Here is a 144,179-nt window from a genome sequence, read left to right as displayed (position 1 = left end):
CTGATAAGCGGCTATGAAGGATCAGCGGCGCCCTTGCATACTCCGTTGCACAAAAATAGGACACAGCTCTTCTGCGCACACTACGCACACACACAGCTCTGCTATACACACAGCTCTGCTACACACACACACACACACACACACACACACACACGCACACACACATGCACACATATCTCTGCTACACACACACAGTTCTGCTACACACACGGCTCTGCTACACACACAGCTCCCATACACACACATAGCCTTTGCTACACACACAGTTCTGCTACACACACACACAGCTCTGCTACACACACACACATACAGCTCTGCTATACACACACACACACACACACACACACACACACCTACACACACACAGTTACAGCAAGTGTGCGGGGGTGGCCACGAGGGGGGGTGTGTGGCAGGGGGGCCGCGAGAGACAGACATGGACAAACACCTTACCTGTAGTGCTGCCGGTCTTCCTAATGGCGCCGGCTTTCCACCTACAAACCAGCTTCTATGCTGGGTCGCTCTGAACTGTGCCTGCGCAGTACAGAGTGACATAGCAGAAGCAGAGGATACAATGAATGAGAGCCGTATACACTCTAGCTGCCGTATTCCATCTGTGTATGTGTTAATAAAAAAAAAATTTATGTGAAAAAATAAATAATGTCAATATAATATTTTATTAAATAAAAACACATAAATTAATAATAATAAAAAAATCATGACACTGTCCCTTTAGGGTATGTTCACACGCAAACTCAAAAACGTCTGAAAATATGGAGCTGTTTTCAAGGGAAAACAGCTCCTGATTTTCAGACGTTTTTTAAGCCACACTTGATTTTCGCTGCGTTTTTCACTGCGTTTTTTTACGGCCGTTTTTGGAGCTGTTTTCAATAGAGTATATGAAAAACGGCTTCAAAAACGTCCCAAAAAGGGACATACACTTCTTTTCCGCAGCTGTTATTTTACGCGGCTGTTTTTTCAAAACGGCCGCATAAAAAAACGGCCCATCGTAACAGAACGCTGTTTTTTCCATTGAAATCAATGGGCAGATGTTTGGAGGCGTTCTGCTTCCAAAAATAAGCCGTGTAAACATACCCTCAAGGGTTTAATGCCGGGGATCTAAGCTAATTTCGGTCCCCGCCATTACAGCCGGATGTCAGCTGTAATACACAGCTGACATTCGGCGATGATGGCACCGACTCGGCTTCTGAGCCGGTGCCATCCATTTGTCGTATGAATACGGTAAAATACAGGAAGCACTGGCTTTCCATGACGTATCCATACGACAAATGTTGGGAAGGGGTTTATATTGAAAAATGATATCAATAAAAACAAACAATCACTTCCATTAAAAAAGTGGGGCAGGCCAGCATGTTTTTCAGCAAGGTTTTTTTCGCTTTAGGATTTTGTATGTGTAATTCAGTGTTCACTCAATGGTTAAATGGGTAAAGTTATTTCACTCAGATAAGCTCCTTAGGCTGAGTTCACACATAGCGGCCACAGCACGGTGATGTGACCAATAAATTGCGCCCACATGCGATTATACCACAAAAATTGCACTTTTTTTTAATGACTGTTAATGGCAGCGCGGTTTTTCAGGTAAAATTGCTGTTTTGCTGTTAAACCACGACACAATCCACAATCCACAGCCTATTAAACTTACATGAGTGAAATATTTTAAACTTTTGAGTGAACGCTGAATTGCACATACAAAGTCCTGAAACCAAAATAATAACTTTGTCGAAAAGCTCGCCATCCGCCAATCAGCTGCGCTGTGGATGCTACGTGTGAACGCAGCCTAAAGCTTGTATCTCCATGAGCAGTCTTTTATGCCCATCATTTAATCATTATATACTGTCAGTTTTGTCAATTGGGCTGGGGCTACACACGATACAGGTCACACATCCAAAGATCGCTGTGTCGCGCTGCGTACATCCACCGCTCCATTCACTGTCTATGAGACTGATGGAAACAGCCAAGGGCTTTACTCGGCTGTTTCCGTCATTCCCATGGACTTTGAATAGAGCCACAGAGCGCACGCTGGACAGCCGTTCCATTCAATGCCTACAGTCGAGCATTGAGGAAGATCTGGGCGTTCGGAACTCCCGTTCTTAAGATCGCTGGTTGTCCCAGGGCTGGGGCGCTCAGCGATCAGACAATTATCCCCAATGCTGTGGATCGGTGATAATTGAAGATTCTGGGAATATCCATTTAAGGTGTAAAGTCAGCTTTAGCCGAAACCTTCTGGAATTAAAGCACATGTTCCAAAGCACTGAGATAACTAATCTGTTGTTATACAGGCTACACCCACCCCATGCCAGTGTTTTTATACTTGGGCAGAAATACATTTTGTTTCCAGCCGATTAAACGTAAAAATAATCCATTCACAGACTGTGATAAACTAACTTTTTTTATTTAGAGCATTTTTCAGAATTATTAGCGTTTTGTTTTTTTATTTGATAAATGTTTCAAAGTGCTAAACATGTGAAATGCAACATTTGTCTTAACTGTAACACCTCTGAATTTCTAGTACACTATTCTTTGACATATGTCTACATGGCCAAGGGATGTCTTTGCAATATTTTGGCCTAATGCAGGAAATTAAACTGAAGAATACAGTTTTGGCAATTTGGAGAAAACCGTTTTGGAAAAAACATGTTACAGACGCTGTCAGCCACATCATTGACAAATTAAACCTATATGACAAACCATACAATATAATGAGTACTGCTGATATAATGGTCATGCTAAAAAGTAATCCCCACACAACATACTTAGACCCCCAAGCCACAAGAAAACATGAAGCTACTTTCAGATGGTTACACACATTATAACATGTTTTTAGCATGACATTTTCTTGCTGTGTCTCAGGGTGTTCTTCAGTACATGTATCACTATCCTCTAATACATCTATTTGATTCGCTATGTCTTCCGGGAGCACACAGTTGTTATGTGACATGCGTTGCCTGGTGGGTAAACATTCCATGGGGGTGACACGAGATTCCATTCCTATGTTTTCTGAACTATTTTCCGTTGTTCCATCTCCAGAAGAATCCTGGTTTGCTGTGTCACTTACTAAAGATGTTTTTGTCAGTGCAGAAAATGGTATTAATTTATCTACTAGCCACTCTATAAAAAACATAACTGTGGAGCTTTGAAGTCCCACCATAAAAGATCTAATAACCTGGATTTCGGGTTCATCGATTTCACTTTTTTCTGCGTTGAAAAAAATGATGTTGATGAGCAGACTGCACATGAGAATCACAAAACTACACGAAAGTCTCTGAAATCTGGTCAAAGCTAATGGCAAATTAGTGAGGAAAACGGAAAAACACAAATGTTCTTCTCTGAGCCGGCAAGATAATATAATATAGAAATATTCTGATTTTTCTAGCGGCTGTTGAGTATTCATAGGAGAGAATGATCTATGTATTAATCCATAATGTCTTTCAGCGTCAAGCCAGGCCTGACACACAAAAAACCATTCTTGGTCACTAAACATTTTTTCAATTTTAACTCTGCTTAGGAACCAGCCAGGAGAATTCCCAGTATTATCATGCCATATTTGGATTTTAGATATGTCTCCTAAGGGGTAGCTAGTAGTAAAAATAAATGTATCTATCCCTCCTCGTCTGAATAACTGACGACCAGGGAATGTTAAACACAATACACGGTGGTCTCTCTCTGTGCCCATAATTTCCAAATACACTTTTGCTGTGGTACCAGATCCAAAGCCACTGCCAGTATAAATAGTAACACTATAACGATGTTCATGGTCTGGGCTATTGGCTGGTAACATTATTGCATCTCGGTTTGTCTGGTTACTTATATCTTTTTTTCTCGCCCACATAGACAATCCCAGATAAGTAACGCAAATGACAAGAACAGAAAGCAATGTCACTAAGTTTGACTGTAAAGATCGGACAGTAACTTTCGTTAAATCTATTGGATTAGGCAGAACGAATACTCTGGCTGATAGAAATGTGTGTCTTTTTTTCAGAAAGGGCACATTTCGTCTTTGTGCTTTTGTCAAACCCTCACAAATGCAATGTATCACTGTATTATTTGAAAAATTACCTACTTTACAGTTCCCTTCATTCCAATTATTTCCCATCTCTTCAAAGTCTAAGCAAGCAATATTAAAGATAGATGCGCGCAATAATTTTGTTTTGCGCCAAACAACAAATGTAGTGGTCAGTTCAATTGTAATATTGTGTATGAGCGAGATCTCAGGGAAAGATTCCAATGGAATGCGAATCATTTTGGAATTCCAAGTCTTTATGTTTTCGTCTTCGCTTGTTTTTGCTTGCTCTTCTGAATTAGGAATACGGAAAAATGCAACAGGGTTATTTGTGATATTATCCCCAATGTGAAGTGAAATATCAAAGATGATGCTTTCTGCATAAAAAAACTGCACAAACCACTCTGCCTCCGATGTTTGGTCAACTTCAAAACAAAATATTCCACTTGTTGTTTTATGAACATCTGGTGAAACCCAAATATCAAAAACGGGAGGTATATTCTTTCTTTTCATAATAACATCAACTTGAGTAGGATGTAAATTCATTAACCTTCCTGTATCATCTGGAGCTACCATATAAAACCCAGTTATCACAGTATCAATATCTCTTCCATTTTTTAACCACGGCAGAGGATCCTCCAGGAATTCATAAAAAGCATATGTTACAATAGCATCAACAGGTACAGTCGATTCATTATCATGTAATTTTAGGAAAAAAGATGGGAACGTATTCACTGTTTTTCTATGTGAGCCAGAAAGATCCCATTTTTCTTCTCTTTTTAATGTGATCCTAAAATTATTGGTTACCATGGAAGTTTCCGTTTCTCCAGGAACTTTCCCAAATGATACAGCATCTGTCACAGTCTCCAGTACAGATAAAGTGTTCTTAAGCACGTCCACAGATGGAAGAGGTATTTCAGCTGCAAATCTGTCCATCTGTATTAATGAGGCATTCAGAACATTGGACAGGGATTCTAGTATACCAGAGCTTAACTTCTCACTCTCTACGGAACCAATGATTCCTTTCCTATACTTGGTTAAGGCGACACTAACTTCTCTTAACTTTGTCAATGCAATGTGTTGAGATTTTGTATTCACTTCTTTGGCCTCTTCTGTAAGTTGGCTGATACTTGTGATTATTTGGTTGACAGCCATGATATTTGTGATCATTATACTAGATGACATGTTCAGAAGACTTTCTCTCAATTCACTTCTCTTATCCATCAAAGCTTGTACAAAGGTGTCGGTCTTAAAACTGTTTAAAACAGAGGCTATCATGTATATAAAATGCCCTGTTTTTAAAAAGTTTCCAGTGTCAAGAAAAAATCTCATTGTGGGGTCATGGGCATGGGAAATAAGCTCTTCAATGGATGATTCTTCTGGCTGATCCTCATATGAATTGACCACAGTTACACTTAGGGCTATTTGTGTGTATGAAGAAAGAGCATCGGACACTTGAACATATACGGTCAAAATATAGGAATTATCAGGGGCTCCGATTGGCAGCAACAATGGTGACGTGGAACTGTTATAGCCATCATAAATAATTACACCTAATGAGTTTTGCTGCAATGAACTTATGTAACTTACTTTATCTAAAGCTGTTAGAACTTTATAACGTAACGGTAAATTTTTGTCCGAGAATCCTTTACAACTAACAATGAATTTAGTCTGCAAAGCGATGCCAATAGACGGCTCAATATTACAGCTGCCAGCTTTTGGAGGGGAATTAACATAAAATGTGTATTTATAAACCGATGGTGCACCAGTCCAAGTCGTAACTGTTAGATCAAGACTATACCACATATCTGCAATATCTATAAATGCTGAAGCCATGAAGGACATGTAGGCAATAGACCTTCTAGTAGTGGTCTTTGCCTTCCAGTCAAAGCTCAATTCTGTTGAACTCTGACGTATAAACCATTCATACTGGGGCCGGCTTGTTTTACTACAATCAGTGCATTTTCCTGACAAAGAAAATCGTTCAGTTGGAACTAAAATTCTCCGACAATTCTCTATACATTTAACACTGACAGCAGGTGGAGACCCGGGAGCAATGAAAACGGTCTGATCAATATAGGCTGTCCTGTTTGCTTTTCTAACAGACAGTCTAAAATGGTAATGTCTGTTGCCTTGTAAGGTTTCAGGCTCCACAGACTGGCTGACAGCACTTGGGTTCACCCATAATAAGCTTATTTGTTCTGACTGACAGCTTTCTCCTGTACTTAGAGTCATAGTCTGGTAATCAGATGCAGTTTTTGAGCAATACCATGAAAATGTCAGCCCTTCAAATGGATCTAGTGAATCTGGGTCATATGAAGAATGCCCGTCAAGAGCCCACTTTTCACTGAAACCAACAGTCCTATAAGAGCCCCCTGAAATGACAGCTATCAAGTCACTCTCCCTTACCTCCACAACAACAGAATCTGTATTGGCACGTGAGGACTCTTCATCATCATCAGCAGTAGCAATGTCAATGGAGACGTTAAAAACATAAAACCCATAATTTAAAGAAAACTCTGGAATTTCAATATTGTTTTGATTTACTGCTAATACTTGTGGCAATTGTAAATAGTTATCCCAGACTGGTGTGTCACATTCTGAGGAAACGCTATAGATTCTCCACAAGATATTTACCCCGTGCATGGCAGAGCAATTTACTTGTATGGCTACAAAAATGGAAAGACGTGCTCCTCTTGTTGACACTATAATTGCTGGATGTGCAGGTCTTTCTATGTGGAATTCATCTATCTGACAGAAGACTTTGTAGCAGTATACCGAGGTCTCTAATACTTTCCTGTCATGTCTGCCATACACAGCTTTTAGGACAACAGGCTTCACTCCACTTCTAGTAAAGTTCACCTTGGCTACAAAGCCTGCATAATACCTGGGGTTGAATGGTAGGACAATGCCTGGTATGAATGATGCTGCATTGGAAACCTTATCTGTATAGGTGTATGTTGTATTGCTGAACAGGTAGCTTTTTTTAGACCCATATAGTTCTAGTATAAAGGTCCATTCACACTGTAAAGATGGATGTTGAAATGGTATAAACCAAACTATGTATATGGATGTATACAGTAATGAAGATCCACTACTGAACAGGTGAACCTCCAGACCCGTATCATTTAAAGACTTATACAAAAGGCTTTTTCTGTTTAAATACACGGCTACTGTGAGAGAGAATTTTTCTGTATCTACAAACTTAAGCTGGAACAAATATACAAAACTTTCCTGTTGAAGGAATATAAAGTGGTCGCTGCCATTCATGTCCTCTTTATTCTCAGATGAGAAGTGCAGGCCACTTGTTTGACTAAAGTAGTAGGTGTTGCTTTTTTTAATACTAGGGTTTAGTTTTACAGAGAATGAAGATTTAAGGTTGACGGTCAAGGCAACAGCACCTTTGGTGTACAAAAAATCCCCATTGACTTTTCCTATTTTGCTCCCATTGGTTAAGAAATGTGCAACTGCAAATCCATGTCCACTAGTACTGAAAGGTGATGAACAAAACACGGTGTTAATTGCATATTTGGTGAAGGCCACATCCCAATTCCCTATTCTATTTTCATCTGTGAGCTGAAAGGCAGACACTTTATTTGTCAATTGCTCAAACATCCAAGAAAGTTTTACCTCAGTGTTAGGGGGAAGTAGGGGAGAGGTGGCCCTCAGTACATACAGCAGAGCCCGTTCAACTTCTATAGACACAACCAGCTCGGGCATCATGCTATTTTGGAGAGTAAGAGAAGCCACATATTTTCCCACTTTGCTATATCTAACATGGACCTTGTAGTTGTAGTAGGTAGAACAGTAGTCACGTAGACCTGCCGGGTAAGCCGAGTCTTCAATCTCTGTGTGGTAATTGCTTGGTATAACAGTCGCTGCCTCACCTTGCCTGCTGGAAAATTCATATTTCCAGGCACTGCTCTTCATCTTGGCACACCAACCAAAATATACAAGTTCATACTGCTGAATGGGGGATGGGGGACTGAAGAAGAACTTGACATCTTGCTTGTACAACGTAATGGTGGTTTTCTTGTGAATACAAGTAGGTAAAGAGCAGGTGGGAGTGATGCAATGTACAGTGACTGTATCATCAACAGTGGTGGAGACTTTTATGGTGCCAGACCAGGCCAATGTATCAAATAGTTTTTCTCTATTTCTGTGCCAGGCACAATTTGGTAGGGGGCCATTCACATCCACTGTAGAAGTTGGGTCAAATGTAAATTCAGTCTCTGATTTCCAAATGCAACTGACCTGTGTCTCGTTGTCCTTCCGTGTGTAGACCCTGTCTGAGGGGTCTGAACATAGGACCCTTATTGGACTTTCTTTTATCGCCTGGCCCAGAGCAATTGTTACAATAATGCTCCCGATGATAATTGTCATAAACATTATCAATAATAGTTATTGTATAAATGTAGGAAGAAAACAACCACTGCTTCTTCAGCATTCACCATCAGCCAAATATGGCAGGTACCAACGGTTTCTAACTGACTGCAGGATTCAAAATGCAAGCAGCAACCTGATTGGTTGCTATGGACAAGTCTTCCACATTTCCTGTAACAGTTATTTTAACCCTTTCTTTTTTTTTTTTTCTTTTTTTTTTAAATCTTTATTATTTTCCGTAAAAAAAACAAACACATATAATATAAGTATAGAATACATAATATATCAGACATTGAATAAGGTTACTCTGAATACAGTACTATACAATTACATAAATATACAACTTTTGCACAACTTGTTTCAGACGATAGATTATAATTAGTAGCAAAATTCATATTGGTAACTTCTAGCAGGAGGATAATACCAGTTATAGCATATCCTGATAGTGCTAGGGGTAACTGCATTGCACAGACCTCTGTCAGACGTCTAATTCAGGTCACCTTGTTCTTACCTCTGATATTATTATTGATTTAACAAAACCCCCTATAAGTGAATACTTCTAATACAACGTCAGAAAACTATGACCAGCTATGTGTCACAATCACAGAAACCTAATAAATATGGAGTCCATCTGTCATCTAGACCGTGAGGAATCCCATTATATAGTTGTGTATTACACTGCCCAACTTATTACCCCCACCCCCTACAACTACACCCCTCCATACTTTCACATAAAAAGACAAAAAAAAATCATGTATAAAAATCTCCACTACCCTACCGTCCTGCACCCCCAGTCACTATATTATACTCCTCCTGGGGCATATTCCGAGATGCCCATCTATCCCAACATCTTTTACAACCTCTCTCTGAGGATGGAGAAATCGGAATATCTGACCCTCATCTCAATTACCGGAGCCTCTTTCCTTATTCAGTTTTTCACAATTCACTTCCTAGCATAGAATTAGGGACATTCACACGAGCATGTCTGATTTCTGTGCACAAAAATCAGACCGTATTTCCTGCATTTCATGTTCGTGTGCCCTCAGTGTGCTTTGCGTGTGCCATCCGTTTTCACCTCCGTGATTATCCTCTGCAAGCACTCCCTTTTCTATTTTTTTTTATTTCTCTGCATTTCTTAGCAACTGATGCATGAAACACGCACAGCACACGGATATCATCCGTGTGCTGTCCGTGTTGTTAACGCACCAATAGACCTCAATATTTGACAACGTCTGCAGAAACGGACCAATAAAGGATATGCACTGAGTTTCACGCAACGGACACCCGCTGCATGAAAATTCACGCATGTCTGAATAGCTCCATTGAAATGCATTTGTTCGTGTGCGGTCAATTATTTAAACGGACAGCACACGGACGAGGATCACACTCTTCTGAATGAGCCCTAAAAGTCACCACTCTGTTTTTAATCCGTCTTCCAATTAGTCCTATAGGTAGAACCTATAAAAATAGGTAGAAATTGTTTATACTGCAATAAGGGGCCTTTTTCTATAATATATGTAAATTGTCCGATTCCTCCTCCCCACATCTCAGGCACCCTGAGTCCCTTAGTGCAGTGGTCCCCAACCACCGGGCCGCGGACCAACACCAGGTCGTGGATAATTTGATACCGGTCCACGGTATCCGCCACGGTGGCTGCAGGGAATACCGGGTGAAAAGCAGCACCAAACTGTGGTGCAGTTTTTCGCCTGGAATGTCCATTGCGGAAAACTGCAGCATTTAGCCGGCCTGCTAGCTGGCCAGCCCCTTGGGATGACATTTCATTCCAGGAGACAGCTGCAGCCGGTGATTGGCGTCTGACGTCATCCAGGCCGGCCTCCTGGGATAACGTTTCATCCCATGTGACCACCGCTACAGCCTGTGATTGGCTGCAGCGGTCACATGGGATGAAACGTCTTCCCAGCATGCCCGCCTGGAGGAAGAAACACAGACTTCTGGGTAAGTATAAGATTGTTTTTTTCTGAGTTGTGTTTTTTTGTGGTGGAATCGATGCGATTTCGCCCTAATGAACGCAACAACTGCTATTTGTTGTGGGTTTCACCTCCCCGTTGAATTCCCCATTGAACCCGCAACAAATAAGCAGTAAATAGAATTGACTTGCTGCGGAATAAAACTGCACCGCATGACAATTTCTGAGCATTTGTCAGCTCAGTATTTACGCAGCATGTGGATGAGATTTGTTCCATCTCATCCACTTTGCTGCTACTGTATTATGCTTCTGATATTTCGCAAAACAAATGACGCTGCGGAAAATCCGCAGTAATTACGCGACGTGTGATCTCATCCTAAAAACATTTCCCACTTTACTTTATTTCCATCTAATTGCAGTCTGCAGGGTGTTTTGTGATGCGTGTGATCCAACCAAAACCCCCCGCCCCCCCCGCGTGCGCCGATCCGTGGAAAAATTGTCTTGCATGAAAGTGGTCCTTGGTGCAACAAAGGTTGGGGACCGCTGCCTTGTTGGGCACATTTAGGTCAATTTTCCAGGGGAATAATAAAACCTATGTATGGTATAGAATGGAGAGAGTCTTTGTGCTGAATTTAAAGCCATATGTTTAATCCCTGATATAATCTCTTGTCAGCTTCTATCTTCCAATTCTCCTACTACTCCTGCCTACCTTCTTTTTTTTTTTATTAAATGGGGGAACTTTATCAATTTCTGACTAAGTCATTTTTTATAACATTTTGCTATCAATCCTTTCTCGTTGATCGGCGCTCGTTTACACGACCCAGGATGGGCTGTGTAAAACCACCTTAAGTGCGTGGGTCAGCTGCAGATTAAAGAATGATGCTCGATCAGTAAGATTATATTTTTCAATATAATTTTATGTCGATTTTTACGTTGTTTTGACAGAATCAATAGCGCAGTCGACTGCGCTATTGATTCCATCAAAAAAACGGAACCCGTTCACAACGGTGACAAACGGAAACCATTAGCAAAGTTTCCTTCACTATTGAGATCAATGGTGATGCAAACGAAACCTAAGGTTTACATTTGCCTTTCCGTTGGGGGGTTAAACCCACGGAAACCTTCAACGTAAGGGCAGCGCTCATGTGAACAGGTTCTTATTTATTTATTTAGTTGTATTTAAAAGTTTTAAATGTTGATGGATAATAAAATTGGCTGCTGTGGCCTTTGAAAACCAAAAGTAGTTGTATTTATATGGTTGTATTCGAAAGGGGTGATAAGGGTTTATCCAAGGATATAGAAAATCCTAAATAATTGTAAGCGGGGGGGGGGGGATTTAATGGTTAGAGGAAGGTTGAATAGTCTACAATCCCTTCAGTCAGGGGTTTTGTTCTTTTTGGAGGACAAGTTGTAGTTTCTACACGTACCATTTTGGGGAGGCATACACTAGTATGGTACTGAAATGTCCTAAATACGAGTCATTTCTGTTGTGGATGTGCCATAGGTGTGCAGCAGATCTTCATGAGGATTAGCCACATGTCATTCAATAGGACTAACCTTCAGATTTTCTGTGTGGATATAATGCTCCTCCCAATGTCCTTTTCAGTGAGATGCGAGGCACAAACATATATATATATATATATATATCCCCACAAATGATCTTCCTGTGCTCTCTAAAAGGGGTAGTCCTAGCACCCACAATTGTAACCCTTTATAGATATTATGACACTGGTGCTCGTTAGTGACTGACCATAGGTGTTTTTATGGAAGCCACTAAGAGGCTTTATTCTGATGCAGTTGACTATTTACAGCGCTGCATCACAATACATTTTAGCGGGGGGAGCAGTTAAATCTCCCTGCTCTCAGCTACTGGAGGGTGTGACCGCAGGGTGCCAATGGTTTCTATGGCAGCCGCGGGTCTAACAATGGCCCCCAGGTCTGCCTCTAGTTAATGTCAGTTTTACACTGACAGGCGTAATACAGAAGTATTGCAGTGCATTATAAAAGCAATCAGATGATCACATAGTGAAGACCCCTAAATAACACAATAACATTATTCAGCGGGTTGTTACGATTGCAACGATACCAAATTTGTATAGATTTTGTATGTTTTACTACTTTTACACAGTAAAAACGCTTTTTTTTCAAAATTATTTGTTTTTGTGTCTCCATATTTGAAGAGCCGTAACGTTTTTATTTTGTATGAGGGATTTTGTTTTGCGGGAAGACTTGTAGTTTTTATTGGTACCATTTTGGAGTATATGCGACTTTTTATCACTTTTTAATCATATTTTTTTAAAGTCAGGATTCACAGAAAACAGCAATTTTTCCGTCGTTTTTTATTTAATTTTTTTACGGCGTTCACCGTGTGGGTTAAGTAATATAATAGCTTATAGTCAGGGTCGTTACAGACGTTACAGACGCGGCGATACCAAATTTGTGTAACTTTTTTACTTTACGTTTTCTAATACTAAAGCAGTTTGTAAGGGGAAAAAGTGGGTTTTTCATATTTTTTTTTCACATTTTTTTTATTAACTTTATGAAACTTTTTTTTTTCACTTTTTTAATAGTCCCACTAGGGGACTTTAATATGCGATTCTCCGATCGCTATTGTAATACACTGCAATACTTTTGTATTGCAGTGTATTACTGCCTGTCCATTTAACACGGACAGGCATCTGCTAGGTCATGCCTCCGGCATGATCTAGTAGGCGTTTGGTACAGGCAGACCTAGGGGCTTTTATTAGGCCCCCGGCTGCCATTGGAGACACAGACAGTCAGCGATCTTATCGCCGGGTGTCGGTGGGAGAGAGAGGGAGCTCCCTCCCTCCAAAACCACTCAGATGCGGTGCTCGCTATTGAGCACCGCATCTGAAGGGTTAAACGCACTGGCGTAGCTATAGGGGTCGCAGCGGTCGAAATTGCGACTGGGCCCCGAAGCCAGGGGGGCCCACGGCCCCCCGCACCACATCAATAAAAAGTTACTATAGTAACTCGGGCCGCGGGCCCCTGTTACTATAGTAACATACTTTACTTACCTTCCTGGTTCCGGATGGCAGCGGAGGTCCTGACGTCAGGCGCTGTGCGCAGCGCATGACGTCACAGCGCTATGCACCGCGCACAGCATCGAGACGACAGAACTCCCGCCGCTGCCGAAGAGGAAGGTAAGGTTAGCCCTGACTGGCGGGGACCGACTCCCGGGACCCGCCAATCAGCTGTTTTGAAGGGGCCGCAGCACTCGTACGAGAGCTGCTCCCCTTCATTCCTGTCACTTCATTCCGGTCACACTGTGAATCCGTGTCGGCGATTCACAGTGTGAGCGAGTAGTGAAATGAAGGGGAAGCAGCTCTCGTACGAGTGCTGCGGCCCCTTCAAAACAGCTGATTTGCGGGTCCCGGGCGACACATCAGCTATTGATGGCCTATCCTGTGGATAGGCCATTAATGTTTAGGGACTGTACAACCCCTAAGCCTACGATGTAGCAGGCTTAGAGGGCCCATGAGACAGGATCACAGATTGTGTGATCCTGTCTGCTGGGCCCTGTATCTTTGCCAATCACATGGTAGGCTTAGATACATGGCTCATGTGTGATCCTGTCTGCTGGGCCCTGTATCTAAGCCAATCACATGGTAGGCTTAGATACATGGCCCATGTGTGATCCTGTCTGGTGGGCCCTGTATATAAGCCTACCACACTGTAGGCTTAGATACATGGCCCATGCGTGATCCTGTCTGCTGGGCCCTGTATCTAAGCCAATCACATGGTAGGCTTAGATACATGGCCCATGTGTGATCCTGTCTGATGGGCCCTGTATATAAGCCTACCACACTGTAGGTTTAGATACAGGGCCCCAGCACACAGTAATCTTATACTGTATAAGATTACTGTCTGCTGGACCCTGTATCTAAGCCTACATTGTGGTAGGCTTAGATACAGGGTCCCACAGACAGTATCACACATGGGCCCTGTATCTAAGCCTAACACGTGTTACTAATCATTTTTTGTGTGTTTTCTTACAGGTTCGGTCGTTGGACTACGTCGGATTCCAGGATTACTTCGATGACGGCTTTTTTTTTTATTATCAATAAAATGGTTAGTGAGGGCTGTGTGGGTTTTTTTTTATTTCAATAAAATATTTTTTCTATGTCTTTGTGTTTTTTTTTAAACTATATTACTACCGCCTTAGTAATGGCCGCCGGCTGATTGACGACGTCCATTGCTAAGGCGGGGCTTAGTGTTAGCCGGTGCAGCGGCTAACACTAACCCCCTTTATTACCCCGGTACCCACCGCAACCAGGGGTGCTGGGAAGAGCCGGGTACGATCCAGTACCTGACCATCTGTAGTGATGGTCGGCCACTGGGGTGGCCGCAGGCTGGTATTATCAGGAGGGGAAAGGCCAAAAACAGTGGCCCTTCCTACCCTGGTGATGATAGGCTGCTGCTTTATTGTATCTGGCTGGTTATGAAAAATGGGGGGGACCCCACGTCATTTAAAAAAAAATTAAAAAAAATTGGAAAGAACGATGTGGGGTCCCCCCCGATTTTCATAACCAGCCAGATACAACACAGCAGCAGCAGGCAGCATTACAAGGGTGGGAAGGGCCACTGTTTTTGGCCTTCCCCAGCCTAATGCTACCAGCCTGCGGCCACCCTGGTGCCTGCCCGTCACTACAGATGGTCGGGTACTGGTTCGTACCCGGCTCTTCCCAGTACTCCTGGTGGCGGTGGTTACCGGGGTAATAATGGGGGTTAGTGTTGGCCTCTGCACCTGCCAACATTAAGCCTCGCCTTAGTAATGGAGGTTGTCAATCAGCCAGCGGCCATTACTAAGGCGGTGATAATAAAGTTTAAAAAGATACAAGCACATAGAAAAAATATTTTATTGAAATAAAAAAACACAACCCTCATTAACCATTTTATTGAGAATAAAAAAAAACGCCGTCATTGAAGTCCTCGAATCCGACGTAGTCCAACAACCGAACCTGTAAAAAAACACAAACACAAAAAAATAATCAGTAACACATAAAGAAGCAAAATTATTATTCTTACCTATCCTGGGTCCAGCGCTGGAGACGCAATGTCTAATCCAATCATGTGTGATACTGTCTGCTGAGCTGTGTATCTAATCCAATCATATGTGATACTGTCTGCTGAGCTGTGTATCTAATGCAATCATGTGTGATACTGTCTGCTGGGCCCTGTATCTAATCCCGTCATGTGTGATACTGTCTGCTGGGCCCTGTATCTAATCGTATCTTGTGTGATACTGTCTGCTGAGCTGTGTATCTAATCCTATCATGTGTGGTACTGTCTGCTGACCCACTGTATCTAATCCCATCATGTGTGGTACTGTTTGCTGAGCCACTGTATCTAATCCTATCATGTGTGGTACTGTCTGCTGAGCCACTGTATCTAATCCTATCATGTGTGGTACTGTCTGCTGACCCACTGTATCTAATCCTATCATGTGTGATACTGTCTGCTGGGCCACTGTATCTAATCCTATCATGTGTGATACTGTCTGCTGAGCCACTGTATCTAATCCTATCATATGTGATACTGTCTGCTGAGCCACTGTATCTAATCCTATCATGTGTGATACTGTCTGCTGGGCCACTGTATCTAATCCTATCATGTGTGATACTGTCTGCTGAGCCACTGTATCTAATCCTATCCATAGTTGATAGGGTCGTAGTGCTATAGATATGCTATGCTGTCTCCTATACACACATTTTTTTTTGGGCGGACACATATGTATTGGGGATATTTCCCCTGACATTTTAAGCCCTGAGGGTATGTTCACACGGCAGCGTCCGTTACGGCTGAATTTACGGTGCTGTTTTCAGGAGAAAACAGCACCGTCATTTCAGCCGTAATGGCATGTGCAGGCGTCTTTCGCTGCGTCCATTACGGACGTAATTGGAGCTGTTTTTCTATGGAGTCCATGGAAAACGGCTCAATTTACGTCTGAAGAAGTGACAGGCACTTCTTTGACGCGGGCGTCTTTTTTACGCGCCGCCTTTTGACAGCGGCGCGTAAAAAAAATGACCGTCGGCACAGAACATTGTAAGACCCATTCACATGAATGGGCAGATGTTTGCCAACGCTTTTGAGACGCATTTTCGGACGTAATTCAATGCTAAAACGCCCGAATTACGTCTGTAAATAGGGTGTGTGAACCCAGCCATAGTGACGCCCCCGGCTGCTAGTGCTGCATTGTTGGGTCACTTAGGAGACCCAGCGATGCAGCTGAAAGCTGCGGACCGTCGGCCATGAGAAGTTTGCGGGGGGGCCCAGTAAGAATTCTTGCATCGGGGCCCATGAGCCTTTAGCTACGCCCCTGGTTAAACGGGTGAGATCGATACTAATGTCGATCTCACCCGGTCGAGCAGGGATGTTCCCAGCCCTCAGCTACGTCTGGCAGCTGAGAGCAGGGAGATTTGACAGCTCCCTGCTCTGTTTACTTTATCCTGATGCAGTGCCGTAAAAAGGCATATGCATCAGAATAAAGCCCGTTAGTGGCCGCCGTGAAAAGGCGTATTGGCGGTCACTAACGGGTTAATAAAGTTTGTAATAAATAAATGAAATTCCCAAGTAAATAAACATGAAAAACCCACTTTTTCCCCTTACAATTTGTTTTATTATGAAAAACCTGTAAAAAAGTTACACATTTGGTATTGCTGCGTCCGTAACAACCTCAACTATAAAGCTATTGCGCCCTTTAACCCGCTCGGCAAAAGGCGTAAACAATTTTTTTTAAAAAGTGCAAGAGTTGCTGTTTTCTGGGCATTCTGCCTTCAAAAAAAGGTGATAAAAAGTGATCAAAAAGTCGCATGTACACCAAAATGGTACCATTAAAAACTGCAAGTCTTCCTGCAAAAACAAAGCCCTGATACAGCTGCATCGGCGGAAAAATTAAAAAATTATGGCTCTTCAAATTTGGAGACACAAAAACAAATAATTTTGAGGAAAAAATGTTTTTTTACTTTATAAGACCTGATTCACACGTCCGTGGGACGGCCGTTGAAATAGCAGCCGTCCCACGGACCTATGTTTTTCAATGTGGCCGATCACACAGCCGTTGTTTGAACGGACCGTGTGAAGGGTCCGTGGGAAAATAGGGCATGTCCTATCTTTTCACGCATCACGTATCCCTCCATAGACTCTCAACTATGGTGGATGTGTCACATCGCGTCCCGCAGCGCTGAGCACAGATGCACCTCGGAATGTAAATTTAGGATGCCAAAAAGTGGCAAAATTGCTGGGGTTATTGCTTTTCCCCCCAAAAAAGTAGAAGAAAAAATTAAAACATTATCGTTCTCACAACTTGGCGACACAAAAAAATACATTCTTTTTACAAAAGTAATTTTATTGTGCAAAAAGTTGTATAATATAAAAAAGTGCTATAAATAGGTATCGCCAGAATCGTACTGACCCTCAGAATAAAGTTAACATGTAATTTATAACGCATGGTGAACGCTATATAAAGAAAACTAAATAAAACATGCCAGAATTGCAGTTTTTTGGTCATCTTGCTTCCCAAAAAATAGGATAAAAAGTGATCAAAAAGTCGCATGTACCCCAAAATGGTACCAATAAAAACGATAGCTCGTCCCGCAAATAGCGATAGCTATATCACTACGTCTATAAAAAATAAAATTAGTGAAGGCTTCCATAAGTCAGGAAATAAAATGTATGCAGATGTGCAGGCCCGAGGGGAACATTTCTTCTGTTTCAAGAGGTGAATTATAAAGGTCCTAAAATTAGGGAACCAGGAATGGGAGGGCCCAAACATATCTGCTGGAAGCGAAAGTGTCCGCATTTCACCAAGACAACACTTCCCAACAAAATTCCCCAAACTGCAAAGGTGCGGAGTGCGGACCAAAAGGGGGATAAGGCAGGACATTTATCAGTTACACACCGGCCTGTGTAGAAAGGATTGTGTCACAGCGTAACACACATCTATGGATTATTTTACTGTTTTTTTTACCCAATCATTATACCACCTGACTATGCCCCTGATGTACTCTGCACAGCTTACATGTGCCCCCACATTATGTATATACATGTAGGGAAAAAAAGGGATATAATCTATTTCAACAATAGGTAGTTTAGCTGGGGGATGACTGGGGGAGGCAGCAATGCCTGGGTTAGGAGCTTTCTAGGATGTTTCTTGGGGAGCTATTAAAGGATGGGGGTGGGTAGGCAGGATAAGCGGAAAGGCTAGTTTGTGTTTTTGTTTTTTGTTTTATTTATTTATTTATTTTTATTTTTTTCTCTTTCTTTTTTATACATTTTTTGAAAATATTATCCTGGAATGTTAGAGGTCTAGGACATAGGCCAACAACAGAGACCTTTTCCATGACATTAATACACATATACACGTTATCATTATTGAAGCCGCAAAAATTATTTTTCTAAGGCTCCATTATGCATATTTATCATAGTATCCACATTATGAGATGGATTTTTTCGTTTTAATCTACAAAAAAATGCAGCCTCTGTTTCCATAACTTGCAGAGATCCCAATTACTAATATCTATAAGCATACTGCTGTCCTGTTTTATATTTACGATAATCGCTGAAGTGCGCAGGCGCTGACATGCGCATTGGTATATATAATTATAGGGGAGAAAACCTCACCAAACATGGCCGCCGACGACCTCATATCACCAGTGCGCATGCATGGACATGCACAATGGGTTTCTGCCGGAAAGAGCGTTTATTTTAATGAAGATGTATTCCTCATTTGTGAAACGACAGACCTGCACAGTTTGAAACTCAGGACGCCGGAAATAATACCACATAACAGCACACTGGAACATGGATCCACTGTATTACATGGCAATGTGGTTTTTAACAAATGTCACACATATGCACCTGTTTAATATTGTTTGTAACAATTAGCACTTTTGCACTTTATTCATACATCTGAGGAATTATTGCACTTGATCTGCTTAGAGAATGATCATTGTTGACACAATATGTATTTTTATATTCATTGATATGTACGGCATTTTTGCTGTTCTTTATTGTTTTGTATCAATCACCTGTTAATTGGGACTATTTGTTTAGCCTCCATATATACCACTGTTTTGTACACTGTTAACATGCTTGAGAAAGGCTCCTTGTATTGAGCTGAAACGTTGCACGAGGGCTATTAAAAGCGACTTTTTTCCCCTTGATGTGGAGTGCTGCCTATCTTTGGACACATATTGGTTTACAATCTAGTTAAAAAGGGCGTGGCAGGATGCCGATTGAAGAGGACGTGTGAGGCCGGAGCTCCGCGCTACTTTCTCCATTAGCGGCTCAAACAGCAGCAAAAATTAACCTGGACACACGCTCCTTGTGCCTGCTTACCTCCCTTCAACCTGGGGCGTTCTGCAATAATGACGAGGAGTAAGAGGAAAGGTCAGGGTCCGCCGAAACTAACGGCTTTTTTCCCGCCAGTCTCCCAAGATGGCGCCGGAATACGCCGGAGACCTGCACAGCTACTAGCAGCTACGGAGGTGAGCACATTCCCTACTAGCAGCCTTATTATATCTCCGGCTCTGATAAACCTGCAGACGAGCAGACCACCCAGCCTCTCTCCGGAGAAACTACCCTTTCCTCCGTCCCTCTCCCCTGAGGGGAATTTTGTAGCTGCAGCGCTGCCTCCATCTGATCTCCCGGTCTGCACAATGACATTCAGTCAGCAATCTCCATTATGCATGCTAATATTACAGGAGGTGGGGGAGAGAACAGCTCATTTAGAAGAAAGTATGGAGGAATTTGTTAATGCTCACACTTATCTGGTTGGCACCCACAATGATATGGAGGATGATATTCCCATTATAAAGCTCAAGTTAGCTGACCTGGAAGATCGCTCCAGGAGAAACAATATCAGGTTCAGGAACATTCCTGAATCTGTCTCAGACACAAAACTACAGGATTCCTGACCGATTTATTTGTAGCTCTCATTCCTACAGCTAAAGAAAGAGATCTCCTTATTGACGGAGCCCACAGGGTCCCTAAACCAAAGAACCTTTCCTCCAGGGTGTCAAGGGATGTTCTTGCACGTCTCCACTTCTACCACTTTAAGGAGACGATAATGAAGGCGGCAATCCATAAAAATTATCTTCCAGAACGCTTCCAACAAATCTCCTTATTTGCAGACCTCTCCCCTGCCACCCTCTCCAGGAGAAGACAATTTGCAGCATTCACTAAAATTTTGAGAGAACACAGAATTTCTTACAAATGGAGATACCCCGTGAAACTGATCATCATGCACAATGGCACTACTCATGTTGTCCTCGATCCAAAAGGTGCAGCCATTCTGACAAATTGGTCTCCCTACTAGCCACAAGATGGCGACAGATCCCCTCCCAAGAAAATACTCCTCCAACCCTTGCTCAGGAATGGATAAAATCAAAGGATGGCAAACACTCTCATGAGGCTACCTGAATTCAGGACTTACGGCCTCTCAGGTGCCACCTATTCCTATGGATAAGTTTCTCTCCGTTCCTTTAACCCCTTCCCGCCGCATAACTTTTTCAGATTTTCTATTTCATTTTTTCCTCCCCACCTTACAAAAGCCATAACTTTTGTATTTTTCCGTCGATATAGTCCTATGAGGGCTTGATTTTTGCGGGACGAGTTGTTGTTTTTCTTAGCACCATTTATTGTGCCATATAATGTGCTAGGAAACGGGAAAAAAAATATTTGTGGGGTAGAAAATGAAAAAAACAGAGATTCCTCCATAGTTGCAGGTCGTTGTTACGGAATTTACTGTGCAATTAATAGAACATGTTAACTTTATTCTGCGGGTCAATACGATTACGCCAATACCAAATATATATAGTTTTTTTCTATATTTTACTACTTTTACAAGTAAAAACCTAAGTCTAAAAATACAATTTATTTTGTCTCGCCAAATTCCAAGAGCCATAACTTTTTTTATTTTTCCGTCGATTAAGTGATATGAGGGCTTATTTTTTGCGGGATAAGCTGTAGTTTTTAATGATACCATTTTGGGGCACATGCAACGTTTTGATGACTTTTTATTGAATTTTTTTATGGGAGTTGAGGTGACCAAAAAATAGAGATTCTGGCGTTTACAATTTTTTGTTTTACGGCGTTCACCGTGCGGGTTAAATAATGATATATTATAATAGTTCCGACTTTTACGCGGCAATACTAATTATGTTTATTTATTTTTTTACTCTGCTCTAGGGGGAAAATGGGAAAAGGGGTTTTTTTTTTTTACTTTTAATTAGAATTTTATTTTTTTTGACATAACAAAAACCCTATTTTACTAATTTTTACTTTTTTTATTAGTCCCCCTATGGGACTTCAATCAGCGATCGTTAGATCACTTGCACGATATACTGCAATACTAATGTATTGCAGTATATCGTGATTCTGACAGGCTTCTATTAAGCTCTGCCGGAGGCAGGGTTTAATAGGAGTCCAAAGATGGCGGACCTGGGGGCCTTCATTAGGCCCCCAGGCAGCCATAGCAACTATCGCCACCCCAGAATTGCGTTGCGGAGGGGCGTGATGAGCTGTTAAAGGGGATCGCCCCCCTCTTTCTAACTATTTAAATGCTGCGGTCGCCATTTAACGAGTTAAACGAGTGGGTTCACGCTCGAGCGCGACCCCGCTCGTTACTCTGAAGTGTCAGCTGTAACATACAGGCGACATCAGCATCGTATGGAGCGCTCTATACTTCCCCTACCCGACTTTGGCATATGGATACGTCAAATGTCGGGAAGGGGTTAAATCTTACAGCTGACATTTCTTATATACATAAAATAAGTGAACTACCTTTGCTTCATTCCTCTGATTGAAGGTGCCGGAGCTCCTTCTGCCTCTAATTGGTAATCTTTGCTCTTCTTACTATGTGGAACCACCCTCCATTTTGGGTTGCCTTACCTGTGGTTTCCCAAGGGTTCATTTTGAACCTGGACAGTAATTTTCTGCTATATTGTATGGTGCTTCGTTTATTTTATTATGTTTTGTATTACTGTTTTACATGTTTTTTAATTTTTTAAAAATTTTCATTTAATGTCATAAAATGGTCAAAATTCATTAATCAGGCTGCTCTGCGCTCTCACTCTTCCTTTCTATATCTAAGGGTTAACTCAACTACTCTATATATGTATAAATGGTGTTTAAAACATCCTCCCTGAACGTTAGGGGACTTAAAGAGGCTCTGTCACCACATTATAAGTTCCCTATCTTCTACATAGTCTGATCGGCGCTGTAATGTAGATTACAGCAGTGTTTTTTATTTAGAAAAACTATCATTTGTGACGGAGTTATGACATATTTAACTTTTATGCTAATGACTTTCTTAATGCCCAACTGGGCGTGTTTTACTTTTTGACCAAATGGGCGTTGTGGAGAGAAGTGTATGACGCTGACCAATTAGCGTCATACACTTCTCTCCATTCATTTACACAGCACATAGTGATCTTACTAGATCACTATGTGCAGCCAGATACACACACATTAACGTTACTGAAGTGTCCTGACAGTGAATAGACATCACCTCCAGCCAGGACGCGATGTCTATTCACAATCCTGACACTTCGCTAACGTTTGTGTGTGATTTACAGCACAGCAAGCGTAATCCCGCTGTAGATGACATTTTACAGCGTAATCCAACGAGACTACACTTGCTGTGCTGTAAATCACATACAAACGTTACCGAAGTGTTAGGGTTCTGAATAGACATCACGTCCTGGCTGGTAGTGATGTCTATTTACTGTCAGGACACTTCAGTAACATTAGTGTGTTTGTATGTGGCTGCACATAGTGATCTAGTAAGATCACTATGTGCAGAGTAAATGAATGGAGAGAAGTGTATGACGCTGATTGGTCAGCGTCATACACTTCTCTCCACAATGCCCACTTGGTCAAAAAGTAAAACACGCCCAGTTGGGCATTAAGAAAGTCATTAGTAGAGATGAGCGAACTTATGAAAAGTTTGGTTCGGCTAGTTCGCCGAATTTCACGAAAAAGTTTGATTCGGAACCTGTAATTTCCGTGCGCCGAGCATGGTACTGTCCAGGGTGCTGATAGAGTTAATGGGCTGCACTAACTCTTTCAGCAACCTTGACAGTACATGCTCGGTGCGCGGAAAATACCATTTTATTGTAATAAAAAAAATAAAAAAATAATACGTTCATACTTACTTTCCTCCTGTCCGGCCTCCAGCGATGACGTTTCATCCATGTCGCCGCTGCAGCCAATCACAGGCTGTAGTGGCGGTCACGCACGTCAGGATGACGTCAGAAGGCCGGCCTCCAGGGATGACGCTTCATCCCACGTGACCGCCTCTGCAGCCAACCACAGGCTGCAGCGCTCTCTGCAGCCAATCACAGGCTGCAGCGGCCTCTGCAGCCAATCACACGCTCCTCTCCATAAAAATACTTGCCATCTTCCTTCTACTTGGCGCCGCTCGCATTCATAGTAACAATGCGTTGTGGCGCAGATAACGTAATCATATCAGGCACACGTGATTACGTCATCTGCGCCCACCGCTCTGTTATTGTGAATGGGAGCAGTAAGAAGAAAAGTGACGGGACCATTCAAATCTTCGTGGGAACGTCTTAGGTGAGTTTATTTATGTATGTATGTTTGCATGTATGTATGTATGTATTTTGTCATGTATGTATGTTGTCATGTATGTATGTTGTCATGTATGTATGTGTATATGTGCATGTATGTTTGCATGTATGTATGTTTGCATGTATGTATGTTGGCATGTATGTATGTTGTCATGTATGTATGTATGTGTGTATGTATGTATGTTGTCATGTATGTATGTATGTATGTATATATGTATATATGTGCATGTATGTTTGCATGTATGTTGGCATGTATGTATACATGTGCATGTTTGTATATATATATTTGCATGTATATATTTGCATGTATATATTTGCATGTATGTATGTATGTATGTATGTTTGCATGTATGTATGCATGTATGTATGTATGTTGGCATATATGTATGTTTGCATGTATGTATGTTAGCATGTATGTATGTTGGCATGTATGTATGTTGGCATGTACGTATGTATATATGTGTGTGTATGTATGTATGTTTGCATGTATTTATTGTTGAATGTATGTTTGTATGTATGTTTATATGTATGTGCATGTATGTAATTATGTTTACATGTATTTATGTTTGCATGTACATATTTGCATGTATGTATGTATGTATGTATGTATGTTTGTATGTATGTTTGCATGTATGTATGTTGGCATGTGTGTATGTTGGCATGTATATATGTATATATGTGCATGTATGTATGTTTGCATGTTTTTATTTTTGCATGTATGTTTGCATGTATGTTTATATATATATATGTGCATGTATGTAATTATGTTTGCATGTATTTATGTTTGCATGTATATTTGTGCATGCTTGTATATATTTATGTATGTATGTATGTATGTATGTATCTTTGCATGTTTGTTTGTATGTATGTATGTTTTCATGTGTGTGTGTATGCATGTATGTATGTATGATAGTTTGCATGTATATATGTATATATGTGTGCATGTTTGCATGTATGTATATTTGCATGTATATATGTGCATGCTTGTATATATGTATGTATGTTTGTATATATGTATGTATGTATGTATGTATGTTTGCATGTATGTTTGTTTGTATATATGTCTGTATGGCCATGTATGATACTGTCTGTTGGCGCCCTGTATCTAAGTCAACTTCGCGGCAGGCTTCTATACATGGTATAACAGTCAGTATCACACATTAAACTGAATCTAAGCCTACGACATGTTTTATTTCATTTATTTTTTTATTTTATTTTTTACAGGTTTGGTGTTTGGACTACGTCGGTTTCGAGGACTACTTAGATGACGTTTTTTTTTCTACAATAAAATGGTTAATGAGGGTTGTGTTGGGGGTGCTTTATTTCAATAAAATATTTTATCTATATCTTTGTCTTTTCTTTTCAAATTTTATTACTACCACTTTAGTAATGGCTGCTGTCTGAGTGACAACATCCATTACTAAGGCGAGGCTTAGTGTTAGCCGGTGCAGAGGCTAACACTAACCACCATTATTACCCCGGTAATAATCCAGTACCCGACCATCTGTTGTGATGGTAGGGCTCTGGGGCGGCCGCAGGCTGGTATTATGAGGCTGGGAAGGGCCAAAAACTGTGGACCTTCCCACCCTTGTAATGCTAGGCTGCTGCTGCTGTGTTGTATCTTGCTGGTTATAAAAGTGGGGGGCACCCCACGTCATTTTTTTAAATTATTTATTTATTAATTTTTAATTTAAAAAAAAAAAAGACATGGGGTTCCACCCAATTTATCATAACCAGCCACATACAACACAGTGTTATTAGCCTGGGAATGGACAAAACCAGTGGCCCTTCCCACCCATGTAATGCCAGACTGCTGTGGCCTTGTATATGGCTGGTTATTAAAAATGTGGGGGACCCGTCTATTGTTAAATTTGTTAAATTAAAAAAAAAACGACGTGGGGGTACCCCCCATTTTTATTACCACCCGATACAACCCAGCAGCAGCAGCAGCAGCAGCCTAGCATTACAAGGGTGGGAAGGTCCACTGTTTTTGGCCCTTCCCAGCCTCATAATACCAGACTACGGCCGCCCCAGTACCCGACCATCACAACAGATGGTCGGGTACTGGATCGTACCAAGCTCTTCCTGGCACCCCTGGTGGTGGTGGGTACCGGGGTAATAATGGGTGGTTAGTGCTAGCCTCTGCACCGGCTAACACTAAGTACCGCCTTAATAATGGACGCTGTCAATCATTATCTAGGCACTAATAAAGTTTAAAAAAAAAACACAAAGACAATTCTTTTTTATTGAAATAAGAAATCCCCAACAAAACCCTCGTTAACCATTTTATTAAAATGTGAAAAAACGTAGATCTACGCAGTAGCCCAACGAATCGAAGATGTAGTCCAATCGGTACATCAAAATCTGCAACAACATAAAAAAACAGTTATTAATGTGAACAATACCAATACCTCTACTCACCTACACACATATATACACGCACACACAAACAAACAACCATACACAAACATACACATATATACACAAACACAACAAGATATACACACACACACACACACACACACACATAAACAGACAAACACACACACACACATATACACGAACTCACACATATACAAACAAAAACACACATATCCAAACACACACACATACACGAACACACACGTATACACAAACACACACACACACACACACACACACACACACACACACACACATACACAAACACATATACACAGTTATACACAAACACAACAAGATATACACAAACACACACACACCTAAAGAGACAAACACACACACACATATACACACACATATACACGAACTAACACATATACACAACACATATACAAACAAACACATGTACACAAACAGACCCATATACACACAAACACACACACACACACACAAACATATACACAAACGCATATACACAAACACACCCATATATACACAAACACACAAACACATAAACACACAAACACACACCTATATACACACACATATACACAAACACACATATACAAAAACACACACACACAAACATCTACACACAAACATATGCACAAACACATATGCACAAACAAACCCATATATACACACACACACACACACACACATATATATATATATATATATATATATATATATATATACATACCGTGTGACTGGTGTCTCGCCTGGTGTCTCGCCTGGTGTCTCGCCGTGCATCTACGGCGCATGCGCCGAGATGCGCGTTCACAAGATAAATGACATCCTCTCCTCAGGAAGGAGAGGATGTCATTACGCATGCGCGGCCACCGCTAAAGGTAAATAGCGGTGGCCGGGAACCTAGACAACGCGCAAGATACAAAGAGGGACCGACCTAGACTTCAATCAAGAATCGCAGGAAAACGACATCGCTGGGCGACGGACAGGTAATTAGAAAACTTCTTATTTTTACATGGGGGAGCTTCATAGCTACATTTATCAACTTGGGAATAACCCTTTAAACTCTGTGGACAGGTCAGGATCCTGTTTCTTTTAAATGCTGCTGGGGAACCCGCTCGATCCACTATATAAGGCTGCGCTACAGAGTATTTAAAAGAAACAGGATCCTGACCTGTCCATAGAGTTTAAGGCAGCACAGAGTATTTCAGGAGATGAGCGTGCATATTCAGTGCTGCTGTGAACTCTGCTCTTACCATTACGTAGCTCAGTTGTACCTCTCCTCCACTCCTGTCCTCAACAACACCTTCACATGATTGGCAAGTCACCACGTAATGGTAAGAGCATAGTTCACAGCAGCACAGAGTATTTCAGGAGATGAGCGTGCGGATCTTGTGCGGGGTGGTGACTTGCCAATCATGTGAAGGTGTTATTGAGGACAGGAGTGGAGGAGAGGTAACAGACTGAGCTACGTAATGGTAAGAGCAGAGTTCACAGCAGCACAGAGTATTTCAGGAGTATTTCAGGAGAGGAGTGTGCAGATTCTGTACCCGTTGACACAGTACCCGTCTGACATGTGTTACTTCATGTGGTAATAACGTTTTAATGCTTTTACCTGTCCAAGCGATTCTGAGATTGTTTTCTCGTGACATGTTGTACTTTATGTTAGTGAAAAAATTTGGTCGATAAGTTCAGTATTTATTTCTGAAAAACACCAAAATTTAGACAAATTAGCCAAAAATGAAAATTTTTCTAAATTTCAACGTATCTGCCGGTAAAACAGATAGTAATACCACACAAAATAGTTACTAGTTAACATTTCCCATATGTCTACTTTATGTTTGCATCGTTTTTTGAACATCCTTTTATTTTTCTAGGACGTTACGAGGCTTAGAACTTTAACAGCAATTTCTCATATTTTAAAGAAAATTTAAAATGGCCATTTTTTCAGGGACCAGTCCAGTTCTGAAGTGGCTTTGAGGGCCTTATGTATTAGAAAATCCCCAGACGTCACCCCATTTTGAAAACGGCACCCCTCAAGGTATTCGAATTAGCATTCAATAAGTGTTTTAACCCTTTAGGCGTTACAGGAATTAAAGCAAAGTATCATTTCTAATACATTTTTTTTCGTAACACAGAAGGTTTTACCAGAGAAATGCAACTCAATATTTATTGCCCAGATTCTGTAGTTTTTGGCTCTAGTGTGGTAATGGACTGAAACACAGGCCTCAGAAGCTGTGCCTCACTATCCAAACACTATGCCTCCATGTTTTACACTCTACACTCACTTTTTTTGTTTCACTCACAGCCCTGATTTCTACACACTACACTTAGTCATGTCCCCTATACCTCACATGTGCACTATACACAGTACTTTATTATTTATTTATTATTATTACACATTTACTTCCATGCCCAACACACCACTCCCCTCAAGGTTAGTGGGAGTGGCTATCATTATTTAAACACACCTGGGCACTTCCCATCAACAGCATTCTCTGACCTGGTTGCGTCCTGTTTGGAACGGGTATTTTACCCACCACCTAATCTGTGAGTATGGCCTTTTCTGTGGTTTCAATATTTATTGCCCAGATTCTTCAGTTTTTGGCTCTAGTGTGGTAATGGACTGAAACACAGGCCTCAGAAGCAAAGGACCACCCAGTGGACTTTGGGCCTCCTTTTTGTAGAATATATTTTAGGCACCTTGTCAGATATGAAGAGGTCTTGTGGTGCCAAAACAGTGGAAACACCCCAAAATTTACCCCATTTTGGAAACTACAACCCTCAAGGATTTATCTAGGGGTATAGTTAGCATTTTAAACACACAGGTTTTTTTGCAGAATTTAGTGGAATTAGGCAGTGAAAATGAAAATCAACTTTTTTTCTGAAAAAGCATAGAAGTTTTAAATTTTTACAAGGAATAAAGGAAAAAAAGAACCACAACATTTGTAAAGCAATGTCTCCCGATTACGACAATACCCCATATGTGGTAATAAACTGCTGATTAGACCCATGGCGGTGCTCAGGAGGGAAGGAGCGCCATTTGGATTTTGGAACATGGATTTTGCTGGATTGTTTTTCGGTGCCATGCCGCGTTTGCAACGCCCTGGAGGGACCAAAACAGTGGAAACCCCCCAAGTTACCCCATTTTAGAAACACCCCTCAAGCAATTTTTTTTAGGGGTATAGTGAGCATTCAGACCCCACGGGTCTTTTGCAGAATTTATTAGAATTAGGCCGTGAAAATGAATATCACAATTTTTTCCCACTAAAATGTTGATTTTTCTCATTTTCACAAGGGATAAAGGAGAAAAAAACAACCAATCTTTCTAAAGCAATTTCTCCCGAGTACGGAAATAGCCCACATGTGGTCAAAAGTGTTTTTTTTCATTAGAAATGAGTTAACCCTTTCAGGACTGATCCATTTTTTGCTTTCTTTTTGTTTTTCCCTCCCCACGTTCTTAGAGCCATAACTTTTTCTTTTTCGGTCAGTAGAGTAATGTGAGGGCTTATTTCTTGCGGGAGGAATTGTAGTTTCTATTGACACCATTTAAAGTACCATAAAATGTACTGGGAAACTGAAAAAAAATTATTTGCGGGCTGATATAGGAAAAAAATCTGATTTCCATTTTTTGGGTTTTCGTTTTTACTGCTTTCGACGTGCGGTAAAAACGAAAAATACAGCGATTTTGGCGGTTTAAATTATTTACGTTTTTTACGGTGTTCACCGTGCGAGTTAAATAATGGTATATTGTAATAGTTCGGCCTTTTACGGACGTAGCGATACCAAGTTATTTTTTTTTTTTTACATTACTTTAGAAGAAAAATGGGAAAAGGTGTTTTTTTTTTTACTTTAAACTTTTTTCTTTCTCACTACTAATAACTTTAATTCTTCTACACATTTTATTAGTCCCCTTAGGGGACTTGAACCAGCGATCATTGGATCGTGGGTACAATGACTGCAATACTAATGTATTGCAGTATATTGTTATTTTTACAGGCTTCTGTAACCGCACGATCGCTGTTCCTGTCCGTTAGTCCTGGGTGTCAGCTGTAATACACAGCCGACACCCGCAGCGTATGGAGCGGGCTCAGCATGTGAGCCCGCTCCATACATCAACCGCCGCACCATGACGTGCTATTAAGTCATAGTGCGCAAAGGGATTAATGCACAGCGGATGGTGTGAATATTGCAATTTTCCACTGATGTGCCATTTTAGTGCATAATATGTTGTGCCCAGTTTGTACCACTGAAGACAAATACCTCATAAAACGTTAAGCGGGTTCAATCGGGTATGGCGATGCCATATATGTGTGCGCAAACTGCTGTTTGTGCACGCTGCATGGCTCAGAAGGGAGGGACGCCATTTTGCTTTTGGAGCGCAGATTTTGCTTGGTAATAGTTTTGTTTGGGATTTTGCTGGTATTTCAGTTTATAATGTGGGGGCATTGTTAATCTGTGCGGAGAACATCCGGGCATAATACGAGGGTATAATAATGCAGTAAATAAATAATAATTCATAGAAGTGTGGCCGGTGTCGATCTGATAAATGGCGCCTGATCTTATCCGCTTTTGGACACTCTGCACATTTTGCATCGGCATATTCTGAGAGCCAGAACTTTTTTATTTTTTCACCACCGGAGCTGTGTGAGGGCTTATTTGTTGCGGGGCAATTTGTACTTTTCATTGGTACCATTTTGGGATACATGTGATTTTTTTGATCATCTTCTATTCAATTTTTTTGCAAGCCAGGTGACCATAAACAAGCAATTCTGACAATGTTTTTTAGTTTATTTTTTGCGGCGTTCACCGTGTGCTATAAATGACAATTTTACTTTATTCTCTTTTTTCTTTAATCACTTTTTTATAAAATAAATTATTTTTTTGTGTCACCATATTCTGAGAGCCATAACTTTTTTTATTTTTCAGTCAAAATAGCTGTGTACGGGCTGGTTTTTTGCGGGACAGGTTGTAGTTTTTATTCGTACTATTTTCGGGAACATGCGACTTTTTGATTATCTATTTTGGAAGGGGTGGTGACCAGAAAATAGCGATTCTGGTGTAGTTTTTTATTGATTTTTTTTGGGGTGTTCATCGAGCGAGAAAAATAACATTATAGTTTTATAGTTGGGGTCGTTATGAACGCGGTCATACCAGATATGTGTACTTTTTTTAACGTGTTCATTTTTTTCCTATAATGAAATTCTTATTATAGGAAAAAAGCAGTGTTTGTTTATATAACTTATGACTTTTATTTTTACACTTTTTTTAAAACATTTTTATTACTGTTTTTTTATTTTTTCACATGTCCCACTACGGGACATTTAGACTTGCAGCTTTGATCGCTGCTAGAGTATATTACACTAGCTACGTAGTGTAATGTATTCTAACTGTCATTGTGATGTGACAGTCGCACTGACAGGAAGACTCGATGGACCGGCCGGGGGCTGCTCCTCCGAGGCTTCTGTACATTTCAACCCGGAGGTCATTGTCTGGCCTCCGATTGCCATGACAAGCATCGGCAGCCCCCACAATCACTTCGTGGGGGCTGCCGATGTGCTTCAAACCCCTTAAATGTGGCAAACGCAATCTGTCGCGGCATTTATGGGTTAATTGCTGAAATTAGCGGCGATGGTACGCTGACAGGCAAGACTGGAGTGTCAGCTGACCTCCCGGTTCCCGGACACTGTCCGTTAGGACAGTGTGCGTTGGGAACTACTCTGCAACTGTACGTCCTGATGCGGGAAGCAAGCCCTCTACAGGACGTACAGTTGCCGCGCAGCGCGTGAAGAGGTTAATGACCAAGCCAGATTTGTCAAATCTGGTATGTCTGAATTTATCAAAGAATAACTCTGCAATAGTTTTGCATATCCAAGGAATTCTGACTTTGTTTTTTCGTCACATGTTGTACTTTATTTTAGTGGTAAAAGTAGACTGATACAATTTGCGTAAATTAATGAAAGAATACAAAAATGTATGACATTTTGTAAAAATTAACATTTTTCCCTATTTGGAACTTGCAATATGTCACATATGTGTACTTACATACTGTACATTTTTTTTAATTAAATATATATATTTCCATCTCTTTACTCTATTTTGGCAGCAATTTTGAAAAAATAAAATACATTTTGAACAATTTAGAAGAATTATAGATGTAATAATAATTTTATACATTTTGTTTTCCTGCTCCAAGACAGGTTTTCAGGGCCTCATAGGGGTCAGAATGACGGAAACCCCCACAAATGACCCCATTTTTAAAACTTTACCTCTTAAGGTATTTATCTAGGGGTTGTAGTGAGTATTTTGACCCCACAGTTTTTTGTAAGAACTCATGCAAAGCAGGTGAAAAAAAAAAAAAAATTCCACTTTTTCCACCAATGTGTTATTGTAAAGACAGATTTATTTGTAAAGCGAACATGAGAATGAAGAAACACACCCCAAAATCCATCACCCTGTTTCTCCTGTTTTCAAAAGTACCCTCATTGTGGCCCTAAAACGCTGCCTGGACGCATGGCAGGGCCCAAAAGGAAGGGAGCACATGGAGGCTTTCAGGGCACAATTGAATAAATTATAGGTCCCATATCATGCATTTAGAGGCAATGAGCTGCCTGAGCAAAAAAAAAAACACCCAGAAATGACCCCATTTTAAAAACTAGACCCCTAAAGGTATTCATCTAGTGGTGTAGTGAGCATGCAAAAGAGAAGTGAAGCCGTGTATTCATAACGGATGCATGTCGCTATAGACGTATTTGCCTGTACTTATGACCATATCTTGCTAAAGAAGCAGTTGTCCCTCATCTGTGCCATTATGATGTCATTGTGGACAGAATTCTGTCCTAATATAAAATCAGTCAGAGAGGAAAAAATAAACTATACTGGAGTGACGGGCAATATCTTCAAAAAAAAGGGAGGAAAATGTATCCAACTATGTTGCAAACTCGAGTCTGTTCACTGAACACCTGCGCGGCTGTCATGACAAGGTTTTTTTTTTCAGTGACTGGTTGTACAACGTCTCTTTAGCTCCATCAATCCCTATATGAGGGATGAACGTGCCAAGTGACGCGGTACACCATAACAGGCCCCTGCCCGGCAAGGTAGGAACCGCTATGTGCACAAAACAACCAACGGTTAAAGTATATATAAAGGGGCAGTGTCCAAAACCATCTATAGGAACAGTAAGGGTATGTTCACACAGGCGATTTTCAGCCGTTTTTCGAGCCATAAACGCCCCAAAAAACGGCTAAACATGCGTGAGCTGAACACCTCCAAACATCTGCCCATTGATTTCAATGGGAAAACGGCGTTCCGTTCCCACGGGGCGTATTTTACGCGCCCGTTTTTAAAGAAGGCCGCGTAAAATAAAGCCTCGTAAAAAGAAGTGCATGTCACTTCTTGAGCCGTTTTTGGAGCCGTTTTTCATTGACTCAATAGAAAAACAGCTCCAAGAACGGCCGTAAAAAACGCCGCAAAAAACGCAAGTTGCTTAAAAAACAGCTGAAAATCAGGAGCTGTTTTGGCTTGAAAACAGCTCCGTATTTTCAGACGTTTTTTTTAAGCGTGTGAATATACCCTAAAGGATCCCCAAAATGATGTCAGTATTTCCAGAAGCATTGTCGTGTGCAGGAGGTCCTGCGAAAACCCAAATGTAGTAAAGCCCATAGTGTATTGATTAGGAACAGATTGATTATTAGTGATCCTCCAAATAAAAAAAAAAGATCATGCCCGTATCACCAATTAGAAATATTAATAAAAATAACAGCTTTGTTCAAAAGAAACAAAATGATCTAAAGTATGAAAGGGTTAAAATATTTTCTGAATAAATAAACTCTACTACCTCTCCCAAAATTATTCCTCCCAACTTGGAAAGCCCGCAAACTAAAATGAAAATATAAATTAAAATTGAGTTGAAATGGGCACATCGGGCAGTAGAAGCGACTATCCCTCCTCCTTCCATGCTTACTGGAAATCCGGCGCCTTTTTTTGGGGATATCTTTGCGTCTCGGTGGAAGGGACGGGGTGAAGAAAATGGCGCTCTGCAAGACTTTGCACATCCTCAGACTTGTAGGGTTATGCAGGGTCATTGGAGTAAAATAGGAGACGCTCAATAACCTCCTCCTGGAACTGGAGGAAGGTGAGCGTTCCTTGTGTTTTTTTATAAAGTACAAACCCATTATAGGTAGTGATCTGAATTAGGTAGATTGCTACCTTTTTGTACCAGGCCCTGGTCTTCCGCTTCACCAAATACAGTTGAAGCATCTGGTCCGACAGATCTACACCCCCATGAATTTATTGTACTCTGTCACACAGACAGGCCTACGCTTTTCCACGATGGCCCCCTCTCTCTAACAGCCACCGTGGTGCCTGGATGCATAGTGGACAACATATAGATGTCCTTCTTCTCATTCCACTTTACTACAAGTAACTGCTCGCTAACCAGTGTGAATGACGCCCCCCTTTCCACACGTCTGGACACCAATTGCTTTGGGAATCCCACCCTGTTTTTATGGACTGTTTAGCAGGCCCCTGTATTTGCAGCATGGAGGGATTTAAAAAGGGGGACACTGCTATAAAATTATCAGTGTAGACGTGGTACCCTTGGTGCAGGAATGGCACCATTAGGTCCCACACAATTTTGCCGGATGTGCCAATTGTCTATGGGCAGCCTGGGGGATTAATTTGGCGGTCTTTGCCTTCATAGATCAAGAAACCACAGGTGTAACCTGTTGTGCTCTCGCACACTTTATATAGTTTAACGCCATATTTTGCACTTTTGGAGGGGATGAACTGCCGGAATGAAAGACGGTCTTTGTAGCTAATCAGGGATTCATCCACCGATAAATTTTGATCTGGTGTGTAGGATTTGAGGAAAGATTCTTGTAGGAGGGAAATTAAAGGCCTCAATTTATTAAGGCGACCGTAGCTTGGGTAATTTCTTTGGGGGACTTGGGAGGTATCTGTAAAATGCATGAAGCGCATTATAGATTCATATCGGTATCGGGACATAAATGCTGCAAATACAGGGGTAGTGTGGACAGCTCTTGATGCCCAGTAGGAGCGGATAGTTGTTTTTTTGACCAACCCCATATTTAGAGTTAGGCCTAAAAAAAAATTAAGCTCAGGGACACTAGTAGGGGTCCATGATGAGTAGATGGATGTGGGTTTCTGTGCAATAAACTGTATTGCATAGATATATGTCTATTGGACAATTAACTCCAGGACTTGGTCACTGACAAATATGTGGAAGAAGTTCAAAGGGGTATAATTAGCAACATCCACATTTATTCCTGGGATTGCTGACAGTTACGGGACCTGGTCTGATGTATGGAGGTCTAGACACCTGGATACACAGCAATTGTGTTACTCTAAATCTTCGGATAGACTCTCTCTGATAGATCTATCAATTGCTAATGAGAAATGCGAGAATAATTAAAAAAGTTCAATATGAGACAAGAGGTTTATCCAATCACTTGCCAATGTTGGTAGAGATCCTTTCTAGAAAATGGGGACAATGCCATTTTGAGATTAAGTATTTTACAATACAGGACATTTGGACAACACCATAAAACAGTAGTTCAGCTTTTTTTTTCTTCCGTGAACGTAGGTTCTGCTCCTATATCCGTTGTCTGGGAGGCTTTTAAAGCATTCTTTAGAGGCACGATGGCTTCTTTACAAACATGGAATCCCATATGAGGAGTATATTGGGTATCAATATTAACTTATGACAGTTATTCCTCTATTGGTGAGTCCGGACCAGACTGGTTTCCTTCCTGGTAATTCAATCTCCTGTAATCTTAGAAAGGCCTTCACTAATATCCAATATGGCGGTATCAGTTTTCCAAAGGGTGCATTATTGTCTCTAGATGCTTGTAAAGCGTTTGATACGGTGGAATGGGACTTGTTATGGGAGGTACTTCGGTCATTTGGCATTGGGGATAATTTGGTGAAATTGTCTCGAGGCACTAGACAGGGGTGCCCCATTTCCCAATTTCTGTCTCTCCTGCTTATCGAGGTCTTGGCTGTTAATATAAGAAAAGATAGTCGTATAAAAGGCTTTTTGAGGGGCGATATTAAAGAAAAATATTCTTATATGCTGATGACATGTTATTATTCCTTAGAGATACATCTGATATTGTTCATGTCATTGAAGTATATGAGACCTTTGGCGAGTTTTCAGGAGTTCAGATCAACTGTGATAAATCATTATTGATGGTTTTTGACTCCAAGTATGTATTAAAGGCTTCAGCTGGTCGACTCTATTCAATACTTACGCATTAGAATTTCAAGGATAATAACAGATTATGTGCCACTAAATATTCTTCCATTATTTTTTACTTTATGACACAAGGTTAGAATCTGGAATATGATATTACCCCAATATGCGTCACGAATAGCACTAATTAAAAGGGTAATTTTGCTGTTGGTACTTCATACTTTTGATAATGCGCTATTATGGATACCTAGAACTATTTTTATAACTCTCCAAGCAATTATTCAGGAACTTATTGTATTAAATATAATAGACTTTGTCGACCAGTTCAGGAGGGGGTTTTGCCCTCCCGGAATTCTCGAAATATTTTTTGGCATCTCAATTGCAACCCTTTTTGTATTGAAAGCACTTGACTGTCAACAAAATAATATTGCTTGAGAGGGGGGTGGGTGGTCAGGATTGGAGTGTTTTTCAAATATTAGAGCTAGGGGCTTTGAATAGTTCCCAATACTTCTCTGACCCTTTGTTAAAATTATATGTTAAAGTCTGGCAATTATCACATTTATTTGATAATTGCAACCAGAGGAGCTTCCAGGATCCCCAGATGGATTTTGGATTATCAAAAAATTGCTAGTTATCGTATCTTCAATTATATCCTGCATGGAATGTCACCAAAGATAAACACAAATTTAGAATTAAACCATTTCCCGTTGGGGATATGTTATAAAATAAACTAAGTAATAGGGTAATTTCACTATGCTAAAATTTGGGATGGAAAAATAATATGGAATTAACGAACTAAAATAAGTCGATGAGTGATTTGGGTTCAATTAATGAATCTCAATATGAATCGATTCACAATAATTTGGATTATGTTTCACATAATATGGCACATAGATTTTCTCACTATATGGTACATGCCTAAAAAATTAGTTAACCTGGGATTTAGATCCATTGATAGCTGTCCAAAGTGTGGCTCTTTGGGAGCAGATTTGATTCACTTACTTTGGAGATGCCCAAGTTATTGGTGTCACTTACTCAGGGATCACAACTTTTGATACAGATTATGATGAAAGTTTGATTTTGCTAGATGACTGGAATTGATACTATATATAATAAAATACAGGTAATACTAACTCTTCAATTACTGTTCTTGGCAGGTTAGAAATACTTAAAACATGGATATCTGGTAACCCCCCACTTTTTCTCATATGGAAGAAGCAGATTTACAAGACAATACTTTATGAAAAGGTTTACTATGCTGAGGAGGCTAGAAGTAGTTATTTCAAATCTAAATGGCAACCATGTATTGAAACCTTGGAACAAACTGACAGAAACTTTGTCCTAGAGATTAAGTACATTTGTGGTATTTATTTATGAATTTATTTATTTATTTATTTATTTTTAAAAATGTTCTCCTTTCCAGGTAAGGGGTGGGGGGAGTTGGCTTTAAAAATAACTGAAATTTGGGTAAATTATATAGGTAGCAATAATAGTTATACTATTCTAAAAAATGTTTTGTTAAGAATCAAATATTGCTCTGTTTTGGATAAAATAAAACATATAAACTGTTTAAAAAAAAAAAAAAGGCCCCATGATGTCCCATCTGTTCAACCGCCAATTGCCATATAATAGGGGACTTGAAAATGATGTGAAAGGAATGTAACAAGGAGATATTAAGGAAGGACAACAAAAAAGACAGTAGGAACCCCACTATTGACAACTGGGTATAAAGAAATATATCCAGCTAGGTCTGGGAGATTCCCCAAACCAGAAGCTTGATACCTACATGGGGAAAGTGACAGGCGTAGAAGGCGTAGAAGGTGACTCAGCTCCTATTCGTAGTAACAAATTACGTAAGGGTAGAGTAAGCTGGTCCAAATTTATAATTACAATACTGATAGCGTTTTCTGATCAATTACGTGTGGACACAGTAGGAAAGGAAACAAATCTCGACCGAGCACGACCACCAGGCCACCGCAGGAGAGGGACAAGCCCTCACCCTCAGCGACCCCCACCGAGCAAACCCGAGATTCATCAATTCAAGTATTAATAAATGCAATGCAATACAATAACTCAAATCAGCTATCTTCACTTGAAGAAAACAGAACATTAAATGGAAAGTAAAGCATTGTTGAGACATTAAGCAGACATTGAGCGGGTTCTCAGGAGGTAGTAACCTCCGGCCATGAGGTCAGAAGTCATAGGGATATCGTCGCCTTGACAGTCTCTGAGGCAACCCGGTAGGTGATGAAGGGGTCTGAGGATGAACTGGTTGGGCTCTCGGCTCAAAGTGAAAAACGATATCCAGTGAGACAATTGAAGATGTGGGAGATAGCAAGTCACCTGGAACACGAAGAGTCAAAGAGCGTCCATCATGGCGCACTGTTAGAGCGAAGGGGAATCCCCAACGAAATGACAAGCTGCGGTCTTTGAGGACATTAGTGAGAGGGCAGGGAGCTGCTCTCATAGTCAACGTGTATCTGGAAAGGTCCGGGAGAATCTGGAGTAAGTGACCATCAAATGTAGCTGCAGGATGTTCTCTGGCTTTCATGAGTATCTCCTCTTTTATCCTGTAGTGATGCACTCGACAAATGATGTCTCGCGGTTTGTTGGGGACTGGATCCCGAGGACGGAGGGCTCTATGGGCCCTGTCAAGTTCAATCTTGGTGGAAGGAGGAGAGTACAGGATGCCATTGAAGATACATACTAATGTTCAAGCACGATCTTGGGTGGTTACAGTTTCTGGAAGGCCTCTGATGCGGAGAGTATTCAGCCTGTTACGGTTTTTAAAATTGTCTAATTGTGATTGTAAGGCCACAATATGCATAGTGTGAGTTCTAAAAGTGTTCTGAAGAGATGTCACACACAGTATATTTAAGGTTGTGTGTTCACTGTCATTCTTATCGACCAACGTCAAAAAGCGTAACCTTGTTATTTAATATAATAAATTATCATAATTTTATACTTCATCTTTATTTTGAATGAGTAATGTATAGCAGCGCCAGGTGTGGTCCCCTTTTTTCCTATTAACCTCAAATCCTATATCCTGAGGTAACAAAACCTGTTACCGGGTTGGACCGTGGTAGCAGCTTACTATCTGGTCTTTTATTCTCCATCTGACATCAGGGTTGTGCCCGAATTAGCACAACTCCATTAGGTGAGCATACTACTTATCTCATCTATCTAGACATCCCTCCCTGCGTCATCTGCACTATGTGGCGCCGTGCATCTCTACTTTTTCTCTTTTAGCTCTGAAGAGATGCCATCATAGTTTGTTCCTTGGTGTCTACATGAGAGGACAGATAGGTCCGATTGAAATTTGGAGATTTCTTGTGTGTGCATTTAGCTATGATACATCTGGCATATTCCGCCATGTTGTCCCTGTACAGAGAAGTACGTAACAACATCTGTATGTCCGACAATTTGGCAGCTCTGTTATTCTCCTGACTTGAGGAGGTAGAGTTGACCTGTGATCTTGACTAGCTGATTTGATCTGCAGGGCGTAAGCCATCCGTGAGACCGGGTGATTCAGGAAGGTGCTCAGGTACCGGAGATTGTGTGGTCAGTAGGCTTGGGAACCCTGATAGGTGGTCCATGGGAGAAGCTATGCCATCTGGCACAAGACGAGATGGCTTAATCAGCGTGGGGGGGGGGGGTCTATAATAGAGCCCCGGGTTTGACCAGCAGCGGCCCTTGGTGGAGAAATAGCCCCAATTCGTGCCGCATTACCTCCCACCTGATGCACCCCAACGTCCAGTGGTCATACTTGGGGTGATGGAGGAGATGTTGCTTCTCCTCCCTGCCCTGCAGCAATGATGGAAAGGCTGTCCGGTGATCGGTCGCACGAGCCAGGCACTTGTGTCACTGGAGGGGTCCGCAATTGAAGGCTGGACTGAAATGTAGAAACACCCAGCTGCAGCGGAACTTGCACAGCAGTCAGCAGTCCCAGACAGGGTTCAGAGTCTCCCAATGGTCACTGGCTCGGGCTCCTCCACCTTACATAGCTACATAGTTACATAGTTAGTACGGCTGAAAAAAGACACATGTCCATCAAGTTCAACCAAGGGGCGGGAAAAGGGAAGGAAAAATTTCTACACATAGGAGCTAATATTTTTTTGTTCTAGGAAATGATCTAACCCTTTTTTAAAGCCATCTACTGTCCCTGCTGTGACCAGCTCCTGCGGTAGGCTATTCCATAGATTCACAGTTCTCACGGTAAAGAAGCCTTGTCGCCTCTGCAGCTTGAACCTTTTTTTCTCCAGACGGAGGGAGTGCCCGCTTGTTTTTTGAGGGGGTTTTACAAGGAACAGGATTTCACCATATTTTTTGTATGTGCCATTAATATATTTATATAAGTTAATCATGTCCCCCCTTAGTCGTCTTTTTTCTAGGCTAAATAGGTTTAATTCTTTCAATCTTTCCTCATAACTTAAATTCTCCATGCCCCTAATAGTTTCGTTGCTCTTCTTTGTATTTTTTCCAACTCCAGGGCATCCTTTCTATGAACTGGAGCCCAGAATTGAACTGCATATTCTAGATGAGGCCTCACTAATGGTTTGTAATGTGGCAATATTACATCCCTGTCCCGTGAGTCCATGCCTCTTTTAATACACGACAATATCCTGCTGGCCTTTGAAGCAGCTGATTGACACTGCATGCTGTTATTGAGTTTATGATTTACAAGAACACCCAGATCCTTCTCAACAAGTGAATCCGCCAGTGTAGCTCGCCCTAGGACATATGATGCATGCAGGTTGTTGGTACCCAGATGCATAACTTTACATTTATCTACATTAAACTTCATCTGCCAAGTGGACGCCCAAACACTTAGTTTGTTTAAATCTGCCTGCAATTCATGAACATCTTCCATAGACTGAACTATATTACATAGCTTGGTGTCATCTGCAAAAATAGAAATAGTGCTATTAATCCCATCTTCTATATCATTAACCCCTTAAGGACACAGCCTAGTTTTGGCCTTAAGGCTCAGAGCCCATTTTTCAAATCTGACATATTTCACTTTATGTGGTAATTACGTCGGAATGCTTAAACCTACCCAAGCGATTCTGAGATTGTTTTCTCGTGACACATTGGGCTTCATGTTCGTGGTAAAATTTGGTCGATATATTCAGTGTTTATTGGTGAAAAATTGCAAAATTTAGAGAAAATTTTGAAAAAATTGCATTTTTCAGAATTTAAATGCATCTGCTTGTAAAACAGACGGTTATACCACCCCAAATAGTTACTAGTTCACATTTCCCATATGTCTACTTTAGATTGGCATCGTTTTTTGAACATTCTTTTATTTTTCTTGGACGTTACAAGGCTTAGAACATAAACAGCAATTTCTCATATTTTTAAGAAAATTTCCAAAGCCTTTTTTTTAAGGTACCTCTTGAGTTCTGAAGTGGCTTTGTGGGGCCTATGTATTAGAAACCCTGATAAAACACCCCATTTTAAAAACTAGACCCCTCAAAGTATTCAAAACAGCAGTTAGAAAGTTTTTTAACCCTTCAGGCATTTCACAGGAATTAAAGCAAAGTGGAGGTGAAATTTGCAAATTTCATTTTTCTTGCTGAATTTCAATTTTATTCATTTTTTTTTCTGTAACAAAGAAGGTTTTACCAGAGAAACACTACTATATATGTATTGTCCAGATTCTGCCGTTTTTAGAAATTTCCCACATGTGGCCCTACTGCGCTCGTGGACTAAAAGACAAGCCCTAGAAGCAAAGAAGCACCTAGTGCATTTTGAGTCCTCTTTTTTATTAGAATATATTTTAGGCAGCATGCCAGGTTTGAAGAGGTGTTGAGGTGTCAAAACAGTAGGAATCCCCCAATAGTGACCCCATTTTGTAAACTACACCCCTCAAGGAATTCATTTAGGGTTGTTGTTACCATTTTGACCGCACATTTTTTTCACAGCACGTATTTGAATTGGGCTCTGAAATGAAAAAAATGTCATTTTTTCCAATAAAATGTCATTTGTGATCAAAATTTCTTATTTTCACAGGGAACAAAATACCCCATTTTGTTGCCCAATTTGTCCTTAGTGTGGCAGTACCCCATTTGTGGTGATAAACTGCCGTTTGGGCCCATGGGAGGGCTCAGAAGGAAAGGAGCGCTATATGTTTGTTGGAGTCCAGATTTTGTTGGATTGGTTTTCGGGTGCCATGTCGCATTTGCAGAGCCTCAGAGGTATCAAAGCAATGGAAACCCACCAAAAGTGACCCCATTTTGGAAACTACACCCCTCAAGGAATTAATTTATGGTTGTTGTTAGCATTTTGACCGCACAGTTTTTTCACAGCACCTATTTCAATTGGGCTGTGACATTAAAAAAATGTCATTTTTTCCAATAAGATGTAATTTTTTACCAAAATTTCTTATTTTCACCGGGAACAAAATACTCAATTTTGTTGCCCAATTTCTCCTGAGTGCATCAATACCCCATTTGTGGCAATAAACTGCCGTTTGGGCCCATGGGAGGCCTCAGAAGGGAAGGAGCGCTGTGTGTTCTTTGGAGTACAGATTTTGCTGGTTTGGTTTTCGTGTGCCATGTCGCATTTGCAGAGCCCCAGAGGTATCAAAGCAATGGAAACCCACCAGAAGTGACCCCATTTTGGAAACTACACCCCTCAAGGAATTCATTTATGGGTAATGTGACCATTTAGACCCCATAGTTTCTTCACAGAACTTATTTGAATTGGTCTGGGAATGAAAACAAAATTATTTTTGTCAAATAATATGTAGTTTTGGCTGAAAATTTCTTATTTTCACAAGAAATAAAATACCCCATTCTGTTGCGCAATTTGTTCTGAGTGCCGCAATACCCCATTTGTTGTGATAAACTGCCGTTTGGGCCCATGGGAGGGCTCAGAAGGAAAGGACCACCATTTGGCCTACTCGGGATTTTCTAGTGCGAAGTCATGTATGCAGAAGCCCCTGAGGTACTAGTACAGTTGAAACCCGCAAGAAGTGACCCCGTTTTAAAAACTACACCCTTAAGGCATTCATCTAGAGGTGTAGTGGCCATTTTGACCGGAGACCTACACCCCATAAACTGTAATGTGGGTTCTCCCGGGTATGGCAATACCCTACATGTGGCTGTTATCAGCTGCCTGGACACACAGCAGGGCCCAGAGGGGAAAGACTAGGGGGGATAAGCTGTGCGGAGTGCATCAGGGTAAGTAAAATTGGGGTAAATTATAAACCAAGGGATGTATGATAAATTTTAAAACACTTTCATACAGAGCTCTGGTTATTCGGGACACGTGTCACATTGATATATTGTGTCCTCCCTTATCCCCCTCTTATAGCAGACTTTGCACCTCTTTTGACTTTTTCCCTTCTTGCCAGTTTGGGGAACTTCCCCTGGAAAGTGTTGCCCTGGTACGATGTGTGTGGGCTCGCTTCCAGAAGTACTGGGTGCCCCCCCTTCTTGGTCCCTAAAGATTAGGTTCTTGATAATCACCTCTTGAAATTCCAGGAAAGTTCCCGTCTGGCCTGCACATCGACGTAGCACGTACGCATTGTACAAAGCCATCTATATGATGTTCCCGGCCAGCTTCTTATACCACACCGCATGGCGCTGTAGGGCTTCAGGGCTTGATCTTACAAGTCCATCCCTTCCATGTACCTATTGTAGTCCAGGATGCAGTCTGGTTTGGGGGTGGCCTTTCCTTCATATATCCTAAACCTGTAGGTATACACGGATGCACTCGCACAGCTTATACATCTTCACGCCATACCTTGCCCTCTTACCCGGCAGGTACTCGCGGAATTGAACCCTCCCTTTAAAATGTACCAGGGACTCATCAATAGAAATACACTTCTCGGGGGTGTATGCTTGGGAAAACCGGGCACTGGAACGGTCTAATAAGGGTCTCCGTTTAGACAAACGGTCAAAACTGGGGTCATCTCGGGGTGGGCACGGCTCATTATGAGTATAATGTAAGAAGCGAAGTATTGCCTCATTTATTTATTTTTTTAGGTTACAGTTCAGTTCTGAAGTTGCTTTGAGGGGCCCATATATTAGAAACCCCTATCAAATACCCCATTTTAGAAACTAGACCCCTCAAAGTATTCACAACAGCATGTAGAAAGTTTATGAACCCTTTAGGTCTTTCACAAAAATTTAGAGCAAAGTAGAGGTGAAATTTACATTTTTTTTTTGTCAGAAAATCCTCTTTATACCATTTTTTTTATAACACAAAAGGATTTATCAGAGAAACGCAACTTAATACGTATTGCCCAGATTCTGCAGTTTAGAGAAATATCCCACATGTGGCCCTAGTGCGGTAATGGACTGAAGCACCGGCCTCCGAAGCAAAGGAGCACCTAGTGGATTTTGAGGCCTCTTTTTTATTAGGCACCATGTCCGGTTTGAAGAGGTCTTGTGTTGCCAAAACATTGGGAACCCCCCAAAAGTGACCCCAATTTGGAAACTAGACCCCTTGAGGAATTCATTGTAGTTTTCTTGGGGTGCATGCGGCTTTTTGATCAGTTTTTATTCTATTTTTAAGTGGCGTGGTGACTAAAAAACAGCAATTCTACTATTGGTTTTTTTTCGTTTTTTTTACAGCGTTGACCGTGCGCTATAAATGACATATTCACTTTATTCTGCGGGGCGATACGATTACGGCGATACCAGATGTTTATAGTTTTTTTTTATGTCTTATGGCGTTTGCACAATAAAATATGTTTTGTAAACAATCATTCACTTTTTGTGTTGCCTTATTCTAGGAGCCATAACGTTTTTATTTTTCAATCAATAAAGCCGTGCGAGGACTTATTTTTTGCGTAACGAACTGTAGTTTCTATCAGTACCATTTTTCGGTACATGCGACTTTTTGATCTCTTTTTATTCCATTTTTTGGGAGGTGAAGTGACCAAAGAATTGTGATTGTGGTTCGGTTTATTATTATTTTATTTTACGGCGTTCACCGTGCGGGATAAATAATGAAATAATTTTGTAGTTCAGGCCGTTACGGACGCGGCGATACCAATTATGTATAGTTTATTTGTTTGTTTATATATTTTTATTAATAATAAAGGACTGATACGGGAAAAGGGGGGATTTTTACTTTTATTACTTTTAAATCTTTTATTTTCTAATTTTTACACATCTTTTTTTAACTTTTTTTTCACTTTATTACTTTGTCGCACTAGGGGACAAGAGGGCAGGAGGCTCTGATCGCTATTCTAATACACTGCACTACATGCGTAGTGCAGTGTATTAGAACTGTCAGCTACTCACTGACAGCAAGCATAGTGGGTCCTGACGTTGTCAGGACCCACTAGGCTTCCGTCTATGGCATAGCCGGACGCCATTGTTTGGTGTCCGGTTGCCATAGTCACCATCGCCGGCCGCTATCGCGTAGCAGGCCGGCGATGGCAGCTTAACCCCTAAAAAGCCGCGATCTCTATAGAACGCGGCTTTTAAGGGGTTAATCAGCGGGGACACAGCGATCGGTCCCCGCTGTAGGAGCTGTGACAGCTGCTGAACAAGACAGCAGCGTCACAGCTCCTGTATGTGTCGGGAGGACGGCCGAAACGGCCGTTACTCCCGAGACGTACTATTACGGCATGGAGCGCGAACTATACAGCTGCCATGACGTAATAGTACGTCAAGGAGCGGGAAGGGGTTAATAAATAAGTTGAATAATAGTGGTCCCAGCACTGAACCCTGGGGTACACCACTTATTACCAGGGACCATTCAGAGTAGGAATCATTGACCACAACTCTCTGGATACGGTCCTTGAGCCAATTCCCAATCCAATTACAAACTATATTTTCTAAACCTATAGTCCTTAATTTACCCATTAGGCGTCTATGGGGGACAGTGTCAAATGCCTTTGCAAAGTCCAAAAACACTAAATCCACAGCGGCCCCTCTGTCTAGACTTCTGCTCACCTCTTCATAAAAACAGATTAGGTTAGTTTGACAACTTCTGTCCTTAGTAAAACCGTGCTGGCTGTCACTTATAATACTATTTATTGTCACATAATCCTGTATATAGTCCCTCAATAGCCCCTCAAACATTTTCCCCACGATGGATGTTAAGCTTACTGGTCTATAATTACCCGGGGAAGACCTAGAGCCCTTTTTGAAAATAGGCACCACATTTGCGCTGCGCCAGTCCCTTGGCACTATACCAGTCACTAGAGATTCTCTGAATATTATGAAAAGGGGGACAGAAATAACTGAACTAAGCTCTTTAAGAATTCTAGGGTGTAACCCATCTGGTCCCGGGGCCTTGTGCACATTTATTTTATTTAATTTAGCTTGGACCATATCTACATTCATCCAATTCAGTATATCAACTGATATATTAACAGCACTGGCACCGGCTACATCAGCTGCTCTTTCTTCAGTTGTATATACAGAGCTATAGAACCCATTTAGTAACTCTGCCTTCTCTTGATCCCCTGTGATCAAGTCCCCATTACCATTATCTAGGGGTCCTACATGTTCAGACCTTGGCTTTTTAGCATTTATATACTTGAAGAGTTTTTTGGGATTTGTTTTACTATCCTTGGCCACCTGCCTTTCATTTTGTATTTTTGCTAATTTTATTACATTTTTACAGATTTTATTAAGCTCTTTATATTTTACAAAGGCTACAGCTGTACCCTCAGATTTGTATTTTTTAAATGCCATTTTTTTGTCGTGTATTGCCCCTTTCACAGAAGGTGTAAGCCATGTGGGGTTTAATTTGAGTCGTTTATACTTGTTACCTATAGGAATAAATTTTGCACTATAATAACTCAAAGTAGATTTGAAAATCTCCCATTTATCATTTGTTCCATTATTTGACATTAGTTCTTCCCAGTCCATATCCTGAATTGCAGCCCTCATCCTGGGGAAATTGGCTTTCTTAAAATTAAATGTTTTTACCTCCCAGCCTGCGTTTGTTTTTTATAGTATAGGTAAAATGTAACTATATTATGATCACTGTTACCGAGGTTTTCACGAACATTGACATTCCCAACAAGATCTGCATTATTAGAAATGACCAGATCCAACAGAGCTTCACCTCTAGTCGGGTCTTGCACAAACTGGCCCATAAAATATTCCTGCAACAGGTTGAGGAAATGTCTCCCCTTTGCAGTTCAAGCTGAACCATGACACCAATTAATATCCCAGAAATTAAAATCTCCCATTATCACTACAGTACCCGCCTGTGCAGCTCGCTCCATCTGTTTATATAGCTGAACTTCCATCTCCTCAGTTATATTGGGGGGTCTATAGATTACACCAAAAGTAATTTTTTTAGTGTTTACCTCCCTTTCTAGTTCCACCCACAAGGTTTCAACCTCCTCACAGTATTCACCCACTATTGTCTCTTTCAGACTCGCCTTCATATCATTTCTCACATACAGACATACACCACCACCTTTCCTATTTGTCCTGTCTTTCCGAAAAAGTGTAAAACCCTGTAGATTTACAGCCCAGTCATGTGAAGAGTCCAGCCATGTTTCAGCAACACCAACTATATCTATATTTTCTTCCAGTGTCAAGGCCTCCAGCTCCCCCATTTTGCTTGCTAGACTTCTGGCATTTGTGAACATACACTTTAACTTGCCTGTCAGTTTTTCACTTTTATTATCAGAAATGTGATTTGACATTAATTGGGCCTTTTTATTTACACTGATGTTTTGTAACGAAAGGATCTCCTTATCTTGTTGTCTAGTCCTCTCCCCACATTCTGTTTCTCCCCCCACCAATATAGTCTGACCCCTCTCTAACCTGGCTACCCCTTTTTTTTCTACATTGACCTCCCTCCTCAGCCCTAGTTTAAATACTCTGCCACCCCAGCTAGAATTCTCTCCCCCAGCACAGCGGACCCCCTTCCATTTAGGTGCAAATCATCTGCAGAATACAGTTTGTACCCCAATGAAAAGTCAGCCCAGTGCTCTAGGAACCCAAATCCTTCTCCTCTACACCAAGACTTAGGCCATGCATTTAACTCCCTGAGCTCCCGCTGTCTTTCCTGTGATGCGCATGGCACACCTTGTGTCTGCATGGTGCGTGGACCACACCCGTTATGGAAAGATGGCGTCATTTCCGGTCTGGAGCGCGTGGCATTGTGACCGCTCCTGGTGACCGATTTCGCAGTCACAGCAGAGCACTACGCAACCCCAGAGAGTGTAAGGCTGGGAGGGGAAGCCCTCATCAGGCATTCCTCCATGGAGGAGCGGCTCAGTCGGCCATCTTGGGGTGAGTATGGAGCTGGAAGTTCCAGCGGCTCGTGCCGGTGGAAATAGGACTGAATGTCCCCCTGTGTGTCCTGTGGAGGTGACGGGGGTCTTGACTTGCCTTTTTTTGTGCTTCCCATGTTGGATATAGGCAGCCAAAAACCTGCTTTAGCGCTGGATACCAGAGGAGCTCAGACGTGCATCCTTACTCATTCATGACTTGCTACATCCCTGCAGTGCAGTTTTTTTTTACTTCGCAGCATGTCAATTTACTTAAACGTAAAGAAGGGGATTGTGATATGGAAACATACCCTGGAAAAAGCTGTGTGGTGAAACTCGAGTCGGGTCACATGCTGGACCTCGGTGTTTCTCTATATTACTTTTATCTACATACTCGTTTATTGTGTATGTTTGTGAGTATAATTAACTCTTAGTTTTTACCATTGCGTTATTACACCATTGGAGGTCGGTGTTTTTCTCTTCCCTTTTTAGAGGGAAACAGGTATGGAGGAAACAGACTCACGTTGGGAAGACATGTCCTCTTTATGAACAATGGAGATCCTTAACCCCTTCGCGCTCAGGTCAGTACTATTACGTCGCGCTAAGTACATCGTTCGCGCTCAGGTCAGTAATAGTACTGACCTGAGTAAACACGGCGCCATTTAATCCTGGCGCATGTTTGAGCTGTGATAACTGCTGTTTCCGACAGCAGGCTATCACAGCTTAGTGTGCAGGGACCGATCGCGGTGGTCCCCGCCGATTAACCCCTTAGAAGCCGCGTTCAATAGCGATCGCGGCTTCTTAGGGGTTAAGCTGCCATCGCCGGCCTGCTACACGATAGCGGGCCGTGATGGCTACTATGGCAACCAGAATCCTAACAATGGACTCTGGCTACGCCATCGACGGAAGCCTAGTGGGTCCCGACAAAATCAGGACCCACTATGCTTGCTGTCAGCGAACAGCTGACAGCTCTAATACACTGCACTACGTATGTAGTGCAGTGTATTAGAATAGCGATCAGAGCCTCCTGCCCTCATGTCCCCTAGTGGGACAAAGTAAAAAAAGTGTGAAAAAGTAAAAAAAAGTTGTGTAAAAATAAGAAAAAAAACGATTTAAAAGTAATAAAAGTAAAAGTCCCCCTTTTTCCCTTATCAGTTCTTTATTATTAATAAAAATATATAAATAAACAAATAAACTATACATAATTGGTATCGCCGCGTCCGTAACGTCCTGAACTACAAAACAATGTCGTTATTTATCCCGCGCGGTGAACGCCGTAAGAGAAAATAATAATAAACCGTACCACAATCACAATTGTTTGGTCACTTCACCTCCCAAAAAATGGAATAAAAAGAGATCAAAAAGTCGCATGTACCTAAAAATGGTACTGATCGAAACTACAGTTCGTTACGCAAAAAATAAGTCCTCGCACGACTTTCCTGATGGAAAAATAAAACAGTTATGGCTCTTAGAATAAGGTAACACAAAAAATAAATTATATTTTACAAAATGTATTTTATTGTGCAAACGCCATAAGACATAAAATAAAACTATAAACATCTGGTATCGCCGTAATCGTATCGCCCCACAGAATAAAGTGAATATGTCATTTATAGCGCACGGTGAACGCTGTAAAAAAATTTTAATAGAAAACAATAGTAAAATTGCTGTTTTTTTAGTCACCACGCCACCTATAATTAGAATAAAAACTGATCAAAAAGTCGCATGCACCCCAAGAAAACTACAATGGATTCCTCAAGGTCTCTAGTTGGGGTCACTTTTGGGGGGTTTCCACTGTTTTAGCACCACAAGACCTCTTCAAACCGGACATGGTGCCTAATAAATTAAATTAATTAAATGTCACCTCTACTTTGCTCTAAATTCCTGTGAAACACCTAAAGGGTTAATAAACTTTTTAAATGCGGTTGTAAATACTTTGAGGGGTCTAGTTTCTGAAATGGGGTGTTTGATAAGGGTGTCTAATATATGGGCCCCTCAAAGCAACTTCAGAACTGAGCTGGAAACTAAAAAATAAAATAAAAATGAGGCAATACTTCGCTTCTTACATTATACTCATAATGAGCCGTGCCCACCCCGAGATGACCCCAGTTTTGACCGTTTGTATAAACGGAGACCCCTATTAGACCATTTCAGTGCCCGGTTTTCCCAGCATTCACCCCCGAGAAGTGTATTTCTATAGATGAATCCCTGGTACATTTGAAAGGGAGGCTTCAATTCCGCGAGTACCTGCCGGGTAAGAGGGCAAGGTATGGCGTGAAGATGTATAAGCTGTGCGAGAGTGCATCAGGGTATACCTACAAATTTAGGATATATAAAAGGGAAGGACACCAGTACTCAGCCCCCAGAATGCCCCCCCCTTACTGGGAGTTAATACAAAAATTGTGTGGGATTTGGTGCACCCACTGCTGGACCAGGGTTACCACCTCTACCTGGATAATTTATATACCAGCGTCCCACTCTTCAACTGCCTCGCTTCCAGAAGTCCTGCGGCATGCGGCACTGCTAGAAGAAACCTGAGAGGCCTCCCTAAGACTCTGCTTGGGCAAACACTCAGAAGGGGTGAGATAAGGGCACAATCTAGCAGCAACATATTGTGTGTCAAGTACAAGACCAGGGAGATGCCACACCAGTACCCATGTACCTGTACGAGGTACCAGTACAGGGACCCCCAAACTAGACTGCATCCTGGACTACAATAGGTACATGGGAGGGGTGGACTTGTCAGATCAAGTCCTGAAGCCTTACAGTACTTCTGGAAGCGGGGCCACAGGCATCGTACCAGGGCAACACTTTTTAGGAGAAGTTCCCCAAACTGGCAAGAAGGGAAAAAGTCAAAAGAGGTGCAGAGTCTGCTATAAGAGGGGGATAAGGAAGGACACAATATATCAATGTGACGCGTGTCCCGAAAAACCAGAGCTCTGTATGAAAGAGTGTTTTAAAATTTATCATCCATCCCTTTATTTTTAATTTACCCGTTTTACTCGCTCTGATCCACTTCGCACAGCTTACCCCTCCTCATCTTTCCCCTCTGAGCCCTGCTGTGTGCCCAGGCAGCTGATAACAGCCACATGTAGGGTATTGCCGTACCCGGGAGAGCCAGCATTACAGTTTATGAGGTGTATATCTCCGGTGGCGCATGCTGGGCACAATATATCGGACACTGAATTGGCATATATGTATAGAAAATTGCAAATTTCACTCTGCACCAACTGCTGCACATTATCTTTTACACAATACCTGTGGGGTCAAAATGCTCACTACACCTCTAGATGAATGCCTTAAGGGGTGTCGTTTTTAAAACTGGGTTACTTCTCGGGGGTTTCAACTGTACTGATACCTCAGGGGTTTCTGCACACACGACTTAGCACCAGAAAATTCCCAGTAGGCCACATGGTGGTCCTTTCTTTCTGAGCCCTCCCATGGGCCCAAACCGCAGTTTATCACCACAAATAGGGTATTGCCACACTCAGGACAAATTGGGCAACAAAATGCAGTATTTTATTCCTTGTGAAAATAAGAAATTTTAAACCAAAACTACCTCTTATTGGAAAAAAATAATTTTTTTTTAATTCACAGCCCAATTCAAATAAATTCTGTGAAAAAACTGTCTAAATGGTCACAACACCCATAAATGAATTCCTTGAGGGGTGTAGTTTCCAAAATGGGGTCACTTCTGGTGGGTTTCCATTGCTTTGATACCTTTGGGGCTCTGCAAATGCGACATGGCACTCGAAAACCAATCCAGCAAAATCTGGGCTCAAAAGAACACATAGCGCTCCTTTCCTTCTAATACCTCCCATGGGCCCAAACGGCAGTTTATGGCCACAAATAGGGTATTGCCGCACTCAGGACAAATTTGGCAACAAAATCGGGTATTTTATTCGTTGTGAAAATAAGACATTTTGAGCCAAAACGACATCTTATTGGAAAAAAGTTTTTTTTTTTAATTCACAGCCCAATTCAAATAAGTTCTGTGAAAAAAACTGTGGGGTCTAAATGGTCACAACACCCATAAATAAATTCCTTGAGGGGTTTTGTTTCCAAAATGGGGTCACTTTTGGTGGGTTTCCATTGCTTTGATACCTCTGAGGCTCTGCAAATGCGACATGGCAACCGAAAACCAATCCAGCAAAATCTGGACTCCTAAGAACACATAGCGCTCCTTTCCTTCTGAGGCCTCCCATGGGCCCAAACAGCAGTTTATCACCACAAATGGGGTATTGCCGCACTCAGGACAAATTGGGCAACAAAATGGGGCATTTTGTTCCCTGTGAAAATAAGAAATTCTGATCAAAAATGACATCTTATTGGAAAAATTGTCATTCTTTTAATTTCACAGCCCAATTCAAATACGCGCTGTGAAAAAACTACGGGGTCAAAATGGTAACAATAACCATAAATTAATTCCTTGAGGGGTGCAGTTTCCAAAATGGGGTCAGTTTTGGGGGATTCCTACTGTTTTGGCACCTCAACACCTCTCCAAACCTGGCATGCTGCCTAAAATATAAGCTAATAAAAAAGCACCACCAAAATGCACTAGGTGCTTCTTTGCTTCTGGGGCTTGTGTTTTAGTCCACGAGCGCACTAGAGCCACATGTGGGACATTTCTAAAAACTGAAGAATCTGGACAATACATATTTAGTTGTGTTTCTCTGGTAAAACCTTCTTTGTTACAGAAAAAAAATAGAATAAAATTGAAATTCAGAAAGAAAAACGAAATTTGCACATTTCACCTCCACTTTGCTTTAAAGGAATAGTGTCACCAAAATTTTTTTTTTCATGTCAGTTTTATGTTAGTGTTTTATTAAAAACGTTTTTATTTATTTGTGTGTTTGTGTGTTACTTTTTTCTATTTTTTCACTTTTTCTTCCCTATGGGGGCTGCCATTTTTTGTTCCATTTCTGTCTGTGTCGATTAACGACACATACAGACATGGAATACGGCAGCCACAGTCCCATAGGGACTGCGAACGGCTCCCGTCCCATTGACTTCCGTGTACGGCGTCTGTGTGGGAACTGCGCATGCGCCGCTCCCACACAGTCCAATTCGAAATTGGCGCCGTCCGGCGCCATTTTCCTGTGGACCGGAAGTCGCGGCCGGACAGTAATATTACTACTTCCGGTCGCGGCTTCCGGATTTGTGCACTTGGACCAGCGGCAGCAAACGGAGCGGACGGGCCGGAGGGAGCCGCGGCGGCAGGAGCAGGTAAGAGATTTCAATGTATGTTCGTGTTTGTGTGTGTTTACTACTGTATGTAAACCTACTACGCTGTGTGTTAGCTCAAAAAATGGCGACACACAGTGTAGGAGGTTACACCGTTCAAACCCCTCGTTTATCCCGGCACTAGCCAGGATAAAGGAGGGGGGGGATGCTGAGAGCTCACTAGAGCGAGAGCTTTTAACCCAATGTTGCAATGCTGCAATTTTGGGAAATAGCTCCATCTAGTGACCAAAAATGGGTAGTATTATAAATTAGAAATAATTTATAATATTTCCTGACTCGTGAAAAAAATAAAAAAAATTTGAACAATGTTTAATCACCCACACACTAAATGTTTAATAAAAAAAAAACATACATGTTTTTCGGGCAACACCATGCCTTTAATTCCTGTGAAATGCCTGAAGGGTTAAAAAACTTTCTAAATGCTGTTTTGAATACTTTGAGGGGTCTAGTTTTTAAAATGGGGTGCTTTATGGGGGTTTCTAATACATAGGCCCCTCAAAGCCTCTTCAGAACTGAACAGGTACCTTAAAAAAAAGGCTTTTGAAATTTTCTTAAAAATATGAGAAATTGCTGTTTATGTTCTAAGCCTTGTAACGTCCAAGAAAAATAAAATAATGTTCAAAAAACGATGCCAATCTAAAGTAGACATATGGGAAATGTGAACTAGTAACTATTTTGGGTGGTATAACCGTCTGTTTTTCAAGCAGATGCATTTAAATTCTGAAAAATGATATTTTTTCTAAATTTTCTCTAAATTTTGCAATTTTTCTCAAATAAAGACTGAATATATCGACCAAATTTTACCACGAACATGAAGCCCAAAGTGTCACGAGAAAACAATGTCGGAATCGCTTGGATAGGTTTAAGCATTCCGACGTTATTACCACATAAAGTGAAATATGTCAGATTTGAAAAATGGGCTCTGAGCCTTAAGGCCCAAACTAGGCTGCGTCCTTAAGGGGTTAAAGTACAACATGCTTTGAGGGCATGTGACCAGACGTGGCGGAATTGCTCTGGAATTCCGCTGTGGGCAGTCTGCTGCGGAAATCTGCAGCGGACATTTTCTCCATTGCTTTCCACAGCTTTTTAGTTAGGTACGTGCACACGTTGCGGAAAACTCCGCTACGGACCATAGGCTGCGGTGCGGAATTTGGTGTCCGCAGCATACACTGGCTGTTGGGGATGTGTAGCGGACTTGTTGCGGACTCATTGCGGAATTTCTCCATTGACTTCAATGCAGATTCTAAATTCCGCAATGAATTCTGCAGATGTTATGTGTGTTGTGTAGCGTATTGGTTTTACCAACATGATATTTCTTCATTCTGGCTGGACAAATGTATTTCTAGGTCTATAGCCAGACTGAGGCCCTATGCACAAGAAAGTAAAAACGCCCGTAATCACGGGCCGTTATTACGGCACGGGCAGGCCCATAGAAGTCTATGGGGCTCCCGTAATTACGGGTGACTACGTGTGTGCACCCGTAATTACGGGAGCGTTGCTAGGCGACGTCAGGAGATAGTCACTGTCCAGGGTGCTGAAAAAGTTTAACGATCGGCAGTAACTGTTTCAGCACCCTGGACAGTGACTACCGATCACAATATAGATCAACGTGTAAAAAAAAATAGAAGTTCATACTTACACAGAACTCCCTGCAGCCAATCATAGGCCAATCACAGGCCAATCCCAGGCTGCAGCAGTCACATGGACTGCCACGTCATCCAGGAAGGTCGGGCTGGATGTTGAAAGAGGGACGCGTCACCAAGACAACGTCCGGGTAAGTATGAATTTCTTTTACTAGGGAAAGGGCTGCCCCTTCTCTTTATCCTGCACTAATAGAGTGTAATGGCAGGGTAAGGAGACAGACAGGTGAGCCCTAATCTACCTGCCACTCAGTCCCCGCCTACTTGCAACAGCCTGTCCTAAACGACGGCACACAACTGGGCGACGGTCCCCACGCTCGCTAAGTGCACGACAGACAAACAGACAAGGGTACACAGAAGCTAATGGAAATGGGGCTGTTGCCCACGGCAACCCCGTGACCAACAAGAATAGCGAACGAGCCGAGTAAAACCAGGAGTGGACAAGGTACAAAACGCAGAGCAGGAGAATAGTGAACGAGCCGAGTCAAACCAGGAGAGGACGAGGTACAAAACGCAGAGCAGGAGAATAGTCAGTCAAGCCATGGTCAATATGAAACAGAAGACAAGTAGTAAGTGTCACGAAGCGGGTTAGTGGACCCACTAGGCCGTACCGCCGCAGCGGGGAGGCAGCTGGCCAAACAACAGGACACCCCAGAAATGCAATGTCCCGCACAAGGGTACCTGAATAGTCCAGATGGTGGCCGCAGCTCTGGCACAGATGAGATGGGTGCAGCAGATGGCGCCAAACGTGGCGGATGACACAGGAGCCGCAAGTTGCGCCAGACGTGGCGGATTCCTCCGGATGTGGCAGATAACACAGGACGTGGTGGATTCCTCCGGACGTGGCGGATTCCTCCGGACGTGGCAGATGACACAGGACGTGGCGGATTCCTCCGGACGTGGCAGATGACACAGGACGTGGCAGATTCCTCCGGACGTGGCAGATGACACAGAAAGTAGCGGATTCCTCCGGACGTGGCAGATGACACAGGACGTGGCAGATTCCTCTGGACGTGGCAGATGACACAGGACGTGGCACGGCTAGATACTAGGGCAAAGCACGGGAAACAGGAACGGGGAACAAGGTACGGGTAACAACAGGAACGGGAAACACTAAGGGACCATTTGCAAGACAGACTGGGAAAACTAACAACGCTCAGGCATCGAACTAGGGGGCTGGACCCCTCTTATAGCCCAGGGTACTCACGGGTCAAAGGTCGTTCAAGATGTCCTGCGGGCTCCGGTGGAGGTGAGTGGATGCAAGCGCCTCCTGAGGAGGAGGCTGGGGCCAGCGCTTGCCGACTCGTGGGTGCGGCTGTCAGCGGGAGGCTGGAGCTGACAGCCCGCAGCCACGGACATTACAGTAAGCAGCAGCAGCAAGGCCAGGAAACAGACTGAAAAGAATCACAGGCAAAGGAGGAGCAGGAATTGAGGGTATAAATAGACAGAGGGCGGGAGCTAGCTCCGTCTGGCCAGGCTGTGATAGGCTCTCCCTCTCCTCATCCTCCCAGGCTGATTGGTGGACGAAGGGGGTCACTCGACCAGACTTAGGAGCAGGTGCAGAGTGAGTAACCACGGGCGTCGACACAGAAGCTGTGTCTGGCCGATCCTTTACAGTAACCCCCTATTATGAGGGGCCACTGGACCCTTACTAGGTGGACCTGGCTTATAGGGGAACCGAAGATGGAACCTCCTGAGCAATACTGCAGCGTGAACATCCCGGGCGGGTACCCAAGTCCTCTCCTCAGGCCCGTATTCTCTCCAATGGACCAGGTACTGGAAATAGTCTTGGACCATCCTGCTGTCCACAATCTTGGCCACCTCGAATTCTACCCCTTCAGGGGTGAGAACAGGGACCGGAGGTTTCCTCGCGGGAGCCAAGGATGGGGAGCAGCGTTTCAGGAGGGAGGCATGAAAGACGTCACGTATTCGAAAAGACGGGGGTAACTCCAGTCGGAAGGAGACAGGGTTAAGGACTTCAATGACCTTGTACGGCCCTATATACCTGGGAGCAAATTTTTTGGACGGGACTTTAAGGCGCAAATTTCTTGAAGACAGCCACACCAGATCCCCGACTGCAAACAAGGGGTTAGCAGAACGTCTTCTATCTACCTGGGTATTTTGTATGCTCTGGGACACCTCTAGGTTCTTCTGAACCTGGGCCCAGACTGTGCACCGTTCACGATGAACGACATCTACCTCAGGATTGTTGGAACCACCAGGTGAAACGGAGGAGAACCGTGGATTGAACCCAAAATTACAGAAAAAGGGGGAGACCCCTGACGAGTTACTGACCCGGTTATTAAGGGAAAATTCAGCGAGGGAAATGAAGGAGGCCCAATCATATTGACAGTCAGAGATAAAACACCTTAAATATTGTTCTAGAGACTGGTTAGTCCTCTCCGTTTGGCCATTAGTTTCAGGATGGAAGGCCGAGGAGAAGGACAGATCAATCTCCAACTTTTTACAGAAGGCTCTCCAAATCAATGAAACAAATTGTACCCCTCTGTCAGAAACAATATTGACAGGAACCCCATGGAGATGCAGGATGTGTTTGATAAACAAGGTAGCTAACGTCTTAGCATTGGGTAGTTTCTTGAGGGGCACAAAGTGGCACATCTTACTGAAGCGGTCCACTACCACCCATACCACCGACTTGCCTTGAGATGGAGGCAGATCAGAGAAAAAATCCATGGAGATATGGGTCCAAGGTCTCTGGGGAATGGGCAAAGAACATAGTAAGCCCACTGGTCGGGACCTGGGAGTCTTGGACCTAGCACAAATTTCACAAGCGGCGACGTAGGCCTTAACGTCTTTAAGCAACCCAGGCCACCAATAGTCTCTGGCAATGAGGTGCTTGGTGCCCAGGATGCCTGGATGGCCAGATAGTGCAGAGTCATGATGTTCCCTGAGTACCCTTAGCCAGAATTGCAGAGGAACAAACAGCTTGTTCTCAGGAAGGTTCCCGGGAGCTGAACCTTGATCAGCCGCAATTTCGGAGACTAAGTCAGAATCAACAGAGGAAATGATTATACCTGGGGGCAAAACACAAGCAGGATCTTCCTCCGAAGGAGGGCTGGCCATGAAGCTATGCGACAGTGCATCAGCCTTAATATTTTTAGACCCAGCCCTATAGGTGACCAAAAAGTTGAATCTAGTAAAAAATAACGCCCATCGAGCTTGTCTCGGGTTTAGCCTCCAGGCAGATTCTAGGAAAACTAGATTCTTGTGGTCGGTAAGGACCGTAACCTGGTGACTAGCCCCCTCCAGGAAGTGGCACCACTCTTCAAATGCCCATTTAATGGCTAAGAGTTCGCGGTTGCCAATGTCGTAGTTACTCTCAGTGGGTGAGAACTTCCTGGAGAAGTAGGCACAGGGACGGAGATGGATGAGGGACCTGGTACCCTGGGACAAAACAGCACCCACTCCCACCTCGGACGCGTCAACCTCCACGATAAATGGCTCATTTGGTTAGGCTGAATAAGCACTGGGGCCGAGATAAAGCACTTCTTAAGGATCTCAAAAGCCTGGACTGCCTCTGGAGGCCAATGGAGGAGATCAGCACCTTTGCGAGTGAGATCCGTAAGAGGCTTAGCGATGACCGAGAAGTTAGCAATAAATCTCCTGTAATAATTAGCAAACCCCAGGAAGCACTGTAACGCCTTCAGGGAGGCAGGTTGGACCCATTCCGCCACAGCCTGAACCTTGGCAGGGTCCATGCGGAATTCATGAGGAGTGAGGATTTGACCCTAAAATGGTAACTCCTGCACCCCAAACACACATTTTTCGGTTTTAGCAAACAGTTTGTTTTCCCGAAGGGCCTGGAGCACCTTCCTGACATGCTCAATGTGGGAGGACCAGTCCTTGGAAAACACTAGGATGTCATCAAGGTACACTACAAGAAATACCCCCAGGTAGTCTCTTAAAATCTAATTTATGAAATTCTGGAAGACCGCGGGAGCATTACACTACCCAAAGGGCATGACGAGGTATTCGAAATGACCTTCGGGCGTGTTAAACACAGTCTTCCACTCATCCCCCTCTTTGATGCGGATAAGGTTATAAGCCTCCCGTAGATCAAACTTAGAGAACCATTGGGCCCCCTGAACCTGATTGAAGAGATCAGGAATCAAAGGAAGGGGATACTGGTTCCTTACAGTGACCTTATTCAAGTTTCGGTAATCAATGCACGGCCTAAGACCACCATCCTTCTTCCCTACGAAGATGAAGCCAGCACCTACCGGCGAAGTAGAGGGACGAATGTAACCCTTGGCCAGGCATTCCTGGATATATTCTCTCATGGCTTCACGTTCGGGACAAGAGAGATTAAATATCCTACCCTTAGGGAGCTTAGCTCCTGGCACCAAATCGATTGCGCAATCGTATTCTCTATGAGGAGGTAACGCTTCAAAGGCCTTTTTAGAAAAAACATCAGGGAAGTCCTGAATAAACTCAGGTAGAGTGTTCATCTCCTCAGGGAGAGAAATAAAATTAACAGAAAAACGTGACGTCATGCATTCATTACCCCATTTGGTAAGATCCCCAGTATTCCAGTTAAACGTGGGATTATGCAACTGCAACCAGGGAAGGCCTAATGCCAAATCGGACGATATACCCTGCATAACCAGTACAGAGCACTGCTCCAAATGCATGGAGCCAACAAGGAATACAAAAACAGGGGTATGCTGTATAAAATAACCATTAGCAAGAGGAGTGGAGTCGATACCCACTACTGGGACAGGTTTAGGCAAATCAATCAATGGCATAGCTAGAGATATAGCAAATTACACAGACATAATATTAGCAGAAGACCCTGAATACACGAAGGCACTGCCGGTAGCAGACCTACCACCAAAAGAGACCTGAAAGGGAAGCAAGATCTTATTAGGTTTCATATTTACGGGAAATACCTGTGCGCCCAAGTGACCACTTAGGCGCGGAAGTTCTTCTGGCTGCTTATTCTTACGCCTAGGACAGTTGTTCACTTGATGCTTGTCCTCCCCACAGTAGAAGCAGAGACCATTCTTCCTGCGGAAGTCTCTACGTTGTTGGGGAGACACGGAGGCCCCGAGTTGCATTGGTTCATCCCAGTTTTCCGTGGAAGAACGAAGCAATGGAACTTCGGGAGCCATCATGGGGGAGCCAGAGGAGAAGGCACAAAAACTTTCAAGTCGTCGTTCCCTGAGACGTCGGTCAAGTCGTACCGCTAAAGCCATAACCTGATCTAGAGAGTCAGAAGAGGGGTAGCTAACTAACAGGTCCTTCAGGGCGTTCGACAGACCCAATCTAAACTGGCACCTCAAGGCAGGGTCATTCCACCGAGAAGCTACACACCACTTCCTAAAGTCCGAACAGTACTCCTCCACGGGTCTCTTACCCTGACGTAAGGTCACCAGCTGACTCTCGGCAAAGGCAGTCTTGTCAGTCTCGTCATATATGAGCCCGAGAGCAGAAAAAAAAAGGTCAACAGAGGAAAGTTCAGGGGCGTCAGGAGCCAAGGAGAAGGCCCATTCTTGGGGCCTGTCCTGGAGCTGGGACATAATTATACCCACTCACTGGCTCTTGGAACCTGAGTAGTGGGGCTTTAGACGGAAATAAAGCCTACAACTCTCCCGAAAGGAGAAAAAAGTCTTCCGGTCCCCTGAGAACCGGTCAGGCAACTTGAGGTGGGGTTCAAGAGGTGAGGTGGGGGGCACTACCAGGGTAGCATCTTGCTGGTTGCCGCTCTGAGCCAGGGCTTGGACCTGTAGGGAGAGGCCCTGCATTTGCTGAGCCAGGGTCTCAAGGGGGTCCATAGTAGTGACAGGGACCAGGGTAGAAAAGGTTTATGGGCCTGTTATTATGTAATGGCGGGGTAAGGAGACAGACAGGTGAGCCCTAATCTACCCGCCACTCAGTCCCCGCCTACTTGCAACGGCCCGTCCTAAGCGACGGCGCACAACTGGGCGACGGTTCCCACGCTCACTAAGTGCACGACAGACAAACAGACAAGGGTACACAGAAGCTAAGCGAAATGGGGCTGTTGCCCACAGCAACCCCGTGAGCAACAAGAATAGTGAACGAGCCGAGTTAAACCAGCAGTGGACAAGGTACAAAACGCAGAGCAGGAGAATAGTGAACGAGCCGAGTCAAACCAGGAGAGGACGAGATACAAAACGCAGAGCAGGAGAATAGTCAGTCAAGCCAGGGTCAATATGAAGCAGAAGACAAGTAGTAAGCAGCAGCAGCAAGGCCAGGAAACAGACTGAAAAGAATCACAGGCAAAGGAGGAGCAGGAAGTGATGGTATAAATGGACAGAGGGCGGGAGCTAGCTCCGTCTGGCCAGGCTGTGATAGGCTCTCCCACTCCTCAGCCTCCCAGGCTGATTGGTGGAAGAAGGGGTCACTCGACCAGACTTAGGAGCAGGTGCAGAGTGAGTAAAAACGGGCGTCGACACAGAAGCTATGTCTGGCCGATCCTTTACATAGAGAGAAGAGAAGTACTCTTCACCTGAATACGCAACGGCTAATCCGCATCAATTTAAGGCCTGGTTTACACGAGCATGTGCGTTTTGCGCACGCAAATAACGTGGCATTTTGCGTGCGCAAACGGCACTTAACAGCTCCGTGTGTCATAACCATCTGATGCGCCGCTGCGTGCTTTTCGCGCAGCCGCCATCATTATGACACTCCGTTTGGATGTTTGTAAACAGAAAAGCATGTGGTGCTTTTCTGTTTTCATTCATACTTTTTACTGCTGTTGCGCGAATCACGCTTGTCCCACGGAAGTGCTTCCGTGTGACATGCGTGGTTTTCACGCACCCATTTACATCAATGGGTGCGTGATGCGCGAACAACGCACAAATATAGGACAAGTCGTGCGTTTTTTGCAGCGGACTCACGCTGCGCAAAACTCACGGACTGTCTGCACTGCCCCATAGACTAACATAGGTCTGTACAACACGCGTGAAAATCACGCGCGTTGCACGGACGTAATATACGTTCGTGTAAACAAGCCCTTATGCACAGTTTAGGCAAAGCCGCAACAAAATCTGCAACACAGATTATGTGCGGCTTTGATGCGGACAGTGTCTGTAGAAAGACGTCTGGTCATACCCTTAAAATAGACTAAAGCAGCAAGTCTTCTAACATTCTCAATCCTTGTCTGAAATCTCAATTAAGCATGAGCTGCGCAAATCTTATATTTGTATTGACTGCCTATACCGACATGTGGACCTGCTTTATTTTTTATTTTCCTGCGTTTAGGGTACTATTGCAAATTTTAACTACACAGACTTTGTTTATTCCAAAAGTTATTTTTTTTTACATTTTTAAATTTTCTTCTTTCAAATACAAAATTCTTTCAATAATTTTCATCTATAAAATTGCTTCGCACTGAAAAAAATTACATTCCCCCCCCTACGATAAAAATAGAGCAAAAAAATAAATAAATATATATATATTTTTTTATTATTTTATTTTCCTGCTTTCAACCAAACAGTTTTTTAACATCTGGGGACACCTCATTACACCATCTTCCCCATTGCTGAGAACATTTTCTAGTTGCCTTCATGTTTTTACATGTAATACCTTTAAGATGGATGTATCTCAGGACCGCTACCTTCATTCTGGGGCTCATTGGAGATCCATTGTTCCAGTATCATTTTTCTAGCAATATATAAACTACACCCTAGAGATCTTTTTGGGGAATTATTTAGAGTTGTCCCAAGACTACATCAAAGTATACATGTAATTGGACTGCAATCTATCTCAACGTTATAAATTCTATTCAAAACTTCTATAACCCTGTTCCAGTATCTTATTAACTTTGGACAATTCCACAACAAGTGGATCAAATCTCCCTGCAAGCCCTAACATCTTGTACAACTATCCGTCTCTCGATAACCCATTGAATATTCCAAAGTTAACTACTTGTTTGAGATGGATTGGTCAAATCCTTTGTTAGAAAAGCACACAAAACAGTTCTTTGAGACGAGGTTATGTTTTATTGATAGAGAGAATATAGAAATGATAGCTGTTTGTACTGCTATTTCTCTTTCATGAAACCCTTTTTTAAAGATGTTACTTTTTGCACACATGGTGCGGGTCGGTGCGGGAAGTTCTGATATTTGCAAAGAACTTTTGATTGTTTTTCCTGCTTTGCACTTTTGAATTGTAAACATTAGGTTTTTTGAGATTCTGTTAGGAAAGTTTTATTTAAAATGTATGCTTATTTGATGCAATGAAATGAAATATACACTGAGCTATGCAGAACTTCTCAGGAAATGATTTTTCTGATAAAGTGTTAAATATGCTTTGCTTTCAAGTTTGGGGCAGTTGGATTTCTCAATAGAGACAGATGGACTTTAAGGAAGTTCAACTTTATCCCAGTTTCAGTTGTTAGTGTCAAAATATGCTATATGAAGCAAAACTGCATTAGACTAGTATTTTGTGTAAGATACTCACTGTCATGTGCAAAATGTCACCTGGTTGTGGTTAAAGCCTATATAAACGTGTGCTTATGTGATGAAGCTCAGACAACTGCTGATCTGCCATTTGTCTCCTTGCCGCAAGAATAAAAGAAGCACTTATTCAGATGAATCATTGAATTTTTATTGATAAGAATGGAAAATTCTCCTAACAGATTCCTGAAAGCGGATGGAAGGGTCTGATTTTGTAACCCTCTGATAAAGCAGAATTATAGGCTGATCATTTCCCACCAGCCAGATAGTCTCCAAGTTGTTGTATAATCATTGTCATATGTTAACCCGAGATTTGAGCGTGGTCTCACAATCTGTCCATTCTGCACTTCTATGATCCTCTCTCTCAGGTCCTGCTCCTCAGATCTTAATAAGTTGATGTTTTCCTTAGGATCTTCTACCTCTTTCAGGACTAGCTCTGTAAGGTCATCCTGCACGGTGGGCTCTGGGTCTGAGCTCTCTGGTTGAGATGATGAAGAAGAGGAGGGTTCTTTAATGTTTTCTGGTCTTTCTTTGCTCTCTCTACTTTTTTCTTGAGTGACTTTCTTTCCAGAGATTTTAGATTTAGCAACTTTCCACCAATATCTGACATCATCACTCATTCTTAGCCAGCCCCCTAAAACAAAATAACACAATTATAAAGCCGCAACACAAAGTACCTGCAATACCTTTATATACCTACAATATATAAACTATGCCTCGTTCACACTTTGCAGTGTTGGTTAATTTTTTGTGCAGTGAATGGATAGTTATGACTACCCATTTACACAACTGTTTGTGAATGCTGTGGTTTTGAGTGCCTATTGCATTTTTAACCTCATCATGCCTAAATCCTGGAATTTTTGTACACACAGGTTACGTGTATGGTGGGGTGCGGTGTACATCACTATCGCTGAGTGAGGACGAGCTCCAGTAATATTCTAGTAAATATTGTGGGCCGCCCAGAAGGATACAGGAATAATGTATATAAACAATTGTAGGTAGGAACAGCTGACTTTGTTTATGGCGACCAATCAAATTTAAGTTTCCATTGTACTATTGAAGGTTAAAATATGAAAGCAGAGATATGATTGGTTTCCATGAGCGGCAGCATTGTATTTTTCCTCTAAATTAGATTTAGACCCCCTGTGTATTCTTCTGAAGAGAACGGCGTATTCAGCGATGCACATTTAAGATTTATTAGGGCATATGGACATAATAGAGGGGGACCCCTTAATCAGTAACCCCCTTTATTACCCGGGTTGTGTAAAGTAATCAGGTTCCGATACTAAACTCCTGCATATTACTTCCTCTTGTAGCACCTTCTGTTCACATGACATTCACATAGGAAGCAGCGTCTCATCCAGGAGAAGACGGAATAACTGCAGTCACACTTTCTATAAGAGCTTGATGTACAGACACCATACACACTATAAAAGACGACTTACTTCTCTTTATATTCTCCTCTTCTATCCAGCATTCAGGATCGATATTACGGATCTTTTCATTGAATTTCCAATCCATTGACCTGTGAAGTGCAAAAAAGGAAAAATGAAAAGATATGTGAATTATTGCATGTTATAGAACAACTTCTGGAGACACAGTCCTTTCTTTTACTGAATTTTATGTTACCCTATTTCTCATACTTGGGGTTTAAATTTATACTATGTTTTAATTAAAAAAATGGTACCTTGTCCTGACTCAGCCTCTAGGGCCTCATTTATTAATATAACCTGTGGGGTCTACATGTCCCAGCACAAAACGTAAAAAAGACATAAAATAAAATGATGAGAGTGAAATAAATAACATACCTTGTATCTGCAAATAATATGTCATCAAGATGAAACTGTGAAAGACAATGAATAAAGACGTTAGTTCCTATTTGTGACATACAAGGAACCCCACAATCCGGCATCTCTAGATTGTAAGCGCTAACGGGCAGGGGCCGCTCATTTGTCCCGTGGAATATATTATACCTGCTGTAGAAATGAAGGTTATTACTATTACTATTATTATTAAGGCTGGGTTCACACACCCTATTTACGGACGTTAATCGGGCGTTTTAGCCCCGAATTACGTCCGAAAATACGGTTCCAAAGCATCGGCACACATCTGCCCATTCATTTGAATGGGTTTTACGATGTTCTGTGCCGACGGTCATTTTATTTACTCGCGCCGCTGTCAAAAGACGGCGTGTAAAAAAGACGCCCGCGTCAAAGAAGTGCCTGTCACTTCTTGAGATGTAATTGGAGACATTTTCCATTGACACAATGGAAAAACAGCTCCAATTACGTCCGCGAAAAGCGCCTGCACTTGCCATTACGTCTGAAATTGCGGAGCTGTTTTCTCCTGAAAACAGCTCTGTGATTTCAGCCGTTACGGACGTGTACGTGTGAACATACCCTAATAAAGCATGAGCGGCTGAGCTGCAGGAAACATTATGTCAAAGATACAGGAGAAGGCCTTCAATCTCCATTAGACTTCACCAGAACGTCCTACTACAAGTCTCTTTGTTCTGTGCCATCAATTTCTCCTTTTCCATCACTAAACCTACAAAACCCCAGTAATTCAGTGGATAAAATCGTGACTCACAGGTTCCTGCTGGTTGATGTGATGGATTATATATTCCCACTGAAGGAAGGTTTTGTCACGTTCTTCTTTTGGGGAATGAACGTGAAATAAATGTTCTCCTTCAGTTTCCACAGACACAATTTGATATAATTGGTGGAGCTGTTTTGTGGCCATCTTGATTTTGGACACCGGCCACATCCTGCAGGAAATGAAGAAGACAGAGAATAAGATTTAGCGGAGAATCATTGTTGGAACAATTTCTCTATATTATAAGTTATAATTCTTACTACATTATAGTTCATATTATTATTATCAGCCTTTATTTAGACAGCACCACATATTACACAGCTCATTATGGGGGAGGGGGCTGTTATAACACAAAGTATATTGAGATTTATAGTAGATAAGACTTGTGGCAATATACCATATGATGCATTACTGCAAAATTAGTGAGGTTTTCTATGGTAATGTGATCAGTTTAGTGGACATATGGAAGGATATATAATTCCCATGATCCCTTACCTTCTAGGCATGAATTCATCCATTAGAGGGTTGTAATCTATCCATAGGAGTTCCTCCGCCAGAAATGAATCCTGCTGCCTTGATATTACAGCCAGCACTGTTATTAGAGGCGCTCTCCTAAACTCGATAATTTTCTCCCTCTTTCGTCCGATCTTCTCTTTTTTAATCAGCTGCGTAAGTAAATGGAGACAGAATTACACTCTGGGAGTATACACTTGTTTCATATATAGCCTTCCCTATCCTAACCTCTGTATACAGATACTAGTCACCACTGCTGTATACAGAGGACAGTGCTGTACAATGTACTGGACAGATCTACAACTTCTCTCACAGCAGAGCTTCATTCTCAGCCCAACCTGGAGATCAGACAGAACATATGGAAGATGTATGACCAATATTACTCTGAATATATTCACTGATAACATTCATAAAGCATCTATGAAAATAACACTCGTCCATATACAATCATCTCTTCATATACAACCTGCTGGTCAGATACATAGAACTGAAATTACCTCAGAGAAGATTCCATGGACGATCTGGGATGTTTTCAGGAAGACCAGTTCTCCAGATAATCTCTCCTTAAAGTCAGGGACATCGGTGATCACTGGGTTTATAAGATGGTCACTGAACTGTCTGCCTTCCCTTTGGAGGCGTTCTTCCGATTCGTCATCGGCGGCCCTAAAAGTTGAATAAATAATTAGGAAAATGAGAACATTGAATGACTGGATCATTATTGTACATGCAGCATTAGCAGTGACTTTAAAGAGAAAGCTGAATGTATTCTGTATACTGCATCTACTATACATGGAAAAAATACAATAAATAAACAATGTCTCCTCTGACAGATCCCATTTATTCCATCAGGATGAAAACAAATGGTAAGTACATTAGTTGGAATCAGTGTGCACATATTCTGTATGGATGTCTTATAGGATCCAGGAACTTGGCAGACAGAACTATAAAGTATAATGTCGTCTCTGTTTTTGCTAGAAGCAACCATTGAGGACCATCATAACAACTTAACCCTTTCAAGACCGAGCTCATTTTGACCTTCATGACCAGCCCCATTTTCTCAAATCTGACATGTGTCTCTTTATGTGGTAATAAGGGGGGATTCACACGAGCGTGTATTGGGTCCGTGCGGGCCGCGTGGTTTTCACGCGCCACGCACAGACCAATACAAGTCTATGGGGCAGTACAGACAGTCCGTGCTTTTTGCGCAGCGTTTGTCAGCTGCGCAAAAAGCGCGACATGCTCAATATCTCCGCGTATTTCGCGCATCACGCACCCATTGAAGTCAATGGGTGCGTGAAAACCACGCTGGTCGCATGGAAGCACTTCCGTGCGAACCGACTGAAACAGCGCACCAGCTGTCAAAAGGATGAATGTAAACAGAAAAGCACCACGTGCTTTTCTGTTTCCAAACATCCAAATGGAGTGTCTTTGAGATGAGCGAACCCGGACAATCGAACCGAACTTCACCGGGTTCGGCCGAACTCGTTTTGGCCGAACCCGGCAAAAAAAATTCCGGTACGCGACGTCAGGAGATAGTCACTGTCCAGGGTGCTGAAAGAGTTAATTATGATTTTTCTCATTTTAAATGTATCTGCTTGTAAAACAGATAGTAATACCACACAAAATAGTTACTATTTTATATATTCCATATGTCTACTTTATATTTGCATTGTTTTTTGAACATTATTTTATTTTTCTAGGACGTTACAACGTTTAGAACTTTAGCAGCAATTTCTCACGTTTTCAAGAAAATTTCAAAAGGCTATTTTTACAGGGACCAGTTCAGTTCTGAAGTGGCTTTGAGGGCCTTATGTACTAGATAGACCCCATAAATCACCCCATATTAAAAACTGCACCCCTCAAAGTATTCAAAATAGCATTCAGAAAGTTTCTTAACCCATTAGGCACTTCACAGGAATTAAAGCAAAGTAGAGGTGAAATTTACAAATTTACAAATTCATTTGTAATACATTTTTTTCTGTAACACAGAAGGTTTTACCCGAGAAATGCAACTCAATATTTATTGCCCAGATTCTGCAGATTTTAGAAATATCCCACATGTGGCTCTCGTGTGATAATGGACTGAAATACCGGCCTCAGAAGCAAAGGTGCACCTAGTGGATTTTGGGGCCTCCTTTTTTTAGAATATATTTTAGGCACCATGTCAGGTTTGAAGAGGTCTTGTGGTGCCAAAACAGTGGAAATCGCCCAAAAGTGAGACGGTTTTGGAAACTACACACCTCAAGGAATTTATCTAGGGGTATAGTTAGCATCTTGACCCCACAGGTATTTTGCTATATTTATTGAAGTTTGTCTGTGAAAGTGAAAATCTACTTTTTTTTCTGAAAAAATATTAAAAAAAATAATATTTGCAAGGAATAAAGATTAAAAAGCACCCCAGAACTTGTAAAGCTACTTCACGCCAATATCCCATATGTGGTACTAAACTGCTGTTTGGACCCACGGCAGAGCTCAGAAGGGAAGGAGCGCCATTTGGATTTTGAAGCGCAGATTTTGCTGGATTGGTTTTCAGTTCCATATCGCGTTTGCAACGCCCTGGAGTAAGCAAAACAGTGGAATCCCCCCAAAACTGACCCCATTTTGAAGACTACACCCCTCAAGGAATTGTTCTAGGGGTATAGTTAGCATTTTGACCCCACAGTTTTTTTGCTGAATTTAGTGGAATTAGGCCGTGAAAATGAAAATCTACTTTTTTCTGAAAAAACATAGAAATTTTTAATTTTCACAATGAATAAAGGAGAAAAATTACCCCAAAATTTGTAAAGCAATTTGTCCTGATTACAGCAATACGCCATATGTGGTAATAAACTGCTGTTTGGACCCACGGCAGGACTCAGGAGGGAAGGAACAATATTTGGCTTTTGGAGCTCAAATTTAGCTGGAATGGTTTTCGGGTGTCATGTCGCATATGCAAAGCCCCTGAGGTACCAAAACAGTGGAAACCTCCCAAAAGTCCCTTTAGGGGACTGGAACGAGCGATCATTAGGTCGCTGGTACAATACACTGCAATACTAATGTATTGCAGTATAATGTCATTATACAGGCTCCTGTAACAGCGCGATCGCTGTTCCTGTCCGTTAGTCCCGGGTGTCAGCTGTAATACACAGCTGACACCTGCAGAATATGGAGCGTGCACAGCGCATGAGCCCGCTCCATAAATAACCCCTCGCACCACGACATGCTATTAAGTCGTGGTGCGCCAAGGCGTTAATGCGCAGCGGATGGTGCAAAGTGAAAATTTAAATTTTCCACTGATATGCCATTTTAATGTACAATATATTGTGCCCAGTTTGTGCCACTGAAGACAAATACCTCATACAATGTTGAGCGGGTTCTCCCAGATATAAAATGTCATATATGTGGACGTAAGCTGGTGTTTGGGCACGCTGTGGGGGGAGGGAACACCATTTGGCTTTTGGAGCGCAGATTTTGCTTGGTAACTGTTCTGTTTGGGGTTTTGCTGGTATTTCAGTTTATGATGTGGGGGTATATGTAATCTGTGCGGAGTACATCAGGGCATAATAAGAGGGTATAATAATGGGGTACATAAATAATAATTCGCAGATATGTAGCCGGTGTCGCACTGATAAATGGTGCCCAATCTTATCCGCTTTTGGAACACTCTGCACATTTTGCATCGCCATATTCTGAGAGCCAGAACTTTTTTATTTTTTCTCCAACGGAGCCGTGTGAGGGCTTATTTGTTGCGGGACAATCTGTACTTTTCATTGGTACCATTTTAGGGTACATGTGATTTTTTTAAATCACATTTTATTAGATTTTTTTGGAAGCAAAGTGACAAAGAAACATTAATTCTGACAATGTTTTTCGTATATTTTTTTTACAGTGTTCACCGTGCGGTATAAATGACATTTTACTTTATTCTGCGGGTCGGTACGATTACGGCGATACCATATGTATATAGGTTTTTTATGTTTTGTGGCGATTGCGCAATAAAATCACTTTGATGAAATTATTTATTTTTTGTGTATTCTGAGAGTCATAATTTTATATTTTTCCGTCAAAAAAGCGGTGTAAGGGCTTGTTTTTTGCGGGACAGGTTGTAGTTTTTATTGGTATTATTTTGGGGTACATGCGACTTTTTGATCACTTTTTATTCTATATTTTGGGAGGGTTGATGACCAAAAAAAAGTGATTCTTGACATTGTTTTTTAATTTATTTTTTTTGCGGTGTTCACCGTGCGGGAAAAATAATATTATAGTTTTATAGTTTGGGTCGTTACGAACGCTGTGATACCAAATATGTGTACTTTTTTTTAACATTTTCATTTTTTTCCTATAATAAAAGACTTATTATAGGGAAAAAAGCATTCTTTTTTTTTGTAACTTTTATAACTTGTTTTTACACTTTTATAAAACTTTTTTATTACTTTATTTTTTACTTTTTACTTGAAGCCTGGCAGCACTGATCGCTGCTATAATACATTACACTACCTAGGTAGTGTAACGTATTATAAACTGTCAGTGTGACGCTGAGAGTCACACTGACAGGAAGCTTATGAGAGCCAGCATCCGGCTGGTTCTCATAGGCTGCTGTGCATGGCAGACCCGGGCGCTGTTATATGGCCCCCGGTTCTGCCTTATAACCGACTGCAGCACCCGCAATCGGTCCCCGGGAAAGTTTGTTGTAGCAACAAACGTTCCACTTTGTTATAGCAACAAACTTTCCAGTTCGTTGCTACAACACACTTTCCCTGCGATCACATGACCGGGACCTGAACTAATCAGGTCCCGATCATATCTCCGGGACCAGAGGCAGGTGATAACAGCGCGATCCGGGTGTCAGCGCTACTCTGAGACACCCGGATCGCGCTTTTAACACCCACCGTGAATTCACGTCGGCACTGCACAGAGCCCAGCAAGTGCCGACGTGAATATACAGTGGGCGGTCGGGAAGCGGTTAAACTGTGTGACTATAGTTTCCCTCCTTATTTCAGGTTCTTTCCACGATTGAGTTGGCTCCGAGAGGAGATTATAGATCTGGACACTGCAGATTCTGCAGCCAACTCAATCGTGCAAGGATTGAAATTAGGAGGCTTGACGACTAAAGTGGATAACATCTGTAGAACCGAATTTGTTGTGTGTATTGTCATGTGTCCCTGTAATCTCTATTACATCAGGAGGACCATCCACCCGATATTCAAGAGATTCAGGCAGCATGTACGATCTATTGGGTACAAGGTAGGGATCTCCTCCTTTTAGTGAACGCATGCTTACATATCATGGAGGTAATCCCAGGGGAATGTGGATTGCGGGCATTTTGTGCATTAAACACGCTTTCACAGGGGGGGAATAGACATAACCTTTTGCTTCAAAAAAGAGGCAGAAATTGATCTTACAGGCGGAAGCCCTCGTTCCATTAGGTCTTATTGATCGCAAAGATCTAAGTGCATTTTTTAAGTTAAAGTATGTTATTCTATTCATCTTATACAGATGTAACTGCGTAGACTCTGTCCAAACATTTGTTGTGTCTTATGTATCACTGTAATGTACGATTTAAAGTTGCCTTGTTTCTATATAACGCCGAGGCCTTTACAAAGTATAAGGGTACACGTGAAACTGCCGTAGGTTAACACTCCACATCCCACTACTGCTTATGCTGAATAAAGTAGAAATCAACATTGCTAAATAGTGAGCACAGTGGTTTTTCTCAACATACAAATACTTGATCTAATGCTGCACCGCAGGGTCTAATGACTAATGTCTAATTTTCATAAAGGGAAGCTCTAACCGTGAAAGTGCAGGTGTCTCTAAGAAAGTGGCCATTCAGTACATAAATATACTGATAGAGATATATATATATATATATATATATATATAATACAACACATTCCTCCATAAATCATATCTAAATAGCAGTATTAGGGTAGTGGGGGTTATTACTCCATGCAAACAGCCCTTACAAGCTTGTCCACCATTAACCCCTTCCCGACATGCGCCGTACATGTACGGCGCTGTTGGGAGGTGCTTCCCGCAAAGCGCCGTAGATGTACGGCGCAGTGATGGTGCGGGCTCAGAAGCAGAGCCGGCACCATCACCGCGGGGTGACAGCTGTATTATACAGCTGGCACCCTCCTGTAACTGCCAGCACCGGAGCTACTCTCCGATCCGGCAGATTAACCCCTCAGATGCTGCGCTCAATAGAGCGCAGCATCTGATAGGTTTTCACCCTACCGGCAACCCAGTGATGCAATCGCTGGGTTGCTGTGGCAATCGGACGCCAGAAAATGGCGTCCGAGTTTGCCTTGTACGGGAGCCGATGAGGACCCGCCTGCGGCGTGTCCTCATAGGCTTGCTGTCAGTGAATAACTGACAGCGCTAATACACTGCACTTCGTATGTAGTGCAGTGTATTAGAGTAGCGATCGGGGCATCAGGCCCTCATGTCCCCTAGTGGGACAAGTCAGAAAAGTAAAAAAAAGATAATAAAAATGTGGTAAAACAATAAAAACACACACATTTCAAATAAAAATAAAGCTAAACTGACTTTTTTCCCATAGTAAGTCTTTTATTATGGGAAAACCCATAAAAAAAAAACAAAACTATACATAATTGGTATCGCCGCGTCCGTAACGACCCAAACTACAAAACTATTATGTAATTTATCCCGCACAGTGAACGCCGTAAAAAAAAACATGAAAAACAACGCCAGAATCTTTGTTTTTAGGTCACATCTCCTTCCAAAAAATGCTATAAAAAGTGATCAAAAAGTCACATTTACTCCAAAATAGTACTAATAAAAACAACAATCCGTCCCGCAAAAAATAAACCCTGACACCGCTTTGTGCACGCAAAAATAAAAAAGTTATGGGTTTTAGAATATGGCGACATAGAAAACAAATGATTTTATAAAAAAAGTGATTTTATTGTGCAAAAGCTGCAATACATAAAAAAAACTATATAAATTTGGTATCGCCGTAATCGTATCGACCCGCAGAATAAAGCTAACATGTAATTTATGGCGCACTGTGGATGCCGATAAAAAAAACAATAAAAAACGATTCCAGAATTGTTTGTTTTTGGTAATTTCCTTTACCAAAAAATGAAATAAAAAGTGATCAAAAAGTCGTATGTGTTCCAAAATGGTACCAATAAAATCTACAGCCCGTCTCGCAAAAAACAAGCCTGCACACCGCTCAATCAACTGAAAAACAAAAAAGTTACGGCACTAGTAATGCGGTGATGAAAAAACATCTGAATGTGCAGGCCGGAGGGGAACATTCCTTCAGTTTCAGGGCCCTAGTATTTAGGAACTAGGAAAAGGAAGGGACATAGCACATCCGCTGGAAGCGAGGGCGCCCGTATTATACCAGCGGAAAACTTTCCCAGCAATATTTCCCAAACAACGAAGGAGAAAAAGTCCCCAAAAGGTGCAGAGCGTTACAAAAGGGGGATAAGAAAGAAAACCGTTTATCAGTGTTACACTGGCCTGTGCATAACGGATCGCTTCACAGCGTAACACACATCTATGGAGAATTGTATTATTTACCCCATTATTATACCCTCTTATTATGCCCTGATGTTCTCCGCACAGATTACATATATCCTGATGTTCTCCGCACAGATTACATATATCCTGATGTTCTCCGCACAGATTACACATGCCCCCACATTATAAACAGAAATACCAGCAAAACTCAAACAAAACTACCAAGCAAAATCCATGCTCAAAATGGCGGTCTATTCCTTCTTAGCCCTACAGCGTGCCCAAACAGCAATTTATGGCCACAAGTAAGGCATTACCATACCCGGGAGAACCCGCTTAACAATTTATGGGGTTAGATTCTCCAGGGGCACAACATATTGTGCGATGAATAGGCAGATCAGTGGAAAAATTGCAATTTTCACTTTGCACAATCCACTGCGTATTCATTTCTGAAAAACACCTGTGGAGTCTAAATTCTCACTACACCCCTTGATAAATGCCTTTAGGGGTGTAGTTTCTAAAACGGGGTCATTTTTGTTTTGTACATCAGGGGTTTTGCAAATGCAACATGGCGTCCGCAAACCATTCCAGCAAATTCTACGCTCCAAAAGATAAGTACCGCTCCTTTTCTTCTGAATGCTACCATATACGTAAACAGCCTATTATAACCACATATGGGGTGTTACCGTACTCGGGAGAAATTACTTTACAAATGTTGGGGTGCTTTTTCTTCTCTATTCCTTGTAAAAATGAAAAATGTTGATCTAAAACTACATCTTGTTGGAAAAAAAAATTATTTTTCATTTTCATAGCTTAATTCTAATTAATTCAGCAAAAAACCTTTGGGATCAAAATTTTCACTATACCCCTATATGATTCCTCAGGGGGTGCAGTTTCCCAAATGGAGTCAATTTTGGGGTGTTTCCACTGTACTAGTACTACAGGGGCTCAGCAAATGTGACATGGCGCCCAGACACTATTCAAAATCCAAATGGTGCTAGTTCCATTCTGAGCCCTACCGTGTGTCCAAACAGATGTTTGTGACCACATGTGGGGTATTGTTTTACTCGGGAGAAGTTGCTTTACTAATTTTATGGTGCTTTTTCTCCTTCTGTCCTTGTGGAAATGAAAAAAAAATACCTAAACCTACATTTTATTTGAAAAAATGTAGATTTTCATTTTTACGGCCTACTTCCAATAAGTTCTGTAAAACACCTGTGGGGTCAAACTGCTCACTGTACTCCTAGATAATTTCCTCATGGCGCTCTTTCCATTCTAAGCCCTGCTGTGTGTCCAAATAACTGTTTATTATCACATGTGGGGTATTGTTTTACTCGGGAGAAATTGCTCTACAAATATTGTGGTGCTTTTTCTACTTTAGTTCTTTTGGAAATGAAAAAAAATTAGCTAAACCTACATTTTATTTGAAAAAATGTAGATATTCATTTTCATGGCCTAGTTCCAAAAATTTTTGCAAAAAAACTGGCTGGTCAAAATGCTTGCTACATCCCTAGATAAATTCCTTGAGGGGTGTAGTTTCCCAAATGGGGTCACTTTTGGGGGGTTTCCACTGTTTTAGTTCCACTAGACCTGTTCAAAGCTGACATGGTGCCTAAAATATATTCTAATAAAAAGGAGACCCAAAATCCACCAGGTGCTCCTTTGCTTCTGAGGCCGGTGCTTCAGTCCAGTAGCACACTAGAGCCACATGTGGGATATTTCCTAAAACTGCAGAACCTGGGCAATAAATATTGAGTTGCATTTCTTGGGTAAAACATTCTGTGGTACAAAAAAAATGGATTCAAAATGAATTTCTGGAAAAAAATAATGAACTTTGTAAATTTCACCTCTACTTTGCCTTAATTCCTGTGCAATGTCTAAAGGGTTAAGAAACTTTCTAAATGCTGTTTTGAATACTTTGAGGGGTGCAGTTTTTAAAATGGGGTGACTTATTGGGGGTTTCTAATATCTAAGGACCTCAAATCCACTTCACAACTGAACTGGCCCCTGTAAAAATATCATTTTGAAATTTTCTTGAAAATGTGAGAAATTGCTGCTAAAGTTCTAAGCCTTGTAACGTCCTAGAAAAATAAAATGATGTTCAAAAAACGATGCCAATCTAAAGTAGACATATGGGGGATGTTAGTTAGCAGCATTTTTGTGTGGTATAACTGCCTGTCTTACAAGCAGATACATTTAAATTGAGAAAAATGCTAATTTTTGCAATTTTTCGCTAAATTTTGGTGTTTTTCACAATTAAATACTGAATGTATCGGGCAAATTTTGCCAGTAACATAAAGTCCAATGTGTCACGAGAAAACAATCTCAGAATCACTTGGATAGGTAAAAGCATTCCGGAGTTATTACCACATTAAGTGAAACATGTCAGATTTGAAAAATGAGGCTCTGTCAGGAAGGTCAAAAGCGGCCAAAGAGGGAAGGGGTTATACTGACCTATTGGGCCATATGAGGTAATAGAGGGGGGCCCCATACTCATAACTCCCTCTATAAGACTGGAGATACATTTATTATTTGTGGAGTGATGGCTCCAATGTAAACTACGAGTGACAGTTACAGTCCATAGAGTTACACTGAGTTACATGTACATGAATATTAATCAGAAAGACATGGACATAAAGAAAAGTTGTGCACAAGTTAAATGCATGTCAAGTGCAAGGTCTGTGTCTATATATATTCTCCACATACATATACTGTACAAATATGATTACTGCTCAATAGTCATTGTAATGCAGGAGAAATCAGTATCTGAACATCCCAGGGCAGATTGTCTGTAGCTGGGATCCAGCAGCTCTGGGGGTAAAACACACAATCCCTTGTTATGATTCCTGATGGAACAGCAGATCTGGGATATCTACTTCTCTTACATAACCTGAAGAAATAAACCTTTGTTCACACTATAAAATACAGGATTTATTTATTCCCAGTGTGAACAGGGACAAGCTTCGTAGAGACAAAATGTTTCTACAAAACATCATCTCGTGTTTAATAATATTGTGGAAATCTAAACATTTTAGAAACACTTGAGATTCTCCTCCTTCACTTACCAGATATTTTTTTCGGCCCGGGTCAGACTGGAACTCTTATCGAGTTTCAAACCTTTCTTCACTTTCCTCAACATTTTGTAATCACTTTGCTAATTAACGAGACGTGCAGCGCACAAGAACCAATCAGCAAGATTCTAAAGGCCCCGCCCTGGGAGAGCTGCCCTTATAGTAGTAGTGATGTCACAATGAGCATTGGTATGTAGTAGTGATGTCACAATGAGCATTGGTATGTAGAAGTGATGTCACAATGAGCACTGGTATGTAGTAGTGATGTCACAATGAGCATTGGTATGTGAGCAGCAGGTACATTGATGAAGAACATATCAGTGAATATTATATACAGAGCTGTGTAGATAGTTCTTCAGTGTCAGTAATCATGGATCTTTCCGGAAGCCAGAGGCGTAGCTAGGTTCACCAGCACCCGGGGCAAAGATTCCGTTTGGCGCCCCCCGCAACCTCTTTCCCGACATCTCCTTCCCCCTCGCCGTGTTTGTTTTCTCTACCAATCGACGTGTCATTTCTTTTTATGTAACTCGAGCATATAAACATTTGTACATTTCACAAGCAATATGGTTCTATACACAACACCAGAACCAAGCTCAGTACATATATACAGCCCCAGAAGCAAGCTCACTACATATATACAACACCAGCACAAATACAGCTCAATTTAGTGCAACCCCTGGTGTATAGGTGTGTACGGCGTACAACTACAGCTCCCAGCATGGCCCAAACAATGATAAGGATATGCTGGGAGATGCTGTTTCACAAAAAATAAATCCTATCATAATCATACCACCCATCATCTCTCTGCACATCATACAGTGACTACAATACTGATTAGAGGCAGAACAAACATTTACATTAAGTGACTCACCGGTGACGTCTCAGATTCTAGTTCTTCCTCTCCATCCGGTCCAGACCTCTATGATGACTTCTCCCGGTCACAGCCCATTTCTGCAGTTTGCCGCTCAGATGTCTTCAGCTTCTCACTTTACCTACATTTCTGCACCTATAAATAAATATAACGTTATCATTATACCACACACTACGCCCCTACATATAATAGCGCCATACACTGCACCTCTAATTATAATAGCACCATACACCGTGTCCCACACACACACTGTGCCCCCTGTAGATAGTGCCTGCCATAGGGCCCCTGTAGATAGTGCCCCCATATAGACCACCCCTGTATATAGTGTCCCACAAATAACTCCCCCTATAGTGCTCTACAGATAGCCCACCCCTGTATATAGCCCCCTGTAGATATAGCCCACCCCTGTATATAGAGCTCTACAGATAGCCCAACCATGTATGTAGCCCCCCTGTAGATATAGCCCACCCCTGTATATAGTGCTCCACATATAGTCCACCCCTGTATATAGTGTTTCACAGATAGCCCACCCCTGTATATAGCCCACCCTTGTACATATAGTCCACCCCTGTATATAGTGCTCCACTAGATAGTCCACCCCTGTATATAGTGTTCCACAGATAGCCCACCCCTGTATATGCTATATACAAGGGTGGGCTATCTGTGGAGCACTATATACAGGGGTGGACTATATGTACAAGGGGGCTATATACAGGGGTGGGCTTTCTGTGGAGCACTATAGGGGGAGCTATTTGTGGGATACTATATACAGGGGTGGGCTATATCCACAGGGGGACTATATACAGGGGTGGGCTATATCTACAGGGGGACTATATACAGGGGTGGGCTATATCTACAGGGGGACTATATCTACAGGGGGACTATATACAGGGTTGGGCTATCTACAGGGAGACCATATCTACAGGGGGACCATATCTACAGGGCTGGGCTATACACAGGGCTGGGCTATACACAGGGCTGGGATATACACAGGGCTGGGATATACACAGGGGGGCTATATCAACAGGGGTGGGCTATACACAGGGGGGCTATATCTACAGAGGGGCTATATCTACAGGGGGCTATATACAGGGGTGGGCTATATACAGGGGGAATATATCTACAGGGGGGGCTATATCTACAGGGCTGGGCTATATACAGGGTGACTATAACTACAGGGGGGCTATAAACAGGGGTGGGCTATCTATGGAGCACCATATACAGGGGTGGGCTATATCTACAGGTGTAGCTATAGCCCACCCCTGTATATGGTGCTCTATAGACAGCCCACTCCAGTATATAGCCCCCCTGTAGATATAGTTCCTCTGTATATAGCCCAGCCCTGTAGATATAGTTCCCCTGTAGATATAGTTCCCCTGTAGATAAAGCCCCCCCCCCCCCGTAGATAAAGGCCCCCCGTGTAGACAAAGTCCCCCCCCCCCCCGTGTAGACAAAGTTCCCCCCTCCCCTCGCAGATACAGCCACACACTTTTATTACAATTTAAAAAAATAAAAAAATTCAAACTCACCTTATTCCCGCTCCCACGCCGTCCGGCAGCCATGGAGACCTGCTCTCTTCTGCGCAGGTCTTCAGGGAGTTGAACACAGCATCTAAGAAAGGCGCTGATTGGCTGGGCAGGATGACTTTCCCTGTCAGTCAGTCAGCGCCTTTCATCGACGGAAGCTTTACTGGTACAAAAGGTACCAGTTGCTTCATTCGTGGAAAGGCGCGGAAAGGCCGGGCACGGAACGTGCCCGGTCATTCATTGCTTCTAATTGTACCTGTGTCCTTGCGACACACGTACAATTATAGTGCAGGAGGAGGTGGCGCTGGCGCCCCCCTCTGAACTGCGCCCGGGGCACATTCCCCGCCTGCCCCCCCCTAGCTACGCCCCTGCGGAAGGTATTCTGTTATATGTTATGTGATTTTTTCAGTTTGTTTAGTATTTGGTTCTGTCACTTGATGTTTTTATTTCAGTCCAATCCATTTTTGGGAAAACACCTCATAGATTCCATCTATAGCCTAGATTCTAATAATTTCATAATATAAAGTGTACCCCCAATTATATGTAATAAATAACATTGTGCAGCACTTACTGATTACTGTAATATACTCTACTACTGTGTTTTGTCCTCTTGGACTGTTCCGCATGGACTTTTATATTACCCATACTGCACACCTCTCATGTAATACACAGAAGGAGACAGCAGGGCCGCACTGTTCATGAGATGAGCATCTGAATTCAATGGGAGAAGAAGGCTGCAATACCTGTGAATCGCCACTAAATGTGTCTGCTCCATCAACCGAAAAATAAAAAAGTTATGGCACTAGTAATGCGGCGATGAAAAAACATCCCGATCTGAAGACCAGAGGGGAACATTCCTTCAGTTTCAGGGCCCTAGTATTTAGGAACTAGGAAGGGAAGGGACATAGCACATCTGCTGGAAGCGAGGGCACCCGTGTTATACCAGGGCAACACTTTCCCAGTAAAATTTCCCAAACTACTGTAGTATATCTGGGGCAATAATGGGCTGCATATTGTTACAATGTTATATGACTTGACCCAGAGTGCTGGGTGTGGTCACTCAGCAGTGGCGGATTAAGTGTACCCTGTGCCTTGGGCTGTTGACACAACTTGGGCCCCCTTCTCTCCCCTCGCACGCAATTCGACCCCCCCCCCCAACCCGCTGACACAGTACCCGTCAGTGCGACTAACCTGACGGATACAGGTTTTAGCACTAGATACAGACGCTATTTATTCAGGATATAAAGCAGCTGTATCTCAAAAAGTAAAAATAATTTTTAATAAAAAGTATTTAGAAAGTTGCACCAAACACACTGTTTTATTAGAGAAACAAAAAAAAAGAATAAAAAAAAAGGTATCACCTCTCTTTAACCCCTTAATGACCAAGCTTGTTTGGACCTTAATGACCAAGCCAGATTTGTCAAATCTGGTATGTGTGACTTTATCAGAGAATAATTCTGCAATAGTTTTGCATATCCAAGGAATTCTGACATCGTTTTTTTGTCCCATGTTGTACTTTATTTTATTGGTAAAAGTAGACTGATACGATTTGTGTAAATTAATGAAAAAATATCTAAATTTATGACATTTTGTAAAAATTAACATTAACATTTTTCCCTATTTGGAACTGGCAATATGTCACATATGTGTACATACATACTGTACATTTTTTTAATTAAATATATATTTCCATCTCTTTACTCTATTCCAGCAGCAATTTTGAAAAAATAAAATACATTTTGAACAATTTAGAAGACTTACAAATTTAATAATCATTTCATACATTTTGAAGTACATTTTGTTTTCCTGCACCAGGTTTTCAGGGCCTCATAGGGGTCAGAATGATGGAAACCCCCACAAATGACCCCATTTTGAAAACTATACCTATTAAGGTATTTATCTAGAAGTGTAGTGAGTATTTTGACCCCACAGTTTTTTTGTAAGAACTCATGCAAAGCAGGTGAAAAAAAATAAAATTCCACTTTTTCCACAAACGTGTTATTGTAAAGACAGATTTCTTTGTAAAGCGAACATGAGAATAAAGAAACACACCCAAAAATCTATCACCCTGTTTCTCCTGTCTTCATAAATACCACCATTGTGGCCCTAATACGCGGCCTGAACACACGGCAGGGCCCAAAAGGAAGGGAGCACCTGGAGGCTTTCAGGATACATATTTTGCTTGAAAATGTTTTAGACCCCACCGCATATTTGGAGAGGCTTTGAGCTGCTAGACCGATAGAAACTCCCCATAAATTACCCCATTTAGAAAACTAGACCCCCTTTGATGCCACAAACATTTTGACCCCACAGTTTTTTGCTAAATTTAATGTAAAGCACGTGGAAAAAAATAAAATTCCACTTTTTACACAAATGTGTCATTGTAAAGACAGATTTCTTTGTAAAGCGAACATGAGAATGAAGAAACACACCCCAAAATCCATCAAGCTGTTTCTCCTGTTTTCAAAAGTACCCTCATTGTGGCCCTAAAACGCTGCCTGGACGCATGGCAGGGCCCAAAAGGAAGGGAGCACATGGAGGCTTTCAGGGCACAATTGAATAAATTATAGGCCCCATATCAAGCATTTAGAAGCAATGAGCTGCCTGAGCAAAAAAAAAAAACACCCAGAAATGACCCCATTTTAAAAACTAGACCCCCTAAAGGTATTCATCTAGTGGTGTAGTGAGCATGCAAAAGAGAAGTGAAGCTGTGTATTTATAACGGATGCATGTCGCTATAGACGTATTTGCCTGTACTTATGACTATGGCTTGCTAAAGAAGCAGTTGTCCCTCATCTGATGTCATTGTGGACAGAATTCTGTCCTAATATAAAATCAGTCAGAGAGGAAAAAATAAACTATACTGGAGTGACGGGCAATATTTAAAAAAAAATAATGGAGGAAAATGCATCCAACTATGTTGCAAACTCGAGTCTGTTCACTCAACACCTGCACGGCTGTCATGACAAGGTTTTTTTTTTTCAGTGACTGGTTGTACAACGTCTCTTTAGCTCCATCAATCCCTATATGACGAACGTGCCAACTGATTCTGCCCAGCAAGGTAGGAACTGTTATGTGCACAAAACAACCAACGGTTAAAGTATATATAAAGGGGCAGTGTCCAAAACCATCTATAGGAACAGTAAGGGTATGTTCACACAGGCGATTTTCAGCCGTTCTTCGAGCCGTAAACGCCCCGAAAAACGTCTAAACATGCGGGGGGCTGAACGCCTCCTAACATCTGCCCATTAATTTCAATGGGAAAAACGGCGTTCCGTTCCCACAGGGCGATTTTAAAAACGGCCACGTAAAATAAAGCAACGTAAAAAGAAGTGCATGTCACTTCTTGAGCCGTTTTTGGAGCCGTTTTTCATTGACTCAATAGAAAAACAGCTCCAAGAACGGCCGTAAAAAACGCCGCAAAAAACACAAGTTGCTTAAAAAACAGCTGAAAATCAGGAGCTGTTTTGGCTTGAAAACAGCTCCGTATTTTCAGACGTTTTTTTTAAGCGTGTGAATATACCCTAAAGGATCACTAATCCCCAAAATGATGTCAGTATTTCCAGAAGCATTGTCGGATGCAGGAGGTCCTGCGAAAACCCAAATGTAGTAAAGCCCATAGTGTATTGATTAGGAACAGCTCGATTATTAGTGATCCTCCAAATAAAAAAAAAAGATCATGCCCGTATCACCAATTAGAAATATTAATAAAAATAACAGCTTTGTTCAAAAGAAAAAAAATGATCTAAAATATGAAAGGGTTAAAATATTTTCTGAATAAATAAACTCTACTACCTCTCCCAAAAGAATTCCTCCCCACTTGGAAAGCCCACAAACTAAAATGAAAATATAAATTTAAATTTAGTTGAAATGGGCACATCGGGCAGTAGAATCGACTATCCCTCCTCCTTCCATGCTTACTGGAAATCCGGCACCTTTTTTTGGGGATATCTTTGCGTCTCGGTGGAAGGGACGGGGTGAAGAAAATGGCGCTCTGAAAGACTTTGCACATCGTCAGACTTGTAGGGTTATGCAGGGTCATTGGAGTAAAATAGGAGACGCTCAATAACCTCCTCCTGGAACTGGAGGAAGGTGAGCGTTCCTTGTGTTTTTTTATAAAGTACAAACCCATTATAGGTAGTGATCTGAATTAGGTAGATTGCTACCTTTTTGTACCAGGCCCTGGTCTTCCGCTTCACTAAATACAGTTGAAGTATCTGGTCCGACAGATCTACACCCCCATGAATTTATTGTACTCTGTCACACAGACAGGCCTACGCTTTTCCACGATGGCCCCCTCTCTCTAACAGCCACCGTGGTGCCTGGATGCATAGTGGACAACATATAGATGTCCTTCTTCTCATTCCACTTTACTACAAGTAACTGCTCGCTTACCAGTGTGAATGACGCCCCCCTTTCCACACGTCTGGACACCAATTGCTTTGGGAATCCCACTCTGTTTTTATGGACTGTTTAGCAGGCCCCTGTATTTGCAGCATGGAGGGATTTAAAAAGGGGGACACTGCTATAAAATTATTAGTGTAGACGTGGTACCCTTGGTGCAGGAATGGCACCATTAGGTCCCACACAATTTTGCCAGATGTGCCAATTGTCTATGGGCAGCCTGGGGGATTAATTTGGCGGTCTTTGCCTTCATAGATCAAGAAACCACAGGTGTAACCTGTTGTGCTCTAGCACACTTTATATAGTTTAACGCCATATTTTGCACTTTTGGAGGGGATGAACTGCCGGAATGAAAGACGGTCTTTGTAGCTAATCAGGGATTCATCCACCGATAAATTTTGATCTGGGGTGTAGAATTTGACGAAAGATTCTTGTAGGAGGGAAATTAAAGGCCTCAATTTATTAAGGCGACCGTAGCTTGGTTAATTTCTTTGGGGGACTTGGGAGGTATCTGTAAAATGCATGAAGCGCATTATAGATTCATATCGGTATCGGGACATAACTGCTGCAAATACAGGGGTAGTGTGGACAGCTCTTGATGCCCAGTAAGAGCGGATAGTTGTTTTTTTGACCAACCCCATATTTAGATTAGGCCTAAAAAAAAATTAAGCTCAGGGACACTAGTAGGGGTCCATGATGAGTAGATGGATGTGGGTTTCTGTGCAATAAACTGTCTTGCATAGATATATGTCTATTGGACAATTAACTCCAGGACTTGGTCACTGACAAATATGTGGAAGAAGTTCAAAGGGGTATAATTAGCAACATCCACATTTATTCCTGGGATTGCTGACAGTTGCGGGACCTGGAGGTAAATTAAATTGCAGGATCCCAGAACATGGGAGGCCCTGCACCACTTGACCCTGCACCGGGGATTTGACAGCAACAATTGATTCTACCACCATAGGGCCTGGGGTCCAGAGGTAGAAGTATAACTTGAGCCGTCACTGTCTGAAAAAAGTTCCACCTCTGAAGCAGTCGGTGTGGCTGCCTGAACTGCCGGAGCATATCAAGGTGTACGCTTGCTCCACAGTAAACCTTCTCTGAGCCATTATTTAGGTAGAACTGTAACCATTAGGCTACTACGTTTTTTTACGTTTTATGTCTAAAAAACATTTTCTTTGTTTTTTGCTATTTTTTTTCAAACTAAGAAAAAAAAAAAAAGTTTATCACTAGGTAGATAAATAGATTCCTAAATCCAGCGCCAAAAAATATATGTAAAACTGGCTGATCACTTGTGCTCACACAGGGGATGAGGGGGCACAAATGGGGTGATCAGGGGGCACAGACATGAAAAGTTTGTGGTTTTTTTCACTTTACTTCATTTGTACAGCTCAGGATTTGGTTATAGTGTCTCTCTCTTCACTCACAGATCAACTACAGTGAGGGGAGAGGAAGACAGCCAATGTCCTTGTTGTATTTTCTAAACAGACTTACATAGATCACTGCAGGGACCACTCAGATTGATCCCTGGCTGTTACTATTTGCCATATGCTGCCACAGGCAGCATTGGCAATATGCAAACGGCGCATACCGTTATCAGGGACAGGGTGGTGGGCGGGCGAGGGTCTAATAGGTGCTGGCCCTTATTTTTACTATTTCTCTCTTTTCTCACAGAATATATTCTTAATATAAAACTTTTGACATGTCATAGTGATATGTCAGACTTTTTAATCGGTGGGGGGTCTGAGCACTGAGACCCCCACCGATCGCTAAAGTGAAGCGGCAAAAGCACTCGATTGAATGCTAAGCCGCTTCGTTTCTGATCGTCATTCCTCGGAGTGGTACACCACTTGCTCGGCTTTTCAAGAAGAGCAGATCAGAAACTAAGCGGCACAGCGGTCCTTCTGCCACTTTGTTATAGCGATCCATGGGGGTCTCAGTGCTCGGACCCCCACCGTTCAAAACTTCTGACATTTCACTATGACATGTCAGAAGTTTTTTAGTAGTTTAGTTACACTTTAACCCCTTCCCGCCGGATCACGTATATTAACGTCATTAAAACCGGTGTCTTACCGCATTTTGACGTTACTGTACATCATGGAGATGAAGCTGGCTCAGGAGCTGAGCCAGCAACATCACCGCCGGGTGACAGCTGTATGTTACAGCTGGCACCCTGAGGTATCGGCCAGGACCGGAGCTGGCCTCCGATCCGACCGATTAACCCCTCACATGCTGCGTTCAATAGAGATCGCAGCATGTGAGGAGTTTATAGCCACCGACACCCCAGCAACGTGATCGCTGGGTTGCCGGTGGCTGCAAAGGCGATCGGAGGGCTAATGCTTACCTCCCGATCAGCCTGTAACGGAATCCTCCTATGCCTCGTCGTCGGCGGGGCCCAGGAGGCTTCCGGTACCATCGGCAAGATGGCGCCGCCTTAGCTTCCGGCTCAGAAGCGGAGCTGGCGTCATCAGCAGTGGGTGTCCACTGTATGTTACAGCGGACACCCCGATCTATCACCAGGAACCGGAGCTAGCTCCGATTCCTGGCATTAACCCCTTCGATGCAGCGATCCATTGTGATCGCTGCATCCTAGAGGTTTGTAGAAAATCGGCAGCCTTGCCATGCGATGGCAAGGCTGGCGACTGTTACTATGGCAACAGGAGCCCTAACAATGGGCTCCTGTCTGCCATTACGTAAGCTGATTAGGCCCCGCCCAGAGGCGGAGCCTGATCGGCTTGCTGTCAGTGAACAACTGACAGTTCCAATACATTGCACTACATAGGTAGTGCAATGTATTAGAACATCAAACAAACAGTTGGACATTCAAGTCCCCTAGTGGGACTAAAGAAAAGTGTAAAAAAAAAGTGTAAAAAAGTAAAAATAAAAGTTGTAAAACATACAATAAAAGTTTAAAATAATAACACAAAACACAATCGCCCTTTTTCACTTATCAAGTCATTTATTATAGAAAAAAATAATAAAGCCATACATATTTGGTATCGCTGCGACCGTAACGACCTGAACTATAAAAATATTATGTTATTTATCCAGCGCAGTGAACGCCGTAAAAAAAAAACCTCAAGAACACTGCCATAATTACTGGTCACTGTCTTCCAAAAATTGAAATAAAAAGTGATCAAAAAGTCGCATGTATCCAAAAATGGTACCGATAAAATCTATACCTCGTCTCGCAAAAAACAGCTGCATCGACGAAAAAATGTAAAAGTTATGGCTCTCACAACTTGGCGACAGAAAAAATACATTCTCTTTCCAAAAGTAATTTTATTGTGCAAAAAGTTATAAAAAAAGTTCTATAAATTTGGTATCGACGGAATCGTACTGACCCGCAGAATGAAGGTAACATGTAGTTTATAACGCATGTTGAACGCTGTATAAAAAAAAATACAACTAAAAAACTATGGCAGAATTTCTTTTTTTTTTGTCACCTTGCTTCCCAAAAAAAGGATAACAAGTGATCAAAAAGTTGATTGTACCCCAATATGTACCAATAAAAGCTACAGCTCGTCCCGTAAAAAAAGAGCCCTCATACCACTACGTCTATGAAAAAATAAAATAAGTTAAGGCTCCAATGATTCAGGAAAGAAAATTATCCAGTTGTGCCGGCCCGAGGGGAACATTTCTTCTGTTTCAAAAGGCGATGTATCAAGGCACTAAAATTAGGGAACCAGGAAGGGGAGGGCCCAAACATATCTGCTGGAAGCGACGGTGCCCGTATTATACCAGGACAACACTTTCCCGGCAAAATTCCCCAAACTGCAAAGGTGCGGAGTGTGGACCAAAAGGGGCATAAGGAAGGACATTTATCAGTGCGACACCGGCCTGTGCAGAAAGGATCGATCACAGCGTAATACACATCTATGGATCATTTTATTATTTTTTTTACCTTATTATTATACCACCTGACTATGCCCCTAATGTACTCTGCCCAGCTCAGATGTGCCCCACATTATAAACGGAAACAACAGTGATACTCCAAACAAAACTATTACCAAGCAAATTCCACGCTCCAAAACCCAAATGGCGCTCCCACCCATCTGAGCCCTACAGTGTGCCCAAACAGCAGTTTACTTCCACATATATGGCATCACCATACCCGGGAGAACCCTTTTAACAATTTTTGGGTGTGTGTCCCCAGTGGCACAAGCTGGGCACGACATATTTGACACTGAATTGGCATATCTAGGGAAAAATTTAAATTTGTACCTTCCGCAGCGCGATCGTTTATGGAAAAGACACGTGGGGTGAAAATGCTCACTACACCTCTTAATAAATGCCTTGAGGGGTGCAGTTTCCAAAATGGGGTCACTTCTCAGGGGTTTCTTTTATTATTTCACATCAAAGCCTCTGCAGTTGTGAACCAATACTTTATATGTCGCCAAATTAGGCCTCAATTTTACATGGTACTCTTTCACTCCTGAGCCCTGTCGAATGTCCAGGCAAAAGATTAGGGCCACATGTAGGGTGATTCTAAAACAGGGAAACACCGCATAATAATTGAGAGCTGTCTTGTTATGGTGGCACAAGCTGGGCACCACATATTGGCGTATCTAAGGAAAAATTACCATTTTCATTCTCCCACATCGTGTGCACACGAATTTCTGCAAAACACCTGTGGGGTTAACATGCTCACTACACCCCTAGGTGAATACCTTGAGGGTGTTGTTTCCAAAATGGGGTCACTTCTGGGGGGGATACACTGTTTTGGTCCCACAGGGACTTTGCAAATGCAACATAGCGCCCAGAAACCAAACCAAATGCAGCAAAATCTCTACACCAAAAGCAACTGGCGCTCCTTCCCTTCTGAGCCCTGCCGTGTGCCCAAACAGCATTTTATGACCACGTGTGGGGTATTGCCGTACTCCAGAGACGTTGCTTTACAAACGTTGGGGTTCTTTTTTTCCTTTATTTGTTGAGAAAATTAAAAATTTGGAGCTAAAGCTACGTCTTATTGAAGAAAAAGGATTTTTTTTGTTTTCACTGCCCAATTCTAATAAAATCTATGAAACACCTATGGGGGCAAAATGCTCACTACACCCCTAGATGGATTCCTCAAGGGGTGTAGTTTTCTCAATGGAGTCACTTTTTTGGCGTTTTCACTGTTTTGGTACCTCAGGGGCTTTGCAAATGCAACATGGCCTGCGCAAACCATTCCTGCTAAATTTGAGCTCCAAAAGCCAAATAGCGCTCTTTCCCTTCTAAGCTCCGCTGTGTGTCCAAACATCCGTTTATAACCACATGTGGGGTATTGTTTTACTCGGGAGAAATTGCTTTACAAATGTTGTGGTGCTTTTTCTCCTTTAGTCCTCGTGGAAATTAGAAAAAATTAGCTAAACCTACATTATCTTTGAAAGAATGAAGATTTTTATTTTCACGGCCTACTTCCAATAATTTCTGCAAAAAACCTGCGGGGTCAAAATGCTCACTATACCCCTAGATAATTTCCTCAAGGGGTGTAGTTTCCCAAATGGGGTCACTTTTGGTGGATTTCCACTGTTTTGGCACCGAAAGAGCCCTTGAAACCTGACATGGTGCCTAAAATATTTTCTAATAAAAAGGAGGCCCCAAAATCCACTGGGTGCTCCTTTGCTTCTGAGGCCTGTGTTTCAGTCCATTACCGCACTAGGGCCACATGTGGGATATTTCTAAAAATTGCAGAATCTGGGCAATAAATATTGAGTTGCGTTTCTCTGGTAAAAACTTCTGTGTTACAAAAAAAAAATAGATTAAAAATGAATTTCTGCAAAAAAAAATGAAATTTGAAAATTTGCTCTTGCTACCGCCCAGCCTCTTCCTGACTTCATGGAAGTCACCCTCTGTAACTTTCCATAATTCTCATAGTAGTGAATGGCAGTTACGGAAGCAGCGTAGCATGCGAGCTACGCTGCTTCCGTAACTACCATTCGGTTCTATGGGACTTACGGAAACAGTGTAACTCAGCAAACTATGCTTTTTTTTGTAACTCCCGACATTGAAGTCAGGAAATGTCCGGGAGGCAGCGAGAAAGAGGTAGAACATGGTTTAGGGGGCCCCGTTCTTAAGATAGGTGCGGGTCCCAGAGGTGGGACCTCTTTGGCCACTTTTGACCTTCCTGACAGAGCCCCATTTTTCAAATCTGACATGTTTGACTTTATGTGGTAATAACTTCGGAATGCTTTTACATATCCAAGGGATTCTGAGACTGTTTTGTCATGACACATTGGACTTTATATTACTGGCAAAATTTGCTCCATACATTCAGTATTTAATTGTGAAAAACACCAAAATTTAGCGAAAAATTGCAAAAATGAGCATTTTTCTAAATTTAAATGTATCTGCTTGTACGACAGGCATTTATACCACACAAAATAGTTGCTAATTAACATTCCCCATATGTCTACTTTAGATTGGCATTGTTCTTCTGAACATCCTTTTACTTTTCTAGGACGTTACAAGGTTAGAACTTTAGCAGCAATTTCTCACATTTTCAAGAAAATTTAAAAAGGCTATTTATACAGGGGCCAGTTCAGATGTGAAGTGGGTTTGAGTCCCTCATATATTAGAAACCTTCAATAAGTCATCCTATTTTAAAAACTTCACCCCTCAAAGTATTCGAAATAGCATTTAGAAAGTTTCTTAACCCTTTAGACGTTTCACAGGAATTAAAGCAAAATAGAGGTGACATTTACAAATACCAGAAAAATGCAACTCAAAATTTATTGCCCAGGTTCTGCAGATTTAGAAAATATCCCACATGTGGCCCTAGCGTGGATTCTTTGGGCCTTCTTTTTGTTAGAATATATTTTAGGCACCATGTTTGAAGGGCACCACTAAAAGTGACCCCATTTGGGAAACTACATCCACCAAAGAAATTATCTAGGGGTATAGTGGGCATTTTGACCCCACAGGTTTATTGCAGAAATTATTGGAAGTAGGTGATGAAAATGAAAATCTACATTTTTTCAAAGAAAATGTAGGTTTAGCTAATTTTTTCTCATTTACACAAGGACTAAAGGAGAAAAGGCACTGCAAAATTTGTAAAGCAATTTCTCCAGAATAAAACAATGTGGTTGAAAATGGCTGTTTGGACACGGCAGGGCTTAGAAGGGAAAGAGCGCCATTTGGCTTTTGGAGCTCAAATTTAGCAGGAATGATTTGCAGAGGCCATGTCACATTTGCAAAGCCCCTGAGGGACCAAAACAGTGAAAACACCCAAAAACTAACTCTATTTAGGAAACTACACCCCTTGAGGAATTCATCTACGGGTGTAGTGAGCATTTTGACCCCACAAGTTTTTCATAGAATTTATTAGAATTGGGCAGTGAAAATAAAAAGACGTAGATTTAGCTCAAAATTTTTCATTTTCTCAACAAATAAAGGAAAAAAAGAACCCCAACATTTCTAAAGCAATTTCTTCCGAGTATGGCAATACCCCATTTGTGGTCATAAACTGCTCTTTGGGCACACAGTAGGGCTCACAAGGGAAGGAGCGGCATTTGGATTTTGAAATGCAGATTTTGCTGGATTGGTTTCTGGTCGCTATGTCGCATTTGCAAAGCCCCTGTGGGTCCAAAACAGTGGAAACCCCCCCAGAAGTGATCCCATTTTGGCAACTACACCTCTCAAGGTATTCAGCTAGTGGTGAAGTGAGCATGTTAACCCTGCCGGTGTTTTGCAAAAATTAGTGTGCACTCGATGTTTCAGAGTGAAAATGGGATTTTTTTCTATAGATATGCCAATATGTGGTGCCCAGCTTGTGCCACTATAACAAGACAGCTCTCTAATTAACCCCTTCCCGACATTTGACGTATCCATACGCCAAAGTTGGGTAGGGGAAGTATGGAACGAGTTCACAGAGTGAACCCGCTCCATACGATGCCAGTGTTTGCTGTATGTTACAGAGTAAAGAGCGGCATCTCGCTCGAGTCCGATCCCGCTCGTTTATCTCGTTAAATGCTGCGGTCAATAGCAACCGCAGCATTTAACTCATTAGAAAGAGGGGGCGACCCCCTCTAACAGCTCATTGCGCCCCCCGCAACGCAATCGCGCGGGGGTGGGGCGATGGTTTCTATGGCTGCCTGGGGGCCTAATGAAGGCCCCCAGGTCCGCCGTCTTTGTGCATCTATTGAGCCCTCACATAAGTACTTACATTAGTATTGCAGTATATTGTGCAAGCGATCTGACGATCGCTGGTTGAAGTCACCTAGGGGGACTAATAAAAAAAAGTAAAAATGAGTTAAACAAAGTTTTTTTTTTTATGTAAAAAAAAAAGAAAAAAATTAAAAGTGCAAAAAAAAAACATTTCCCCATTTTCCCCCTAGACAGAGGCGTAGCTAGTTTCTCCTGCACCCGGGGCAAAGATTCACCTTGGCGCCCCCCCCCCCAAACTCTTTCCCGACATCTCCTTCCCACTCACAATGTTTGCTTAATCAACCAATCAATGAGGTGTAACTTTTTTTTCACTTTTATTTTAATGTAACTGGAGCATAAAGCCATTTGTACATTTTACAAGCAGTATAGTTCTATGTGCGGTCCTTGTTTTGCGGATCCGTGATATGCAGCCGTATAAATGGCAACGGTTGTGTGCTTGAGGCCTTGGGCCTCATGCCCACTTCAGTTTTTTTCATCAGGGTGCTATCCGTTGTTTGAACTGATAGCACCCTGACAAATTTATTTCAATAGGTCCATGCACACTTCCATTGTTTTAACTCAATCGTGCCGCCGTTCCCTCAAAAATAGGGCAGGTCCTACTCCTGCCCGTTTTTGACGGAACAGTCTCTGCATTTGCATTGATTTGGTCCGTGAAACAACGGACTGTACACGGAAGCCATCCGTGTGAGGTCCGTGATTCACGGAAACCGTCATTAGCGGCAGTACAACGGCCGACGGAAGTGTGCATGAGGCCATACAGTCAAATCCTTCCTCCCCACTAAAACAGATTATACAGAATCCCCTCACCCAACTTATTTATATGCATACTCACACACCTCCGACACAAAAACGATTTATAAACACACTCACACACCTCCACACACACCTCCACACACACACACACACACACCTCCACACAAACGCACACACACACACACACACACACCTACACACACACACACACACACACACACACCTCCACACACACAAACCTCCACACACACACTTCCACACACACACCTCCACACACACACCTCCACACACACACACACACACGCACACACCTCCACACACACACACACACACCTCCACACACACACACACACACACACACACACACACACACACACACACCTCCACACACACCTCCACACACACTTCCACACACACCTCTATACACACACACACACATACACCTCCACACACACACACAAACACACACCCCCAAACACCTCCAAACACCTCCACACACACACCTCCACACACACACACACAGACACACACCTCCACACACACACACACACACACACACACACACACACCTCCACAAACACACAACTCCACACACCTCCACACACCTCCACTCACACACACACACCTCCACACCTCCACACACACACACACACACACACACACACCTCCACACACCTCCACACACACACACACACACACACACACACACACACACACACACACACACACAACTCCATACACACACACTTCCACACACACACCTCCACAGACACACAGTCAAATCCTTCCTCCCCACTAAAACAGATTATACAGAATCCCCTCACCCAACTTATTTATATGCATACTCACACACCTCCGACACAAAAACGATTTATAAACACACTCACACACCTCCACACACACCTCCACACACACACACACCTCCACACAAACGCACACACACACACACACACACACACACACACACCTACACACACACACACACACACACACACACACACACACACACACCTCCACACACACAAACCTCCACACACACACTTCCACACACACACCTCCACACACACACCTCCACACACACACACACACACACACACGCACACACCTCCACACACACACACACACACACCTCCACACACACACACACACACACACACACACACCTCCACACACACCTCCACACACACTTCCACACACACCTCTATACACACACACACACATACACCTCCACACACACACACAAACACACACCCCCAAACACCTCCAAACACCTCCACACACACACCTCCACACACACACCTCCACACACCTCCACACACACACACACACACACACACACCTCCACAAACACACAACTCCACACACCTCCACACACCTCCACTCACACACACACACCTCCACACCTCCACACACACACACACACACACACACACACACACACACCTCCACACACCTCCACACACACACACACACACACACACACACACACACACACAACTCCATACACACACACTTCCACACACACACCTCCACAGACACACACACACACACACACGCACACACACACAAACACACCTCCACACACCTTTACACACCTCCACACACAGCTCCACACACACCTCCATACACACACTCCTCCACACATACCTCCACACACACACACACACACCTCCACACACAAACACCTCTACACACACACACACACACACACACACCTCCACAAACACACAACTCCACATACACACACACACACACCTCCACTCACACACACCTCTGCACACAAACACCTCCACACACAAACACCTACACACACACACACACACACACACACCTCCACACACTTCCACACACACCTCCACAAACACATACACATACCTCCATACACACACATACACACACCTCCATACACACACTTCCACACACCTCCACACACACACCTCAACACACACACACACACACACACACACACGCGCGCGCGCGTGCGCGACACACACACCTCCACACACACACACACACTCACCTCCACACACACCTCGACACGCACAAACACACCTCCACAGACACACACACACACACCTCCACCACAGATACACCTCCACCCACACACACACACACAACTCCACACACACACTTCCACACACACACCTCCACACACAAACACACATGCACACCTCCACACACCTCCACACACCTCCACACACCTCCACACACACACACACACACACACACACACACCTCCACAAGCACACAACTCCACACACACACCTCCCCACAAACACACACCTTCACTCACACACACACCTCCACACACACACACACACACACACACACACCTCCACACGCACACGCACACACACACATACACACACGCGCGCGACACACACACCTCCACACACACACACAATTATACACACCTCCACACACACACACACACACACAGACACACGCACGCACACACCTCCACACACACACAAACACCTCCCCACACATACCTACACACACACATACGCACACACACACACGCACACCTCCACACACACACCTACACACAGACATACACACACACACACCTCCACACACACACACACACACACACACACACACACACACACACACACACACACACACACCTCTACTCACACCTCCACACACACCTCCACACACACCTCCCCCTACTTGCACATACACAGCTGTACTTATCAGTTCGGAGCTCCGTAGTGGGATCTTCATGTTATGAGGGGTCACACGTTGCAGGCAGGAGAATAGCTGTGGATAAGACTGCTCCTCCCCATCCCTCTCTTCCTCCATCCTCCCTGCTTGTCTGTCTGCTAGCTGGAGCTGAACACTTCAATGGTGTTCTGTTCTCCTCACAGGCAGAGTGTATGGCCGGCTGCATTATATGACGTCACATGTGACGTATAATGCAGCTGCCCGGAGCACACACACACACGCTCTGCCTGTGCAGGAGAACATCGTGCATACATTACACAGCTCCCACTCCTGTCCCATGTGCTGCCCATGGCACTAAATGTCTATGGGGGTATCGGCCCGGAGGGCACATGCCTCCACTCCCCTGGTCGGCGCCCCCCCTTCCTTCCGTTGTAGTTGCATCTGGGGCACATGCCCCGCCTGCCCCCCCTAGCTACGCCCTTGCCCTAGAGCATAGTAAAAAAAAAAAAAAACTTAATTGGTATCGCCGCGTCCGTAAAAGTCTGAACTATTACAATATATCATTATTTAACCCGCACGGTGAACGCCAGAGCCTCTATTTTTTTGGTCAACTAATCTCCCACAAAAAATGAAATAAAACGTGATCAAAACGTTGCATGTACACCAAAATGGTATTATTAAAAACTACAGCTTATCCCGCAAAAAATAAGCCCTCATACCACTTAATCGACGGAAAAATAAAAAAGTTACGGCTCTCGGAATTTGGCGACACAAAATACATTTTATTTTTTACACTTAGGTTTTTACTTGTAAAAGTAGTAAAATATAGAAAAAACTATATATATTTGGTATCGCCGTAATCGTATTGACCCAAAAAATAAAGTTAACATGTTGTTTTAATTGCACAGTGAATTCCGTCAAAAAAACTACGCACAAAAAACCATGGAGGAATCGCTGTTTTTTTCATTTTCTACCCCACAAATAACTTTTTTTCCCATTTTCTACTTCATTATATAGCACAATAAATGATGCAACGGAAACCTACAACTCGTCCCGCAAAAATCAAGCCCTCATAGGACTATATCGACGGAAAAAACGAAAATGAAAATCTGAAAAAAGGGCTGCGGCGGGGAGGGGTTAATATGCTGTGTTTCCCGGTTTTAGAAACACCCTACATGTGACCCTAATCTTTTTCCTCAACATTTGACAGGGCTCAGGAGTGAAAGAGTACCATGCAAAATTGAGGCCTAATTCGGTGATTCACAGAGTATTGGTTCACAATTGCAGTGGCTCTGATGTGAAATAATAAAAGGAACCCCTGAGAAGTGACGCCATTTTGAAAACTGCACCCCACAAGGCATTTATTAAGGGGTGTAGTGAGCATTTTCACCCCACAGGTCTTTTCCATAAATGATTGCGCTGCAAATGATGCAAAGTAAAATTAAAATTTTTCCCTAGATGTGCTATTTCAGTGCCAAATATGTCGTGCCCATCTTGTGCCACTGGAGACACACACCCAAAAAATTGTTAAAAGGGTTTTACCGGGTATGGCGCTGCCATATATGTGGAAGTAAAATGCTGTTTGGGCATGCTGTAGGGTTCAGAGGGGAAGGATCACCATTTGGCTTTTGGAGCATGGATTTTGCTTGGCAGTAGTTTTGTTTGTACTTTTACTGGTGTTTCCGTTTATAATGTAGGGGGTACATGTAAGCTCGGCGGAGTATATAAGGGGCATAGTCAGGTGGTATAATAATGGGGTAAAAAAAACAATAAAATAATCCATAGATGTGTGTTACGCTGTGACACAATCCTTTCTGCACAGGCCGGTGTCTCACTAATAAATGGTCCTTACTTATTCCCCTTTTGGTCCACACTCGGCATCTTTGCAGTTTGAGGAATTTTGCCGGGAAAGTGTTGTCCTGGTATAATACGGGCACCCTCGCTTCAAGCAGATATGCTTGGGCTCTCCCCTTCCTGGTTCCCTTATTTTAGGGGCCTTGATAATTCGCCACTTGAAACAGAAGAAATGTTCCCCTCGGGTCGGCACAACTGCATATTTTTTCTTTCCTGACTTATTGGAGCCTTAACTAATTTTATTTTTTCATAGACGTAGTGGTATGAAGGCGTTTTTTTTTTTGCGGGACGAGCTTTTATTGGTACCATTTTGGGGTACATGCGACTTTTTGATCACTTGTTATCCTTTATTTTTTGGGAGGCACGGTGACCAAAAAACAGCAATTCTGGCATAGTTTTTTAGTTTTTTTTTTATACAGCGTTCACCAGGCGTTATCAATTACATGTTACCTTTATTCTGTGGGTCAGTCCGATTCTGGCGATACCTAATTTATAGCAGAGGCTGGACGGCAGCACGGAGGGCTTAACGGGAAGCCTCCATGACTGCCGTAGGAGGGAGGGTTCAGCCAATAGGAAGGACAGGTTAGGTGAGGGAGGAGGGAGAGATGGGAGGAGCCAGGGTGTGGTAACTGTTCCTCCCGCTGTTTTCGGCATTGAGCCGGAAGAAGCGGGAGGAGAAACAAGCAAAAAACTTAGCTTCCACCCACCCGCCCTGAATTAGGTTCCATTTATGGGATTGGGGTGTGGGTTTATCTGTTTCTTGTGCTTTTGATGTATGCTTATGTAACTTGTGTTTTGTTTTATTTCTTTTAAGCAGGTCCGGGTGTCATGGCAGCTGGCGGGGGGAGCCTTGAGGTTGGTCAGTACAAAATGTTGGGGGGGTCGCAACGGGGGTATGCGTCCCCCAAAAAATGGTAGATCATTTGAAGACTTCATAGGGTGTTATCCCTTTGAAGTGGTCTTCTGGTGGTTGGAGCCATCTACAGGGGTGAGCGGTGCTTCCGAGCTGGTTTACAGCTGGAGGTAAATAGTTGGTGGTGGTTTGCAGATGGCTAATTTAAAGGAAATCGGAAAAATGGCTTCAAGGACTTCCCCTGCTCTGTTTAGTGTTAATTGACCCATGTTGAGTCATGTGAATTATAGTAGGAATTCTCTGGTCGAATTCCTAAAAGAGTTATTTGAATGTTTCGGATTAAATTGCATTTAATCAATGTTAAATAAATAAACGGCTGCTGTGGCCATTTCACATCCAACCTCGGTTGTCACGTATCTTTATTGGGAAGGGGGCGAAAAAAGGGGAATAAAGGTAAAATGGTTAATCAGCACATGACTCTACTTAGGCTAGTCAAGCACTTTTTTATGTTTTACAACTTTGTGCACAATAAAATAACTTTTGTAAAGAGAATGGATTTTTTTTGTCGCCAAGTTGTGAGAGCCACAGCTTTTTAATTTTTTCATCGCAGGAGCTGAGGGCTTGTTTTTTGCGAGAAGAATTATAGTTTTTATAGGTACCATTTTTGGGTACATGCAACTTTTTGATCACTTTTTATTTAAAGTTTTGGAAGAAAAGTGACCAAAAAATAGCAAGTATGTCAGTATCTTTTAGTATCTTTTAGTTTTTTTTTTTTTTTACGGCGTTCACTGTGCGGAATAAATAACATAATATATTTATAGCTCAGATCGTTACGATCGCAGCGATACCAAATATGTATGTCTTTATTATTTTTTTCAATAATAAAAGACTTGATAAGGGAAAAAGGGCGATTGCGTTTTATGTTATTGCTTGAAACTTTAAGGGTATGTGCAAACGAGAACTGGCTTTTACGTCTGAAAAGACAGACTGTTTTCAGGAGAAAACAGCTGTGTCGTTTCAGACGTAAAAGCTCCTCCTCGCATTATTGCGAAGCGTCTTTGACGCCCGTAATCTTGAGCTGCTCTTCATTGACTTCAATCAACAACGGCTCAAATTTCGTTGCAAAGAAGAGTCCTGCACTTCTTTGCCGAGGCAGTCAATTTACGCGTCGTCGTTTGACAGCTGTCAAACGACGACGCGTAAATGACAGGTCGTCGGCACAGTACTTCGGCAAACCCATTCAAATGAATGGGCAGATGTTTGCCGACGTATTGTTGCCCTATTTTCAGGTGTAAATCGCCTCGTTTACGCCTGAAAATAGGTCGTGTGAACCCAGCCTTATTGTATTTTTGGCAACTTTTATTTTTTCTTTTTTTGCACTTTTTTTTTACACTTTTCTTTAGTCCCACTAGGGGACTTGAAGCTCCAACTGTTTGTTTGATGTTCTAATACATTGGCACTACCTATGTAGTGCAATTTTTTAGAACTGGGCGGGGCCTAATCGGCTTCCGTAATGGCAGATAGGAAGCCATTGTTAAGCATACTGTTGCCATAGTAACAGTCGCCAGCCTTGCCATCGCTTGGCAGGCTGCCGATTTCATACAAACCACTTTGATGCAGCGATTGCATTGGATCGCTGCATTGAAGGGGTTAATGACAGAAATCAGAGCTAGCTCCGTTTCCTGCCTTTACAGTGGGATGTCCGCTGTAACATACAGCGGACACCCACTGCTGATGACGCTGGCTCAGCTTGTGAGCCGGAAGCTGAGCCGGTGCCATCTTGCCGATGGTACCGGAAGCCTTTTGGGCCCCGCCGACGACGGGTCATAGGAGGATTTCGTTGCTGGCAGACCGGGAGGTATTGGGCCTCCGATCGCCTTTGCAGCCACCGGCAACCCAGCGATCATGTTGCTGGGGTGCCGGTGGCTATAAACTCCTCACATGCTGCGATCTCTATTGAACGCAGCATGTGAGGGGTTAATCGGTTGGATCGTAGGCTAGCTCCAGTCCTGGCCGATACCTTAGGGTGCCAGCTTTAACATACAGCTGTCACACGGTCGTTATGTCGCTGGCTCAGCTCCTGAGCCAGCTCCATCTCCTTCACGTACAATTACGTGGTATTGCATGAAAACACCATCTCCCATCACGTAACTGTACATGAAAATGCGGGAAGGGGTTAAAATCAATTTGGCGAACCTCTTTGAAAGAGAAAGGGCTTCTCTGTGGATATCCTCCTGCAGGGGATGGTTTCGGCCTACCTTCCAGGAATGGGAGACAGGAGGCCAAGCGAAAGACCTGCGTGCACCCCATGGGCACCTCCCGACTCATGCTGCCCCGGTTCTGAAGGTTGTTCGTCGGTGGGGTCTGGAGGCGAGGGAGATCAAGACCATGTCGAGAAAATTTCTTGACAGAAAGGTCTTGTTGACCTGCTTTCAGAAGCCCCTGGCGCTCAGGAACTGCCCAAGTAGAGACCTCGTGGTGGGATTAAAACTTTTAAACTCTGTGAGGATTCCCCAGAAGTTTTAGGATCTGGCTTGGCGCTGCTTCCATGGAGGCTGTATGTAAGGGGCAATCTGAAGTATAGAAACTCAGATGAAAGAGGTTGTCCTCGGGAGGAGTGCGGTGACACGCTGGAAAGCATGGACCATTTCTTGCTTCGGTGTCCCTTCAATGAAGAGGTTTACAAACGGGTGGGAGCTTCCATCGGTTGGCCCGGTCTGACTAACCTCTCCTTACGCTGGTTGGGCCAATGGGGCATTCGGAGAACTGGGTGGAAGGGATCATTGCACTTATTTTTTAGTTAGTTTAGTGATCAGGTATTTTTGTGTTTCGTGTCGACTCAGTTTAAAATCCTCCTGGAGGACGAGGTGTGTAGGAATATCATGGGTGACCTGGTGAAGGTCCGGTCTCTGGAGGTTGAGAGACTGGGTGCATCCAAGGCCTCTCGACTTTGGAGGGGCTTTAATTTTAGGTGCCTTAGGTCGAACCAACCTTTAGGGGGAGGGGAGGGGGTGCCCCTGGGTATTAGACTGGGGGTAGGGGTCTACACCTGGCCATGACACCGTGAAATAGTGATAGGGACAGAATGAGGGACAGCCGGAGGGACAGATTAGTTTATAAAGTAATAAGGGATAGAGATAGGGAAGCTGGATAGGTTTAGCGATAGGGACCGGGGTGGTGGTTGGGGGTGGCTTTGGCCTCTGGGCTGGTGCTCTAGGGGGGCTTTCCTCTCCTTCCCCTCTGTTGATGGGCTGAGTAAGCACAAGTAGGTGTTTGTTTTGAGCTTTTGGAGACAGAAAAAGGGTTTACAAGCGGCCAAACTTAGGTTTTCGGGTTTATGTATATAGTATGCTATTTGGTTATAGTTATGTGTCTGTTATGATTTGAATGGTGTATAGGTGTATGCATGGGTTTGTGTGAATGTTGAGGTAAGATGGGCAGTACATAGGTGGGGGGCCTGGGGGTGTGCCCAGCCTGATTCTGGACTACGTGGATGTGAAGAGGAGATGTGACGTTGGATCGGGCTGGGTCGGTGTGTTGGGTGTTGGGGGCCAGCATCCGAACTATGCGGACATGGGAGGACATGAGGCGTGATGCTGGTCAGGGGAGGTGATGGGTGGTGATGAAAAAGTTAGTACGTATAAGGTTAGGCATGAATGTGGATAAGTTAAATTAAATTAAAAAAAAAAAAAAAAATCTAAAATAAAAAATCATTTAAAAAAAAAAATCATTATTTTTTGAGGGTTTTGTACTTTTTTTTCATTTACATAATGCACTGAAGTAAGTGCACCATGGGATGGTAATTTTTTATTTTTTAGAGTTTATTATTATTATTTTGTTATTTCTATTATTAGTGTGATTATTATTCATTTTGTTTTATATATGTGGTGATTTTGGTTTTTAGGGGGCCATTGGTTGGCACAAGGTTATAAGAGTATGTTATAATAAGTATGCTGTATATAGTGTTATAGTTATGTTTCCTTGGGGTTGGGGGGTATAGGTGTGTGTATGAATGAGTATGGGATTATAGTTATGTATGCATGGGGATGTATGTAAGAATGGTCAGGCTGGGTAAATTAATTTTGATGTACAGAAATGTACATACATTTTTTTTGTTGTGTTTTGCAAATATTGTATATTTTGTAATGTTTTATATTTTTTATTAAAAGAGTACCAGCAGTGACTAATGAGGAGGGAGGTTGTGTCTGAGTGCTGCTGCTGTGTCTGATTTGTGAGGACCACACCCAGGATGGAGGGAGTTTCCTTTTTTCACCAGCCCAGGTTCATATCACCTGCCTGGGCTAAGGAAACGTCTGTGAAGGAGGCTCCATTCATACATGGAGCCTCAGACCTCTACCCCCTTGAGCATGCAGGCGGGGGGTAGAGGGTCTTCCCAACCTGTTGGGAAGATGCAGCCAGCATCAGGGGTGTGAAGGTCATCCCGTGGAAAGATCTGTGTGGCCCCCCCTGATGCTGGGGCTCTGGAAGGTGTCGAGAGGAGAGACGTGGAGGAGGAGATGTAAGTACGCCCAGGTGGAGGCCCAGGAGAAGGCCCAGGAGAAGGCCCAGCAAGGCAAGATACCCGACCCAGGGACCAGAGTACGGTCGAGGAGTGGGGGCTACTGCGGTCGGGGAAGTCGGTGGAAACCTTCAGCCCCCGCCTAGCTGCCCGACTGGAAGAATACCGGGACCTCAGTAAGTCCCTGCGGCAGCTACGGGAAGATCTGGCAGTCGCCAGGGGACGAGCCGCGAAAACAACAGGCGCCAAGAGGTCCCGGTATAGTTTCCAGGTAAAACAAATTCTGGAGGAAGTGAAGGCGGTGGAGGAAAGGAGATTGGAGATCGTGGCCGGTGGGGGAGCCTTCGGGGAGAAGCTGGAGAATGACGAGAGGTTTTCCCTGATGGCATCCCCCACGCAATGTAACCAAACCCCCTACAAAGGGGAAGAAAGGAAAAATGAAGAGGCTGCTAAAAGTGCAGAGGCATTGGAGGCTGCAGAAAAGGAAGCCAGGATTACAGAGGCCGCAGAAGTGGAGGCCGCAGAAGTGGAGGAGAGTCTGGAGGTGGAGAGGATGCCAATCCGGGAGGAGACGAAGATGGGCTCGGAGGCCCCCTGGGAAGGCAGTAATGGAGGGGCAAGTGGGGAACTTTCCTGCAGCCAAGGTGTACAAAACTTTGAATCGGGCAGTGAGCAGCCCCCGGGGGTTGCTCACGCAAATACGGCTGCAGGAGTCCCCAGTGTCCCTCCAGAACATTTGTTTTGGAGCTCAGTTGCCACCGGAGGAGGACAAAGTGCAAAAGAAAAAGCTATGGAAGATAAGACGGAAGAAGACAGGTGGGGTATCCTATAAGTATTCCTACCTGTCTTCCTTGCGTTTCGGACCAGGTGAGAGCTCCGTTCGGGACGCAAGCCCCGCAAATCCCCCAGCTTCGGCCTCTACAGTGGAGTCGGAGCGGGAAAGCGGGCAGAATAAAATGGTGTCGGTTCAACTCAATGTGGCCAAGATGGCGCCGGACGCCGTCTCCTGTAAAGGAGGCAGTGCAAGCGGCCAAGAGGCGTTAGGGGGCGTATCCCAGTGTCCAGTGTATGGGGAACCTCAGAAGCCGGCCTTTGGTCCAATACCCTATGATGACAGATGAACCAACACATGGATGCAATGGTAAGTTTGGTTTCCAGGTTCTGGGTTGTCCCTGGGTACAACAACACTGCTACCCGATATGTGCAGACATGTCTTCTCTGTGCCGGCCATAACACAGGGAGAACAGTAAAAGCCCCCGAGTAGCATACCGCAAGGCCATTGTACCCATTGCAGCGACTGCAGATTGATTACATACAGCTACACAAGGTTGGTAGGTATGAATATGTCCTTGTCTGTGTTGATATCTTTTCAGGATGGCCTGAAGCATGATCTGTGGCAACAGCCAATGCAAAAAAACGGCTAAGAAGCTGCGTAATGAAGTGATATGTAGGTCTGGTGTTGCAGAAACCATAGAAAATTATCCAGCTACACATTTCACAGGGGAAATATTTAGAGAAGTAATGTCAGCATTAAACATTGAACACACGTTCCATAAACCCCATCACCCCCAGCGTAGTGGGGCGGTAGAAAGAATGAATTGGTACACTGAAGTTAAAAATTCAAAAGGCAATGTCTGAGACAGGAAAAACATGGACAGAATGCCTTCTAATAGCGTTACACTCAGTCAGAGTCACTCCAAACAGAAAGATCTTACTGCATTTGTGGGAGCACTGAATAAAAATAGAATTTCTTTGTATTATCGTGTTTATGGTTCCCTTCCAGATCCAGATTTCCTTGCAGGGTCTCATTATGTTAAGCCCAGAGATTGGATAATGATAAAGACACACGTCTGGATAACTCTTGAGCCCGGATGTAAAGAACCGTATCAAGCCAGCTGACCATTTCCACTTCGGTAAAACTTGAAGAGAAAGCTTCCTGGATATTTACCGGTCACTGCAAGAAGGTTCTGAACCCCGAGGCTTCATCATTGTAACCTATCTTTTACTCCAATGTATTACATCCTTAAATCCCAAAGGAGAATTGAGACAAGATTATCAAATATCATCAGACTGTCGTAAAAAATGACTAACTTGTGTCCGATGGTTGGAACTTGACATTGTACGATTACCATATGTGGACGAATGTCAGCGTCCCTCATACAATAGTAGGGCATGTTTTTGACCCTTGATGGGTGGTCAACATTACTAAAAGAGTGCATCCGTGGATGATGGACTACAGATAAGGAATCCCAGGAAATTGGAAAGGGGTCAATATGATGGCACTTAAGCTGGGAGATACTACTAGTAGTAAATTGAAAATTAGCTTTTAGAAGGCCTCAGATTATCTAGGCTGTCACATGCCACATTCAAATGACTGTTTAGGTTGGTATGTGCACGATTAAGCTTGTGGATGGGCATCAAATTTTACGAAAAGAGAAAATACCACCTGTACCCAAAGGGGAGCTATTCCTGATCTTGGGGATAATTCTAATCAAAGTGATCCTTCCATATACAGACAGGAAAGATATCATAGCCCCATGGGTAACAAGACTAGTGAACCCTGGTGCCTTTTCCATAATTCACTAAGACTTGTGGAATTAGCAGATATGATGGTACATCATAGGAGTGGCGCCTTTAAGCTTCCGGATGATATCTATATAGTGTGGTAATAATGCATATAAATGGATACCTATGGGAGCAGAAGGAACCTGTACATTAGCTAGACTCCAGTCAGCCACATGGGTATGGGAAGATAATGATTATCCTTGCAGTAACATATCAAACCATATGTTGTTCAAGAGGGAAGCTAACCCGAGTAAGGCTAAATCCCTAGTATATGTTCCCTGGCAAGAAAAGTTAGGCCTATCACTCATACTAGTAGGGCTATCTGTAAGAAATGCACATAATATTGAAAAGCTTGCTGACTTATTTGACAATATTACAGAATATGTTTTTGATGCTTTAAATATAACTAGCACATTTACCAGTTAGCTTATCTTAGTAACTATCCAGCATGCTGTAGTTCTGGACTATCTCATACCATCCCAAGGAGGTATGTGTCAGATAGTAGGCCCTGCCTGCTGCCATTATATAGAACCCTCTGGCCTGTTGCAAGTCACGTATGATATAGAGCAGGATAATAGCTATAATTAGTTATAAAAACCCAACGCAGATTAAAGTTCTATGTGTAGAAAAAGGAGAAACATTGGGACATAAAATAACTTCTACATCCCTGCTTCCAGTAACAGTTCCCACGCCTCAATTCATTAAGGATGATGGATGGATATGCGCCTACTGTGATGGATGAAACCCCTCTCAGGTCGACATATGTGTCCATCGTGGTGGTGTTAGGAAAGAATCATATAATTAGGAATAGATTTGTGTGGCCAGGAACACCCCACTCTTAGGTAAATGATTTATAGATGATCTGTGGGAAAGGATCTCAAGGCAAGTTTGATGATCCCACTGTTTATGTGGCTACCCGTGTAATCCGTGATATACCTGTAAAGGATCTGCCAGACACAGCTTCTGTGTCGACACCCGTGGGTAATCAGTCTGCACCTGCTCCTAGGTCTGATAGAGTGACTCGATCTGCTACCACTCAGGCTGGTAGGCTCAGGAGTGGGAGAACCTATCACAGCAAGGCCAGACGATTCTAGCTCCCGCCCTCGGTCTATTTATACCTGCATTTCCTGCTTGTCTTTGCCTGTGATTCTTTCCTGTTTCCTGGCTCTGCTGCTCCTGCTATTATTATTGAGCTTGCTTCATTTTGACCCTGGCTTTACTGACTACGCTCCTGCTCTACGTTTCCTGGTTTGACTCGGCTTGTTCACTACTCCTGTTGCTCACGGTGTTGCCATGGGCAACTGCCCCATTTCCCTTAGCTTCTGTGTGCCCTTGTCTGTTTGTCTGTCGTACACATATTGAGCGTAGGGACTGTCGCTCAGTTGTACGCCGTCGCCTAGGACGGGCCATGCAAGTAGGCAGGGACTGAGTGGCGTGTAGATTAGGGCTCACCTGTCTGTCTCAATACCCCGTCATTACAATACCACAGTTTCAGCTGTAACTCATGATAGGTAGATTCCCCAATCTAATGGACACCATACTAGGTTAGGAAGGGATAGGAGGATCCGAGTTTTCACCTTCAGAGGATATCGGTTCCCATAGGGATAGAATAGTTGGATGCAGTATTTTGTCAAAAAGAGGGGAACTGTCAGTAATAAATCTAATACCTGTTAGATTTATTTTGTATTAATATTATCAATACAAAATGACTGCATTATATTGTTTGAGATATGTATTAGATGTGTATTAGATATGTTTTTAATCTTCTCTTAAATGAATGCATTCCCTATCCCCTAAGATAGGGTAAAGATTACATCATCTGGCATTCCAAACAGATGAGTACCAGGAATAAAGTCATTACCTTATATGGAAGTATTGTTGGGTGTATACCTATATGTACTTGGCATCATCTGATTGGTTGTGTCTTAAGTGAAAGCATGAACCTATAAATAAAGGCTCCGTCCACAGCCATTTTAGATTTCTGTACATCAAACCATTGTATGTGCAATCTCTCCCGATCGGTCATTTTTGTAAATATGAATGAATCCTGGACAAATTCTGTTATGGAGAAAAGGAACTCAAGAGTGATGGGGATTAATTTCACAGTTGGGCATATGTGAGCTGGGCAAAGTACATCAGGGGCATAGTCAGGTGGTATAATAATGGGGTAAAAAAAAAAACAATAAAATAATCCATAGATGTGTGTTATGCTGTGACACAATCCTTTCTGCACAGGCCGGTGTCGCACTGATATATGTCCTTCCTTATCCCCCTTTTGGTCCACACTCGGCACCTTTGCAGTTTGGGGAATTTTGCTGGGAAGTGTTGTCCTGGTATAATACGGGCACCCCAGCAGATATGTTTGGGCCTTCCCCTTCCTGGCTCCCTAATTTTAGGCCCTTGATTCTTTGCCTCTTAAAATCGAAGAAATGTTCCCCTCGGGCTTGCACAACTGCATATATTTTATTTCCGGACTTATTGGAGCCTTGACTAATTTTATTTTTTGATAGACGCAGTGGTATGAGGGCTGTTTTTTGTGGGACAAGCTGTAGTTTGTATTGGTACCATTTTGGGGTACATGCGACTTTTTGATAATATTTTATCAAATTTTTTTGTGAGGCAAGGTGACCAAAAACCGCAATTCTGGCATAGTTTGTTTAGGGTTTTTTTTATACAGCGTTCACCATGCATTATAAATTACATGTTAACTTTATTCTGCGGGTCAGTACGATTCCGGCGAAACCAAATTTATAGACTTTTTTATGTTTTACAAATTTTTGCACAATAAAATTACTTTTGTAAAAATAATGTATTTTTTCTGTCGCCAAGTTGTGAGAACCATAACTTTTTCATTTGTTTGTCGATGGAGCTGTATGAGGGCTTTTTTCATTGCAAGACGAGCTATAATTTTTATAGGTATCATTTTTGGGTACATGCGACTTTTTGATCACTTTTTATTCCAATATTTGTAGGTCAAAGTGACCAGAAAACAGAAATTCTGGTATAGATTTTATGGGTTTTTTACCACGTGGAATAAATAACATAATATTTTTATAGTTCAGGTTGTTACGGTCGCGGCGATACCAAATATGTGTGGTTTATTAATTTAAAAATAATAATAAAGGCCTTGATAAGGGAAAAGGACGATTGTATTTTATTTTATTACTTGAAACTTTTTTGACACTTTTTTTAAGTTCCACTAGGGGACCTGAAGGTCCAACTGTCTGATTTTTTTTTTCTAATACATTGCTCTACCTATGTAGTGCAATGTATCAGATCTGTCAGTCATTCACTAACAGCAAATCGATTAAGCTTTGCCTCCGGGCGGGGCCTAATCGGCTTACATAATAGCAGAGCAGGAGACCATCGTTAGGCTTCCTGTTGCCATAGCAGCAGTCGGCGGCCCTGCGATTGCAGGGCAGGGCTGCCGATCTGCCGCCAACCACAAGGATGCAGCGATCGCTGCATCTAAGGGGTTAATGGCAGGGATCGGAGCTTGCTCCGGTTCCTGCCATTACAGGTGGATGTCTGGCCACCAGAGGGAGTACTTCCCAGAATTACAGCAAGGTGAATAAGGTAAAGCAAGCTGACTCACAGCTGCTGTAAATGTGTAAGGGAATCTCACCCCCCTCCATATTTTTGTCTACAAGCCAGGAAAAGGTGTCTTCAAATTGCTAAGCATTGTCCGGCTCCCATTTTGGGAGTGATTGTACAATGCAGCTGGTAGACGCTATAGGACACACCAAAAGGCTAAGGGTATGTTCACACGCTTAATAAAAAACGTCTAAAAATACGGAGCTGTTTTCAAGGGAAAAAAGCTCTTGATTTTCAGGTGTTTATTAATCAAACTTGCTTTTTTCACTGCGTTTTTTTTACGGCCGTTTTTGGAGCTGTTTTTGTATAGAGTCAATGAAGAACTGCTTAAAAAACAGCTCAAGAAGTGACATGCACCTCTTTTTCGTGGGGCGTCTTTTTACGTGCCGTTTTTTGAAAATAAGGCGTAAAAAAATGCCCCGTTGGAACACAACGCCATATTTCCCATTGAAATCAATGGGCAGATGTTTGTGGGCGTTCAGCTTCTGATTTTTCAGCCGTTTTTTGAGACGTTTACTGCCCGAAAAGTGTCTGAAAACACTACGCGTGCACATACCCTAAAAATGATGAAAGTGAAGTGAATGACTTTTCAATTGACAGGTTCACATGGCGTGTATTTGGAGTGATTTTTTGGTGCATTTTACGTACCAAAGACTGCATCAAAAAACGGTTGATTGCACTTATCATTTACATAATTGGTAAAGTGCGCTGTTAGTATATACAACCCGCTTTTTTAGACACGTGTTTTTAAAAAACGCGCTGTGTAAATATAGAAGTGTCGAGTCAATTACTATGCACGTAAAACACGCCAAATGTTCCCATAGTCAATGGGAGTCCTAATTATTCGCCAAAATGCACACACAAAATGCGTCAAAAAACACGCAAACAAGGTGGCAAATGCTTGATTAAGCTTCCCATTTACATCAATGGGAAAACGAGCCGTTACTTCTTTATGCAAGCGTTTTAAAATATAATTTTGCATAAAAAAGATCAGTGTGGGGGGGTTGTGTGTGGCACAGCTGCATGTTTGGCGGGATTTGTGTGTGTGAGTGTGGTGGGGGGTGCTTGTCGCTGATTCTTCAAAGCACCTGATAAGCGGCTATGAAGGATCAGCGGTGCCCTTGCATACTCGGTTGCACAAAAATAGGACACAGTTCTTCTGCGCACACTACGCACACACACAGCTCTGCTATACACACAGCTCTGCTACACACACACACACACACACACACACATATCTCTGCTACACACACACAGTTCTGCTACACACACAGCTCTGCTACACACACAGCTCTCATACACACACACAGCCTTTGCTACACACACAGTTCTGCTACACACACACACAGCACACAGCTCTTGTACACACACACACATACAGCTCTGCTATACACACACACACACACACACACACACAGTTACAGCAGGTGTGCGTGGGTGGCCACGAGGGGGGGGGGGGGTGTGGCAGGGGGTCCGCTAGAGACAGACATGGACAAACACCTTACCTGCAGTGCTGCCGGTCTTCCTAATGGCGCCGGCTTTCCAACTACAAACCAGCTTCTATGCTGGGTCGCTCTGAACTGTGCCTGCGCAGTACAGAGTGACATAGCAGAAGCAGAGGATACAATGAACGAGAGCCGTATACACTCTAGCTGCCGTATTCCATCTGTGTATGTGTTAATAAAAAAAATTTTTATGTGATAAAATAAATAATGTCAATATAATATTTTATTAAATAAAAACACATAAATTAATAATAATAAAAAAATCATGACACTGTCCCTTTAGGGTATGTTCACACGCAAACTCAAAAACGTCTGAAAATATGGAGCTGTTTTCAAGGGAAGGGGTTTATATTGAAAAATGATATCAATAAAAACAAACAATCACTTCCATTGAAAAAGTGGGGCAGGCCAGCATGTTTTTCAGCAAGGTTTTTTTCGCTTTAGGATTTTGTATGTGTAATTCAGTATTCACTCAATGGTTAGATGGGTAAAGTTATTTCACTCAGATAAGCTCCTTAGGCTGAGTTCACACATAGCGGCCACAGCACGGTGATGTGACCAATAAATTGCGCCCACATGCGATTAAACCACAAAAATGGCACTTTTTTTAATGACTGTTAATGGCAGCGCGGTTTTTCAGGTAAAATTGCTGTTTTGCTGTCAAACCACGACACCATCCACAATCCACAACCTATTAAACTTACATGAGTGAAATATTTTAAACTATTGAGTGAACGCTGAATTGCACATACAAAGTCCTGAAACCAAAATAATAACTTTGTCGAAAAGCTCGCCATCCGCCAATCAGCTGCGCTGTGGATGCTACGTGTGAACGCAGCCTAAAGCTTGTATCTCCATGAGCAGTCTTTTAGGCCTGATTTACACGAGCGTGTGCGTTTTGCGCGCGCAAAAAACACTGCGTTTTGCGCGCACAAAAGGCATTTGACAGCTCCGTGTGTCATCCGTGTATGATGTGTGGCTGCGTGATTTTCGCGCAGCCGCCATCATAGAGATGAGGCTAGTCGACGCCCGTCACTGTCCAAGGTGCTGAAAGAGCTAACTGATCGGCAGTAACTCTTTCAGCACCCTCGACAGTGAGTTCCGATCAAAATATACACCAACCTGTGAATCAAAAAAAGACGTTCATACTTACCATGAACTTCCTGCTTCCTCCAGTCCGGTCTCCCGGCCGTTGCCTTGGTGACGCGTCCCTCTCTTGTCATCCGGCCCCACCTCACAGGATGACGCGGCAGTCCATGAGACCGCTGCAGCCTGTGATTGGCTGCAGGCTGTGCTTGGCCTGTGATTGGCTGCAGCTGTCACTTGGACTGAATTGTCATCCCGGGAGGTCGGACTGGAGGAAGAAGCCGGGAGGTTTATCGGTAAGTCAGAACTTTTCTTTTACACGTTCATGTATATTGTGATCGGAAGTCACTGTCCATGGTGCTGAACCAGTTTAACTCTTTCAGCACCGTGGACAGTGACTGTCTCCTGCCGTCGCGTACCCGAACATTTTTTGCCGGGTTCGGTCAAAACGAGTTCGGCCGAACCCGGTGAAGTTCGGTGCGCTCATCTCTAATTTGACACTCCGTTTGGATGTTTGTAAACAGAAAAGCACGTGGTGCTTTTCTGTTTACATTCATCCTTTTGACAGCTCTTGCGCGAATCACGCAGTTCGCACGGAAGTGCTTCCGTGCGGCATGCGTGGTTTTCACGCACCCATTGACTTCAATGGGTGCGTGATGCGCGAAAAACGCACGATTATAGAACATGTCGTGAGGTTTACGCAACGCACTCGCGCTGTGCAAAATTCACGCATCGTCTACACTGCCCCATAGACTAATATAGGTGCGTACGACATGCGTGAAAAGCACGCGCGTCGCACGCGCGTATATTACGCTCGTGTAAATGAGGCCTTATGCCCATCATTTAATCATTATATACTATCAGTTTTGTCAATTGGGCTGGGGCTACACACGATACAGGTCGAACATCCAAAGATCACTGTGTCGTGCTGCGTACATTCACCGCTCCATTCACTGTCTATGAGACTGATGGAAACAGCCAAGGGCTTTACTCGGCTGTTTCCGTCATTCCCATGGACTTTGAATAGAGCCACAGAGCGCACGCTGGACAGCCGTTCCATTCAATGCCTACAGTCGAGCATTGAGGAAGATCTGGGGGTTCGGGACTCCCGTTCTTAAGATCGCTGGTTGTCCCAGGGCTGGGGCGCTCAGCGATCAGACAATTATCCCCAATGCTGTGGATCGGTGATAATTGAAGATTCTGGGAATATCCATTTAAGGTGTAAAGTCAGCTTTAGCCGAAACCTTCTGGAATTAAAGCACATGTTCCAAAGCACTGAGATAACTAATCTGGTGTTATACAGGCTACACCCACCCCATGCCAATGTTTTTATACTTGGGCAGAAATACATTTTGTTTCCAGCCGATTAAACGTAAAAATAATCCATTCACAGACTGTGATAAACTAACTTTTTTTATTTAGAGCATTTTTCAGAATTATTAGCGTTTTGTTTTTTTATTTGATAAATGTTTCAAAGTGCTAAACATGTGAAATGCAACATTTTTCTTAACTGTAACACCTCTGAATTTCTAGTACACTATTCTTTGACATATGTCTACATGGCCAAGGGATGTCTTTGCAATATTTTGGCCTAATGCAGGAAATTAAACTGAAGAATACAGTTTTGGCAATTTGGAGAAAACCGTTTTGGAAAAAACATGTTACAGACGCGGTCAGCCACATCATTGACAAATTAAACCCATATGACAAGCCATACAATATAATGAGTACTGCTGATATAATGGTCATGCTAAAAAGTAATCCCCACACAACATACTTAGACCCCCAAGCCACAAGAAAACATGAAGCTACTTTCAGATGGTTACACACATTATAACATGTTTTTAGCATGACATTTTCTTGCTGTGTCTCAGGGTGTTCTTCAGTACATGTATCACTATCCTCTAATACATCTATTTGATTCGCTATGTCTTCCGGGAGCACACAGTTGTTATGTGACATGCGTTGCCTGGTGGGTAAACATTCCATGGGGGAGACACGAGATTCCATTCCTATGTTTTCTGAACTATTTTCCGTTGTTCCATCTCCAGAAGAATCCTGGTTTGCTGTTGTCAGTGCAGAAAATGGTATTAATTTATCTACTAGCCACTCTATAAAAAACATAACTGTGGAGCTTTGAAGTCCAACCATAAAAGATCGAATAACCTGGATTTCGGGTTCATCGATTTCACTTTTTTCTGCGTTGAAAAAAATGATGTTGATGAGCAGACTGCACATGAGAATCACAAAACTACACGAAAGTCTCTGAAATCTGGTCAAAGTTAATGGCAAATTAGTGAGGAAAACGGAAAAACACAAATGTTCTTCTCTGAGCCGGCAAGATAATATAATATAGAAATATTCTGATTTTTCTAGCGGCTGTTGAGTATTCATAGGAGAGAATGATCTATGTATTAATCCATAATGTCTTTCAGCGTCAAGCCAGGTCTGACACACAAAAAACCATTCTTGGTCACTAAACATTTTTTCAATTTTAACTCTGCTTAGGAACCAGCCAGGAGAATTCCCAGTATTATCATGCCATATTCGGATTTTAGATATGTCTCCTAAGGGGTAGCTAGTAGTAAACATAAATGTATCTATCCCTCCTCGTCTGAATAACTGACGGCCAGGGAATGTTAAACACAATACACGGTGGTTTCTCTCTGTGCCCATAATTTCCAAATACACTTTTGCTGTGGTACCAGATCCAAAGCCACTGCCAGTATAAATAGTAACACTATAACGATGTTCATGGCCTGGGCTATTGGCTGGTAACCTTATTGCATCTCGGTTTGTCTGGTCACTTATATCTTTATTTCTCGCCCACATAGACAATCCCAGATAAGTAACGCAAATGACAAGAACAGAAAGCAATGTCACTAAGTTTGACTGTAAAGATCGGACAGTAACTTTCGTTAAATCTATTGGATTAGGCAGAACGAATACTCTGGCTGATAGAAATGTGTGTCTTTTTTTGAGAAAGGGCACATTTCGTCTTTGTGCTTTTGTCAAACCCCCACAAATGCAATGTATCACTGTATTGTTTGAAAAATGACCTACTTTACAGTTCCCTTCATTCCAATTATTTTCCATGTCTTCAAAGTCTAAGCAAGCAATAATAAAGATAGATGCGCGCAATAATTTTGTTTTGCGCCAAACAACAAATGTAGTGGTCAGTTCAATTGTAATATTGTGTATGAGCGAGATCTCAGGGAAAGATTCCAATGGAATGCGAATCATTTTGGAATTCCAAGTCTTTATGTTTTCGTCTTCGCTTGTTTTTGCTTGCTCTTCTGAATTAGGAATACGGAAAAATGCAACAGGGTTATTTGTGATATTATCCCCAATGTGAAGTGAAATATCAAAGATGATGCTTTCTGCATAAAAAAACTGCACAAACCACTCTGCCTCCGATGTTTGGTCAACTTCAAAACAAAATATTCCACTTGTTGTTTTATGAACATCTGGTGAAACCCAAATATCAAAAACGGGAGGTATATTCTTTCTTTTCATAATAACATCAACTTGAGTAGGATGTAAATTCATTAACCTTAAAACCCAGTTATCACCGTATCAATATCTCTTCCATTTTTTAACCACGGCAGAGGATCCTCCAGGAATTCATAAAACGCATATGTTACAATAGCATCAACAGGTACAGTCGATTCATTATCATGTAATTTTAGGAAAAAAGATGGGAACGTATTCTCTGTTTTTCTATGTGAGCCAGAAAGATCCCATTTTTCTTCTCTTTTTAATGTGATCCTAAAATTATTGGTTACCATGGACGTTTCCGATTCTCCAGGAACTTTCCCAAATGATACAGCATCTGTCACAGTCTCCAGTACAGATAAAGTGTTCTTAAGCACGTCCACAGATGGAAGAGGTATTTCAGCTGCAAATCTGTCCATCTTTATTAATGAGGCATTCAGAACATTGGACAGGGATTCTAGTATACCAGAGCTTAACTTCTCACTCTCTACGGAACCAATGATTCCTTTCCTATATTTGGTTAAGGCGACACTAACTTCTCTTAACTTTGTCAATGCAATGTGTTGAGATTTTGTATTCACTTCTTTGGCCTCTTCTGTAAGTTGGCTGATACTTGTGATTATTTGGTTGACAGCCATGATATTTGTGATCATTATACTAGATGACATGTTCAGAAGACTTTCTCTCAATTCACTTCTCTTATCCATCAAAGCTTGTACAAAGGTGTCGGTCTTAAAACTGTTTAAAACAGAGGCTATCATGTATATAAAATGCCCTGTTTTTAAAAAGTCTCCAGTGTCAAGAAAAAATCTCATTGTGGGGTCATGGGCATGGGAAATAAGCTCTTCAATGGATGATTCTTCTGGCTGATCCTCATATGAATTGACCACAGTTACACTTAGGGCTATTTGTGTGTATGAAGAAAGAGCATCGGACACTTGAACATATACGGTCAAAATATAGGAATTATCAGGGGCTCCGATTGGCAGCAACAATGGTGACGTGGAACTGTTATAGCCATCATAAATAATTACACCTAATGAGTTTTGCTGCAATGAACTTATGTAACTTACTTTATCTAAAGCTGTTAGAACTTTATAACGTAACGGTAAATTTTTGTCCGAGAAGCCTTTACAACTAACAATGAATTTAGTCTGCAAAGCGATGCCAATAGACGGCTCAATATTACAGCTGCCAGCTTTTGGAGGGGAATTAACATAAAATGTGTATTTATAAGCCGATGGTGCACCAGTCCAAGTCGTAACTGTTAGATCAAGACTATACCACATATCTGCAATATCTATAAATGCTGAAGCCATGAAGGACATGTAGGCAATAGACCTTCCAGTAGTGGTCTTTGCCTTCCAGTCAAAGCTCAATTCTGTTGAACTCTGACGTATAGACCATTCATACTGGGGCCGGCTTGTTTTACTACAATCAGTGCATTTTCCTGACAAAGAAAATCGTTCAGTTGGAACTAAAATTCTCCGACAATTCTCTATACATTTAACACTGACAGCAGGTGGAGACCCGGGAGCAATGAAAACGGTCTGATCAATATAGGCTGTCCTGTTTGCTTTACTAACAGACAGTCTAAAATGGTAATGTCTGTTGCCTTGTAAGGTTTCAGGCTCCACAGACTGGCTGACAGCACTTGGGTTCACCCATAATAAGCTTATTTGTTCTGACTGACAGCTTTCTCCTGTACTTAGAGTCATAGTCTGGTAATCAGATGCAGTTTTTGAGCAATACCATGAAAATGTCAGCCCTTCAAATGGATCTAGTGAATCTGGGTCATATGAAGAATGCCCGTCAAGAGTCCACTTTTCACTGAAACCAACAGTCCTATAAGAGCCCCCTGAAATGACAGCTATCAAGTCACTCTCCCTTACCTCCACAACAACAGAATCTGTATTGGCACGTGAGGACTCTTCATCATCATCAGCAGTAGCAATGTCAATGGAGACGTTAAAAACATAAAACCCATAATTTAAAGAAAACTCTGGAATTTCAATATTGTTTTGATTTACTGCTAATACTTGTGGCAATTGTAAATAGTTATCCCAGACTGGTGTGTCAGATTCTGAGGAAACGCTATAGATTCTCCACAAGATATTTACCCCGTGCATGGCAGAGCAATTTACTTGTATGGCTACAAAAATGGAAAGACGTGCTCCTCTTGTTGACACTATAATTGCTGGATGTGCAGGTCTTTCTATGTGGAATTCATCTATCTGACAGAAGACTTTGTAGCAGTATACCGAGGTCTCTAATACTTTCCTGTCATGTCTGCCATACACAGCTTTTAGGACGACAGGCTTCACTCCACTTCTAGTAAAGTTCACCTTGGCTACAAAGCCTGCATAATACCTGGGGTTGAATGGTAGGACAATGCCTGGTATGAATGATGCTGCATTGGAAACCTTATCTGTATAGGTGTATGTTGTATTTCTGAACAGGTAGTTTTTTTTAGACCCATATAGTTCTAGTATAAAGGTCCATTCACACTGTAAAGATGGATGTTGAAATGGTATAAACCAAACTATGTATATGGATGTATACAGTAATGAAGATCCACTACTGAACAGGTGAACCTCCAGACCCGTATCATTTAAAGACTTATACAAAAGGCTTTTTCTGTTTAAATACACGGCTACTGTGAGAGAGAATTTTTCTGTATCTACAAACTTAAGCTGGAACAAATATACAAAACTTTCCTGTTGAAGGAATATAAAGTGGTCGCTGCCATTCATGTCCTCTTTATTCTCAGATGAGAAGTGCAGGCCACTTGTTTGACTAAAGTAGTAGGTGTTGCTTTTTTTAATACTAGGGTTTAGTTTTATAGAGAATGAAGATTTAAGGTTGACGGTCAAGGCAACAGCACCTTTGGTGTACAAAAAATCCCCATTGACTTTTCCTATTTTGCTCCCATTGGTTAAGAAATGTGCAACTGCAAATCCATGTCCACTAGTACTGAAAGGTGATGAACAAAACACGGTGTTAATTGCAGATTTGGTGAAGGCCACATCCCAATTCCCTATTCTATTTTCATCTGTGAGCTGAAAGGCAGACACTTTATTTGTCAATTGCTCAAACATCCAAGAAAGTTTTACCTCAGTGTTAGGGGGAAGTAGGGGAGGGGTGGCCCTCAGTACATACAGCAGAGCCCGTTCAACTTCTATAGACACAACCAGCTCGGGCATCATGTTATTTTGGAGAGTAAGAGAAGCCACATATTTTCCCACTTTGCTATATCTAACATGGACCTTGTAGTTGTAGTAGGTAGAACAGTAGTCACGTAGACCTGCCGGGTAAGCCGAGTCTTCAATCTCTGTGTGGTAATTGCTTGGTATAACAGTCGCTGCCTCACCTTGCCTGCTGGAAAATTCATATTTCCAGGCACTGCTCTTCATCTTGGCACACCAACCAAAATATACAAGTTCATACTGCTGAATGGGGGATGGGGGACTGAAGAAGAACTTGACATCTTGTTTGTACAACGTAATGGTGGTTTTCTTGTGAATACAAGTAGGTAAAGAGCAGGTGGGAGTGATGCAATGTACAGTGACTGTATCATCAACAGTGGTGGAGACTTTTATGGTGCCAGACCAGGCCAATGTATCAAATAGTTTTTCTCTATTTCTGTGCCAGGCACAATTTGGTGGGGGGCCATTCACATCCACTGTAGAAGTTGGGTCAAATGTAAATTCAGTCTCTGATTTCCAAATGCAACTGACCTGTGTCTCGTTGTCCTTCCGTGTGTAGACCCTGTCTGAGGGGTCTGAGCATAGGACCCTTATTGGACTTTCTTTTATCGCCTGGCCCAGAGCAATTGTTACAATAATGCTCCCGATGATAATTGTCATGAACATTATCAATAATAGTTATTGTATAAATGTAGGAAGAAAACAACCACTGCTTCTTCAGCATTCACCATCAGCCAAATATGGCAGGTACCAACGGTTTCTAACTGACTGCAGGATTCAAAATGCAAGCAGCAACCTGATTGGTTGCTATGGACAAGTCTTCCACATTTCCTGTAACAGTTATTTTAACCCTTTCTTTTTTTTTCTTTTTTTTTTAAATCTTTATTATTTTCCGTAAAAAAAACAAACACATATAAGTATAGAATACATAATATATCAGACATTGAATAAGGTTACTCCGAATACAGTACTATACAATTACATAAATACACAACTTTTGCACAACTTGTTTCAGACGATAGATTATAATTAGTAGCAAAATTCATATTGGTAACTTCTAGCAGGAGGATAATACCAGTTATAGCATATCCTGATAGTGCTGGGGGTAACTGCATTGCACAGACCTCTATCAGACGTCTAATTCAGGTCACCTTGTTCTTACCTCTGATATTATTATTGATTTAACAAAACCCCCTATAAGTGAATACTTCTAATACAACGTCAGAAAACTATGACCAGCTATGTGTCACAATCACAGAAACCTAATAAATATGGAGTCCATCTGTCATCTAGACCGTGAGGAATCCCATTATATAGTTGTGTATTACACTGCCCAACTTATTACCCCCCACCCCTACAACTACACCCCTCCATACTTTCACATAAAAAGACCAAAAAAAATCATGTATAAAAATCTCCACTACCCTACCGTCCTGCACCCCCCCAGTCACTATATTATACTCCTCCTGGGGCATATCCCGAGATGCCCATCTATCCCAACATCTTTTACAGCCTCTCTCTGAGGATGGAGAAATCTGAATATCTGACCCTCATCTCAATTACCGGAGCCTCTTTCCTTATTCAGTTTTTCACAATTCACTTCCTAGCATAGAATTAGGGACATTCACACGAGCATGTCTGATTTCTGTGCACAAAAATCAGACCGTATTTCCTGCATTTCATGTTCGTGTGCCCTCAGTGTGCTTTGCGTGTGCCATCCGTTTTCACCTCCGTGATTATCCTCTGCAAGCACTCCCTTTTCTATTTTTTTTTATTTCTCTGCATTTCTTAGCAACTGATGCATGAAACACGCACAGCACACGGATATCATCCGTGTGCTGTCCGTGTTGTTAACGCACCAATAGACCTCAATATTTGACAACGTCTGCAGAAACGGACCAATAAAGGATATGCACTGAGTTTCACGCAACGGACACCCGTTGCGTGAAAATTCACGCATGTCTGAATAGCTCCATTGAAATGCATTTGTTCGTGTGCGGTCAATTATTTAAACGGACAGCACACGGACGAGGATCAAACTCTTCTGAATGAGCTAAAAGTCACCACTCTGTTTTTAATCCGTCTTCCAATTAGTCCTATAGGTAGAACCTATAAAAATAGGTAGAAATTGTTTATACTGCAATAAGGGGCCTTTTTCTATAATATATGTAAATTGTCCGATTCCTCCTCCCCACATCTCAGGCACCCTGAGTCCCTTAGTGCAGTGGTCCCCAACCACCGGGCCGCGGACCAATACCAGGTCGTGGATAATTTGATACCGGTCCGCGGTATCCGCCACGGTGGCTGCAGGGAATACCGCGTGAAAAGCCGCACCAAACTGTGGTGCAGTTTTTCGCCTGGAATGTCCATTGCGGAAAACTGCAGCATTTAGCCGGCCTGCTAGCTGGCCAGCCCCCTGGGATGACATTTCATTCCAGGAGACAGCTGCAGCCTGTGATTGGCGTCTGACGTCATCCAGGCCGGCCTCCTGGGATAACGTTTCATCCCATGTGACCACTGCTACAGCCTGTGATTGGCTGCAGCGGTCACATGGGATGAAACGTCTTCCCAGCATGCCCGCCTGGAGGAAGAAACACAGACTTCTGGGTAAGTATAAGATTGTTTTTTTCTGAGTTGTGTTTTTTTGTGGTGGAATCGATGCGATTTCGCCCTAATGAACGCAACAACTGCTATTTGTTGTGGGTTTCACCTCCCCGTTGAATTCCCCATTGAACCCGCAACAAATAAGCAGTAAATAGAATTGACTTGCTGCGGAATAAAACTGCACCGCATGAAAATTTCTGAGCGTTTGTCAGCTCAGTATTTACGCAGCATGTGGATGAGATTTGTTCCATCTCATCCACTTTGCTGCTACTGTATTATGCTTCTGATATTTCGCAAAACAAATGACGCTGCGGAAAATCCGCAGTAATTACGCGACGTGTGATCTCACCCTAAAAACGTTTCCCACTTTACTTTATTTCCATCTAATTGCAGTCTGCAGGGTGTTTTGTGATGCGTGTGATCCAACCAACACCCCCCGCCCCCCCGCGTGCGCCGATCCGTGGAAAAATTGTCTTGCATGAAAGTGGTCCTTGGTGCAACAAAGGTTGGGGACCGCTGCCTTGTTGGGCACATTTAGGTCAATTTTCCAGGGGAATAATAAAACCTATGTATGGTATAGAATGGAGAGAGTCTTTGTGCTGAATTTAAAGCCATATGTTTAATCCCTGATATAATCTCTTGTCAGCTTCTATCTTCCAATTCTCCTACTACTCCTGCCTACCTTTTTTTTTTTTTATTAAATGGGGGAACTTTATCAATTTCTGACTAAGTAATTTTTTATAACATTTTGCTATCAATCCTTTCTCGTTGATCGGCGCTCGTTTACACGACCCAGGATGGGCCGTGTAAAACCACCTTAAGTGCGTGGGTCAGCTGCAGATTAAAGAATGATGCTCGATCAGTAAGATTATATTTTTCAATATAATTTTACGTCGATTTTTACGTTGTTTTGACAGAATCAATAGCGCAGTCGACTGCGCTATTGATTCCATCAAAAAAACGGAACCCGTTCACAACGGTGACAAACGGAAACCATTAGCAAAGTTTCCTTCACTATTGAGATCAATGGTGATGCAAACGAAACCTAAGGTTTACATTTGCCTTTCCGTTGGGGGGTTAAACCCACGGAAACCTTCAACGTAAGGGCAGCGCTCATGTGAACAGGTTCTTATTTATTTATTTATTTATTTAGTTGTATTTAAAAGTTTTAAATGTTGATGGATAATAAAATTGGCTGCTGTGGCCTTTGAAAACCAAAAGTAGTTGTATTTATATGGTTGTATTCGAAAGGGGTGATAAGGGTTTATCCAAGGATATAGAAAATCCTAAATAATTGTAAGCGGGGGGGATTTAATGGTTAGCGGAAGGTTGAGTAGTCTACAATCCCTTCAGTCAGGGGTTTTGTTCTTTTTGGAGGACAAGTTGTAGTTTCTACACGTACCATTTTGGGGAGGCATACACTAGTATGGTACTGAAATGTCCTAAATACGAGTCATTTCTGTTGTGGATGTGCCATAGGTGTGCAGCAGATCTTCATGAGGATTAGCCACATGTCATTCAATAGGACTAACCTTCAGATTTTCTGTGTGGATATAATGCTCCTCCCAATGTCCTTTTCAGTGAGATGCGAGGCACAAACATATATATATATATATATATATATATATATATATATATATATATATATATATATATATCCCCACAAATGATCTTCCTGTGCTCTCTAAAAGGGGTAGTCCTAGCACCCACAATTTGAACCCTTTATAGATATTATGACACTGGTGCTCGTTAGTGACTGACCATAGGTGTTTTTATGGAAGCCACTAAGAGGCTTTATTCTGATGCAGTTGACTATTTACAGCGCTGCATCACAATACATTTTAGCGGGGGGAGCAGTTAAATCTCCCTGCTCTCAGCTACCGGAGGGTGTGACCGCAGGGTGCCAATGGTTTCTATGGCAGCCGCGGGTCTAACAATGGCCCCCAGGTCTGCCTCTAGTTAATGTCAGTTTTACACTGACAGGCGTAATACAGAAGTATTGCAGTGCATTATAAAAGCAATCAGATGATCACATAGTGAAGACCCCTAAATAACACAATAACATTATTCAGCGGGTTGTTACGATTGCAACGATACCAAATTTGTATAGATTTTGTATGTTTTACTACTTTTACACAGTAAAAACGCTTTTTTTTCAAAATTATTTGTTTTTGTGTCTCCATATTTGAAGAGCCGTAACGTTTTTATTTTGTCGCCGATGCAGTTGTATGAGGGGTTTTGTTTTGCAGGAAGACTTGTAGTTTTTATTGGTACCATTTTGGAGTATATGCGACTTTTTATCACTTTTTAATCATATTTTTTTAAAGTCAGGATTCACAGAAAACAGCAATTTTTCCGTCGTTTTTTATTTAATTTTTTTACGGCGTTCACCGTGTGGGTTAAGTAATATAATAGCTTATAGTCAGGGTCGTTACAGACGTTACAGACGCGGCGATACCAAATTTGTGTAACTTTTTTACTTTACGTTTTCTAATACTAAAGCAGTTTGTAAGGGGAAAAAGTGGGTTTTTCATATTTTTTTTTCACATTTTTTTTATTAACTTTATTAAACTTTATTTTTTCACTTTTTTAATAGTCCCACTAGGGGACTTTAATATGCGATTCTCCGATCGCTATTGTAATACACTGCAATACTTTTGTATTGCAGTGTATTACTGCCTGTCCATTTAACACGGACAGGCATCTGCTAGGTCATGCCTCCGGCATGATCTAGTAGGCGTTCGGTACAGGCAGACCTAGGGGCTTTTATTAGGCCCCCGGCTGCCATTGGAGACACAGACAGTCGGCGATCTTATCGCCGGGTGTCGGTGGGAGAGAGAGGGAGCTCCCTCCCTCCAAAACCACTCAGATGCGGTGCTCGCTATTGAGCACCGCATCTGAAGGGTTAAACGCACTGGCGTAGCTATAGGGGTCGCAGCGGTCGCAATTGCGACCGGGCCCCGAAGCCAGGGGGGCCCACGGCCCCCCGCACCACATCAATAAAAAGTTACTATAGTAACTCGGGCCGCGGGCCCCTGTTACTATAGTAACATACTTTACTTACCTTCCTGGTTCCGGATGGCAGCGGAGGTCCTGACGTCAGGCGCTGTGCGCAGCGCATGACGTCACAGCGCTATGCGCCGCGCACAGCATCGAGACGACAGAACTCCCGCCGCTGCCGAAGAGGAAGGTAAGGTTAGCCCTGACTGGCGGGGACCGACTCCCGGGACCCGCCAATCAGCTGTTTTGAAGGGGCCGCAGCACTCGTACGAGAGCTGCTCCCCTTCATTCCTGTCACTTCATTCCGGTCACACTGTGAATCCGTGTCGGCGATTCACAGTGTGAGCGAGTAGTGAAATGAAGGGGAAGCAGCTCTCTGATTTGCGGGTCCCGGGCGACACATCAGCTATTGATGGCCTATCCTGTGGATAGGCCATTAATGTTTAGGGACTGTACAACCCCTAAGCCTATGATGTAGCAGGCTTAGAGGGCCCATGAGACAGGATCACAGATTGTGTGATCCTGTCTGCTGGGCCCTGTATCTTTGCCAATCAAATGGTAGGCTTAGATACATGGCCCATGTGTGATCCTGTCTGCTGGGCCCTGTATCTAAGCCAATCACATGGTAGGCTTAGATACATGGCCCATGTGTGATCCTGTCTGGTGGGCCCTGTATATAAGCCTACCACACTGTAGGCTTAGATACATGGCCCATGCGTGATCCTGTCTGCTGGGCCCTGTATCTAAGCCAATCACATGGTAGGCTTAGATACATGGCCCATGTGTGATCCTGTCTGATGGGCCCTGTATATAAGCCTACCACACTGTAGGTTTAGATACAGGGCCCCAGCACACAGTAATCTTATACTGTATAAGATTACTGTCTGCTGGACCCTGTATCTAAGCCTACATTGTGGTAGGCTTAGATACAGGGTCCCACAGACAGTATCACACATGGGCCCTGTATCTAAGCCTAACACGTGTTACTAATCATTTTTTTTGTGTTTTCTTACAGGTTCGGTCGTTGGACTACGTCGGATTCCAGGATTACTTCGATGACGGCTTTTTTTTTTATTATCAATAAAATGGTTAGTGAGGGCTGTGTGGGTTTTTTTTTATTTCAATAAAATATTTTTTCTATGTCTTTGTGTTTTTTTTTAAACTATATTTCTACCGCCTTAGTAATGGCCGCCGGCTGATTGACGACGTCCATTGCTAAGGCGGGGCTTAGTGTTAGCCGGTGCAGCGGCTAACACTAACCCCCTTTATTACCCCGGTACCCACCGCAACCAGGGGTGCTGGGAAGAGCCGGGTACGATCCAGTACCTGACCATCTGTAGTGATGGTCGGCCACTGGGGTGGCCGCAGGCTGGTATTATCAGGAGGGGAAAGGCCAAAAACAGTGGCCCTTCCTACCCTGGTGATGATAGGCTGCTGCTTTATTGTATCTGGCTGGTTATGAAAAATGGGGGGGACCCCACGTCATTTAAAAAAAATTAAAAAAAAATTGGAAAGAACGATGTGGGGTCCCCCGACGATTTTCATAACCAGCCAGATACAACACAGCAGGCAGCATTACAAGGGTGGGAAGGGCCACTGTTTTTGGCCTTCCCCAGCCTAATGCTACCAGCCTGCGGCCACCCTGGTGCCTGCCCGTCACTACAGATGGTCGGGTACTGGTTCGTACCCGGCTCTTCCCAGTACTCCTGGTGGCGGTGGTTACCGGGGTAATAATGGGGGTTAGTGTTGGCCTCTGCACCTGCCAACATTAAGCCTCGCCTTAGTAATGGGGGTTGTCAATCAGCCAGCGGCCATTACTAAGGCGGTGATAATAAAGTTTAAAAAGATACAAGCACATAGAAAAAATATTTTATTGAAATAAAAAAACATAACCCTCATTAACCATTTTATTGAGAATAAAAAAAACCGCTGTCATTGAAGTCCTCGAATCCGACGTAGTCCAACAACCGAACCTGTAAAAAAACACAAACACAAAAAAATAATCAGTAACACATAAAGAAGCAAAATTATTATTCTTACCTATCCTGGGTCCAGCGCTGGAGACGCAATGTCTAATCCAATCATGTGTGATACTGTCTGCTGAGCTGTGTATCTAATCCAATCATATGTGATACTGTCTGCTGAGCTGTGTATCTAATGCAATCATGTGTGATACTGTCTGCTGGGCCCTGTATCTAATCCCGTCATGTGTGATACTGTCTGCTGGGCCCTGTATCTAATCGTATCTTGTGTGATACTGTCTGCTGAGCTGTGTATCTAATCCTATCATGTGTGGTACTGTCTGCTGACCCACTGTATCTAATCCCATCATGTGTGGTACTGTCTGCTGAGCCACTGTATCTAATCCTATCATGTGTGGTACTGTCTGCTGAGCCACTGTATCTAATCCTATCATGTGTGGTACTGTCTGCTGAGCCACTGTATCTAATCCTATCATGTGTGATACTGTCTGCTGGGCCACTGTATCTAATCCTATCATGTGTGATACTGTCTGCTGAGCCACTGTATCTAATCCTATCATGTGTGATACTGTCTGCTGAGCCACTTTATCTAATCCTATCATGTGTGATACTGTCTGCTGGGCCACTCTATCTAATCCTATCATGTGAGATACTGTCTGCTGAGCCACTGTATCTAATCCTATCCATAGTTGATAGGGTCGTAGTGCTATAGATATGCTATGCTGTCTCCTATACACACATTTTTTTTTGGGCGGACACATATGTATTGGGGCTATTTCCCCTGACATTTTAAGCCCTGAGGGTATGTTCACACGGCAGCGTCCGTTACGGCTGAATTTACGGTGCTGTTTTCAGGAGAAAACAGCACCGTAATTTCAGCCGTAATGGCATGTGCAGGCGTCTTTCGCTGCGTCCATTACGGACGTAATTGGAGCTGTTTTTCTATGGAGTCCATGGAAAACGGCTCAATTTACGTCTGAAGAAGTGACAGGCAATTCTTTGACGCGGGCGTCTTTTTTACGCGCCGCCTTTTGACAGCGGCGCGTAAAAAAAATGACCGTCGGCACAGAACATTGTAAGACCCATTCACATGAATGGGCAGATGTTTGCCAACGCTTTTGAGACGCATTTTCGGACGTAATTCAATGCTAAAACGCCCGAATAACGTCCGTAAATAGGGTGTGTGAACCCAGCCATAGTGACGCCCCCGGCTGCTAGTGCTGCATTGTTGGGTCACTTAGGAGACCCAGCGATGCAGCTGAAAGCTGCGGACCGTCGGCCATGAGAAGTTTGCGGGGGGGCCCAGTAAGAATTCTTGCATCGGGGCCCATGAGCCTTTAGCTACGCCCCTGGTTAAACGGGTGAGATCGATACTAATGTCGATCTCACCCGGTCGAGCAGGGATGTTCCCAGCCCTCAGCTACGTCTGGCAGCTGAGAGCAGGGAGATTTGACAGCTCCCTGCTCTGTTTACTTTATTCTGATGCAGTGCCGTAAAAAGGCATATGCATCAGAATAAAGCCCGTTAGTGGCCGCCGTGAAAAGGCGTATTGGCGGTCACTAACGGGTTAATAAAGTTTGTAATAAATAAATGAAATTCCCAAGTAAATAAACATGAAAAACCCACTTTTTCCCCTTACAATTTGTTTTATTATGAAAAACCTGTAAAAAAGTTACACATTTGGTATTGCTGCGTCCGTAACAACCTCAACTATAAAGCTATTGCGCAATTTAACCCGCTCGGCAAAAGGCGTAAACAATTTTTTTTAAAAAGTGCAAGAGTTGCTGTTTTCTGGGCATTCTGCCTTCAAAAAAAGGTGATAAAAAGTGATCAAAAAGTCGCATGTGCACCAAAATGGTACCATTAAAAACTGCAAGTCTTCCTGCAAAAACAAAGCCCTGATACAGCTGCATCGGCGGAAAAATTAAAAAATGATGGCTCTTCAAATTTGGAGACACAAAAACAAATAATTTTGAGGAAAAAATGGTTTTTTACTTTATAAGACCTGATTCACACGAACGTGGGACGGCCGTTGAAATAGCAGCCGTCCCACGGACCTATGTTTTTCAATGTGGCCGATCACACAGCCGTTGTTTGAACGGACCGTGTGAAGGGTCCGTGGGAAAATAGGGCATGTCCTATCTTTTCACGCATCACGTATCCCTCCATAGACTCTCAACTATGGTGGATGCGTCACATCGCGTCCCGCAGCGCTGAGCACAGATGCACCTCGGAATGTAAATTTAGGATGCAAAAAAGTGGCAAAATTGCTGGGGTTATTGCTTTTCCCCAAAAAAAAGTAGAAGAAAAAATTAAAACATTATGCTTCTCACAACTTGGCGACACAAAAAAATACATTCTTTTTACAAAAGTAATTTTATTGTGCAAAAAGTTGGATAATATAAAAAAGTGCTATAAATAGGTATCGCCAGAATCGTACTGACCCTCAGAATAAAGTTAACATGTAATTTATAACGCATGGTGAACGCTATATAAAGAAAACGAAATAAAACATGCCAGAATTGTAGTTTTTTGGTCATCTTGCTTCCCAAAAAATAGGATAAAAAGTGATCAAAAAGTCGCATGTACCCCAAAATGGTACCAATAAAAACGATAGCTCGTCCCGCAAATAGCCATAGCTATACCACTACGTCTATAAAAAATAAAATTAGTGAAGGCTTCCATAAGTCAGGAAATAAAATATATGCAGATGTGCAGGCCCGAGGGGAACGTTTCTTCTGTTTCAAGAGGTGAATTATAAAGGTCCTAAAATTAGGGAACCAGGAATGGGAGGGCCCAAACATATCTGCTGGAAGCGAAAGTGTCCGCATTTCACCAAGACAACACTTCCCAACAAAATTCCCCAAACTGCAAAGGTGCGGAGTGTGGACCAAAAGGGGGATAAGGCAGGACATTTATCAGTTACACACCGGCCTGTGTAGAAAGGATTGTGTCACAGCGTAACACACATCTATGGATTATTTTACTGTTTTTTTTTACCCAATCATTATACCACCTGACTATGCCCCTGATGTACTCTGCACAGCTTACATGTGCCCCCACATTATGTATATACATGTAGGGGAAAAAAGGGATATAATCTATTTCAACAATAGGTAGTTTAGCTGGGGGATGACTGGGGGAGGCAGCAATGCCTGGGTTAGGAGCTTTCTAGGATGTTTCTTGGGGAGCTATTAAAGGATGGGGGTGGGTAGGCAGGATAAGCGGAAAGACTAGTTTGTGTTTTTGTTTTATTTATTTATTTATTTATTTTTATTTTTTTCTCTTTCTTTTTTATACATTTTTTTGAAAATATTATCCTGGAATGTTAGAGGTCTAGGACATAGGCCAACAACAGAGACCTTTTCCATGACATTAATACACATATACACGTTATCATTATTGAAGCCGCAAAAATTATTTTTCTAAGGCTCCATTATGCATATTTATCACAGTATCCACATTATGAGATGGATTTTTTCGTTTTAATCTACAAAAAAATGCAGCCTCTGTTTCCATAACTTGCAGAGATCCCAATTACTAATATCTATAAGCATACTGCTGTCCTGTTTTATATTTACGATAATCGCTGAAGTGCGCAGGCGCTGACATGCGCATTGGTATATATAATTATAGGGGAGAAAACCTCACCAAACATGGCCGCCGACGACCTCATATCACCAGTGCGCATGCATGGACATGCACAATGGGTTTCTGCCGGAAAGAGCGTTTATTTTAATGAAGATGTATTCCTCATTTGTGAAACGACAGACCTGCGCAGTTTGAAACTCAGGACGCCGGAAATAATACCACATAACAGCACACTGGAACATGGATCCACTGTATTACATGGCAATGTGGTTTTTAACAAATGTCACACATATGCACCTGTTTAATATTGTTTGTAACAATTAGCACTTTTGCACTTTATTCATACATCTGAGGAATTATTGCACTTGATCTGCTTAGAGAATGATCATTGTTGACACAATATGTATTTTTATATTCATTGATATGTACGGCATTTTTGCTGTTCTTTATTGTTTTGTATCAATCACCTGTTAATTGGGACTATTTGTTTAGCCTCCATATATACCACTGTTTTGTACACTGTTAACATGCTTGAGAAAGGCTCCTTGTATTGAGCCGAAACGTTGCACGAGGGCTATTAAAAGCGACTTTTTTCACCTTGATGTGGAGTGCTGCCTATCTTTGGACACATATTGGTTTACAATCTAGTTAAAAAGGGCGTGGCAGGATGCCGATTGAAGAGGACGTGTGAGGCCGGAGCTCCGCGCTACTTTCTCCATTAGCGGCTCAAACAGCAGCAAAAATTAACCTGGACACACGCTCCTTGTGCCTGCTTACCTCCCTTCAACCTGGGGCGTTCTGCAATAATGACGAGGAGTAAGAGGAAAGGTCAGGGTCCGCCAAAACTAACGGCTTTTTCCCCGCCAGTCTCCCAAGATGGCGCCGGAATACGCCGGAGACCTGCACAGCTACTAGCAGCTACGGAGGTGAGCACATTCCCTACTAGCAGCCTTACTATATCTCTGGCTCTGATAAACCTGCAGACGAGCAGACCACCCAGCCTCTCTCCGGAGAAACTACCCTTTCCTCCGTCCCTCTCCCCTGAGGGGAATTTTGTAGCTGCAGCGCTGCCTCCATCTGATCTCCCGGTCTGCACAATGACATTCAGTCAGCAATCTCCATTATGCATGCTAATATTACAGGAGGTGGGGGAGAGAACAGCTCATTTAGAAGAAAGTATGGAGGAATTTGTTAATGCTCACACTTATCTGGTTGGCACCCACAATGATATGGAGGATGATATTCCCATTATAAAGCTCAAGTTAGCTGACCTGGAAGATCGCTCCAGGAGAAACAATATCAGGTTCAGGAACATTCCTGAATCTGTCTCAGACACAAAACTACAGGATTCCTGACCGATTTATTTGTAGCTCTCATTCCTACAGCTAAAGAAAGAGATCTCCTTATTGACGGAGCCCACAGGGTTCCTAAACCAAAGAACCTTTCCTCCAGTGTGTCAAGGGACGTTCGTGCTCGTCTCCACTTCTACCACTTTAAGGAGGCGATAATGAAGGGGGCAATCCATAAAAATTATCTTCCAGAACGCTTCCAACAAATCTCCTTATTTGCAGACCTCTCCCCTGCCACCCTCTCCAGAAGACAATTTGCAGCATTCACTAAAATTTTGAGAGAACACAGAATTTCTTACAAATGGAGATACCCCGTGAAACTGATCATCATGCACAATGGCACTACTCATGTTGTCCTCGATCCAAAAGGTGCAGCCATTCTGACAAATTGGTCTCTCTACTAGCCACAAGATGGCGACAGATCCCCTCCCAAGAAAAAACTCCTCCAACCCTTGCTCAGGAATGGATAAAATCAAAGGATGGCAAACACTCTCATGAGGCTACCTGAATTCAGGACTTACGGCCTCTCAGGTGCCACCTATTCCTATGGATAAGTTTCTCTCCGTTCCTTTAACCCCTTCCCGCTGCATAACTTTTTCAGATTTTCTATTTCATTTTTTCCTCCCCACCTTCCAAAAGCCATAACTTTTGTATTTTTCCGTCGATATAGTCCTATGAGGGCTTGATTTTTGCGGGACGAGTTGTTGTTTTTCTTAGCACCATTTATTGTGCCATATAATGTGCTAGGAAAAGGGAAAAAAAATATTTGTCGGGTAGAAAATGAAAAAAACAGAGATTCCTCCATAGTTGCAGGTCGTTGTTACGGAATTTACTGTACAATTAATAGAACATGTTAACTTTATTCTGCGGGTTAATACGATTACGGCGATACCAAATATATATAGTTTTTTTCTATATTTTACTACTTTTACAAGTAAAAACCTAAGTCTAAAAATACAATTTATTTTGTCTCGCCAAATTCCAAGAGCCATAACTTTTTTAATTTTTCCGTCGATTAAGTGATATGAGGGCTTATTTTTTGCGGGATAAGCTGTAGTTTTTAATGATACCATTTTGGGGCACATGCAACGTTTTGATGACTTTTTATTGAATTTTTTTATGGGAGATGAGGTGACCAAAAAATAGAGATTCTGGCGTTTACAATTTTTTGTTTTACGGCGTTCACCGTGCGGGTTAAATAATGATATATTATAATAGTTCCGACTTTTACGCGGCAATACTAATTATGTTTATTTATTTTTTTACTCTGCTCTAGGGGGAAAATGGGAAAAGGGTTTTTTTTTTTTTACTTTTAATTTGAATTTTATTTTTTTTGACATAACAAAAACCCTATTTTACAAATTTTTACTTTTTTTATTAGTCCCCCTATGGGACTTCAATCAGCAATCGTTAGATCGCTTGCACGATATACTGCAATACTAATGTATTGCAGTATATCGTGATTCTGACAGGCTTCTATTAAGCTCTGCCGGAGGCAGGGTTTAATAGGAGTCCAAAGATGGCGGACCTGGGGGCCTTCATTAGGCCCCCATTCAGCCATAGCAACTATCGCCACCCCACAATTGCGTTGCGGAGGGGCGTGATGAGCTGTTAAAGGGGATCGCCCCCCTCTTTCTAACTATTTAAATGCTGCGGTCGCCATTTAACGAGTTAAACGAGTGGGTTCACGCTCGAGCGCGACCCCGCTCGTTACTCTGAAGTGTCAGCTGTAACATACAGGCGACATCAGCATCGTATGGAGCGCTCTATACTTCCCCTACCCGACTTTGGCGTATGGATACGTCAAATGTCGGGAAGGGGTTAAATCTTACAGCTGACATTTCTTATATACATAAAATAAGTGAACTACCTTTGCTTCATTCCTCTGATTGAAGGTGCCGGAGCTCCTTCTGCCTCTAATTGGTAATCTTTGCTCTTCTTACTATGTGGAACCACCCTCCATTTTGGGTTGCCTTACCTGTGGTTTCCCAAGGGTTCATTTTGAACCTGGACAGTAATTTTCTGCTATATTGTATGGTGCTTCGTTTATTTTATTATGTTTTGTATTACTGTTTTACATGTTTTTTAATTTTTTAAAAATTTTCATTTAATGTCATAAAATGGTCAAAATTCATTAATCAGGCTGCTCTGCGCTCTCACTCTTCCTTTCTATATCTAAGGGTTAACTCAACTACTCTATATATGTATAAATGGTGTTTAAAACATCCTCCCTGAACGTTAGGGGACTTAAAGAGGCTCTGTCACCACATTATAAGTTCCCTATCTTCTACATAGTCTGATCGGCGCTGTAATGTAGATTACAGCAGTGTTTTTTATTTAGAAAAACTATCATTTGTGACAGAGTTATGACATATTTTACTTTTATGCTAATGACTTTCTTAATGCCCAACTGGGCGTGTTTTACTTTTTGACCAAATGGGCGTTGTGGAGAGAAGTGTATGATGCTGACCAATCAGCGTCATACACTTCTCTCCATTCATTTACACAGCAAATAGTGATCTTACTAGATCACTTTTTTCAGCCACATACACACACATTAACGTTACTGAAGTGTCCTGACAGTGAATAGACATCACCTCCAGCCAGGACGCGATGTCTATTCACAATCCTGACACTTCGCTAACGTTTGTGTGTGATTTACAGCACAGCAAGCGTAATCCCGCTGTAGATTACATTTTACAGTGTAGTCCAACGAGACCACACTTGCTGTGCTGTAAATCACACACAAACGTTACCGAAGTGTTAGGGTTCTGAATAGACATCACGTGCTGGCTGGTAGTGATGTCTATTTACTGTCAGGACACTTCAGTAACGTTAGTGTGTGTGTATGTGGCTGCACATAGTGATCTAGTAAGATCACTATGTGCAGAGTAAATGAATGGAGAGAAGTGTATGACGCTGATTGGTCAGCGTCATACACTTCTCTCCACAATGCCCACTTGGTCAAAAAGTAAAACACGCCCAGTTGGGCATTAAGAAAGTCATTAGTAGAGATGAGCGAACTTATGAAAAGTTCGCCGAATTTCACGAAAAAGTTCGATTCGGACCGAACTAGTTCGCACCGAACCTGTAATTTCCGTGCGCGAGCATGGTACTGTCCAGGGTGCTGATAGAGTTAATGGGCTGCACTAACTCTTTCAGCAACCTTGACAGTACATGCTCGGCGCGCGGAAAATACAATTTTAATGTAATAAAAAAAATTAAAAAATAATACGTTCATACTTACTTTCCTCCTGTCCGGCCTCCAGCGATGACGTTTCATCCATGTCACCGCTGCAGCCTGTCGGCTGTAGTGGCGGTCACGTACGTCAGGATGACGTCAGAAGGCCGGCCTCCAGGGATGACGCTTCATCCCACGTGACCGCCTCTGCAGCCAACCACAGGCTGCAGCGCCCTCTGCAGCCAATCACAGGCTGCATTGGCCTCTGCAGCCAATCACACTCTCCTCTCCTTAAAAATACTTGCCAACTTCCTTCTACTTGGCGCCGCTCGCATTCATAGTAACAATGCGTTGTGGCGCAGATGACGTAATCATATCAGGCACACGTGATTACGTCATCTGCGCCCACCGCTCTGTTATTGTGAATGGGAGCAGTAAGAAGAAAAGTGACGGGACCGTTCAAATCTTCGTGAGAACGTCTTAGGTGAGTTTATTTATGTATGTATGTTTGTATGTATGTATGTATTTTGTCATGTATGTATGTTGTCATGTATGTATGTTGTCATGTATGTATGTGTATATGTGCATGCATGTTTGCATGTATGTATGTTTGCATGTATGTATGTTTGCATGTATGTATGTTGTCATGTATGTATGTGTGTATGTATGTATGTTGTCATGTATGTATGTAGGTATGTATATATGTGCATGTTTGTATGTATATTTGCATGTATATATATGTATGTATGTTTGCATGTATGTGTGTATGTATGTATGTTGGCATGTATGTATGTTGGCATGTACGTATGTATATATGTGCATTTATGTATGTTTGCATGTATTTGTTTTTGAATGTATGTTTGTATGTATGTTTGTATGTATGTGCATGTATGTATGTGTATGTGTATGTATGTGCATGTATGTAATTATGTTTGCATGTATGTATGTTTACATGTATGTATGTTGGCATGTATGTATGTATGTATGTATGTATGTTGGCATGTATGTATGTATATATGTGTTTGCATGTATGTATGCATGTATGTTGGCATGTATGTATGTTTGCATGTATGTATGTTGGAATGTATGTATGTTGGCATGTATGTATGTTGGCATGTACGTATGTATATATGTGCATGTATGTATGTTTGCATGTTTTTATTTTTGCACGTATGTTTGCATGTATGTTTATATATATGTGCATGTATGTAATTATGTTTGCATGTATTTATGCTTGCATGTATATTTGTGCATGCTTGTATATATATATATATATATATATATATATGTATGTATGTATGTATCTATCTTTGCATGTTTGTTTGTATGTATGTATGTTTTCATGTGTGTGTGTATGCATGTATGATAGTTTGCATGTATATATGTATATATGTGTGTATGTTTGCATGTATGTATATTTGCATGTATATATGTGCATGCTTGTATATATGCATGTATGTATGTTTGTATATATGTATGTATGTATGTTTGCATGTATGTTTGTTTGTATATATGTCTGTATGGCCATGTATGATACTGTCTGTTGGCGCCCTGTATCTAAGTCAACTTCGCGGCAGGCTTCTATACATGGTATAACAGTCAGTATCACACATTAAACTGAATCTAAGCCTACGACATGTTTTATTTCATTTTTTATTTTTTTTCCAGGTTTTGTGTTTGGACTACGTCGGTTTCGAGGACTACTTAGATGACGTTTTTTTTTTCTACAATAAAATGGTTAATGAGGGTTGTGTTGGGGGTGCTTTATTTCAATAAAATATTTTATCTATATCTTTGTCTTTTCTTTTCAAATTTTATTACTACCACTTTAGTAATGGCCGCTGTCTGAGTGACAACATCCATTACTAAGGTGAGGCTTAGTGTTAGCCGGTGCAGAGGCTAACACTAACCACCATTATTACCCCGGTACCCACCACCACCAGGGGTGCCGGGAAGAGCCAGGTACGATCCAGTACCCGACCATCTGTTGTGATGGTCGGGCACTGGGGCGGCCGCAGGCTGGTATTATGAGGCTGGGAAGGGCCAAAAACTGTGGACCTTCCCACCCTTGTAATGCTAGGCTGCTGCTGCTGCTGTGTTGTATCTGGCTGGTTATAAAAGTGGGGGGGACCCCACATCATTTTTTTAAATTATTTATTTATTAATTTTTTATTTTTTAAAAAAAAGACATGGGGTTCCACCCAATTTATCATAACCAGCCACATACAACACAGTGTTATTAGCCTTGGAATGGACAAAACCAGTGGCCCTTCCCACCCATGTAATGCCAGACTGCTGTGGCCTTGTATATGGCTGGTTATTAAAAATGTGGGGGACCCGTCTATTGTTCAATTTGTTAAATTTAAAAAAAAAAACGACGTGGGGGTCCCCCCAATTTTTATAACCAGCCCGATATAACCCAGCAGCAGCAGCCTAGCATTACAAGGGTGGGAAGGTCCACTGTTTTTGGCCCTTCCCAGCCTCATAATACCAGCCTATGGCCGCCCCAGTACCCGACCATCACAACAGATGGTCGGGTACTGGATCGTACCAAGCTCTTCCCGGCACCCCTGGTGGTGGTGGGTACCGGGGTAATAATGGGTGGTTAGTGCTAGCCTCTGCACCGGCTAACACTAAGTACCGCCTTAATAATGGACGCTGTCAATCAGCCAACTGCCATTATCTAGGCACTAATAAAGTTTTAAAAAAAACACAAAGACAATTCTTTTTTATTGAAATAAGAAATCCCCAACAAAACCCTCGTTAACCATTTTATTAAAATTTAAAAAAACGTAGATCTACGCAGTAGTCCAACGAATCGAAGATGTAGTCCAATCGGTACATCAAAATCTGCAACAACATAAAAAAACAGTTATCAATGTGAACAATACCAATACGTCTACTCACCTACACACATATATACACGCACACACAAACAAACAAACAACCATACACAAACATACACATATATACACAAACACAACAAGATATACACACACACACACATAAACAGACAAACACACACACACACATATACACGAACTCACACATATACAAACAAAAACACACATATCCAAACACACATATACACGAACACACACATATACACAAACACACACACACACACACACACATATACACAAACACATATACACAGTTATACACAAACACAACAAGATATACACAAACACACACACACATAAAGAGACAAACACACACATATATACACACGCATATACACGAACTAACACATATACACAAACACATATACAAACAAAAACACACATACCCAAACACACACATACACAAACACACACATATACAGAAACACACACATATACACACAAACACACACACACACACACACACACAAACATATACACAAACACATATACACAAACGTACCCATATATACACAAACACACACACATAAACACACAAACCCACACCCATATACACAAACACACATATACAAAAACACACACACACAAACATCTACACACAAACATATGCACAAACACATATGCACAAACAAACCCATATATACACACACACACACACACACACACACACACACACACACACATACAAAAACACACACCCACAAACATCTACACACAAACATATACACAAATACACCCATATATACACACACATATACACAAACATATACACAAACACATATACACAAACACACCCATATATACACAAACACACATAAACACACACACACATATACACAAACACATATAAAAACAAAAACAGACAAAGACACATACCCAAACACACATATATACACAAACACACACATACACAAACACACACATATATATATATATATATATATATATATATATATATATATACCGTGCGACTGGTGTCTCGCATGGTGTCTCGCCGTGCATCTACGGCGCATGCGCCGAGATGCGCGTTCACAAGATAAATGACATCCTTTCCTCAGGAAGGAGAGGATGTCATTACGCATGGGCGGCCACCGCTAAAGGTAAATAGCGGTGGCCGGGAACCTAGACAATGCGCAAGATACAAAGAGGGACCGACCTGGACTTCAATCAAGAATCGCAGGAAAACGACATCGCTGGGCGACGGACAGGTAATTAGAAAACTTCTTATTTTTACATGGAGATTAGGAAGAAAAAGCTGCTCCTCTGAACGGGCGCTCAGGTGTGGATTGTACTGGTATCTTCACAAAATCATCAGGGCCTGACGATTTTGTGAAGATACCAGTACAATCCACACCTGAGTGCCCGCTCAGAGGAGCAGCTTTTTCTTCCTAATCTGCATTACTTCAAAACCGCAAGGAGAGGAGTTCCTGATACGAATTCACCCTATGCGGTTATGGCTCCAGAGTAGAGATGAGCGAACTTTTCAAAAGTTCGGTTCGGCTAGTTCGCCGAATTTCACAAAAAAGTTCGATTCGGACCGAACTAGTTCGGACCGAACCTGTCACTTCCGTGCGCCGAGCATGCTACTGTCCAGGGTGCTGATAGAGTTAATGTGCTGCACTAACTCTTTCAGCAACCTTGACAGTACATGCTCGGCGCGCGGAAAATACAATTTAAATGTAATAAAAAAAAAATAATTATACGTTCGTACTTACATTCCTCCTGTTCGGCCTCCAGCGATGACGTTTCATCCCTTTCGCCGCTGCAGCCAATCACAGGCTGTAGTGGCGGTCACGCACGTCAGGATGACGCTTCATCCCACGTGACCGCCTCTGCAGCCAATCACAGGCTGCAGCGGCGACATGGATGAAACGTCATTGCTGGAGGCCGGACAGGAGGAAAGTAAGTATGAACGTATTATTATTATTTTTTGGCATGTATGTATGTTGTCATGTATGTATGTATGTATATATGTGCATGTATGTATGTTGTCATGTATGTATGTATGTATGTATATATGTGCATGTATGTTTGCATCTATGTTGGCATGCATGTATATATGTGCATGTGTGTATGTATATTTGCATGTATATATTTGCATGTATGTATGTATGTATGCATGAATGTATGTATGTTTGCATGTATGTATGTTTGCATGTATGTATGTTTGCATGTATGTATGTTTGCATGAATGTATGTTTGCGTGTATGTATGTTGTCATGTATGTATGTATGTATGTATGTTGTCATGTATGTATGTTTGCATGTATGTTGGCATGTAGGTATGTATGTATATATGTGCATGTTTGTATGTATATTTGCATGTATATATTTGCATGTATGTATGTATGTATGTATGTTTGCATGTATGTATGTATGTATGTATGTATGTATGTTGGCATGTATGTATATATGTGCATGTATATTTGCATGTATATATTTGCATGTATGTTTGCATGAATGTATGTTTGTATGTATGTATGTATGTTTGCATTGTATGTATGTATGTATGTATGTATGTTGTCATGTATGTATGTATGTTGTCATGTGCATGTATGTTTGCATGTATGTATATATGTGCATGTTTGTATGTATATTTGCATGTATATATTTGCATGTATGTATGTATGTATGTTTGCATTTATGTATGTTTGCATGAATGTATATTTGCATGTATGTATGTTGTCATGTATGTATGTATATATGTGCATGTATGTTTGCATGTATGTATATATGTGCATGTTTGTATGTATATTTGCATGTATATATTTGCATGTATGTATGTATGTTTGCATGTATGTATGTATGTATGTATGTATGTTGTCGTGTATGTATGTATGTATGTATGTATGTTTTTATTTTTGCATGTATGTTTGCATGTATGTTTATATATATGTGCCTGTATGTAATTATGTTTGCATGTATATTTGTGCATGCTTGTATATATGTATGTATGTATATTTGCATGTTTGTATGTATGTATGTTTTCATGTGTGTGTGTGTATGCATGTATGTATGATAGTTTGCATGTATGTATGTATATATGTGTGTATGTTTGCATGTATATATGTGCATGCTTGTATATATGTATGTATGTTTGCATGTATGTATGTTTGCATGTATGTTTGTTTGTATATATGTCTGTATGGCCATGTATGATACTGTCTGTTGGCGCCTTGTATCTAAGTCAACTTTGCGGCAGGCTTCTATACATGGTATAACAGTCAGTATCACACATTAAACTGAATCTAAGCCTACGACATGTTATATTTCATTTTTTTTTTTTTACAGGTTTGGTGTTTGGACTACGTCGGTTTCGAGGACTACTTCGATGACAGTTTTTTTTTCTACAATAAAATGGTTAAAGAGGGTTGTGTTGGGGGTGCTTTATTTCAATAAAATATTTTATCTATATCTTTGTCTTTTCTTTTCAAATTTTATTACTACCACTTTAGTAATGGCCGCTGTCTGAGTGACAACATCCATTACTAAGGCGAGGCTTAGTGTTAGCCGGTGCAGAGGCTAATACTAACCACCATTATTACCCCGGTACCCACCACCACCAGGGGTGCCGGGAAGAGCCAGGTACGATCCAGTACCCGACCATCTGTTGTGATGGTCGGGTTCTTGAGTGGCCGCAGGCTGGTATTATGAGGCTGGGAAGGGCCAAAAACAGTGGACCTTCCAACCCTTGTAATGCTAGGCTGCTGCTGTGTTGTATCTGGCTGGTTATAAAAGTGGGGGGGACCCCACGTAATTTTTTTTAATTATTTATTTATTTTTCATTTTTTTTTAAAAAGACATGGGGTTCCACCCAATTTATCATAACCAGCCACATACAACACAGTGTTATTAGCCTGGGAATGGACAAAACCAGTAGCCCTTCCCACCCATGTAATGCCAGACTGCTGCGGCCTTGTATATGGCTGGTTATTAAAAATGTGGGGGACCCAACGTCTATTCTTAAATTTGTTAAATTCAAAAAAAAAACGACGTGGGGGTCCCCCCCATTTTTATAACCAGCCCGATACAACACAGCAGCAGCAGCCTAGCATTACAAGGGTGAGAAGGTCCACTGTTTTTGGCCCTTCCCAGCCTCATAATACCAGCTTACGGCCGCCCCAGTACCCGACCATCACAACAGATGGTCGGGTACTGGATCGTACCAAGCTCTTCCCGGCACCCCTGGTGGTGGTGGGTACCGGGGTAATAATGGATGGTTAGTGCTAGCCTCTGCAACGGCTAACACTAAGTACCGCCTTAATAATGGACGCTGTCAATCAGCCAACTGCCATTATCTAGGCACTAATAAAGTTTAAAAAAAAAACACAAAGACAATTCTTTTGTATTGAAATAAGAAATCCCCAACAAAACCCTCGTTAACCATTTTATTAAAATTTGAAAAAACGTAGATCTACGCAGTAGTCCAACGAATCGAAGATGTAGTCCAATTGGTACATCAAAATCTGCAACAACATAAAAAAACAGTTATCAATGTGAACAATAACAATACTTCTACTCACCTACACACACATATATACACGCACACACACACAGACAACCATACACAAACACACACATATACACAAACACACATACACACATATAAACAAACACCCATATATACACAAACACACACACATAAACACACACCCATATACACAAACACACACATATACAAAAACACACACACACAAACATCTACACACAAACATATACACAAATACACCCATATATACACACACATATACACAAACACATATACACAAACGCACCCATATATACACAAACACATACATAAACACACACCCATATACACACATATACACAAACACACACAAAAACACACACACACAAACATCTACACACAAACATATACACATACACCCATATATACACACACATATACACAAACATATACACAAACACATATACACAAACACACCCATATATACACAAACACACATAAACACACATATACACAAACACACATATAAAAACAAAAACAGACAAAGACACATACCCAAACACACACACTGTTTCTTTTAAATGCTGCTGGGGAACCCGCTCGATCCACTATATAAGGCTACGCTATAGTGCAGCATTTAAAAGAAACAGGATCCTGACCTGTCCATAGAGTTTAAGGCAGCACAGAGTATTTCAGGAGATGAGCGTGCAGATTCAGTGCTGCTGTGAACTCTGCTCTTACCATTACGTAGCTCTCAGTCTGTTACCTCTCCTCCACTCCTGTCCTCAAGAACACCTTCACATGATTGGCACGTCACCACGTAATGGTAAGAGCAGAGTTCACAGCAGCACAGAGTATTTCAGGAGATGAGCGTGCGGATCTTGTGTGGGGTGGTGACTTGCCAATCATGTGAAGGTGTTATTGAGGACAGAAGTGGAGGAGAGGTAACAGACTGAGCTACGTAATGGTAAGAGCAGAGTTCACAACAGCACAGAATCTGCACGCTCCTCTCCTGAAATATTCTGTGCTGCTGTGAACTCTGCTCTTACCATTATGTAGCTCTCAGTCTGTTACCTCTCCTCCACTCCTGTCCTCAAGAACACCTTCACATGATTGGCAAGTCACCACGTAATGGTAAGAGCAGAGTTCACAGCAGCACAGAGTATTTCAGGAGATGAGCGTGCGGATCTTGTGCGGGGTGGTGACTTGCCAATCTTGTGAAGGTGTTATTGAGGACAGGAGTGGAGGAGAGGTAACAGACTGAGCTACGTAATGGTAAGAGCAGAGTTCACAGCAGCACAGAATCTGCACGCTCCTCTCCTGAAATATTCTGTGCTGCTGTGAACTCTGCTCTTACCATTACGTAGCTCTCAGTCTGTTACCTCTCCTCCACTCCAGTCCTCAAGAACACCTTCACATGATTGGCAAGTCACCACCGCGCACAAGATCAGCACGCTCATCTCCTGAAATACTCTGTGCTGCTGTGAACTCTGCTCTTACGGTTACGTGGTGACTTGCCAATCATGAAGGTGTTATTGAGGACAGTAGTGGAGGAGAGGTAACAGACTGAGAGCTACGTAATGGTAAGAGCAGAGTTCACAGCAGCACTGAATCTGCACGCTCATCTCCTGAAATACTCTGTGCTGCCTTAAACTCTGTGGACAGGTCAGGATCGTGTTTCTTTTAAATGCTGCACTGTAGCGCAGCCTTATATAGTGGATCGAGCGGGTTCCCTAGCAGCATCTAAAAGAAACAGGATGCTGACCTGTCCACAGAGTTTAAGGCAGCACAGAGTATTTCAGGAGATGAGCACGGCCGGCCACAGGCAGCCGGTCGTTTTTCCAAGCCGTGCTCCCATTATGCACACGACCGTAAAAACACCCGTTATTGCGGGTCGTAATTACGACCCGCAATAATGGGCTCATAGACTTCTGTTACCCACGGGTACCTTCCCGTTTTCTCACGGGAAGGTGCCCGTGCCGTTAAAAAAATAGAACATGTTCTATTTTTCTATTTTACGGGCCGTGCTGCTATAATTAGGGTATGTTCACACGACAGCGTCCGTAACGGCTGAAATTACGGGGATGTTTCCGCCTGAAAACATCCCCGTAATTTCAGCCGTAACGGCATGTGCAGGCGCTTGAACGGCGCGTCCATTACGGACGTAATTGGCGCTGCTATTCATTGGAGTCAATGAATAACGGCTCCAATTACGGCCAAAGAAGTGACCAGTCTCTTCTTTGACGCGGGCGTCTATTTACGCGCCGTCATTTGACAGCTGCGCGTAAATATACGCCTCGTGTGAACAGACAAACGTCTGCCCATTGCTTTCAAT

The 144,179-nt window shown here is 42.4% G+C and overlaps 1 protein-coding gene across 2 annotated transcripts; it reads right to left on the bottom strand.

Moving 5' to 3' along the window:
- Positions 1–64,232: 64,232 nt before the first annotated feature.
- Positions 64,233–96,319, bottom strand: LOC142652379 (uncharacterized). 2 transcript variants are annotated; one of them, XM_075828011.1, is made up of 7 exons: positions 96,107–96,319; positions 67,675–67,840; positions 67,160–67,329; positions 66,659–66,836; positions 65,878–65,912; positions 65,515–65,594; positions 64,233–64,703 (listed from the first exon to the last, which is right to left on the bottom strand). In XM_075828011.1, the coding sequence occupies exons 1-7, from the start codon at positions 96,226–96,228 to the stop codon at positions 64,306–64,308; spliced, it is 1,149 nt and encodes a 382-aa protein (XP_075684126.1). In that variant the 5' UTR covers positions 96,229–96,319; the 3' UTR covers positions 64,233–64,305. The 2 variants fall into 2 exon arrangements, with proteins under 2 accessions (XP_075684126.1, XP_075684127.1); XM_075828012.1 differs by lacking the exon at positions 96,107–96,319 and adding an exon at positions 77,710–77,824.
- Between the last annotated feature and the right edge of the window lie 47,860 nt (positions 96,320–144,179).

This window comes from Rhinoderma darwinii, chromosome 5, assembly GCF_050947455.1.
Source record: "Rhinoderma darwinii isolate aRhiDar2 chromosome 5, aRhiDar2.hap1, whole genome shotgun sequence".
In the NCBI taxonomy this organism is placed as follows: Eukaryota; Metazoa; Chordata; class Amphibia; order Anura; family Rhinodermatidae; genus Rhinoderma; species Rhinoderma darwinii.
The sequence above is the reverse complement of the archived record's forward strand: the minus strand, read 5'-3'. Positions and strand labels throughout refer to the sequence as shown.

Coding starts and splice junctions, on each gene's coding strand:
- LOC142652379 (XM_075828011.1), bottom strand. CDS start 96,228: ATGGAGGAAGAGAGGGATGGGGAGGAGCAGTCTTATCCACAGCTATTC. Junction 67,841..96,106: donor GAACTGATAAGTACAGCTGT/GTATGTGCAAGT, acceptor TTCAACTTTTAG/GGCCGCCGATGACGAATCGG. Junction 65,913..66,658: donor ACATCAACCAGCAGGAACCT/GTGAGTCACGAT, acceptor TGTCTTTCACAG/TTTCATCTTGATGACATATT.